This window comes from Cynocephalus volans, chromosome 10, assembly GCF_027409185.1.
Source record: "Cynocephalus volans isolate mCynVol1 chromosome 10, mCynVol1.pri, whole genome shotgun sequence".
NCBI classification, from domain to species: domain Eukaryota; kingdom Metazoa; phylum Chordata; class Mammalia; order Dermoptera; family Cynocephalidae; genus Cynocephalus; species Cynocephalus volans.
The window spans coordinates 69,050,814-69,194,992 of record NC_084469.1 but is presented as its reverse complement, the minus strand read 5'-3'; positions in this window follow the sequence as shown (position 1 = coordinate 69,194,992).

The window sequence follows — 144,179 nt, the reverse complement described above, 5'->3', positions numbered from 1 at the left end:
AAGAGTAGCAAAAGATTTAGTGGGAGCATTCCAGGGACCATGCCATGGTTCCAAATGTCCCATTTGCAACTGTTGTTTAAAAAATAAAGTAGCTTGATTTAATTTCTCCCCTTTAAGAGGCCACTGTTCCACTCAAACTGGAGCACCAGAGGTCCATTGTAATTTGGATGGTGGGACTGTGGCCATGGCCATCATGATAAATTTTGAAAGAGATGTCCCAATATAAATATTACATTGAGCATGGAGGTCTCGGCCCCCTTGAGTTCGAGGGAGATGTGGAACATAAGGCATAGTGGAGGCAGTTTGTACCTCGGGGCCAGTACACAACAAAGGGTCTTTACTTTGATAAGGGATTTTGAACCCACCTAATCCAGTAAGTGTAACTGGTGAAGAAGTTACTTTCCATAATGGAGTACAATCCTTTTTAGCAATTATGGTAACATCACCCCCGAATCTGTAATTACTTTTTGTTCAACAGATAATGTCAACAGTGGCTGAGTCTTATCTAATCTTTGTATCAAAGGCACATCAGAGGAAGCAAGAGGTTGAAGCTGAGATTTTGTTTCAGGAATTTTTTCCCAGCCTTGATGGCTGCTCTAGCTGTTTGATCAAGCAACATGTCCATGCTAATTTGAACCTCACCTTGTAAATTTTCGAGTGAAATAGCACGCAAGGCTTCCCAATATTCTTGTAACCATACAGTATATTGAGCAGGAGTTAAAACAGTTTTTCAAAGTATTTTCCAATCCTAAGGGGTCATATTATACCCCTTAGCAACTGATTCTAAGCATTCCTTAGTAAAAGTACTATGTAAGCCATTTTCTGTGATGCTCTTTTTAAATCTTTAAAACAAGGAGAATGGGAGGGTTTCATGTCTCAATTGAGTCTCAGTTCTTACAACAGGAGGGACATGATGAGCATCAACTCCCATGTTATGTCCTTCTTTAAGACAGGACTCCATCAAGGGAACAAATGAATTGTTTGCCTCCAAAGGTGGAGGTGGGGGGAGAGGAGGAGGAGGAGGAGGCGAGGATTGCTTTTCATCCTCTTTAATGGCATAAACACATTTTTTTCTTTCAAGGTTCTGAAAAATTTTTAAGCAATGTGACAAAATTTCCAAACCACTATAAGCAATAATAATTTAGGTAGATGACAGTTAGTTACTTTATAACCTACTGCTTTAAGGAGACATAGAAGGACTGAACTGTGTTGAATTTCCCTCTTAGACAGTAAACTACCCATAATGGCAAGAATAGATAGCGAATTGAGAGAGTAAGAAAGCAAAACATCTGGGCAAAGCCCTAGTTAAACACCGCAGCATGCAATCGCTTAATCGAAAGCTGCCCCAGTGATCCCCTTACCGAGATTTCCCTCTTGACGGGATGAGTGGACGTCCTCTTTTTCCTTTGCCTCTTTTGTCGAGGCCTCCCCTCTCGAGGGGGACTTCCCTCTTGATGGGAACCTCCTTTTTGATAGGATGAGTGGCAGATGCCCTCTTTCTTTTTGCCTCTTTTGTCAAGGCCCCCCCTTTTGTTAGGGTGACTGGCAGACGTACTCTTTATTTTCCTTTCCAAGGCTTGGCAGGTCGGTGTCCAATCCGTGGACCCAGAATTTTCTCACATGGGGCACCATTTGTTGCTTTGCCTTCCACGGATTTGTTACCTCTTTTCCCCTGGGTGACAGAGCCACAAATCATTACTCAAAGCCCATCTCTTGAACAGTGAGAAGCCCCAGAAAGGGGTTAATATCCCAGGACCCTCAAGCATGAGGCATCCTTCCATTTGGGAAATTAACCACAAATTGGGGTTCTCTTCCTGCTTTTATTCTCCAGACCAAGAAGTTACAGAGAGACACAGGTGGGGTTTTGCTAAGTACAGTTTAACAAGTTTTACTATAGAAGCTGGTAACATTCAGTAAAAACAAGTCAGATGACATTCTGTTAGGCAATTAAGTGATCCACTAACAAAGGCTTAATTTAGCCAACATTCCTTTTCCCTCTAGCAGCTTTTTAGTAACTTTACATATCAATTAGTAACTTGTCTGTCTTTGAGCCAGCAGCCTTGTTGTGTTACAATTCTTATCTTTCAACAGAGATTCAATAGCCTTGGAAAAATTTCCTGTCCTTTGCAAGGTCAATATTTGAAACTGCAAGGCTTTGGAAAACCAGGCCCTGTGAGGTACATTTCCTTTACAGTTTATTCCATATCTCTGTGGTCTGAATAATGCTTAAGGACCTTACAATGACACAGGTCAAATGTTATACCCTGAAGTGAGCCTTTCTTCACTGGTCTCAGAGAACCCTATATTTTTGTATTTACTCAGTGGCCTGAACCTGGTCCAACTACACATTTAAAGAACACTGGAGGAAACTGGATATTATGTATATTTATATACATTTATATACATATATATGTATATATATATATATATATATATATATATGATGCTTTCTTATGTATAATCTTCTATGAAACCAAAAATGTGTGCTTGTGACAAAAATAGATTAATTTTTTTCTCTTTACTCTAGAAATTTTTTTTTTCAAAATAGAATGCCTTGTTTATTCTGATAATATAAACATCTATGACTTGAAATTGTAAATCCTATATTACCCAGATTATCCTAAAAGGGAAAAGTTAAGTTGAATGTCATTGCTATTGTAAACTTATGTTTGTAAGATGACCAGCTTAGTGCCCAAAGAGGTAACATTTTACACATGTATGAATATTTGTTTGTGTGTGAGTATTTGTGTGTGTATATATACACACTTATGCTATATATAATATTTTATACAAAATCCTAATGCTAATTATTATGCAAAATAGGTGCTATTTGAATTATGTTTTATTAAATCTGTAAATTACATGTAGAGTTTCATTTTCTTTTTAGAGGAACAGATGAAAAAACATAGATCTGATACTCTACCACCATTAGCACAATTGAATGGCCTTAATTTCTCAATAGGATCATTCAATATTCATTTTTTAATTTCTGCATTTACACATAATATCCCTCTAGAGGCCTCTTACAGATTCTACTGCTTCAGTTTTAATGAGAACTATCAAAGGTTACTATGAGATGATGATCTATACTTAATTCATAGATTTCCCCAGAGATTTGTGTAGTTCAGTGCTGTTTAGATTCTTTTAGAGTTTTATTGTCTTGAAACATTTATCCCAATTTTAACTGCATCTTTAATCATTATTAGCATAACTCTTTCATTCTTAAAGTTAGTATTTTGAGAATTAATATGAAAAAATTATGGCCTCTTTAGGGAATTTAATAACTTTTCTTGTGAGAAACATTTAAAAATCATTCTGTGTCTGTGTGATGTTTCAAAATGTGTTCTGACCAGATATTTCTATATAACCAAATAATATTTATGCTTCTTTCTCTGAAATTTTACAAGTATTAATTTTTTTGCATAAATACAATGATCAGAATAAAATGTATCAAGTGTATAGTTAGAGATGACTGATACACACTTACTGATTTTTCAGGGTATGTGTGAGTCAAAAAAGCACTGCTAGGAGAGGAAAAACCTGAATTGAAGTATGAACTTAAATCTGAATTGTATGGTTTCAGATGAGTTTTTTGATTGTGATAAAGTGGTCTTGCCTTCCTACAATTAATATTATAAATTTATATTTAATGAAGACCAAATAAAATAGTAAATGTAAATACAGTTGAGTCAAGGGATTTTTACTGATGTTGTTTTTATTAAAGTAGACATTCAGATAAATTCTACCAGATATATTTAAATGAAATAAAACTTAGAGTAATTTACTGCTATTATAATCTTATTTAAGACAAGATTTTAAATTTAGCAGAACTTTACACTTCAGTATTACTAGCTCACATGAGAGGAAACTTCTTGGACCAAATTCCAGCATCCTTAATAACCACTCTCACATACCTCATTAGGTCAATTCTGACTGAGCTTCAGCACAAAGCATGCAATGGGAAAGAAACCATGTAATTATGAAGAAACCATGGACAGATGTGAAAATTGAAGCTCAAAGAGATTGAGCAAAGTATGTATCTCTGGTCATTCTTCTTATAACTGGTATGATAGTTGTAGAAGAAGCACAAATGGTTGATACATATTGAGAGGAGATGAAGATGTGTGTGAGAGAAGAAAAAACATATTTTTAACTTCTGAATCAATAATTCCAGCTTCTGCTTTCTTAGCATGTATACTTCATATACATGATCTATAGTTTTTTTCTTCTTTCCATAATTCATTTCTACCCAAAGTCTACTTTGCTCATGAGGCAGCTTATGCCAACCTGGAAGTTGGGTTTCATTTTCTCATGGTTCTTTCCTAGATCTTTGATGGACCATTTAAGTTCTATAATTTTTTTTCTTCAAAATTTACTCTTTTTTATTAGTGTTCTTTGAATGAAAGATGAAAGAGACTCTAGGTGTAGTGATCGTATTTATCTTATTTAAGTCTAGCTAGCTTGTCTCAGAGAAGTCACTTCCCTTTCTTCATCTGTAAAATAAAAGGTTTAAAGAAGATGAACTCCAGTGTAGCATTTAACTCTAATACTGTGAGATTTTTATAAATTACATCTTAAATACACAGCTCTCAAGTTTACGAAGCAATTTTGACATCCCAAACATATTAGAAAAGAAATCTGCTACTTTAGTTTATTTGATCACTCTATTTTGGTAAAAAGAACTCCCTGATAGAAAACATATTAGCACCATCTTTATACTTCGGACATTCTGAATCCATTGTAATTGCTGACTGACTTGGAAGTCAATCCAGGAAACAGGCAAAGACTGCTCAAAGGAAGAATATCAATCATTGTTCTCTTAAGTTCCATATACTCTTGTCAAGATGTCTTTACTTCTGCCCTAGACATAGTTAATTGCACAATAAGGAAGATACTAGATCTCCCCTTCATACCTCTTGGTTTAAAGTCTATATTCCACCTGACCTATGTTACTATCAAAAACTCCTATCAAGAAAGAGACTACAGAACCTCAACCCCCTTTAAGTCTCCTATATATACTCTGAAATCAATCCTACATTTTTCTACATCTCTCTTAGTTTCAGTCATCACTCCCTTCCCAGCCTGTCTTATTTCATTTCTATTGCTTATAACAAAAATACATGACACTGGATAATTTATAAAGAAACAATATTTATTTCTTACAGTTTCAGAAGCTGGGAAGTCCAAGTCCAGGGAACACATCTGGCGACAGCCTTGTCGGTGTGACAGTGACGTAGGTGTCTCACATGGCAGAATGGCAGAGCAGAGGAAGAGATAGCTCCTCATATACTCTCATTTTAAAGCCATCAGAGCCATTCCCATGACCACCATTAAACTATCAACTTATTATTCCACATACGAGGGCATGGTCCTTACAACGTAATCACCTCTTCAAGGATCCACTTCTCAATAACCATAATAGGATTTCCCACCCACTTAAAACTGTCATGTTGATATGGTGGTGGTGAAGTTTCTAATACATGTACTTGGGGGACACAAATTCAATCCACAGCAGATCCTCTTCGTACATCTAGACATTTTCTACGTTATTTTAATCTGTTGTTTCTTTATACCCAATATTCTTCTGAATATCATAGTCCCCTATTTGTGTGCTTGCTTTAACTGAAATTTGAATATCTTCCATGGACACCGCATTACCTATAATCTCAAGTGGTATCTATTTTTATTTCAAAGCCCATGTATCACAGAGTTTGAAATTGTAGTGTCTGTGTTCTGTCTTCTCATGGCAATTTCCAGAATATTTCTCCTTTCTCTTACCTAAAACAAAGCAAAACAAAATAAAACCAAACAAAAAAACTCAGCTTCTTTGAATCATATGCTATTTTATGTACAATTCTTTATTTGACATTCTAATTATTCCCTGAAACTCTGAGCAACTAGATCACTTTTTCTCTTTACCACTTTTATTTCTATAACTTATGGTGGCATTATCTCCACAGAGGATTCATTCAACCCCTTTACTCTAAAGTTCCTTAGGCTTCTTATGTCCCTTATTTTTCCTCAACTTTCAATGCCATAGCCATCATACCTCCAATACTACACCAGTTTTAGTTCCATAGTCTCCTAAACTATATTTCCAGTGCTTTCTATTTGACTAAATCCTTCTGTCTTTCACTTTACTCCTGTTACCTTTTCCATTTGAACTATCTATTCCATAAGTGTTACACCCCACAGGAATCTTATATATACTGGCTTTGTCGATTCAAATTTTACCAATTTTTCCACCAATATAATTTTTCTTTTCTGTTTGAGATCCAATCTAGGAGACCATATGGCATGTAGTTACTGTTTGTCTTTAGCACCTGCAATTTGTGTGTCAATCTTCCATGTACTTGACACTTTTAAAGATTACTGATCAGGTATTTTATACAGTGTTTTTCAACTTGAGCTTCTCTGTTCTATACTCATGACTAGACTGAAGTGATAGATTTTTGAGAAGAATATCACAGAAGTAATGTGCCCTTATGGCATCACATCAGGGGGAGAATGATATTGATAAAAGTTAACAGAGGTTATATTCACCATGATCACTTGATTAAGAGGGTATCTCTAGGATACTTCAGGTGCAGTTACTGTATTTCCCTCTCTATAATAAGGCCAGCTCACATTCAAGGGAGAAGATTTAGCCTTCAACATTCTCCAGAGAGAGAATTATCAAATAATTTTGGAACATATATTTAAACCACCACAGTGATTTATAAATATTTTAGGAAAGATAATTTGAAACTATGAAAATATTCTTTTCATACTTAGTTTTTCCCACTAATTTTAGCATTCACCTGTGGATCTTGCCTACAGCAATTGTTAATGTGATATTCCAATGTTCATCTTATGTTATTCTTATTCCTTCTGAATTTATTAATTGGAATTTTTCTATGGAAAAGACTTGTCCATTTATCTTTACTTGCTTGTTGATTTATCCAATCATGCATTACACTATAGACCTGTTGATATTTCTTTGAGTTATAGTCAATTTGCTCCAGCTTTGTTTTCTTGGAGCCCTTTCAGATTTGTCCTTTTATCCTTTCGACATCCTCCAATATTGTCTGAGTACTTTCTTATTTCTGACCCAAAGCACGATACAGGCTAATTTTGTGTATTAACCACCACGTCCCTGCAATCAGCCATTTCAAAAAGATGGGTTTTTTTTTTTTCAGTGTTAATTGGAGGATTTAGACTGTTTATGTTTCATGTAATAATCAGTATGATTTGATTTAATTAAATCATCTTGTTATTTTTCTTTTCTATTTGTATTATCTATTCTTTTCTCTGCCCCATTTAATTGTGTGTTTGTTTGTTTTTTAATTCCATTTTGTCACCACTGTTTGTAAATTAGCTATACCACTGGGCTACTCTGGGATTTAGAATACATATCTTCCTGTTGTGTAAGTATGTCTTCAAATAACATGTGACTTCATGGTTAATTTTGTTATATTATTTTTTACATATATAATATATAACTATATATACTATACTATATATATTATAATAGTAGTATCCATAATATATAATTATATAATAATTTGTTATTGATACATGAAACATTGTTATTGATTCTCTTTTGAAACAATTATCTTGTAAGAAATTTTTTAAATAAGAAAAAAATGTACATTTACCCATATTTTACTGTTTTCCATTTGTCATCATTTTCTATTGGCTTTCAGAACTTCTTTTATCATTTCATTTAATGAAAATTTTTTCAACCCTAATTTTTTATTGAAACATTTCAATTGTACATATTTATGTGGTACCGAGTTATATTTCAATACATGTATACAGTGATCTAATTAGGGGAATCAGCATATTCATCATTGCAGAACTTAATCATTTCTTTGTGATGTGACAGAACATTTGATCTCTGTTTTAGTAGTTTCATAACATATTTAATGCAGTTTTTGTATCGACAAACTTTTATTTTTCTCTACTTATAAAATTTCAGACTGAGAATTTCTTTTATATTTTTTTCTTTAGCACTTTAAAACTGTTGTTTCATTGTATTCTGGGTTTTCTAGTTCCTGAAAATAAATAGACTGTAATTCTTATATTTCCTCCTCTGTATATAATATGCATTTTTAAAATCTGAATATTCATTAGATTTTTCTGCTGGTGTTTCTTTGTTGTTTTTGGTTTAAAGCTGGTTATCAGCAATTTGAATATGATATATGATGCACGTTGTTGTTTTTTTTTTTTTTAATTCTGCTTGGGTTTATTGTCTTTTTGTGTCTGTGACAGTATTATCTTATTGCTGCTGTAAAAATTTATCATAAACTTAGTGGCTAAAGACAACAGACATTTATTATCTTACCCTTCTGAAGGTCAGAAATGTGAAATGAATCTTATGGATTTAAAATCAAGATGTTGCACAGATGTGTATCTTTTTTGAAGTTATAGGAAAAATTCATTTTTTTTTTTTTACTTTTCATCTCCTTCCACCTGACCCCTCTTTCTGTCTTCAAAGCACATCACATTAGCTTTGCTTCATTTTTTGCATCTCTCTCTCTTTCTCTCTTTTCTATGACCTACTTGTTTCCCTCTTATAAGTACCCTTGTCTTACACTGAGTCCACCTGAGTAATCCAGGGTAATCTACCCATCTCTAGATCCTTAATCCCATGTGCAGAATCCCTTTGCCATGTAAGGTAACATAGTAACAGGCAAGTTCAAGGTGAACATTTTAGAAGGTCATCATATATTGATGTTATAGATTTCATCAAATTTGGGGAAAAAAGCAATTATTTTTTTCAAATATCTTGTCTGACCATGCCTGCTGCCCTTTCTTTCTGAGACTTAAGTACACTTATATTAGACTGCATGATATTGCCACAAGGATCACACTATCTGTGATAATTTTTTGTTTGTTTTTGGTTTTCTTTCTTTCTGTATCTCTTTTTGAATCATTTTTGTTGTCATATTCTCTAACACACTGTCTTCTCTTGGGTTAAATCTGCTATTAATCCTATCCCATCATATTTTAATTTCAAACCTTTTATTTTTTTGTCTTTAAAATTCTCTTTTGGTTCCTCTTTTATCTTTCATTTCCTTCTTAATTATGTTCATATTTTCCTTTACATCCTTGAACATATTTATAACAACTTTTTAACATTCTTATAGGCTAATATCATCATATTTTTAATTTTCAGTGTTTCTATTCATTTTTTTTCCCTCCCAGGAAAAAGCTGGTTACAGGTCACTTTCTCCAGCTTCTTTGTACATCCAGCATTTTTTTATTTGATCATGAACATTACGAATTTTATATCATAGAGTACTGAATGTTGTTGTACTACCTTAAGTATGATGAACTTATTTTGGCAGGTAGTCAATTTGTATGTGGATCAATTTGATTCTTTTATGGCTTTTTAAAACTGTTTTAGGGTGTCTCTGGCAGTTATTTCAATAAAGTTAGTTTACCTCTCACTGTAAGGTATGGCCTATCTTAGATATGCACTGAGTTCCTGTTGTATTCACAGAGGTATTTCCATTTGGGTTGATGGAAAATTAATTCTCAGCCCTATGTGAATTTTAGGAATCCTTCAGTTTATTGCTCTCTGGCAATCATTCTTCTGTAAAAGGCGTTTTATTCCAGATCAGTGGAGTTTCACTCTACACAATGACAGATGGTTTTCAGACAAAGAAAGAAGAGGATTTCTTTATAAATATCTGAAGCTCTTTTTCTGCATAGTTCTCTCTTTTACAGTACTCTGTTCTGCATATTCTAGCCTTTTTAGTTCCTCCAAACACCAATTTTTCTCCTCTCAACTCAGCAAAGCTGCCTGACTCTGCTTGGATTTCCCGTCTCTCCACTAAGGACTGGAAATTGCCTCCAGCATAGAACTTGTAGTGTTTAACGCTTGCCTCTTTGTTTTCCCTTCCTTCAGAAATCACAGTCCTATGATGAGTTATATCTAGTATCTGACGAGAGATGTTCTTGTATTTTCTCTGTTATCTAGTAGTGTATAGCAAGAGGGTGAGAGCAGAACCTGATATGTTCATATGGTAGAAAGCAGGATTCCTCAAAGGGTTTCTTTTCTTTCTTTCTCTCTTTTTTTCCCTTTTTTCAGTTAATGCATTATTTAAATTTTAAAATAATCATTTTACAATGACAGATTAAATTTATATTTCTCATTAGCATGAGAACATTAGAGAAAAAATATTTCTGCTGCTGCTGTTGGTCTTTCTCTTTCTCCTCCTCTTCATTAGTATTCTTATTATTATTTTTCATGACTGGGTCAATAAAGTGGGATTTATATTTGCTATATGTCATGAAGCAGTAATTATTTAGTAAAATAAGTTATTCAATATATTCTCATCACATACTCACCTACTCCCATGCCCCTTTCAGACATACAATTTAAAAAGTCATAAATGTTAATGCAGCCTGATTTTCACATTTGATGCAGCTATTGACTTGAAGCCAAGAAGGCATAGTTAGGAGAATTCATCCTATACAAAAATATGGTGCCATGATGTATTTTTGGTCCTATATTATGTGCTGGTATTACGGAAATGATAGGGCTTATGGTTATCTTTTGTTTAATTGGCGCATCAGATATGTGAAGCAATTATTATAATATAGTATGACAACTGCTACATCTGAAGTGCATACACAGTACAAGGGAAGGACAGTAGAGGAAACTCCTCACGTCTCTGAGAGATTAGGGAGATCTTCACAAGTTAGGCAATCTGTGAGGTTTAATGGACAGAGCAAACAGAATATTTCTAGACTGAAATGACTGATAAGTGCATTTCAGGAAAATGGAAAAATGAAATCAGTGACTGTGGTATGATAGAACAGGACAAGCCTGGCAAACATTTAGCAAATCAAGATGACAAATGTGCACATGGGTATTTGGTAGTAAGCAGTGATGATGAGACTGGAATCATAAGCAAGAGATCATGAATGCAAGTCTTATTTTTCCTTTTAAGGATTTTGAATTTCTTTGCCTAAGTATAAAAAAAATCATGAAAGATTTGAAGCATTGGAAGAAGAATTCTTAGATTTCTGCCTGAGTGTTTTCTAGTTAGTTATGATGTTCCTTTTCTCCTAGATGGACAAATGTGTTTGAAATGATACTAAAGTTTTGACGTTGTATTCTTCTCACTCTATGTACCAGCCTACGTTTCATACTTCAAGTTCCCAATTTGGGAACTAGCAGATATCTACATCAAAACATTGATACGACCCAGCTATCCCACTGTTGGGAATATACCCAGAGGAATGGAAATCATCAAGTCGAAGGTATACCTGTTTCCCAATGTTCATCACAGCACTCTTTACAATAGCCAAGAGTTGGAACCAGCCCAAATGCCCATCATCGGATGAGTGGATACGGAAAATGTGGTACATCTACACAATGGAATACTACTCAGCTATAAAAACGAATGAAATACTGCCATTTGCAACAACATGGATGGACCTTGAGAGAATTATATTAAGTGAAACAAGTCAGGCACAGAAAGAGAAATACCACATGTTCTCACTTATTGGTGGGAGCTAAAAATTAATATATAAATTCACACACACACACACACACACACACACACACACACACACACACACACACACACACACACACACACAAACCGGGTGGGGGGGGGAGAAGATATAACAACCACAATTGTCTGAGGTTGATACGACAAGCAAACAGAAAGGACATTGTTGGGGGGGAGGGGGGGAGGGAGAAGGGAGGGAGGTTTTGGTGATGGGGAGCAATAATCAGCCACAATGTATATCGACAAAATAAAATTAAAAAAAAACAAAAAAAACAAAAAAAAAAAACGTTGACTTACAAGCATTTTTACCTTTAGTATCCTGAAATATTGATGGGCTCTATGCTGCATTATAAAAGATTTTGATGACAGAATTTCCCACAATATAAGTGACAGCAGTATTGAGCTAATAATGTGTATGGCCACCATGATCTTAATCAAATATCCAGGTAATTTTTATCATCTTGCCTCATTCCACTGGTAAAAACACAAATTCTCTTGTGCCTGATGGTAAATTGTTTATATTATAATTGAAATATTTTGTCCCTTTGTTACAATTTTGGGTCATCTTTTCTAATTTCTCATGTTAGGAGTTTAATTAGTATCTATTGTGGCATAACAAATTATTATTATTATTATTATTATTATTATTATTATTATTATTATTGTGGCTTAATACTATAACTGTTTATTAGCTCACAGTCTTCAGGTCAATGGAGAAGTCCCTTTGTTCTGAGCTAGTAAGAAGTACTATTAATGGAGCAGTTACCTGTGGACCTGTCTTTTCTGTTACTGGATGTGTGCCCTCACTCATCCAAAGCCTTGGCCAAGATAACTGGGCTCTGACTTAATCTCTCATCCTCCACAAAGTCTATTCTCATGGCACAGTGGGGATCCAAAAGAACTAGCAGAAGTTTGCAAGACCTCATGAGGTAGACTAGCATGATGTCACATCTGCCCCATTCTTTTAGACAAATCAAGGTATAGACATCCTGAATTTAACAGAGATTTTTTTTTTTTTAGAAAACAAATATATGGCTTCACATCTATTATACGTATCTAGTATAAGAAATTAGATTTATAGTCTTCTTTAATATATCACTTTTTTTCCTCAACTGATGACAAAAGCAATAATGTTTTGCTGACTGAGCACCTCATAAAAAATAAAGTTATACTGACTCTTTATTTCTTGCTCCCTGCAGGCAAAGACATAGGCACTGTTTTCTTCTCATAATTATAATGCAAATTACTGAGATTGCTTTCCATCCCAAACCTTCCCACTCTTTAAACATGGTCAGATGCCAATTAATTATCTTAATCTTCTCTTTCCCTTTACATCAAACTGAGTTCTAAATTGACATCCTTTTTAGCTGGATGGCTGGAGCAATTCCCTTGGAAAATAAGGCTTGGGTTAATCTAAGTCACTTGAATGCTCTTTTCTCCAATAATCCAGATGGCTTTATTCTGTATTCCTCTGATAAAATGGAGGATTGCTTGCTGGACTTGGAGGGACTGCAATATTAAGATCTACTCATTTTGAGTTTTATAGGTTTTATGTAGTAATTACGCTTCTATCTATTAGTGTTTCTAGCCAACCAGATCTGTCTCCCAAAGTTATAAAGTCAGTTAAGCAAAGCACTGTGATCTATCATATTCATCGAGTGAGCCTATGTTTTGAACCTTTATTTGTCCAAGTAAGGTTTGAAAAAGAGGTTTTAACTAACGGCATATTATTTGTTATCTATATTGAGACCTATCAATTGCCACATCAGAGTCATGATTTTACTAAAGAATCAACAGGAAACTTAGGTTTATCTATGTAGCTTTAATCTAAAAAAAAATTCTGTCTGAAAAGCTGAAAAAATATTTTTTTCTTCATTTCCTAGATAAGGCAAATTATTTTAGCAGAACTAATGACTTAAGCATTAAAGCATGGGATTCATTAATTTGTAGTCTCAGAAAACTAAACCTCAAAATAATCTGTAAAATATTTAGCAACCAATCAGAGAGTTCTTAGAGAACTTTCTTTTCAGTCTCTTCTATAGACCTTGATGGGTATATGGAAGATTTAATGTGTAGGTGGGAGAATAATAAAAAAATTGTTGTAGAATATTGATGTATTCATTGATTCCATCAATATTTATTGAGAATATATTGAGCCCTAGAAACAGATTCATGAACAGAAAACATAAAATACCTGCTCTTACGAAGCTTAAACTTTAGTAGTGATTTAGAAAATGCAGAAAACAAATATGTGAACTCAAGTGGTGATAAGTGCTATGCAATAAATGAAGCATGGCAAAGGCAAAAGTTTTTGTACTCTCTTAGATAGGGTGGCCCACTGGCGTTTCTTCATAAAGGTGATAATTGACTAGAGATCCAAGGAAAGTGAGGAAACAATCTACGTAAATATCTGGAGTTTTATAAAGCATTTTATTTAACTCTGCATGAGCTCTAAGTTTTTAGAGTATCACAGACAATGGGGCAGAAACTCAGACATACTTGAATCCTTGTCTCATACCAACCCATTCTTTTACTTTAGCAGATTATCAACATCTCCATGTGTCTCTGTCTCATTTAGCTATCAGCTATAAAACAAAACACTCAAACTTACTCTGTTAAAACAACTGTACATTTATCCTAACAAATCTTTGAGTTGGCAATTTAGGCTTTGCTCAGATGAGCAGCTCTTCTGGTGTCAGCAGTGTGCTTGGGGTCAGCTACGCATCAAATAGATGGCCTTGTCGATCTTGGCTACACTCTGATCTGCAAGATCTCAGCTCAGACAGCTGAGCTCCCTTCACTTAGCAGCTAACCCAGAATTGTTTAAATAGTAGAGGCCAAGTTCTTGAAAGAGAGTAGAAGCAGGCAAGGGCATTTGAGACTCAGAACTTTTCACAGTGTCACATCCATTGATTCTATTGACAAAGCAAGTCATAACTTGAGCCCAGCTTTAAGAGGTAGGGAAATGGACTCTCCTGTTGAGGAAACAAGTTGCTGAGTCATATAGAAAAAGCAAGTGAATACAAGGAGGAAATTAGTTACAGCCATTTTTTTTCAAGCAATCTATCACAACTTAATTTTGATTGCTTATCTTTTCTTTGTTTGTTTGTTTATAATACTTGCCTCTTGGAGTTCTAACTAGAATTGTGTGATTCAAAAAATTCTTACCTTTTTATCAAAATCAATACAAATTTAAACACAGCACATTGGTTTACTTTCAGCTGTTGGTTTAGAAGGTTACTCTGGTATATGTCTGGAATTCCCTTAAATAAAAACAAGTTATGTAATTACTGCCATAATTATGAGCTCAATTGATTAGAAAAATAGCATATTTATAAAAAATTTTCAAATTTATTTTTTTATATAGAAATAGGAGATTATTACTACCAAATTTTACATGTAGAAGAAAAATAATCTGCTGACTTCTAACATGAATGTCTCAATACCTTAGAAATAAATTCTAATTTATTAATTTTAATACAATTAATCAGATATTTATCGAGTGCCTCTAATATTGAAGAAACTAGAGATAAAGTTGCGGGCAAACAGACTTAGCCCAAGAAATATAAAGTTCACAGCTTTGTCTTTATGTAACACTTGGTTTATTATGCTTTTTCACAAATACCATTTTATTTGATCCTCACAGTAAGCATGTAATATATAAGAATTAAAATATTCCCATTAAAAAGGGGAGAAAATTGAAGCTCTGAGAGGTCACCTAACACATTTCATCCTCTGCTCTATTATCCCACATTGCCTCCTGAAAGCTGGCAGAGCTATTGTATGGGACAATATGTATATATATATACACACACACACACAGATTGTTGAAAAGGCCATAGATATTCAAAAGGCCACCATTTATAGAGCCTGGGCCCAGTACTAAAGGGAACATTTGGTAAAGTTGTGTAAAAATCGAGTCAATAATTCGTTAAGTCTCTATGATCCTGGAATGGACCCAGAAATTCAGTCTTCATCTGCTTATATTACCCACAGTAAGGCTAGTTGGAATTTCAAACATCATGAAAAGAAAAAAAAAAAAAAAAAGTCACATGAGAGACCTTGTTTTGTAATCTTGCATAGATGTCTTGAGACCTAGTGCAAATTATTCAGACATTCTGCTTCCTAGCCTGGAAAATAGGGAAACTAATTCACACTGAAAAAGCTTATTGCAATAGACTCTGTCAGTGACTCACTCAAAGCTCTGCCCATTGGGAGGATTTCTTTTTATCACTGTCTTCAGACTACCAGCCCCCAACAGTGGGGCTATAATGCAGTGTAAGTCAATGTTTAGGTCACGCCAATGTACCTGGCCAAGCCATTTGTGAATTAAGCCTGTGGTTTTTCTTAACCCTTTAGCTGGTACTAGATAATATCTTATGAGACCATGGGTGTGATCTAAAGGAAAGGTGTCCATGTAAAACAGTGACAGGTGACATGAGGATCTAGGCTACCTTTTTGTACAGCTTACTTATGCCTCCTGGAGCTGTTTCAAGCCCAATTGCATATGTATCACTTTCATCTTATAACGGATTTCTGCTGGATCCACTGTTATTTATTTGTGTGTGTGTGTGTGTGTGTGTGTGTGTGTGTGTGTGTGTGTGTGTGTGTGTGTGTGTGTGTGGTTCTGACAGCACCCAGATCAAGGTAGGTATTTCTGGCTGCGTGGTTTCTTAATGTCTCCTGGTCAGACTCTTACTCTCCAAATGGAGGTGCTTTTCAATATTGTTCTCTATTGCAAGTGATATGGCCTTGTTCTAAATCTTAGGTGTTGTTATGGACTAAATAGTTTTCTTCCCAAAATTCATATGTTGAAACTCTAATCCCCTGTGTGACTGTATCTCATATTCGGAGATAGGGCATTTAGGGAGGTAGTTAAGGTTAAATGAGTTTTTTAAGGATGAGACCCTAATAATGGTGTCCTTACAACAAGAGGAAGAGATAAAAGAAATAAAGAGTCTTCACCAGAAACTAATTCTTATGGCACCTTGATCTCGAACTTCTAGCCTTCAGAACTGGGAGAAAACAAATTTCTGTTAAGTTCATCCAGTCTGTGGTATTTTGTTATGGCAGACTGAGAAGACAAATACAGGTAATTTTCATGTAATTTACCTAGGAAGGCTTGTCAAGAACTACTTATGGTGTCTTTTCCTGCCATACACATAATCCAGAAGTTCTGGTTTTACAGAGTGGAAGAGTGACCTCTAGAAGACACAGCTGATTCACCATATTGGAGAGGGTATCCTGTGAGGATAGGTGCTATTCTTCGCAGTGCAATACACAATTTACAACAATGGCCATGATGTGGTACAGTATGCCCAATAGTTAGATTATATACGCTCATGAACCAAGAAGTGGAAATGGAAAAGACTGCTCACTATCATTTCTAGTGAAACAGTTTAGTAATTTGTTCTTCTTGTCTTGACAACTCTAGGTTCTATTTGTCAAGAAGTCCTGGCTTCCAGAGGAAGATACAGAGTCACACCCTACTTTAAGTTATGGTAGCCATCTGCTTCCTTTGGATTCCTCAAGCCAGTAAACCTGAATGCAATGAAAGTAGTTAACAAGTTAGTGGGTGTAAATGGTCCTGATTATCACAAGGAGGTAGAACTGCTGATACATTATAGCAGGACCAACTGTAGCAGCAGACTGTAAATTTACCCAGAAACTATATCTATTCATAATCCTGGAGATGCTATGATGGAAATGAAGGAACTGAATATGATAAGCAAGTGGATCTGAGAAATGCAAGGGATAAAATATAGTAGATTCTGTGGGAGTTCTTCCTAGATGTCCTTTACTGGCCAAGAGAATCTATCACTCATTTCTCTGAATGATGATCACAGTGGCTCATGACTGTAATCTTTTCTGGAGAGCTGCCTTGAATGAATGAAGTTTCCTAGCCCAGGAGGTTATGCCCTACCCCCAGGAGTAGACTTATTCAATTATTAACTGATAGGGGTTTCACACAGTGAGACAATGCTGTGGTAGCATGCTTTCTTTAGAGTTTCCCATGAGATCCATACAAGAATTCCTATCTTAGTCTCTGATTCTAGATAACCTGACCTAATATTGCTGTGAGTACAAAATGATGTGTGTGAAATCATCTGTCACCAACTAGATTTTGTAAAGAAATTTGCTTAAGGAATTTTTAGCACTAGCTTTTTGAAGGCATTTTGTGAGTGTTTGGAACATAACAAATTAAGAGAGGTACTACTCTACCCATAGAGAGGGTAGTTAAAGAAATACGTGAATAAAAGTAATGCAAGCTTGGGTTAAAAATGCTCCCCTGAGAATCAGTTTAAAAAATATTGTAGAATTATCCCTTTTTAGAAGGTTCAGTCTTGTAGAACTGGCCGTTGCAAATCTTTTTACTTTTGCATGTGAATATGTGGATTGGACAGGACACTCTATGAGTGAGGCAGTAAATTCATCCAAATTTGGACTACAGTTAATCTAATTCAGGTGAGCTGCTGAATATTTAGCTGAATATACTGTTACATCAAATCCTCAGGGAATAAGGTCTGCCCTGCAATGACTCAACGCAAGTTCTAATTCTGCATGTCATTTTGTAGACTGTGACGGAACACGTCAAAAACGTTTGTGGCTGAAAGAACATCTAGGATGTACAAGATGTGCTTTATCTATTGTTTTTTAGTAACTTCTGACAAGACCCCTGATTTACAGGATGAAAGAATGAAGTTGTCTTGATTCCAAGGAGGATTCCAAGCCAGAGATCTGTGATTCCAAAGCCCATGCTTCTTCTTTCATTGCACAATTATATCTTGTAAGGAATTGGGCAAGCCACAATCTTAGAATCAGCAGTGGCTAGGTTGGGAATTTCTCTGGTACCTAGTTTTTGGCAGAAAAGGTGCAATTACTATTATTTTCTGTCTTTCTGTTTTAAATTTCACTCTTACTTTGGATTTCTTTTCTCTGAGGTGTTTCTTAAGAATGATAATATCCATAACAAAACTATATTATCATTGCTTGTTTCAGATCTGAGAAAAGCATGTTGTATTCATTCCCTCATGTAATCTTCACAACAGCATTATAAGCTACTTGCAGAAAGAGAAATACCACATGTTCTCACTTATTTGTGGGAGCTAAAAATAAATAAATAAATACACAAACAAACTGGGGGTGTGGGGAAGAAGACACAACAATCACAATTCCTTGAACTTGTTAAGACAAGTGAACAGATATAATGTTGATGGGTGGGAGGGGGAAGAGGGAAGGGAAAGGGAGGAATTGGTAAAGGGACATGAAAACTAACTACATTGTGTATTGATAAAATATAATAAAAACTAATAATAAATAAATAACAAAATAAAATAAAATAAATAAAATAAAAATGAGGAGACTACTTCTTGGAGAAATTAGGCTAATTGTTGAGGGGATAGGCAGTAAATGTGTCAATGAGATTTGCTCCTAATCAATTGGTATCAGTCTTCCTTTTGAAATTATTCACTAGCTTGTATCTCCTTGGTTATTTCTGAAGTAGCTCAAAATAACTCATAACTTGTCCTTATGAATTTCAGCAACTCCAAAGATTTTTCTTTGGATTCTGTCCCTTTATTCCTTTAATTATACTATCTCATGGGTCCCTTCCTCCCTTTCTTTCCTACCTTTTAATAATACTTCCAACTCTTCTAATATTTTCGAGCTTCTAGGATGAATCATGTACTGTGCTACATGCTGAGGATATGAACACGAGTAAGATATTTCTCTTGACCTCAAAGAGTGAAAATACTGGTTTTATTGTCATTTATGTCATGAGACATGCTTGGATTTTGCCACATGACAGAGTAGGATAGGCTTAATTGCCAAAGGTCTTCATACCAAATGATGCTGTAGGAATCTTCTTGAAATTGTGTTACTTATATTAAAGAGAGTTAACAATTTGTACAGACCAACAACCTCAGAACTGTCAATGCTGAAGAGAACAAACCTAGCTTAAAGTCAGTGATCTGCAACATAGAAAGGATGTGACCTGTCTTCACCTCTCTCTTGATGCTTTTCTCTGTGCACAGAATACGTAGTTTCACTTACCATTTCCCATATGCCTACATGTACTGTTACTCTAAGCTTCAGCTCAAAATGTTATCTCTGCTTAGAAGAGCCCAATCCCTCCCCTATCTAAATGGACAGTGTCCAATTATGTGCTCCAATAATTACTTACATGTATATAACCTATATAATATATGTACACATGAGGGGGTCTTCAAAAAGTTTATGAAAAGATTCATATTATCTTTTAACTCTATCTTTCCATAAAGTTTTTGAAGTCCCCTCATATTATATATGTAATATATATGTCATATTATATATATATATGTTTCACATATGATATATAAATATATATGCATGTATGTGTGTGTATATATAAAAACATATACACACATATATGTATATAAAACAGGTGAATAAATAGGAAAGAGGAAGAATTGGAGATAGAGAGTGACAGGGTTATATGTTCAGGGCATTTATGTGTGTGTGACTTGAAACAACACAATGTATTACTTTTTACAGTCCAGTAGATTAAGCCAACACTTCTGCTTTAGGTGTGTCAGATGGGGTGCTGGGTGAGTGAAAGGTACAAAATTGCCTCAATCATGTGTCTGAAAGCTGGTGCTAGGAGCTCAGCTAGAATGTCAACCACAGCCTTAGTATTCTTCCAGGGGTGCCTCACCACATGGCTGTTTTGGCTTCCTCACAGCGTGGCAGTCTCAGGACAGTCAGACTTCTTACTTGGCAATTATCTTTCCTGCAGAGTACAAAAGTGGAAGCTGCCAAGCCATCTTAAGATTTAGTTCAACCACTGGCATCATGTCAGTTCTTCCACATGCTACTGGTTAAAACAGACCATGGTTAAAGCAGCCCACAGTTAAGATAGCTTATGATTAAAGCAGCCCAGTTTCAAGGGGACTTCATGAGAACATGCAAACTGAGAGGAGTGGTTTATTAGGGGCCATGAAAGTAACAGTCTACCACTTCAAAGAATTCCCCTCAAATGCAAAACCAGTAAGCAAGTAGTACTTCTGGGATTAGAACCCAGGTCTGTTACTTTTCTTCTGAGAACGGCTTGCTCCCTCCAGGCATGGAACACAACCTCCCCATCACCAGAGGCCTTGAGTAAAAATGACTATTATCCAGCAGCTGCCTCACAGTTATACACTTTATCCAAAGAGCCCAAGAATACAGGCAGAGAGCAACTCTCTGACCTTCAAGGTTGGATGAGAGAATGATGAGCTCTTAGATAACTAAGGAAATAACCAGTGCTATTGAATCCACTTTTGATGACAACTGGCAAAAAAAAAAAATATTAAAAACAGTTATCACTGTCTTGGGGGGCATTTTAAATAGGGTGGTCAGGAAAAGCTTTCTGAACACATTTGAATAGATTCTTGAAGGTATTCATTACAGTTGTGCAAAGTAATGCTCTACCCAAGAAACAGCACAAACACCACCTTTCAGGAACCTCTGTAACATGGGCAACTGCCTTGCTATCTGTGCTACCTTCTTGCTTTGCTCCGTTCAGTGCTTTTCTGGAATACAGTACCATTTAATACATTGTTTTGATGGGGATTTATATATTGAGAAAAAGTGAAATTAAAATTCCCTTAGGATTTGTGCTTTGCCAAACAAGCCATGGTATTCAGATCTTGCAGCTGCATGTGGATGTTCTGTCCTGTTACTCTTTAAAAGATATTGAAAAGGGCCGCATCCCAGGTCTTGACAGTGTTCTTTCCCTTTTCATGTTTTGCTCAAACTTCACTTTATTTTCTCTTTCTGTATTTTGAATAGAATAGATTCAATTTTTTTCCCCCAGTGTACGATGTTTTGATTTCACACAGCAGTACTTGCACCTTGCCTACATCTTGATTTCCTTACATCAGGGAGAAGACTAGGAATGGTATCAGATCCCCACGTCTCAGTGTAGTCTGCTTTCTATTAGTGCCCTTGCAACAGGTCTATGAAAAGAAGAGCCCAGGTCCACAGCCTCACTGTTCAGGGGTGTCTGCCAGCAGTTTCTTACCTCCCTGATTATTTTTGCAAAGTTGTATTTAACTTTGACTTTCCCCCTGCAAACATTTAATTTCCCCCCAAATGGCAAAACCTTCCATGTGCTCAGAGGGCCTGAGACTCGATCCTCAGGAAGCACCACATGTTCACACAGTTCTCCCACCAAAAGGCTCAGAGATTCATATAAGCTCGGCCTTTGGGAATTCTGCTCTTTCCTCAGCCCCTTGCAGATCCTGTTCTAAGTGACTAGACACAATTGCTTCAAGCTGACTTTCTCAGGGTTTCAGGCAACAAGAAACTTTTCTTTGTAAATGTAGGGGGTCTTATTGTTTTGTTTGTTTTAAAGCAATGGGTTGGAAGTGTTAGAGAACAGGCCCATACCATCCTTGCTGGTGATTATCAATGTTGCTAGCAATTGTTTTATGACAGAGCAGGGTTTCACACAATTAAAGAGCACTATTCTTTTTACAAGGACAGTTTTCCAGAAAATTATAGCAATAATATCCTATCTTTATTAACCTAACTTTACACATCAATCCACAGTCTTCAGTATGCCAGTTACTGTGCTAAATATGTAAATGCTTTACCTTATGACAATTTTCAAAGTTAGGCACTGCTCTTATCTATATTTTATATAGAAGTTCAGAGAGGCTAAATACTTTGCCATGATCACAGAGCTAAAAAGTACCAGAAGAGTGCCTTGTGGAATAAGTGAATTAAATTCAGGTTGTGATTTTTTGGTTTATACATGGTTATCAATCCAAAGCCAGCTTTTATGACCAATGCATTGACATCTCTGTCTTGGTGTGGCTGCATAGAAGGGAAAACCCATACTTTTTACTATCACTGTGCATTTATGTACTGTTTAAACACTGCAGACTCAACTTTAGGGTTGTGATTTTATTAAGTATCCTTTCAGAGGTCTTCAGTGTTATAAGTGCAATCTACATGACAGTATACGTGAAATAGCTAAGTTATGTGTGTTTGTGTGTGTGTGTGTGTGTGTCTGTGTATACTTATATATGAAATCATGTCAAGAAAGACCTTTTAACAGTGCTGTGTAGAAAGGGCCCATTTCAAATTTGTGCATAATGCGGGATTTGTCTTCCACTATGACTTTAGGAGGCTACTCCTTATGTAAGAGAGTAATAGAAATCTTCCCCCACCCCAAGTGGGAGAATGATGATTTTGCAGATCAGAGATGGCTCTAGTGAGAATGCATGGAGAAAACACCTAAAAATTGGGGATAATTTTTTCCTAGAATGTAGCATGTTGCTCAGTATTTTGAAGAAGGTAGAACTCTCAGATATAGGGTTACCATTTCTAATATTTCTAATACAATAGTTGCATTTGAGGTGAGTCTTCAGCAGGTTCCTAAGCCAACCTTATGTGTTTCCTGCATATAATAAAAATACCCCTGAAACTAACAAGGGTCATCTTAGTTCAGAACATCATACATTGCAAAGGATATTAGTGATAGACTAATAGAACTCTATTACTACTACTAATAGAACTTTGATAACACAAGAAAAAGTATTTTTACTTAGTTATACACGGTAATTAATTTTTACCAATCATTTTGTGCAAAAGAATAAGAAGTTTAGATCAGAACCACAATGAACACTATTTCCACATTTTTTCTAAACAATTTTTAAAAATTTATTATAGAATAAAATATTTATAGTTTTCATTTCATCGCCTAGAGTTGTCCTTCTCAGCTAACTAACCTTTATCTTTACAAAATCCTATTTAAATACATTTATTCATCATGCAAAGAATTATTGTACATTGATAGCAGATGGAGTAGGCTCATCCTTTCTAAGTAATATAACAAAAATTCTAATACTATAGCTAGATTGGGAAAAACTTGTATTTGCAACATTGTTCATCCTAAAATAATCTGTACTTTTTATATCCAATATTCTTATTTGGTTATAGTATTCATTATAAAAACCTACTACCCCTTGTTTCTATTTATCAACATACAATAACAATGTTTATTTGGAATACAATAATGTCCCACTTTGCCATCATCCTTATATTGGAAAACCAACGTGGTTACTTGCACTATAAATAAACCCTGCAAAAGTCAAGGTGTGGGCAATGGGGAGTACCACTGTGTGAGAATTGGAACAGCTTATGAATTACTCACTTTGAATTTGTAGATATATCAATATAAAGCTTTCCTCACAACCTATCTACTCCTTCATTTGAAGATGCTCAGAACTTGAAAGTCTTTTGGTGTATATTCTTAATTCTCACCACAATGTGATGCTTTAAGATTCTGAGTTATCATTAATATTTTCTCTTATGTTCTATACTAGATAAGCACACTTTTTAAACATTGCTGGAGCATTTAGCAAAAGTGTTAAAAATGTCTCAGTAAGTTTTATTGAGAACCGTTTTATAATGAAGGAAATTATTATTTGATTTATATACTTTTTTTTCACTACTGTCTCCCTATTAAGAAGTTTCCAGGATAATTAGTTTAACATGCTGATTTCTAAATACATTTGTCCATCATGCAAAGAAGTATTATGGTTATTATTATATATTGTTCAAATGAGAATTTTCTCTCTGTCTCTTAGCCCTATATATGCCCAGAATCAAGATTTCATAGAGCCTTCTTTACTGAGAAAGTACTGTTTTCAATTTTCTCTTATGTTGTACACAGTGCCACATATTTGAATCATATAACCTCTTCTTAACCTTTTATTTTTTTACTTAGACTGATTATAAGATGAAGCTTGTTAAATGGCAAGACTCTTTGGATAAGTAAGAAGAAACTGTTCTGGAATTGTTAAATTGGTAGGTAAGCCTTTTATGATGATATTCCCCACATGAGAAGTCATGGTGCTAGTTAATTCTGCAATTTAGAAAGTTAGCTAGAAGAAAACTACAGCTTTGTTCTAATTAAACAAACAAGTGACACTTTAATACACAAACAAATGTCTGTGTTATTCTCTATCCTCTCATACCATTTCCCATTTTTTTTTTAAACAAACCTGTTGTCAGGTTTAAATTAGCTTTCTTAGTTGAAATCAGCAATCTTAATTTGCAATTGAAATCCATCCAATTAAACAATAGATTGCCTGGAATTAATGGTAATTGAACAATCTAAATTAAATGGGAGAAATTGTGGACAAGTGAAGAGGAAAATAAACATGGCACTATTTAAGCTTGCAAAGTCACATACATTAACGAGCCCATGGAACCATGTTTCATGAGATGCCATCTGCCTTCAAACACATCTATAAAAGTGTTTGTGGGACCCTACACTGACCTAAAAAATGAGTACCTTGGCAAACATTGAGGCAACTAGAATTGAAGTAGACACTATGTCCCTATATTTGCAATGCATTTACTTTCTTTGGTTAATAGAACATAGCAAAATATCCCTATGCTACCATCAACTATATAAATGTGACAAGAAAGGAATTTTCCATTGCATATATTGTACTATAGCTCCATCAAATGGTCTCAGGCTCCTTTCTCAGGCATGATGCAATAGCTAAGACTCTGGAAAATAAGTGTGGTGTTGAAGATTATATTGATTTGTTGCCAAAGAGAGAGAATTATAGAAATGCAATCTAGTTCTTGCATAGGCACTGCTTGGTCTTTGGAGAGCTAACTTATAAAACATGGCCATTGACAAAGTAATGTCTGACAGGCTAATAACAGGTGGTCTGCACCAAGCAAGGAGACCTATACCCAAATAGACTGTTATGATCATCTGCAGATAAAGATGGAGCCCCCACCCCCCAAATTTGGTGTGGAGACACCGTGGATGTCACAAATACACCAAAAGGGTATGAAATGGTTTATCACTTACACAATTAAGGTTTCTGGGAAGAGTAGGATAGGCCTAATCAATTCAATAAAATTGATAAATCTCTAGCCAGTTGCATAATGCAAGTTCAATATACAAAAAATATTGTAGTCCTATATAATAGAAAAGAACAATTATAAATAAAATAATTTCATTTACAAATCATTGAAACATATGAAATAATTAGGGTGAAAACACGCAAGACACATACACTGGAAACTAAAGAAAAAAAGATGAAAAAATTTAGGAAAACAAATAAATTGAGAGATGTAACACGCTCATGGGTCAAAAGACTCAATATTATTAAAATGTTGATTTTCACAAATTGGTCTATAGATTCAATGCAGGCACAATCAAAATGTAATCAGGCATTTTTTAAAAATAAAAAGTAACAGGTTGGTTTAATATTTATATGAAAATGCAAAGAAAGTAGAATAGTCTAAACAAGTTAAAAAGAAAAACAAAGTTAAGGGAGTAATCCTAACTGATTTCAAGGTATATTGTAAAGTAACAGTAATTAAGACAGAATGGTATGTGCATTAAAAGATAAGAAATGGGACCGAGCCTGTGGCGCACTCGGGAGAGTGTGGCGCTGGGTGCGCGGCGACGCTCACACTGCTGGTTCGGATCCTATATAGGAATGGCCGGTGCACTCATTGGCTGAGTGCCGGTCACGAAAAAGACAAAAAAAAAAAAAAAAAAAAGATAAGAAATGGATCAATAGATATAATAGTGTTTAGAAGAAGGCCCTCTCTTGTATGGTCAATTGCCTTCTGACAAAGGTGTGGATATATTTCAGTGGAAAGAGAATTTTTTTTCAAGAAAAGGTGCTACAGCAATTGAATATTCATATGCCCAAACTTAAGCTTCCACTAATAACTCCCACCATTTACAAAAATTAACTCAAAAATGGATTATTTAGACATGCATATAAAAAATAAAATTATAAGACTAAAAAAAAAATTGGAGCAAATATTTTGAAATTTTGGTGATATAATTTTTATTAGATCCTACAAGAACAGTACCATCCATGAAACAGCAGCTTGATTAATTGGACTTTGTCAAAATATAAATCTTCTGCTCTGTTTTCAAAGCACTGTTAAACTTTGTTCAAAGAATGCAAAGACAAGCCATAGAATGTGAGCGATTGTTTGCAAAACATAAGTACAATGAATAATGTGAACCCAAATATGTACGAAACTCAAAACTCAATAATAAAAAACATGGAAACCAATTAAAAATTGGTAAACTATGTGAACAGACTGTTCACCAAAAAAGGTATAAGGGCACATGAAAAGCACATGAAAAGACAATTAACATGATTAATCATGAGGGAAATACAAATTAAAACCATAATGTGAATCTACCTCACACCTAGTGGGATGGCTGTAATGAAAAAGAGTAACGATACCGAGTGTTGGAGAGGATGCAGAGAAAGCAGCAATCTCATATACTGCTGGTAGGAATGCAAAATTGTGTAGCTCCTTGGAAAAAAAATATTCAGTTTCTCTCACTATACTCTCACAACATGCTTTGACACCAGATGTGAGCGGATTTTTCCCAACCAGCAAGCAAGTGATCAGTTCTGCGGAAGACACCAGCTAGGTGTCCCCTCCTTCAATTCTGATGCTATTTACCTGGAGGTAGCATCAGATTCCACAGGTTGAAGGCTAAGTCCCACAAGATTTCCTGCAAATTCTGATACCAATTGCAAGCCCCAGGTTATTTTACCTCTGCAAAAGCACAGGTTAATGATTGAATGACAGATACACACAACAATATGAATTGATCTCAAAATAATTATGCCGACTAAGATACTAGGCAAAACAAGAAACATACACTCTAATGATTCTAATTATGTAAAAATGCAGGAAATACAAAGCAATGCATAGTCACAGAATATTGATTACAAGCTAGCATGAAGAACTTTTTGGAAGTGATAGATATGTTCACTATCTTGATTGTGGTGATAATTTTATAAATATGTGTACATGTTAGTGCTTATCAAAATACATTCTTTAAATTTGCTTCTTTTAATGTATATCATTTGTGCCTTAATAAAAGTGTTAAAATAATTATCTGTTCAACTGCATAAAGACAAACCCAAGTGAGATGATGTGAATAGTGGAAATATCATGGGTTTAAGATTTAGAGGACTCTGAAACCTGAAATTCACATCAAACTAGTTGTATAACCCTAGGCAAGTCACTCAAATATCTCCACTATGGTTGGTTAAAAAATTTCAAGTGTATTGTACTGTGGAGTGCTTTATTTTGCCTATGAGGAAAGTATAACTTTTAGAGAGTGGTACTGGCTAAAATTATTTTTATCCTTTCAAATATTTTAAAATATTAAATGTCTTTATTAATCATTAGGTATGTGTAAAATTTTAAGTGTGAGGTATTTTGGCTATCATTTTTGTTGATCTAAATACCACATATTAATCTTCGTAAAAATATAATAATTTTTAGATGCCCTTTAAACCAGTGATTGAGGCTCACTTTTTTTTAAACAGCACAAAGGATTGGTGATGATTGAGTGATATTAGAGAGAGAAAAAAAAAATCCTTCTACGTAAGTAAGGCAGGCTATAGCAGTTTCCTTCAATCTGGGCTTATCCCAGTTCCAATTTGGATCCGTATTGATTCAGCTATAATTTCAGCAAGTCTTATATAAGGTTTTCTTAAAAGCATCAAAAACTGTCTACCCATAGCCAAGGCAGCTCTCTGCATACATTACTGTTTTATATTTGTAGGCTATTCCTCTTTGAGACCCAGCTGACTACATTTCATCTGTTTCTGTTTTCTTAGGGAGGTGTGTGTGTGTGTGTGTGTGTGTCTGCATGTGTGTGTATGTAAAATGTAACTCTAATCTAAAAAGGGACTTAATGAAATATATAGGGAGTGGGACTTATGAAAAGTAATTCATTTGTGGTAATGAAAGATGCCTTTCTTAGAGCTTACAGAAAAATACGTTAAAATATTAAATATATTGTTAGAGGGCACATAAACAAAATTAAAGCACAGACATAAAACAGATTTCAACAGTTGGCTGAATAAAATAAGAATAAAAAAGTATCTTAAAATTTGAAATGTGCTGTGCTATGTATAATACAAGGTTCTAAGATAATTAGAATTGCATATTACACTGGAGGTATTTGTTTTCTATAAAACTGTCTGTGATAGATCTTTCCAAAACATTATGAACCATATCTTTTCCTTCCAAACATGCCTATCTATTAAGCCCAAAAGTAATGAAATTGAAAATCTACACATGAAGAAAGCTTTTAATTATACACAGTAATACAAACACTAAACTAGAGAATGGATTTAAAAAATCCATTTAGAAATAATGTGTGCTACCTTTTCTAACAATGAGATTATGTGTGTTTTTCTGGGAGAGTTTCTCTCTCATTGGTTTGGTGATAATGGTGTTTTAACTTTTCTCTCTTAACTCTGACTTTCTTTTGAAGAAAGGAATGTCCATAAACTTTTCAAGTACCCTTCTGTCTATAAGATATTTATAATGCTGGCAGTTATCTGCCCTATAAGAAGTAGGCATTTTGGGGTAAAAATAATACATCATTTTTCAGTTTTACTACTGATGTAATATCTATTTTCTCTTAAAGAAGGTTGGTGTTTATTTTCTGCAAACTGGCTGCAGTAAACAGAAAATACAAAAATATATTTGAAGCAATTAAACAGAGCTCCCAATAACTTGAGAAAAATATAGACAATGGGAATTCTATGTACAAGAGAATATCTGTGAATTAATGTTAACAATACAACATATACACACTCATTGTAAAAAAAAAAAAGTAGAGGCATTTAGACATAGACATATTTGTCCCTGAACTCTTTGCTTTACAGAAACACTTCTATATTCCTGTTATAGTGCATTTAAAATACCCTTAAACTCTCTTCTTCTCCCTTGAAATTAAGTCAGATAGTATATATTTAAAAGACCCATCATCTGAGAAACGGGTAAATAGCTACAACTGTAAAACAAACAAACTATAAACACACACAGAGAGAGAGAGAGAGAGAGAGAGAGAGAGAAACACACACACGTATTTTTTTTTAAGAACAAATACTCCCCAAATTAAAATTTACAACAACAAAAAAAGTTTGAAGGCTGAAGGGTAGATGAGATATACAGGCAGAGATCCTAAGATCTCAGCCAGACACAGATTTCTGTACAAGTAAATTTTAGCATCTTGAAATATCCATTTAATAATGTTTTAATAAAATACATGAAATCTAGGGATATGCATGAGATATGAATAAAGAATACTGTATTTTTCAGTGGAAAATGAGTTCCATTATATAGCAAAAGGAAGTGTTGTTAAAAAAGGAGGATTCACACACAGGCAATATTACTTTTTTTAATATTTAACTTTCTCCTCATAAGGGGTCTGTTTATGTTAAGACAGAGTAAAGGAGGAAAGAAAAGCTTCAGGGTGCATCTATGAACTAAGTGAAACAACATTATTGAGATATTGGTCAACAGGCAACACAGAATAATGATTGCTGTGGAAAGATAATAAAAAGAAAAATGAGACCTACAATAACTTCAGTTTGCTGACTAGAAAGAGTCTCCAGGATTTAGCATAGGGAAGGACATCCAAACATAGTCCAGTGGTTTTGCCAAATTAAAGACACAGAGTTTGGAGTTGGGAGAGACCAAGTCAGATAGAACTTGAAGAACAAGTATTAGAGAGGAGCTTCACAAAGAGCTCCAGAGATCTGCAGAGTGGTCTCCTTGAATTTTAGACTTAGTATTCTTTCTTCACATGCATGTGAGGTACACAAGACTTGAGAAAAACACCAGAAAGGAATGAACAGAATAATCCAGATAGTTCACACAGGGCTAGCATAAGGTTTGTATTTCTACCACCCAAAGTGGAAAGACCTCTTAATGGAGGGAGCAATGCACATGGTCTTCAGAAGAGTATTAGCTCAATATTGGAGTAATATTAACTACTCTGGACTATCCTAACAAAATGAAAAGTAAGGCTCAATTGGATAAAACTTAATTCAAATAATATAAACATATCCAGGAACAAACACCAGCAATATGTAAAGAAATGTGACACAATCCATTAAAGAAATGTAAGAAGCAGGAAAATACAACTTATAACCAGGAAAAATGATAGTGAATATAAACAGTCTCAATGTGACAGAGATAAGGAAAACTGTAAATAAGCATATTAAAACATTTATTATAGGACATTCAAATCAGAAAGGATGAAGTTAAAAAATGCTAGAATTAATAAATGAATGGTAGTGTAGTGGCAGGATACAAAATCAACAGATGCAAATCAATAGCCTTCCTATATACCAATAACAAAATAGCTGAAGAAGAAATCAAGAAAGTAATCCCATTCATAATAGCTACCAAAAGAATGAAAAACCTAAAAGTAAATTTAACCAAGGAGGTGAAATACCTCTACAATGAAAACTATAAAACCCTGGTGGGAAAAAATTGAAGAGGACACAAATAAATGGAAAGATATCTCATGTTCATGAGTCAGAAAAATTAACATCATCAATATATCTGTATTACTTGAAGCAATCTACACATTCAGCACAATCCCTATCAAAATTCCAATGACATCTTTCACAGAAACAGAAAAAAAAAATACCTTAAAATTTGTGTGGAAACACAAAAGACACTGTGTAGACAAAGCAATCAAATAAAAAGAACAAAGTACGAGGCATCACACTTCCTGACTTCAAAATATACTATAGAGCTATAGTAACCAAAACAGCATGATACTGGCATATAAACAGACAAATTGAACTATAGAATAAAATAGAGAGCTCTCATAAAAGCACACAAATTTATAGCCAACTAATTTATCAAAATGGTGCCAAAAATATGCACTGGGGAAAAGACAGCCTCTTCAACAAATGGTGCTGGGAAAACTGGATATCCACATGCAGAAGATTGAAACTAGAACCCTATCTCTCACCAGACACAAAAATCAATTCAAAATGGGTCAAAGACCTAAACTGAAGATCTGAAACTATGAAACTATTAAAAGAAAACATAGGGGAAACACTATACAAAATGGGAGTGGGCAGCACTTTTCTGAGCAAGATTACAAAGGAACAGGCAACCAAAGCAAAAATACATAAATGCGACTACATCAAACTAAAACGTTTATACACAGTAGGGGACACTGTCATCAAAATTAAGAGTCAACTGGGCCGAGCCCGTGGCGCACTCGGTAGAGTGCGGCACTTGGGTGCACGGCGATGCTCCCGCCGCGGGTTCGGATCCTATATAGGACTGGCCCGTGCACTCACTGGCTGAGTGCCGGTCACGAAAAAAGACAAAAAAAAAAAAAATTAAGAGTCAACTTACAGAATGGAAGTGGGATATTAGCCCACTCATCAGACAAAGGACTAATATCCAGAATATATAAGGAACTTTAATGACTCAACAACAAAAACCCCCCCAAAAACAAAAACAAATAACCCAATTATAATATTGGCAAAGGACCTGATAGACATTTTTCAAAAGAAGACATACAAATTGCCAACGCAACATGAAAAAATGCTCAACATCATTAATCATCAGGGAAATGAAAATTAAAACCATAATGAGATATTCAGTCAGAATGGCTACTATCAACAAGACAAAAAATAACAAAATCTGGCAAGGATGCTGAGAAAAAGGAACTTTGCTACATTTCTAGTGGGAGTGTAAATTGTTACAGCCACTGTGGAAAACAGTATGGAAGTTCCTTAGAGAACTAAAAATAGATCTACCTTATGACCCAGCTATCCCACTACCAGGTATATACCCAAAAGAAATGAAATCAATATATCAAAAAGACAACTGCACTCTGATGTTCATCACAGTACTATACACAATAGCCAAGAGATGGAACCAACCTAAATGTCCATCAATAGATGAATGGATTAAAAAACAAACAAACAAACAAACAAAACCCTGTGGTGTGTATATATATATATATATGTATATATATATACACAATGAAATACTACTCACCTATAAACAAACAACACAATGAAATGATATCCTGTCATTTGCAGCAAAATGAATGGAACTGAAAATCAACATATTAAGAGAAGTAAGTCAGGTACAGAGAGACAAATACATGATATCAATCATATGTGGAATCTAAAAACAACAGAGAGTAAAATAATAGTTACCAGAGGCTGGGGATGGGGAGAGAAAAAGTGGACTAATGGGTACTAAACTTTGCTATCTACCCTAAGTGAATCATACTGCAGTATATGCAAGTATTGAAACTACCTACTGTACCTCACATATATGTACAAATAATTGTTAAAATATTTTGAATTAAAAAATTAAAAAATGGAATTAAAAATATTTAAATATTTTCCACATGTTGAAATAGAAAAAGGAAATCATGGGAAGCAATCCAAATGGAACTTCTAAAAATGGATAATATAGTACTTGAAGATATAGTGGTCAAAATTTTTCCTAATTTGTTAACAACCATTAACCTCAGACCCAAGATGCTCAACAAACCCCACCTGAGCAGAAGAAATATGATGAAAACTACAACAAAATGCACTGCAGTCGATTTTCATAACATCCCCAAACAACAACAGCAACAACAAAACATTGATAAAGAATAGTCTTAAGAGCACCCAGAAATAAAAATAAATATTATGTATAGAGGAAGACACATAAAAATGATTGCAGACTTGTCATTAGGAATCATGCAAGCCAGAACACAATGGAGTGATATCTTTTATTTTTTCTTTTAATTGAAACATAATTGATTGTACTTATCTGTGGGGTACAGCAATGAATATCAATACTTGTGTGGAATATATGATCCTTAAATCAGGATAATCAGTATATTCAACATTACACAGTGTAATTATTTTTTGTGGCTCTTTACCAATTTCTCGCTAACCTCCCTCACCCTCCACCTTTTACACGTCTGGTTGTCTCAGTTCTGTTTTATCTTTTTGAAAGTTCAGTGAATTATTGTGATTGCTCTTCCTTCCTTCCTTCCTTTCTTCCTTTCTTTCTTTCTTTTTCTCTTGTTTGCACAAACAAGTGAGGACATGCAGTATTACTCCTTCTGTGCCTGGCTTATTTCCCTTAACATAATTTTCTCTAAGTTCATCCATATTGCTGAAAATGGCAGAATTCCATTCCTTTTTATGGCAGAGTAGTATTCCATTGTGTATATATAACGTATTTCCCTTATCCAGTCATCATCAATGGACATTTAGGTTGATTCGATATCTTGGCTATTGTAAATGGAGCTGGGATAAACATGGGCATGCAGGTATTCCTTAGACATGATGATTTCCATTCCTTTGGGTATACACCCAGCAGTGGGATTGCTGGACCATGTCACAGTTCTATCTATAGTTGTTTGAGAAACCTTCATACTCTTTTCCATAATGGCTGCACTAATTTACTGTCCCACCAACAGTGTAGGAAGGTTTCCCCTTCTCTGCATCCTCACCAGCATTTGTTATTATTTGCATTTTTGGTAATGGCCTAACTGGGGTGAGATGATAAGTCAGTGTGGTTTTCATTTGTGTTTCCCTAATGCTTAGAGATGTTGAACATTTTTTCATGTGACTATTGACCATGTGTACATCTTCTTTTCAGAAATGCCTGCTCAACTCCTTGGCCCATTTTTTAATCAGGTTAATTACTTTGGGTTTTTTTTTTTCTTCTAAGTTGTTTGAATTCCTTTTATATTATGGATATTAATCCCTTGTCAGATGCATAGTTTGCCAATATTTTCTCCCATTCTGTAAATCGTCTTTTTGCTCTGTTAATTATTTTGCTGTGTAGAAACTTTTTAGTTTGATATAATCCCATTTGTTTATTTTTTACTTTGTTCCCTGTACTTCTGGGGACTTATTCATAAAGTCTTTGCCCGGTCCTACTTCCTGAAGTGTTTCCCCTGTGATATAATTTTTAAAAGCAGGAAATAAAACTCTGTATATCAAATGTTCATAATTATATAAACATTCCTGAAATACTGGATGAGAGCATATCAAAATAATAAAATTTCTGAGATAATCTGAGGTTATTTTTATTTTATTTTTATTTTTCTTCTTTTAAGGCTTCTGTATTTTACAAATTTGTTCCCATGGTCATTTATTTTTATCATGGTAGTGAATGTCAATGATTACACAAAAGGTATGTGGGTATAAACATGAGGAGTGTATGATATATTTCTTCAGTAAATACCTACTGATTATTCATTTTAAAAGTATGATTTATATCTCCTTAAAAGGCAAAGAACAGACCTAGGAAATGTGTAAATAAGGCAGCTCAATGTTTATGGAGGGGAGGAAAGGAGAAGAAATAATTTACAGTAAGCTCTTTTACCTCTTCAGAAAATGTAGATATTCTCCCCTTGTGACTTTATTTAGCAGGGGTTTATGTAGATCCAGCCTAGTTTTTAGAAACTCTGCAAGGCATTTTGCTTTGTCACTGGTGTCTTGGGCAGGATGCCCTCTTACAGTACCTGAGCTATATATTCATTATGGGTCCTTTTCAGAACTGAGTCCTGTTGCTGTCTTATACTTTCTCATTTCTTTCTTAAGGATCTGAGTAGCTACAACAGACTGGATCCTCACTCCTTGTTGGCAGAGGGATGTGGTGCTCTCCACACTTTTGAGATCTGAAATATTCCTCTTTCCAATATGATTCTTCCCCTCAGTATCCAGTCCTCCCTTATCAAGACACCATTTTCCTCATCATTTCTGGTCTATATCTCAATCTTTTCTTGGATAATCTGTTCCACCATGGTGTAGATATCTGCTCAAATTGGCATTTAAGAGAGATGATGAAAATAACCAACAAATGATAGATATGTCAGACTTTAGGATATTTAGAAGGACTTGCAATGCATTAATCAGAGACCTGTAACAATTAATAATACTTAAAATAAAGTAAGCATAGGAAAGCTGGAGAAAGAGAAAGAGGCAGAGAGAGAGAGACAGAGAGAAAATATGAACTACCTGTGAGATTAAACAACCTGGTGGTTCTCAACAGGCCTGTGTTAGATACATCTAGTTGGTCAAAATCAGTTGTTAAAATGTTGCATTTAACTTGATTTTACACAATATACTTGTAGTGGATTGAATTATGTCCCCCCAAAACTACCTGAAGCTTGAATTGTGTCCCCCAAGGTTTATGTATTAGAAACTTAGCCCCCACTGTGACTGTTAGGAGGGTGGGAAATCCTATTATGGTAATTGAAAAGTGGGGCCTTGAAGAGGTGATTAGATTGTACTACCATGCCATAGTGAATGGATTAAAAATGGTGGTCAGAGGCATGGTTCTGAGGGCTTCAAAAAGAAAGTGCATGAGTAACTGTCTCTCTCTTGCTCTCTCTGTTTCCACCATTTTGCAAAGTAGGACCTCTGGGTCACTATCACCACCACCAGATGTGTACCTTGGACTTTGGACTTTCCAGCTTCAGAAACTGTAAATGCTGCAGTGAGCCACTGCAAACTTGCAGGGAGAGGCAGGAAACACTGAGGCTTGTGGCAGCAAACAGAGTTTATTGATATGCCAGCATTGGCCCGGTGCATTCCTGTCCAAAGGCTGAGCCCTGAAGGCAGAGGGGCTGTTGTTTTTCTCTCTTAGCATTAGCATTTCCGGGTTTTTTTTTGCAACAGGGCAAGAGGAGTGATCTTATGACCTTATGTGGATATGACTCTGTCTCAGGGTGGAAAATTATAGCAGGAGAAGCAGAAAGGGAATTTCTGTTACAGCAGTGTGTGTTAGTTGCAGTATGAAACAGGCAGAGCTGTAGCTGCAGCTGGGTCTGTATGACATCTGGGTGAGGGGTCTTGGTTACAGCATAGCGGGGCACAACTGGGCAAGCATGAGTGCCTAATGGCCACATCTGGGTGGGACACAGCTGGGTAAGTATGAGTGCCTCAGAAGCAATAAATTTTGTTTTCTTATAAATTACCCAGTTCAGTGTATTTTGTTAGAAGCAACAGAAATGGACTAAGACAATAGTTTTGCATTAATTAGAACAGATAGTTAAAACCCACTGTTGTTATTTTCATTTGCTTGAATTTCTTGATGTTCTCATATCCAATAGAGAAGCAGGAAAACTTTCAGCACCACAATTTTGGCACTCAAGCACTGTGCTATGATTAGCAGTGTTATGCCTGTCAGTGGCTGACTTTGATTAGGAAGGTTGCTGATACATTAATATTGAGAACTGCTTATCTACCTCGAACTTCTTTTTCTACAGAGAAAAAAATTAACTCTCCCAGAAGGAAAGTGACTTTTCCAAGGTCATGTAGTGAGTTAATTTCTGATTTTTTTCTCCTAGCTCTGTGTACTCTCTACTTCACCTTTATGCAACATTATTGGGGTCAGAACATTCAGTATATTGATGGGCATTTCAAACAATGACAATCCTCTCTACTCCTCTTTTTCGGTACATTTATTAAAGTTACATCTAATCTAGTTAAATGTACATTCGGTACAGTTAATCTAGTTAGATTTTCTTCAAAGAATAAAACGCTTTGCTTTCCTCCAGGGTCTTTGTTTATTCTTGGCTTATCATTTGCAGCTTCCAATAAGTTTTTCAGATGCTGTAAAATTTTTAAAAATGTGCAAAATAATTTACATTAATGATGAGCTGTTTTTCAAAATAATATCCTTTAAAAACACAGACTTCAGACAGTGAGCAATTGGAAGTTGTGAAACCCCTCAGTGAATATTACAATATATTTTTCACAAATGAAATCAAAAAATTCTTAACATCTGATTAGCCTAAGTATTTAATTAGTTCTGAAAATTTGATAGAGAAAAATAGTTAACACATGGAATTTTCTGACAGATAATCTATTATCTACAGAAAATTTTATTGATGTTCCTCCAGCTACTAGGATGATGGACCATTTACCAAATCTAAAGTCAATATGGCTTCTCAGGAGCAGATGGCGAAGGGTGCCTCGGTTGAGACAATTTCTGCTACCCAGTGACATTTATTTAAAGCATGGTAATTGTTTATGGTTCTGCTGGCGCATTTTATAGCTTTAAACAAGATTGAGACATATTTTAATTTTAGTAGACTGTTAATGTGGCTTGCTATTTCAGGCATACTCTGTGTATTATTAAAAAAATATATTAGTACCAAATATAAAGTTCTAAAAAAAGGTACTTTAAAAACTTTGTGGAAAAACTGAATTAAAAGATAATATGAAGAAAAAGATAACACAAATACTTCCATAAACTTTTTGAAGACCCCTCATAATTTAGAGAAAAATTAAGTGACTTTTAGAAATTAGCCTTGTGTCCCCTAGTAGCTGTTAAGCAAGTTAGCTGACTTGCTTGAGCTTATATTTATTCATCTCTAAATGGGTAGAAATTAGGTAAAATTTAGGAAACCTTTCTATTTTAAGAAATGTATATTACTGAGAAGAGAGACATATATTTTTCTTATGTGAAGAGAAAATAGCATAGTTAAAAAAGTGAAAAGATAAGACAGGAAATATAAGTGCATTTATGAAACATATTGAAATGTGTAAAGTGAGTTTGAATCAATGGCTTACTGTAAATTGTTGTGACAGTAACTTTCTGATAAAAATGGTCCCATATAGAAACTGAGTTTTAATCTCTACTATATAGGACTCAAGTCATCAGATTAATTCAAAAGTGGCACTTGGGAGAACGCTACGACTGTAGGAAGATTTCCTGTAGGGAATGTGACTGTTAGAAGAATAATAGGAGGCCACTGAGATTTCCTACAGGGAATGACACATGGAAGAGTCTGCCTTGACATTTCTTAGCAGGAAAACAAGACTGAGATTAAATACCATTATTGCATCTTTACTATGTTTGCACCCTATGCTTGACACATTGCAAGCCTGTATCATGCATTCTTCAAACCATCCACGATGTAATCATAACAACATGCATATTTATACCTAACAGTTGGTGGACAGTTTTTAAAGAAATTATGTGTTTAATAGTCTCGGTATCTCTATGTGATAATCTAGAAATCATGAAAAGACACAGTGTTAAGAAGCTTTACCAAGAACATAGAGCTTGAAAGTGGTAGAACCAGAGTTTAAACCCAGAAAATTTACTTACAGGGTGGGTTCTCATAACCACAAGTTTTAACACCTCTTCACTAGACGATATTACCTCCCATTTGTATTAGTGGAACCGAAGTTAAGTAGCCATCCAATGTCACACAATGCAGAAGGGAGAGAGTAGGAATCTGAACTCAAATCTCCCAGCCATTGGCCTATGTCTTTTTCCCAGCATTACTTTACCTTGTGAACTGGGAAAGAGAGTTTTGGCAGCAAGCTTTATAAGACTGTGCTGAAGGAGAAACGCATTTCAAGGGTAGTTTTCTGAATATTTCTATGTATTTATATTTCAAGTAAGTTTATCATTCTGCTGTCCAATCATGACCTGCCTTTCGAAGCTTATGACCTCCTTGCAACCTCAGTTACCATATCCTGGCCACCAACTTATCACTTATATCCCAACAAACCAGGTCTTCTCATCTTTATGTTCCCTTCTACAGAGCCTTTATGCCTTTTATTTTAAATCCCCACCTTCAGTTGGTCCGAGCGTTGTGGGTTATTGTTAAGTTGATTTAAATCCCCACCTTCCCTGTATATCTTTCCAGTCACCTCAGCTATTATTTTATTCCCTTTTACCCATTTAATCTTTAACACTTGTTGTTTACCTAAGACTATTATTTAACACATTAACTAAGTATTTATGTATCGAGCTTTCCTATCTTTGCATTATATGTTTATGCCTTACCTTTCTAATTTAATTCAGCTATGAATAAAATCCTATCACTATATCTACCTTTCAGAGTGAAACATACTCAAAGTACACTAGCTGGCAGAGCCAAGAGATATATTCAGTCTTTTTGAGTTATTTTTAGCATGATAGTAGTGCCACACAGGCCAGTCCTCTCTTTTGGAAAATTTGAATGCTGATGCTACTCAGGGAAATTCTGCCCACTTTCAGTCATCCAAGTCCCTGGACAAAGGCATCTTAAATTCACCCTCAAAAGGATGCTTCTTGCCTCTTAGATGACTTTGTGGATATATAACTGCTATGATCTGAATGCTCATGTCCCCCAAACCCCCCACAAAACTCATGTGTTGAAACCTTATCACCAATATGATAGAATTGAGAGTTGAGGTCTTTAGGAGGCCTTTAGGAGGGCAGATCCCTCATAAACAAGATTAGTGTCCTTATTTAAAAAAAAAAAAAAAAGGCTCGAGGGAGCTTGTTGGCTTCTTCTGCCACGTGAGGACACATAGAAGTTGCCATCGATGAGGAACCAGACACCAAATCTGCTGGTGCCTTGATCTTGGTGTTTCCAGCCTCCAGAAATGTGAACAATACATTTCCCTTGTTTTTTAAATTATGTAGTCTAAAGTGCTTTGTTACAACAGCAGGAATGGACTAAGACAATGATCAAGGGAGAATCCCATCTGACTTGCACACACATACAATGCATGTGCCCCCAAATAATTCATTTAAGGATATATAAAGCGCTTATATTTCTCATCATGGTCCTAACCAGCTGAAAAGTGTCTGTCCTCATTTTTTCAAAAATGAAAAAATAAATTTATGATAAATATTGAGGCATCAGGACCAGTTTATTGTCTGAAGTCAGTGGCATGCATCTTATATGAGCTTTAACTTTTCTTTCATAGTAAATTATGTATAAGGTGTTGAGTAACTGATCATGTTTACAGTAAGCTATATGAGTATGTGTGTTGGCTTTATCAGTGGTCAAAATCCAGCATGTTAACACATACATATACATAGCTATGCACCCACAAACACATACACACACACACACACACACACACACACACACACACACACGTACTTATTAGTTGAGGCTACCAGGGACAAAAGCAGATTGCATCTATATTCTCAAGGTCCCTATTTTGACCACTGATTTCCCCAAGAGTACTCATGGGGATTAAAAACATGAGTCCAAACACCCAGTTCCATTAATTGGGATTACTCTGGTTCACATTAGTTCTTTTGACATTTTTAATGGGGTTGCATTAATGGATTTTTATATAGTTGAAACTGTTCGATACTTTTCTACAAAGACAAGATGCTTCTGTCTGAAAAGGTGATTACTCTAGTTGTGCTGTCTATTCTTCTAGAGGAGAATGCCACTTTTTCCATTTAGATAGAGTTGATGTTTGTCAGGAAGCACTGATCAACTTCCATATAACTAGTCCTTGAGAAAAATTAATATGACCAATGAAACACTTCATAGATATCCAGAAACATACCCATTGTGGAAATTATTACTTTCACAAGATCTTGATATTTTATTATTTATAGGGTAATGTGTGTGTGCATGTGTGTATGTGTATGTGTGAAGATAGAAGGGATGAGAGGGTTACTCAAGTCCTTTACTCATGTGCAAACTAGTAAAGAAATGGCAAAGAAAATTAACTATGTGTTTTTTTGGATCATTCTATTCCTGTCTCCCAGAGAAAAAAATACATTGAGAAATAGAGGCAGTTCATTAAAAATGCTTTTGCCAGATTTTTCAGAAGAAACTAGCAAAGAAAATATCTGGAAAGAAAGGCCAAAGCATGTAATTTCTGTAACCACAGGAGATCTTTTCATTAACCTCCTCTTCGGTTTTTAATAGTTTTCCAGACGCATCTGGGGACCAGTATAATGATTGTTTCTGTATCTATTGATAACACAGAATTTCAATCTGAGTGCGGAGAAAAATTCTATCTAATCTGCTTTATGTTATGATAAAGTCATTACTGAGATAATATTATGTTAAAATAAAATTGGATTCCAGCTCCCTTTTAAGTATTTAAGTTCAGATATTTCATATACCACTAAAACCGGAATAATTAGCTCTGAGCAATTCTTGCTTACCTGCAAGGATCAGTAAGTGCTTAGGAAGAGCCAGCTACTGTTGGTGCTAATGAAGGATGAAATAGTCTAATTTTATCTTGTTCCTTTGCCTATTTTTTCTGCCATAGAGTATCAAACATATGGAAATTGTGTTCCTCATACACACACAAAAATATTATGCCATCTTTTTTCCACCATTTATAATTCTTTCCAAATGTGTCATAATAAAACACAACACAAGCATAAGCAGAACCACCACCTCACTATCACCATCTTTATCATCATGCCATACTTATTGAGACTGATCTCATCCAATTTTGTCTCTCTCCAATATGTTCTTTACACTGAAGTTGGCTTGAGCTTTTTATCTAAACAACATCAAGAGTTTCTCATGCTCTGAAGATAAAAGCCAAATCATTCCATTACATGCAAGGCTCCATAATGCCTGACTCACATGTTTTCCTAGCAACATATATAGTATTATCACTTTCATACTCTGTTCTAACCACATTGGTTTTCTTTCATTTTACACCTGTTTCATACTCTCTTCTTTTTTAGGGCTTTTCTATAAACTGTTTCGTCTTCCTGAAGCAATCTTACCTATGCTCCTCACTTCAATAAATTCCCTTATTTTTGTTTAGATCTCATCTCTCTTCTCACTTTCTCAACAATACCTACCCTTCTTATTAACATTAATATTTATCAGACATCAGCCAGTTGAACACTGTTTTATTATTATTGGTTAACTAGAAGAAATTTTATATTTTTACATATTTTCCCATAACTAGATCACCCACCTTGTTACATGGTCTTATGTTGTCATAAACTACTAAATATTAGATACTTCACTCAAATTTTTATACATTATTTGATACATGGTTAGTTGTATATCTATGTATAGACACATTAATGGAGGGGTAGCTATGCATTGAATAGTTTAGTATTTGTCATATAATACATTCATAGCAAATTATTATTTTTGTATTTTATATTTATTTATTTTTATATTTTATATTTATTTATTTTTATATTTTATATTTATTTATTTTTATATTTTATATTTATTTATTTTTATATTTATTTAATTATTATAAAATATTGTAGAGCATTATTATATGCCAGAAAGTGTCTAAGGCATTACTTATATTATTATATTTGATCCTTATAACAAACTAGTACCTTTTGAACTGTAAGTACTTCATTCTACAAGTGTTTGATAAAATAACGTGCCCAAAGTCACACAGTTTTTTTCCATATCCACTGTTGTAGGACATATCAAAGTCACCATTATCTCCTGTCTAGGTTTCTGCAACAGACCCTTTCTATTTAATCTTATATCTAACAAAATATTCTCCACACATTAATACAAAGAGTTCAGTTTATAATGTTAAAATCAATCATATCACAATCCTCCTTAAAGTCTTCCAAAGCTTTCCTATTTTCCTTACACTGGAATTCAGAATCCTTGGAATTGTGCTCCAAGTAATGTCAGCACAGGTTGTAGCAGACTATTCATCTTACAGATAAAATTTGCAAACTCTAAACAAAATTTAAACTTACATTCTCACACACACAAATATTTTAAGGCACTGGATAAATAAAAAGAAAGGAAAAGATTGGGAGGTTGTCAAACTTTGAAGAATAGAAAATACACTGGCTGATAATCCCATTTTTATGTTTCTTTCCTAAGTGTAGTCCATGTTGTTCTGTATGCCTCTAACTCAAACGTAAAAGTCACAGCATTACTGAATTGAGGACTAAGAGAATAAAGATTGGAGTTGCAAGAGCAACTGGAAAATTATTCAGTAGCAATTCAGGAAGCTAAAAAGTCCAAGATCAAGGCCTTGGAAGACTGAGTGTGTGCTGAAGACTGCTCTCTGCTTCCAGAATGGTGCCTCTTTCTTTGTCCTCATACTGTAAAAGAAGCAAAAGGGACGAATGCTGTGTCCTCACATGGGAGAAGAAATGGAAGGGTGAAAGAGCCTAGCTAGTTTCCTCCAGTCCTTTTATAAAGCACTAATCCTATTCAAGAGCCTAATTACTTCCTAAAGGCCCCACCTCTTTAACACTGATGCACTGGGGATTAAGTTCTAACAAAAATTTTGAAGGGAACATAAACATTCAAACCATAGAACAAGTAGACAAATAAATAAATAAATAAATAAATAAATAAATAAATAATAATAATAATAACAATAATAAAATAAAACAATAAAGATAAACAATATTGTAATGGGCATTCTGATAGTACTGATCTGATCATCACATCTTGGACACAGGTGGTGATGGTCAGCTTTGTACTCCATGAAAATGAATAATCAATAAATAAAAAGAAAAAAAAAGATAAAAAATATCAATCATCTTTACCTAAGCAATAGTTCACACAAGTAACGCAGAATGTATATTTTTTCCAAAGGCGATGAAGTGATAACCAAATAGTGCTTATGTCTAGCCATATAACAAGTCTCAGAAAATTTCCAGATATTGTAATATTACAGAGTGTGCTCTCTGATCAAATTTGAACTTTATTTAAAATCTTTAATTATACAATAAGTAGAAAAACCCAGAATATTTTAAAAGTAAAGAATGTACTTCTATATAAACCATAGACAAAGAAGAAATAATAAAAGAAATTAGGAAACATTTTGAATAGAATAGAACTAAAAACCACATGTATTACAATTTGTGGAATACAGCTGAGTGAGTGCTTGGAGAAAAATGTATAAGTTTAAATGCTCATAGTAGAAAAGGAGAAATGTTTAAAATCAATGATCTAAGTTTCTACTTTACAAAGCTAGCAATAAATGAGCAAATTAAATCTAAAGGAAATGGAAGAAGATAAATGATAAGAACTGTAATTAGTAAACAACAAATGATAGAGAAAATCAACAAAACCAAAATTTGAATATGATAAGTAATAAAATTGATTAAAAAACTAGGGATACTGATCAAATATAAATAAAAGCCACAGGCATTTCAATATTAGGAATGAAGAGAGGTAACATTGAGACATACTATAGATATTAAAAGGATAAAAAAGACTAATATAAGAGAATTTTATTACAATAATTATACATACTTACATAACATAAGCCCATTTCTTAAAAATTTTAGCATGATTTAAAGTTAACATAAAATGAAGTGAAATATCAAAATAGCCCTGTATTTATTAAAGAAGTTGAACATTTATCAAAAACCTTTCAAGAAAAAGAACTCAAGGTCCATAAGGTTTCAGTGGTGAATTTTATCAAATACTTAATGAAAAAGTAGAACCAATCTTACAAATGAACTTTCAGAAAATACAAGAGGAAGAATATTTAGCAATTCATTTTATGAGTTTAGTATAACCCTCACGTCAACACATTTTAAAGACATTAGAAGAAAATGAAATTATAGACCAGTAATTCCCATAAACAGAGATAAACTCCTAACAAATTATCTGTAAATCAAATACAGCAATATATTAAAAGGATGGCATATTATGGTCAAGTAGGATTCATCCAAAAAAAAGCAAAATAGTTTTTTTTTTTTTTTTAATTTTGTTAATATTATTTTTTTATGTTCTGCGATGTTGTTGTAGAGCAGTTGGGAGGGAGGGGGAGAAGGGAAAGGGAAGGAAATGGGATGGAAGAAGGAGGAAGGAGGAGGGGTGGGACTGAGGCCTGTGGCACCCCCCACATTCCCACAGGGGAGACAGGTGGGCTTCCAGCACGGGCTTGGTTATTGCCGGAATGGGTGCAGATGTCAAGGGGGTGTGGCAATAGCCCTCACCTCCTACCACCATCCCACCTCTGGAACCTAGGGACCTTCTTGCTGAGGCTGGCTGCTCTTCACTGAGCTGGTTGAGCATGGGGGTGGGGTTTGGTCAGAACCCTCAGCCACCCACCACCCTGGCTCTGGAGGGCCTGGGGCACCTGCTGCAGCAGTTCGGTGGTTGTTACTGGGTTGGTTGCTCGTGTATGGGCGGGGGTTTGGACGAAGCCCTTGCTCTCCCGCCCCCCACCCCGCCCCCCGCCTAGAACAGTAGGGTCCCGGGCACCTCCTGTGGTGGCTCAGTGGTTGCCACTGGTTTTGTTGCTTGTGTGAGGGGTGGTGTGAACGAGGCCCTCAGCTCCCTCCCACCCAGGCTTAGGAGAGCCCGGAGCTTTCCCTGTGGTGCCTCAGTGGTTGTCACTGGAGTGGTTGCACTTGTCAGGAGGTGTGGTTGAAGAACTCAGCCCCCATTCTCACGACTGGTTATGGGTGTTGGGGGGCATGCCTGGGGCCCCTGACCCTCTCCTCTTCCTGACTTGGTAGCCCAGGGGACTTCTGGTCCTTCTAGGTGTTATAAGTGTTCTTTGGTGAAATGAAACCTTTACTAGTTATCAGACTTTTTCTCTGGTTGTGGGTACTTTGTTTTTTCTTTCAGTTCTGTGTTGGATTATTTGCTGTTCCCGCCACTTAAACTCTGCACACTGGAACTAATTTGTTGTCTTTTGCTTACTTCTAAAATGGGGGAACTTCCTGTGGGAACCCTGGTGGGCCCGTCTCCCACACCACCTGTTCTCCAAACACTTCCCATGGGTTGGGCTGTACTCTGGTCTCTTGCAATGACTCACCAGCCTCTGAGTGGCTCCTTTTTTTCAGTTGTTGTGGCTCTTCACTTCTATGTGGGTCCACGGGAACCCTGTTGGTCGTACTGCTGGTCTGGGGGCCACCAAGTCCCTCTTCTCCCCTGCTGCCTCCAAGCAACTTCATCTGAACGGCACAAATGTGGCTTTTTGCTGGCTCCTGCTCCCTGCACTCAGCAGCTCCAGCCTCAAAACAGCCGTGGCACGAAATGGAGCATTTCTTTTCTTTCTCTCATCTTGCCTTCTCTCACCTTCATGCACTCTGTATGTCTCTCCTCCTCTTTGCCTGAGTTCTTGAAGGCCAACTTGGCTGTCATTGCTTTTTAATAGTTATAAATTAGTTGATTTGTGGGAGAGAGTGATGCTGGGGACTGTCTATTCCACCATTAAGTAGGCTTAATACCTGAAAAACAATTAATGTAATTTACCATATTAACCAAATAGACAGAAAAACCCATAGTAACCTCAAAGAATGCAGAGGCAACAATTTACAAAATATAACACTCATTGTTAATAAAAACTCTAAGATGAGAATAGAAAGAATCTTCCTCAATCTGATAGGGCACATATTAAACACTTAAGGCTAAGCTCAGAGTTAATGGTAGAATACTGAGTGCCTGTCTCCTAAGATCAGCAACAAGTCCAAGATGCTTACTCCTACTACTTCTCTTCAACATGCATCTGTGGTTCTAGTTAGTAAAACGAGACATGAACAAAAAAAGTACATAAATTTTGGAAAAAAAAATTGGTGGCCCTCTATTTGCAAAGATGATTTTCTATATAGAAAATACTAATAAGCCAGTACAGAACGAGAAATAGCATGTCCTCACTCATCATTGGAAGCTAAGAAAGAAAAAGAAAGAAAGACCACAATAAAATGTTGAACTTTGGAAGAATAGAACAGACCTATCGTTACTACAGGTGGGAAAGGGGGAGGTTGAGGGGGGACAGGGAGTAATTAGGTAAGGGACACAAAAAGTAATTGTGATTTGTAATGATGAACATGTTAACAATATTGATTGGGTCATCACATGCTGTACACAAATACTGGAAGTCATAAGTACATATAAATAAAAAAAAAGAAAAGAAAAAGAAAACCCTGGAATTCTTTTAAAGTAATACTAGGCCACTTATTTCTAGCCTATGCCTCAAAACTCATCTCCTCTCTGTTTTGTGATTTATGTTGGTGAATTTTGAGATACTGGCTCACGGTGTGGCCTTGTGGTCTCTGTTTCCCTTCTTTTCTCATTTCAACTCACAATCTACCTTCTTACTTCATAGGGGACTGGGTTGCAGAAAATTTTGTTACCCAGTATACAGGATCTTTCTTCAGCTGGTGCTACCTTCCATGCTATTCTAAGGTATTGGCCCTTTTAATACCATAGTTTCTGTATACTAGATTTCATATTTGTAAACAATTCTAGAGCTCAACACTTATTTCAAGGAAATTTCCATCTTGCTTCTAACTTGACAAATTCTAGGCCAATTCTCAAGCTCCCTTCATCACTCTTTTCTTGGTCTCTGTTTCTCATAAATATTTTTATTTATGGATGATAGCCATACAGTCCCCTCTTCCCTAATCTCACTGATAATACAGCATTGTTTTCCATTCTGCTTCCTTATTGTTATTGTGTATTTGAATGATAATGCTATTATTGTTCTTGGTTTGGATGCTTCATAAAGGACAGAGGACTAAAAATACCCTCACACTATCATTTTTAACTGAAAATCTGGTGCTAAGTTTTTTTTATCAAAAACACTATTCCAGTCTATCCTCAAAGCAACTTTAAGCAATAGTTACATTTAGTCATATAGTCTCAATACTATAGTTAATATAATTTTGCACATGAAAAAGCTGAGGTTTTGAGAGTTAACATTACAACCACAGGTATATAGCCAGGAAATGACAGTGATGGGGCTTGATATTAGGAGTTATATGGCTACAAAGCCATAAAAAGATAAAAAACTAAGACTAGAGAAGAAAAGAGTAAAGATTAGAACAGAAATAAATGAAATAGAGAATAAAAAATAAATAAATAAAAATCAATTAAAAAGTTGGTTGTTTAAAAAAGATAAACAGAATTGACAAAACTTTAACTAAGCTAAGAAAAATACATAGAAGACTCAAATAAAATCATAAATGAAAGAGCAGACAATACAACTGATGCCATAGAAATAAAAAAAGATGATAGGAGATGCTATGAACAAATCACACCAAAAAATTGTATAACCTAGGAGAAATAGATAAATTCCTAAAAACATACACCCTACCGAGACTGAATAATGAAGAAATAGAAAATATGAACAGACCTATAACTAGTAAGGACATTGAGTTAGTAATTAAACTCCTCCCAAAAAAGCCAGGATCAGATGGCTTTACTAGTGAATTCTAGTAAACATTTAAAAAGAATACCAATCCTTCTCAAACTCTTCCAAAAATTTGAGGAGGAGGGAGCACTTACAAACTCATTTTGTGAGGCCAGCATTATGCTGATACTGAAGACAGACAAAGACCGACACACAAAAAGAAAACTGCAGGCCAATATTCCTGATGAATTTAGATGCAAAAATACTCAAAAAAATACTAACAAACTAAATCTGTCAGTACATCAAAAGGATCATACCCCATGATCAAGTGAGATTTATCCGTGGGATGCAAAAATGCTTCAACATACATATGGAAATGATAAAATATTGATGATAGTAATTAAAGAAGATGGAAATAAATGGAAAGTTATTCTATAATTATGGATTAGAAGACTTAAAATTACTAAAATGTCAATTCTACCCAAAGAAATCTACAGATTCAATGCAATTTCTTTCAGAATCCCAATAGCTCTTTTACAGAAAGAGAAAAATACAATTCTGAATTTCATATGGAATCATAAAAGATCCTGAATAGCCAAAACAATCTTGACTTGAGGTATCATATCTCTTGATTCCAAAATATATTACAAAGCTCCAATAATTAAAAAGTATGGTACGGATATAAAGACAGACATATGAATGAACATGACAAATTACAGAATCAAGAAGTAAACCTATGCACATACCATCAGCTGATTTTCAGTAAGGATGTCAAGAATACACATGGGGAAAGGATAATAAATGCTACTGGAAAAACTGGATATCCCCACAAAAATACATAAAATTGGACCCTTATCTTACATGATACACAAAAGTCAACCTAAAATGGATTAAAGACTTAAATGTGAGACCTGAAACCATAAAACTTCTAGAAGAAAACATAGGGACAAGGCTTTTTATCACAGTCCTTGGCATTGATTTATTGGATATAACACCAAAAGCACAGGCAACAAAAGAAAAAGACAAGTAGGACTACATCAAACTAAAAAAGCTCTGCACAGCAAAGAAAATAATCAAAATGAAAAGGTATGTTAGTCTGTTTCTGTTGCTTAAAGCAAAACACACAGAACTGGGCAATTTATAAAGAAAACACAATTTATTGCTCACAGTTTCTGAGGCTGGGAAGTCCAAAGTCCAGGGAATATATCTAGTGGTGGTGACAGTGACAGCAGAGTATCACATTGTGAAAATGGTGGAGCAAAGAGAGCACAGAGAAAGCAAGAGGACAATTTTTTCATGCACTCTCCTTTTGATGCTCTCCAAATCACATCCATGACCACCATGTTTAATGCATTCACTATGGAATGGTCCTACAATCTAATCACCTCTTCAAGGTACCACCTTTAAATTACCATAATAGGATTTCCCACCCTCAACAGTTACAGCGAGGATTAAGCTCCTAATACAGGAAACTTGGGGACATAATTCAAGCTTCAGTGAGTTTTGAGGGACATAATTCAATCCACTACAAAGGCAACCTGTGAAATAGGAGAAAATATTTGAAAACCGTATATCTGATAAAAGGTTAATATCCAAAGTATATAAGAAGCTGCTACAACTGAGTAGCAAAAAAATCAAATAACCATATGCCATATTATAAACTGGACAAAGGAACTAAATAGACATTTCTCCAAAGAAGATATAAAATGGCCACCAGCTATCTGAAAAGGTGATCAACATTATTGATCATTGGAGAAATGGAATAACACACCCCCGTTAGAATGGCTTTCAAGAAAAAAGAAAAAAAGATAAAGGTAGGTGAGGATGTGGACTAATTAGAACTTTTGTACACTGCTGGTGGGGATTTAAGTTGGTGCAGCAACTTTGGAAAACAGTATGGTGGTTGCTCAAAAATTTTAAAATACAACTACTATCTGATGCAGCAATCCCACTACTGGGAGTGCATTCAAACTAATTAAAATCAGATGTCAGATAAATATTTGCACTCCCATGTTAATCACTGCATTATTCACAAAAGTCGAGATATGAATACAACCAAAATACCCATCAAGAAATGAATGGATAAATAAAATGTAGTAAAAAAATTCAGTAAAATATTATTCAGCCTTAAAAAAGGAAATCCTGCAACATACAACATGGATGAAACTTGAGGACTGTACACTATGTAAAATAAGCCAAATACCTGAGGACAAATAATGTATAATTCCATTTATATGAAGTGTCTAATGTAGTCAAAGTCATAAAAGCAAAGACTAGAGTAGAGTTTGCCACGGGCTGTGCAGAGGGAGGGGAAAATGGGGTGATGCTACTCAACAGGTATAAAGTTTCAGTTATACAACATGAATAAATTGTAGGAATCTGCTTTACAATATGTCTATAGTTAACACCACTTGTATTGTGCATTCAAAACTTTGTTAAGAGGGTAGACCTCATATTGAATGTTCTTACTACAATGAAAAGCAGACTATGCTACATAATCATTAGAGAGAATAATATATTAAAACACCACACAAAAAGGTTTTTTTCATAATAATATATTTGCAAAACTTGATGATAGGGGTATTTGGGTTTAGAAAAAGGAAATAATAGATTTTTCACTCATACAGTGAAATAATGATATAAGTCCTCCTCACACTGCAATATTAATGTGAAATTGATTTTCCAGATGCTTGAAGATTTGTGATATATTGTATTTTTAACATATAAGTGAATATTGAGGCAGTGCATATGTACTTTAAACTCTTTTGATAGCACTTAGACATTCTGTAATAATACCAAATTTATCTTTTAGCAAGATTTTTTTTTGACAAAGTGAATATCATTTATCAGTGGTTTAATTTTTTCTTTTGATAAATTGGAAATAGTACTTCATTATTTAGCAAGTAAATTATGCATTGTGAGTTTATGAGAATATCATTTGAAAGAAGTTTTTTTTTCTCTTTTCCAATATATAGATATTCTTATTTTAATATTAGGAAAGTAAGTTTAAAGTATATGTTGAACTGTTCAGATATGTAATTTGAGACTTACGTGAAATTAATCTAAGGATATATTGGGAGATCAGGTTGAATTAAATATGTTTGACATATTTCAAAACTATGCTTTTTATGTTTACACTTGTAATGTTCGCAAAAGGATTTTAAAATTTGCTGTTTTATATGTGTATATATATATATATATACATATATATATATAAATCTTGTTCTCTTTTCTCTAACTTAGAAGAAATTCTTCTATGGATGAAGCTCATTAGAAGTTGAATACACTATAGAAGCAATCACTCATGTTGGAGCATAAGCTATAAACTTTAAATTATCCAAAGTGTTTAATTACATAGGTATAATGTTTATATTTTGCACCACATCCAGTTAACATTTTGTTAGAGTTAGTGTAACAAAAATCTCCTTTTCATAGTCAAGACTACAAACTTCATAACGTACCCAGCTCCAAATTAGACTCTAGTTTAGCAAGGCATTATTTTTTCTTTGACACACAAATTTTGTCTGGGGTGAGGTGTTTTTGTTTTTATTTATTATTATTATTATTTTTTAAATAACTGTACATTGTTTTGTTGGCATGATTACATAACTTTAAGGGTTACACTATGCTTCCACTTGTGCGCACTGTAGTATAGTGTAAATAGTGCCACTAAAAGGTGTGCACCCAACAGACCTATGTCTAAGCATGCCAATAAATAAATAAATAAATAAATAAAAATTCTATTGGTCGAACTATGCCAATACCATATCAAGTATGTCACTTATATAGGTAAGCATCAGTTAAACTAGTCAAAAATCATGAGAATCCTGCTTAAGACTTCAGTATATGGATTATGATCATTTGTAAACAGTTTCTGCTTTGTATGCCAAAAGATCCAACGTAACTTCCTTAGCCAGGATATAAAATTCATAAAATGATGACCAACTCCTCTATCCATATTTCTTCGTGGGAACTGTTATTCTCATGAAATTATGTTAAAAAAAAAATTATAGGCTTGCATGCACATTTGCAGAAAATCTAAACTTTAAAATTTTCTTTGATTGTATGACTTAAAAGTGATGAAAAAGCCTAAATCCCAACCACAGGACAATAGAAGAAACAGAAATAAATGGAAATAGGCAAGAAAATAAGTCCAGACAATAACTAGAAAATAGAACTTTAATATTTTTATTTCTGTTCTCCTCTCTCTCCTTTTTTTCTTTTTCCTTTAGCTTAATGAGGTGTGTGATTGAGCAGCATGTCCAAGATAAAGGAATTAGTCACCTCTCGGCTTTCTAGCTATAACATCCACAAGTCTTCTGGAAAGAGACAAACACATGAGTATGTGGGCAATTTCTTCAATTATGTAGGCAAAGTGAGCCATGATCCCAAAATTGGATATTGTCAGCAAACTGGGCATTTTGTCCGAATGTACTTATATTAAGTGAGTCTGGTAGCTACCCAGTTTCTAGGATGCCTCTCTAGGCAATGCTGCATTATTGCACATCTGTAAGAGTCACATTGTTCTCCACAAATTTTCATTTTCATTAATGTAGTATATGTAAATAGTGCCCCGAAGATTTGTGCATTGGACAGACCTATGTCCACATGTAAAAAGTTTATGATGTCCCAATGCCATAGTTATGCAAAAATGATGACAATATTAACTCTACAAAAAAACCATGGTATTTTATAAAGTAAAAATAAGTATTTTAACTTGTTTCTACATAATTCCCAACCTTCCTAATATGTGGTTTTTAGTGATCAATAAGAGCTATATAATAATTAATAATAATAACAAGTAGCAATAACAACAGTTTGAAAAAGAATATTTGAGACTTTAACCTACATATTGTGAGGGTGACATCAGGAAAGTATTTTTATCGTGAATGACATAGCAATTAAAATGATGAAAATACATGATTGTTGAGTAACTATTTTGCCTCAGGATATAAGATAAGACCCAATTACTCTGTAAGTGAAAAATACCAATATAATCACTGCTCATGTGATTCTTCACTGAAGAAAACTGTCAGTTAAAGAAAGAAAAGAAAAGTAAGATGTTACAGGTAAAAGGAGTATCATTGGAAAATGTAAAGAAACATGAAATTGTATGCCACATTTGGGTCCTGAAACTAGTTTACTATAAATGGAAAATAGTTTCTGACTTATCAGTTTGGGGATTACAGCTCCAGGTTGGAATAACTCACCATTTATAATGTGCAAATCACAATATCTTTAGTTTAGAAAATAGCTTTTTAATCACTTATGCACATAATAAAGTATGCCTGACTATGAACACTTTCATAGATTGACAACACCATAGGCACTCTTTGGTGGGTATATTATATTTTCATGGATTCTGCTAAGAAACAAACAAAAATACAAAGAAAAAAAACCCAAAAAACAACAAACAAAAAAGTTTCATAATATCACAAATTCAGTCTCCCTGATTCCCACTTCTGGTCTAAGTTTTATCATTTAGATTCTCAAAGACTCAATGACTTTTCCTTATTTAATGCTGAAGATATCTAAAGACACCTTTTCACATGCCTCTACCTTAACATGTTTTCAACCAGTAACAGAAATATGATTAGAACAGTAACGTTCAAATGGTTAATGTTAGACTTGTGACTTTATTTTTTCCTCCTTTTGGAAAACTGTACTTCAGGGATTATTATACTTTTACTACTCTTTCTCGATTTTCTCTACCTGTTATTAGGTCACTAGATAGTGTCAAAATTATCAAATGCACTTTACATGCACATATAATATTGAGATTAATGATTTCTAAAATAGAACAAACTATTAGAATCATTTTCTATTTTGATAACTGGTTATCATTCAGTTGTGTTAGGGTAGGAATAAAACTCCCATTTGAACTACAAGAAAATTAAAGGTGAAACTGATAGAGAAAGTACCTTATTCACTTATTTCAGTTCAACCTCACTGCTAATATTCCATACAAATTATGTCTAGGGCCACTTAAACCACTTGCCTAAAGTTTCAAATACATGGGCCGTTTGTAGACTGCTGATGGAACTGGTATTTCCAAACAAGTTTTGCCTGAAAGTGTAAGAAGAGTGGTTTCATGAACCGAAGATGCTGACAGACAGTAGGTGCTTATATTGGTGATGAGACATTGCTGAGAAGTTGTGGGTCCGCTGAAGTGTGCACCAGCAGAGTATGTTTGAAAATTCTGAACACAAACCTGAAAGATCTGAAGCTTCAAGAAGACAAAATTACATGTAAGAAAAATTAGAGATTACAGAAGAATGGATAATTGGAAGGCCAATATGTGGAGATAGCTGAGATTAATGAGTTGAAGCTTTTGAAGAGGTATTGTCAAAAATATTGAACACTACAGGCAAGGGCCAGGACTGTCCACAGTATACAGGTTAATCCCTGAGTATTCTTATACCCTGTACAGCTCATCCACTACTACTTACTACTAATAAAAGCATAATGAGTTATTGGTGAATGCCCAAGTTCAAGTCATAGAATAAGTAAAGAATAATAGTTTATTCTCAGCACAGCTTAAATATTTTCTTTAAATTTTATTGGTAAAATACATCATGCATGATGAGGTTTTCAAAAACACTACATGATTTAGATTCAGCTCTTAAACAGTGTATAGTTTGATGTATCATAGAATCTAATAAAAATGCTAAACCAGGCCGTTAAATATTTATGTGCTGTTTGTATATTGTGTTGGGAAAGGTCTTTAATTAGTTTGCTGCACAAGAGAGAATCTGCATTTCCATAAAGGAAAGAAACGTTAAGATGGATGTAGCAAGAGTTTCCTACATAGAATGCTTTTGGGCCCAATCGGGAAACTATTCAAACAGTATTAAAGAAATAAGAACAACATGGAGTAAGGGCAGAAAAGATAAAATGAAGATCACTCAATCAATGATGACATGTATTGTAATTAAGGCTGATGTGATGAAATGTAAATTACAGAGAATGCTAAGGATATTCTATGCTCTGATGTAATAAACGTTCTGTTTCATTGAGGGAACATCAGAAAACCCATATTGTTGCCTAATTCATGACAATTTGGGCATATTCTTAAGATTTTAATTAATCTAATATCTTGCAGTGCCTCAGGAGGGATGTCTGAAGCATAGGAAAGAAGTTTAGAGGAAGAGAGTTCTGAGCTCCAAGAAATTCAACTCTCATGTCTCAGCTGTGCAAACCGAAGCAGGTTATTCTCTGAGTTATGTTATTTTTAACTTATTGATTGGAAATACTAATAGTTTCACAGAGTCTTTGTGAGAAGAGTAAATTAGAGAAGCTATGATCATAGTTCTTGGCCAATGCTCTTTTCTTTTTTTTCTCTCAAAGTCATTATCCTGCATATGTTTTTGTTCCTCTATCCACATTTTTAGTAATAAATTTCTCCTATGTCTTCCTCTCTGCCATGACTATGATTTCCTCTCAGTATTCATCGCCACAATTTAAAATTAGATACTTAACAGAATCAGCTTACTAAAGGGTTCCTCGGAGGAAAATCAGTCACCACTCAAGCTCTTCCAATTCATGTCCCTGTATTAATTGTTCTAAATTACTGATTCCATGTTAAATCTTAGTCCCTTGGCTATCTTTCAAAGCCCTCATCTGTACTTCTCTAAGCTTACATTCACGGCTTCCCATGTGATGTCTTTTCTTTAGATGGTAAAGAGAAGCTATGCCAACAGGATGTGCAGTGACATTGCCTATAGAATAATTTCTTCACCATTTTGCCTCCAAGTAAAATAATTCTTGCCTCATTCTCTTTGAGCTGGTTATCTTACCCCTCTGTGACTCAATATCCTCTTCTATAAAACAGAAATAATGAACACTCTCTACCACATAAAGTAATGCTCAGTAAGTACCTGTGGTCATTCTTAGAGTTGCTATGAAACTCTGCACACATATTGGACACCAATTCCCCCAGGAATTTTTCTACAGCCCTTTCATTTCACAACGATTGTTCTCATTTAAACCCTGCTAATTATATTATGTTGTAGATCTTTGATTTACTTGGCTGTTGTGTGTGCCTTGACCTCCAAGTAAAAAACACATTATTTGAGAGCATGACCTATGAATTATAATTATATTGTATATTCAGTAGAATTGTGGGTATAGTGAAGTGGAGAATGAATAAAAACTAGCTACTTAGGAACCTCACAATAAATATGTACATTTAATATAACTTTAGTAGTTTATTTTTGTTGTTGTTAATTTTGTATTACTTTGATTTAGATTTTGTCTACATAAAAATAATATAATTCCTGATTTTAATTTCCTCAACCCTCCACAGAGAATTCTTCTATTTCCCATGCCTTCTCCAAGACAGTGCTTACAGAAAGAAAATCAATGATTTTTTTTTCATTTTCTTAAATTTAGTTTTTCTGAATTGACACATAATAATTGTATATATTTACAAGGTACATTGTGATATTTGGGCATATGCGTACAATGTGCAATGAGCATATCTATACCTCAAACATTTGCTTGTCTTGAGAACATTCAAAATTCTCTCTACTAGCTCTTTGAAATTATACAAAAAAAATTGTTGTTAACTGTACTCTCCCTATAGTGCTATAGAACACTACAACTTATTCTTTCTATTTAGCTGCAATTTTGTATTCATTGATCACCCTCTTCCCCTCCCAGTCTTTAGTAACCACTATTTCACTCTCTGCTTCTATCAGATGAACTTTTTTAGCTTCCACAGGTGATACCTCTTTCTGTGCTTGGCTTATTTCAGTTAATATAATTTTTTCCAAACTCATTCATGTTACCACAAATGGAGGATTTCGTTCTTTTTTATGGCTGAATAGTACTGCATATATATACACATACACATACACACATATACACGTACATATGTATATATTTATGCAGTGAAATACTATATATAAAACATATGTTTTTTACCCAGTCATCCATTGATGGACACTTTGGTTGATCCCTTATCTATTGTGAACAGAGCTTCAATTAACATGGAAGTGCACGTATACCTTTGACATGTTGATTTCCTTTCCTTTGGATATATACCTAGTAGTAGGATTCCTGGATCATATGGTTGTTCTATATGTAGTTTTTTGAGACACCTCTGTATTGTTTTCCATGATAGCTGTGCTAATTTACATTCCCACCAGCCATCTATGAGTTCCCTTCTCTCTGCATCCTCACCAGCATTTGCTATTTTCAGTTTCTTTGCTAATAGCCATTCTAACTGGGGAGAGATGATCCCTCTTCCATTTGCATTTCCCTGATGATTAGTGATGTTGAGCATTTTTTCACATACCTGCTATCTGTATGCCTTCTTTTGAGAAATGTCTATTCAGATCATATGCCCATTTTTAAAATAGGATTATTATTATTATTATTATTATTATTATTATATTTATTTATTTATTTATTTATTTGCTCTTCAGTTGGGTTCCTTGCTTATTTTGGATATAATCCCATGTCAAATAAGTAGTTTACAAATATTTTCTCCCATTCTGTAGGTTGTCTCTTCACTCTGTTGTTTCCTTTGCTGTGCAGAAGCTTTTTAGTTTGATATAATCCCATATCTATTTTGCTTTTGCTGCCTATAATTTTGAGGTCTAATTTATAAAATCTTTGCCCAGATCCATGTCCTGAAGAATTTCTCCTGTGTTTTCAACCACTGATTTTTAAAAAGTCATAACATACTTATTTAGAACTTGAATTAACTGCTAATATTTTTGAGATAGGAGGTGCTCAGTTTCCTGGGTTCAGGTTTCAGGCCACTACCCTGGGTCTCAAACTGCTCCCCTAGGACTCAAGCCCTTCCTCTGAGTCCTGAGTTGCAGTTGCTTGTTGCATCTACTTTGGGCACCAACACTGGGAGACTGAGATTGCAGGGGGCAGACTTATGTAATTTCAGGGCTGAGCATGCTCAGTAGAAAGGAGTTTAACCTTGAATGACCTTCTACTAGAGGCACTAAAAGCACTGAATATATTGTAAGTAATTTCCTGTGTATATGTTGAAATTTGACCAATGAGCATGTTCCAAAGCGACCAACAGAGCAGGTGCAAAGCTAGGTTACATAACCACTTACATAAGGGTTACATAACTGGGAAACACCACCATTAGTTAATTATTCATTAGATATCATGAATATGTTTAGAACTGCAAACTATATAAAATTTGAATCCAGGAAGAAGGCAGGGCTGCTGCTCACTCTTGAACCATCCGTACTTTGTCTGTGACGTGTGTAGTTCTTCCTCTTTAAGTTAAACCTGCTTTCACTTTCTACTCTGACCCTGCTGTTGAATTCTTCCCTGTGTTGGAGTCAAGAATCTGATAGAGGATGGGGTCAAAGTCCTGTATCCGACTTCCCCAGACTCTCTCCTCCAGTAACACTTTGATCAAATTTTGCAGTATCTATACAATAATTCTTAAGTGGTGGTTGAACAATGAGTGTTCCTCAAATGCACTTCTTTTTCCTGCTTGTTTCTGATCACACTTCTCTACAAAGCTTTCTGTCTTTTTATTCATTCATCCTTTCATTTAATTTATACTATTGCACTGAGCTCAAAAGTCAAATCACTCACCCCTATCAGTTATAATTTTCATTAATAGTAATTTTCTTAGTCCCTTTAGGTTTTTAGAACAAAATACCTTAGACTGGGTGATTTATAAACAAAATAAATTTATTGCTCACAGTTCTAGAGGTTGCAAAGTCCAACTTCAAAGTGCCAGCAAATCTAGTGTCTGGTAAGGACTCTCTGCTTCACAGATGACAACATTTGTGTGTCTTCAGATGGTGGAATGGACAAATGAACTCTCCTGGGCCTCTTTTATAAGATCTCTAATTCCATTCATGAGGACTCCTTCCTCATGAACTAGTCACCTTCTAAAGTCCCCATCTATTAATACCAACACATTGGGGATTAGAATTCAACATACGAATTTTAGAGGGACACAATCTTTCAGAGCATAGCAGTAAGAAATTTGGTATTAAAAATGTAGGTGGGATTAACTAACACTGTGTAGTCATTCAAATATTTTTATTCCCATCATCAGTGGCTAAAATCAGAAACAGAGATTTCAGATTTCAATAGAGAATAGAAATCATTTAAAATAAAAAAAAACCCAAATTTTAAAAAGCCAATCAGTGAAAACACTGGGCTTGTCATCAAATTATAGAATACTTTAAAATTATCAGTACTATTTGATGAATATATACACACAGAATGTATAGTATAGAAAAGAAGGTGGTCAGAATTCTATGACCTAGTGGAATTCCCAAATGTGAAAATATGCAAGTGCTAGAAGATGTGATAAGAAAGTCTACATTAAAAGGAGAAGAATAATCCATGAAAAAAATTTTATATTCTCTTTAAAACCTCAGAAAGGGCTTACCCATACGGCATGAAGAAAAGGAAGTTGAATTAATTATTTAGGTAATGCAGAAGAAAACAACAAATGGTAGGAACATTTCTTTTGTTATGAATCACTTCCAATCTATAATTTTATGACAATAGTATCATCTGACATATAGTCGGTGTGAATAAAATTTACTTTACTTTTTTTCTGACAGAGTCTAATCTTTTTCTGCTGCAATAAAGTTATGTATGACTTGTAAGATCTGAACTAAAGTCAAGTAGCATTAAGTCAAATACATTCTACTGGGGGCTTTTTAAAACACATGATAGCAGCTTCCTATTGTTATATTTTAGAAAGTTTTAAAGACTAAACATGAATATGATCTCATGGCTGAGTTAACAGAGACAGTTTTCCAAACTCTATTTACTCTATTTCATAATGTGAGCTTAATATTTCCCACACTACTCAGCTATAGGATACTCATGTATACCTGATAGGAGAAAATTATCCTGAAGAAGAGTTACATTCATGATTTTATTTTGTTTAGAGAAAGTGGAGGTAGTAGATGAAAATATTAAAGTGTACAGAGCCAAGAAAAAAAAGGATTATATACATTCATATGGTTGTGGTGGATAATATATGATGTACAAGGAACATAAATAACTTCTAACAGGATGACTGCGCATAGCAGGAAGGCAGTTGGCTATGAAACTATTTCAGCAGGATGGAACATACACACATATATCTTCAGTGAAAACTGAATTAAGTTGGACATCATAATTTTTTCATATAGAAAATGTCAATAACTGACCATAGCATTAGGACACAGTCAACAACATCATGGAGAAAACATTATGACCTGTTCAAGAATCATGGCACAGTTTCTATCTCCAACCATAGTTCATTCCAGCTTTCTGGATATTGGCAAATTATCTTTTTTGCCTGCCACAAAAAGAGGTATTTATACAAAAGGGATTTGAGCATGGATTTTGGAGTCATATCTGATTATGACACCTCTTTACTATCAGATTATAAGTAATTAAATTAACTCCCTAAGTCTCATTGAACTCATTTGTAAAATGTCTATAAAAATAGTACTTTCATAGGAAAGCCATAAGAATTACATGAAATAATATTTGCAATATATTAAGCCCTCTTTTCCCCACAACATTTTGTGCTTTTTTCAGTGCACTTGTAAGATGTGTTGTAATTGTTAATTTACTTGTCTTTATCATCTGGACTGGCAGCCTTTTGAAGAAAGAAATTCCCTTTCTACCCACTTAGTGCTTAAAGCAATGCCACATGTTCACAGTGGGTATTCAGTACATGTCCATTAATAAATGGAAGTGGTATGCATGCCATTGATTATCTGATAAAAATTTCCCAATAGTCCCCTAAGTCAAATTTCTCTGTTCACATATTTCATTATATTTGTCCTATGCAACTTTCATGTGTCAAACTGAAAAAAAAATTTTTTTTGCTAAGGACATGCTAAGGACATAAGCTGGATGCAAAGGTGTTATGAAGTGATATAAAAGTGTTGGAGGATAGAATTCTTCATCAGCCAGTTCTTTTGCAATTTAGCTGCACTTTTAGTCAAACCTAAAGCCTCACTTTCCTCTGCATGTGTCCTCTTCTCCACTCTGCTGGGTATGTACCAATTACCACTACCCATATTCACTGCCAGCCAATCTTCACCCTTCTTAGGGCTACCATAATTATCCCTTGAGTTCTGGATTTCAGGTGGTTTTAGCTAGTGGAAGCACCAGCCTTAAATCTTAGGCCAGAGGAGAGCGATATTGGGATATTTATTCTTCTGGTCCCTTTCCTTCTGGATTTTGCTGTTCTACCCTTGCCCTCTGAAAAAGGCCATAGCTTCCGTCAGGTGGATCATTCTATCCAGCTACTTATCCAGATTATTTTAATTCTTTTCTCCACTTTAGTTTTTATATGAATTGGTGGTAAAAACTCTCTACTCTCTGCTCTAGGTAACTCAGTGGTACAGTCCTCTCCCTTGTTATTTTTGTAAGCCCACCCAAAATTGATAAATGGTTCCTTCATTGAACTCTCTTCAAATTACCCAGTTTCAATGTGCAATGTTCTGAACTAAAACCCTCTGAGCCTCAATATCTCCATGTATAAAATTAAGTTAGCAATTGTACAAGTGTGTACAATATTTGCAGATTAAAAAGTATCATTCATATACCATCATAGTAACTTAATTTGGAATAAATGACTAAGGCTTATAGAACACTTAGAACACTGACTGATAAAAAGTACAAGCTCAATAAATGTTAAAACATGTTGCTATTGTTATTTTCATTGCATTATAAATATTTCCTTCTATGGTATTTTATAGTTTTATTTATCTTATATCTCAATATGTTGTATGTCTTCTCTTAGTAAGTATATCTACCTCAGTAGTTTACAAATTCCCTGAAAAGTGGGTCTGCGCTTCATTCATCCTTCTATCACTACTACTTATCACAGGGTGGGGCACAATGGACACACAAAATTTGTGAAAAGCCTAAATGAATGAATTACTCACAATAATTTTGCAAAGAAAGAGCAGTATGTACAGTTACTACACTTAATGTACTAACAAAAATCAGTTCCTTTAATTTATTGTGTGTATTTCTACACAAATGAGATATATTTTGGAGGGAACGTAAGTATGGTTATAGGCAAGCATCTGGAACCTTACTGAGAAATATAATAATTAGGATGATTATGTCTCTAACAGGATTACACAACACCTGGTACAGTGAACTTGAGCTAAGGAGCAAGTAAAATTTTACACAGCATTTCATTATCAGTACCAGGGTGTATTTCAAGTGCTTATAGATTTTTTTTTCTTAACAGCTAAATCTGTTGTTTGAAAAACTGAATTTGAAACTGATTTCTTCATTTTTATATTGTTTGCTTGTTATGATGTAATAACCCACAGAATCTTCAAAACTTATACTGAGGTTAAATTGACTCAAACCATGGAATTACAATGTATTTGTCAAGGTGTCTACAGGACAGATACATAAGAGGATTTCACAAATGCTTAAAAAGGCAAGTAAATATCCTAGGTTTTTCAAAAATTATCACTTAATCCTCAGGTTACATATTTGTGGAAATTGCAGCTTATCCTATATAGGATACAGCTTTAATAGATGTTGTAAATTAAGGGCAATGCAATGAATCATCAGTTGCTGCGAAATTGATGAAAAAGATACATGAAAATAGATAGCTTACATACTATCATATGAAGGCACTAAATAGTTGCTAATTTACTATCCCTACCCTTTTTTCTTTATAAAGTTTATCACAAATTTTAAATAAGCATGAGCAAAGTTAATGCAATATTTTTTTTTAATTTGTATCTATCTATTTATTTATTATACATACATGTGGGGTACAATGTTGATTTTCAATAACTGTGTACAAGGTGTGGTGGTTAGATCAGTGTAGTTAGGTTATTCATCATTACAACACGCCGTCATTCTTTGTGTCCATTGACCAATTCCTCATTATTCCCCTCCAACTCCCCCCTCCCCTTTTCCACCTCTACTTTTCCAAAAGTTAAACATATTACTGTGATTGTTGTTTCTTTCTTTCTCTCTCATCTCTCTTTATTGCTCATGTGTTTATTTATGGATTCACCTCCCAGTTATGGGTGAGAAAATGTGGTATTTCTCTTTTTGTATCTGGGTTGTTTCACTCAGGATAATTTTTTTCCAGGCTTATCTGTGTTGCTGCAAATGGTAGAATCTCATTCTTTTTTATGGCTCAGTAGTATTCCATTGTGTATATATACCACAAAAATTTTTTTAAAGGAAAATAAACATACGGGGGGGGGGGAACCAAAAAACAGAGACCAGATTATAGATACTTAAGTATTCTTTGGATTAAAATTAATTTATTTATATCCCTAAGTATTGCTATAGTGTGAATGTTTGTGTCCCTCCAAAATGTATATGTTGAAACCTAACCCCCAAAGTGAAGATATCAGGAGATAGAGCATTTTGGGAGGTGATTATGTCTTGAGGGAAGAGCCCTCATTAATGGGATTTATGTCCTTATAAAATAGATCCAAGGGAACTTATTCACTCCTTCTACCACGTGAAGATACAGCTAAAAGACAACATCTATGAATCACAACATGGGTCCTCATCAGACACACAATCTGTCAGTCTGTCTTGATCTTGGACTTCCCAGCCTACAGAAATGTGAGAAAGAAAATTCTGACATTTATAATCTTCCCAGTGTCTGGTATTTTGTCATAGCAGCCTAAACTAAGAAAATTAGTAGCAAGAAGTTGAGGTACCGCTATAACAAATAAATATGTAGCTTAAAAATGTGGAAGCAGCTTTGGAACTGAATAATGGATGGAGGCTGAAAGAGTTTTGAAGTACATGGTAGATAAAACCTATATTGCTATAAACAGACCATTAATGATTATTCTGGTGAGGGCCCAGCAAGAAAAGAGGAGAACGGTAGAGAAATCCTCAATCTTCTTAGAGAATACCTAAGTGGTTGTGAACAGAATGTTGGTAGAAATATGAATGGCAAAAACCATTCTGATAAGGTCTTAGACAGAAATGAGGAGCATGCTATTGGAAATTAGAGAAAAAGAGTACCTTGTTATAAAGAGGCAGACAGCTTGGCTGAATTGTATTTGTGTCCTAGTATTTTGTGAAAGGTAAAACTATTGAGTTATCAAGTAAGACATTGTGCTAACAAAATTTCTAAGCGAAGTGCTGAAGTTGCAGGTTGGCCTCTTTTGAATGTCTATAGTAAAATGTAAGAAGAGCAAAATAATTTAAAGACAGACTTTTTAATCAAAAGGAAAGCAAATATATTAATTTTAGCTCCCACCAATAAGTGAGAACATGTGGTATTTCTCTTTCTGTGCCTGACTTGTTTCACTTAATATAATTCTCTCAAGGTCCATCCATGTTGTTGCAAATGGCAGTATTTCATTCGTTTTTATAGCTGAGTAGTATTCCATTGTGTAGAGGTACCACATTTTCCGTATCCACTCCTCTGATGATGGACATTTGGGCTGGTTCCAACTCTTGGCTATTGTAAAGAGTGCTGCAATGAACATTGGGGAACAGGTATACCTTCGACTTGATGATTTCCATTCCTCTGGGTATATTCCCATCTCACACACACACACACACACACACACACAAAAAAAAAAAAAAAAAAAAAAAAAAACGGGGGGGGCGAAGAAGATATAACAACCACAATTACTTGAAGTTGATACGACAAGCAAACAGAAAAGACATTGTTGGGGGTGAGGGGGGGAGGGAGAAGGGAGGGATGTTTTGGTGATGGGGAGCAATAATCAGCCACAATGTATATCGACAAAATAAAATTAAAAAAAAAAAATTTAGACACACACACACACACACAAAAAAAAAGGAAAGCAAAAATTGGAAATTTAAAGAAATTTTAGCCCATACATATTGAAAGTAATGAGAAAGTGTGTCCAGGAGAGAATGCCAAGTGTATGGCTAAATGACCATCTGATAAGGAAATTGTTCAATTATGTAAACAGAAGCCAGAACCTATTGTCCAAGATAATAGAAGAGTGACCCAAAGGCATTTTAGAGATTATGGGCTGCCCCTCCTATCACAGACCTAGAATGCCAGGTCCTGGGGGACAGAATGGTTTTGAAGGAGGCGCTGTGGATGCCCCCACAACCTCAGTGTTCACTTCCCAGTGCCTCCTTAAGGCTGTGCTCTCCATATCTGGCATCCCTTGACTACCTGAGGTTTAGCTCGAATTGGCCCAGGTGTGGTGCAGGCCATGATGATTATATATCTGGAGGACACAGGGAGTTAACTTTGTCCATGCACTGCCATCTCTGCCAGCTTGGAGAGTGCACAGTCCATGGGGTGTGACTTCCTCTCTTTAGATTTCACAGAAAGGAGCCTCCAAGAACCTCTGGCATGTGTCCCAGTCAAAGGGTCACTGCACCAGTGGGGACACTAGAAAGCCCTCACTAGGAGAATGTTTAGTGACCCTATGAGGGCAGGGCCATCTCTGACCTATACCCCCTATTGGTACAACCACCAGGTTGGAAGAGCTGCAGGCATACAACTTTAACCTGTGCAAGCTGTGGCATGGGCTGCAGCCAGCAAAACTATGGGGGTGGCTGCCTACAGCCTTGGGGGCTCAATCCCTTCCCCAGTATGTCCAAACGATGGGTCATTAAATCAAAGATTTTTCTCCAGCCTTAAGATTTAATATTGTTTTCCCTGTGATTTTCAGACTTCTTGGGACCTGCAACCTGTTTCTTCTTTCCTATTTCTCCTTTTTAGAGTGAAAGTGTCTGTCCTATGCCTGTCCCACCACTGTATTTTGTTATTTGTTTAATTACACATGTTCATAGTCGAAGAGCAGTTTGCCTCAGGATGAATCATACTTGAAATCTCACCCATATCTGATTTACATTATATTTAGATAAGACTTTGGACTTAGACTTTAAAGTTGATGCTGGAATGAGTTAAGACTGTGTGGGCGATTAGAATGGAAAGAATGTATTATGATTGCATGAATGGAATGTGAGAAGGACATGAATTTTGGAGGACAAAAGGTAGAATGTTATGATCTTAATGTTTGTGCCCCCCCCAAAATTCATGGTTTTGGGAGGCGGGGCCTTTGGGAGACAAATAAGTCATTAGAACAGATCCCTCATGAATGGGATTAGCACTTTATAAAAGAGACTCAAGAGAGCTTCTTCACTCCTTCTGCCATGTAAAGACACAGCAGGAAGAGGGTCATCTATGAACCAGGAGACGTTTCTGAGTGACCGTGGCTGAAACACCTCTACATCCTTCAGCTTCCTCATTCATATAACATGGACTCGGAATTTATAATCTCATAAAATTATCTAAATCTATTCAATTTGAGTGGCTCTTTTGGTCTAACTATTTATTTTTGTCCCATCAAATGAACTAGTTATTTTTACGAAGTGATTAAATATATTTAAGGCTGTGTTGAATGAGTAACTGACTAGGATTCACAAATTGGTCATAGTTCTGTCATCAATTTCCTTAGCATTTTTGCTTGATTTCTGTGGACCTAGATTTTATCATCTGTAACGTGAAAATACTGTATATGAAAACTAAGATTTCTGTTCTCATTACTTTTTTCTCTACAACAAAGTGTATTATTTTATAAATTAGAATTTCCTCCAAGTGTATTATTTCTGCTATTAATAGAGGCTTTTTCTTAAATCTTTTCTCAACCTTCTGCAATGTTAAAAGCATATATTTAAAAAATATGTATATGTTGTTATAACAACAATCACTTAAAGACTATGAGTGAATACTCTTGGCCAACTCAACTCTTTCTTTCAAAACTCAATTAAATTTTTAAATGACATTTTCATATTTTATTTGAGTAATAATAACAAATATTTAATTAATTTTCATTTATTTTTTTAATAGATTTTTCTTTGTAAAGCAGTTTTAGGATCACAGCAAAACTGAGTGGAAGATACAGAGTTCCTATAGACCTCCTGCCCCTACACGTGCACAGACTCCTATTATAAGCATCCCCCACTAGAGAAGCACATTTGTTAAAATCAATGAACCTTCATTGGTACATAATTATCACCCAGACACTATAGTTTTCATTAGAATCACTCTTCAAAACTCAATTCAATTTTGGCTCAGAGACACAGGACAAGAGGAAACCTGATTATCTAGAAAAGTGTCTCACAGATTCAATAATTCACAGAGGCTATTTCTGAGTGAATGGAATATTTCTTATCTTCTGTTCTCTTGCCACCTCCCAACCCAAATAATAATAAATCTTTACAAGAACAATGTGAAAATATGTGTAATATATGCATAGATTCAATGTTGAACATTTACTAAAAAAATTATAAATAGGATTTGAAGTCAATTATTTTTACTTTTTATATGACCAACAAAAACTGAGACCTCCTTTGTTCTATAGTAGAGAAAGTTAAGGGTATTTCCCTCCTTGAAATTGAAAATAATAGATAAAAGGCCATTAGCATTTCTATAGAGTTATAGAAATGAAACATGTTTCCTCCACTTAGGCAATAATAGAGCTACTTAAGTAATGTGCTCATAATTATCATTTACAGTTGTGAAGATAATTTTCTATTATCTCTGAATAACCCTCACTTTTTATTTTTTATAATCCTAAATGCATACATTGTTTTCTTTAAAGGATCTACACACCGCTTGGCTGAACACTAAACTGGTATGAAGTTTTTGTATATGGGCTAATTGGAGAGTAGTTATAGGGGACCAGTGAAAAGTGGAAATGACTAAGATCAGTGATATAATCAAAAGTCCAAAGATAATAAATCACAGAGAATTGTGATTCTAGAATCAAGGCATTGAGAAAGACAAGAAGCATTTGAGGGCTGTGATAGCAAAGGGGGGCTTTACTTCAATCCTAAACTTGAAATGGGTTTACTAGATCTTCCTCTTATTAGTTTCTAGTGCCTGTTTATTTTCATGTAAAAGGTATGTGATTTGGGTCTTCCACCTGCTGGAAAAAGCAAAAAAATCAAAATGTTTTACCCTTAATGACATATGCAGAAAAAAAACAATAGAGGCATTAAACAGGCCCTGTGCTGAGTCAGCAATCTCAAGCAGTTCTATATTAAATGTGGAAGTCAGCCAGAACAGAGCTTTAAATATATTTTTCAAAAACAGTGACATAGAATAAAAATAATGAATTAAGATTGGTTCTTTCCTAGCATGATTGTTTATGATGTTTGTAAAAGAAATTTATGAGACAGACTCTCTTCCCAGTAAAATTTACTGATTGGTTTATTCTTTGACAAAAGATGGGAACAGAACAATTTTGCAATTGCCTGGAAATAATGCTGGATTTATGGTCTGGTTAGAATAGAAGATAAATTTAATCATCCAGAACAGGTGTAAGTGATGTAGTCAGCAAAACCTCATTCCTGATTGCAAATGAACCAGCAACAGGGATCTCACTACAGAGACATCATAAGAGAGAGCAGAGACTTGGAGGCAAGGAAAGAGAGACAAAAAAGATGTATTAGTCCATTTCTATTGCTTATAACAAAATACCTAGAACTGGGCATTTTACAAAGAAAATGAAATTGATTGCATAGAGTCTCTGAGGCTGGGAAGTCCGAAGTTCCAAATCCAAGGAACACATCTGGTGAGGGTCTTGGTGGTGGTGACAGTGATAGCAGAAAATGACAGTGACAGCAGAAAATGGTGGAGCACAGGGACACTAATCCTTTTAAAGCCCTCCAAACCACACCACGACCACCATTATTAATCCACTTACTACAGCACGGTCCTACAATCTAATCACCTCTTCAAGGCCGCACATTTCAATTACCATAATAAGATTTCCCAACCTCAAAAATTACAGTGGGGGTTAAGCCTCAGTGAGGTTGGGAAGAGAGGGGTTATCCAATCTACAGCATTATGCCCCTGACCTTTTCCACATACAAATACATTCATTTTGTCCCCAAAGTCTTAACTTGTTTCAACTCAAAAGTCCAAAGTTCAAAGTTCCACCTGTGAAGTCAATACAAATTACGTACAAAGATATAATGGAGGGATAAGCATAGGGTACATATGCCCACTTATAAAGGAAGAAATAGGCCTAAAGAAAGGTGTAATGGGTCCCAAACAAGTCTGAAACCCAGAAGAGCAAGAAAGATTTAATAATCTCAAAGCTGATGAATCATGTACCTCAACTCCATGTTTAGCATCCTCTGCTCCTTGGTGTAGGGATTGGGTCCCCAAGTCCTTGGGCAGTTCCGCTCCAATGGCATTCCTGGTCTCAAGCCACACTTCAGCTCTCCCAGGCTGGCATTCCACTCTGGTAGCTCCACAGTTCTGGGGTCTCCATGGTAGTCCTGCTCTCACAGCTCCACTGGGGATGGCACTGGTGGGGTTTTTCTGCTGCATCTCTGTCCCCACTTTTCTAGCATAGGCTGTCTGTAGTGATTCAGCCCCTGTGACAGATCTCTTCCTGGGCCCCCACATTTTTTCATATATCCTTTGAAATTGGGGTAGAGGCTCTCAAGCCTTCAGAGCTCAAGCATTCAGCAAGCCTGCAGACCTGACGTCATGTGGATGCTTGCCAAGGCTTCTGGCTTGTATTTTCCAATGCTGCCAGTCCAACCACACCTGAGGTCAATTTAGCCATGGCTGGAGGAACCCAAGCAGCTGGGGTGCTAGGACTGAAAGCAGCTTCCCGAGGTGGCCCTGGGCAGCAAGACTGTGAAGGTTACCTCGGGCATGTTCCCCAAGACCATTTTGTCTCCCTATAATGGAAGGGTTGGTCCCAGAGGCTTCTGCAATGCTTTCAGGGCCTTTTTCCCCTTCTCTTGATAATCCCTTTCTTTCATACTAATCTTCTTAGCACCATTGCATTTTTCTTCTCAAAATGGTCTCTGCTTCTCTACATGGCCAGGCTGCAAATTTTGCAAATCTTTACACTCTGCTTTCCTTTCAATCGTGGCTTTACATCATGTCTTTGCTACCATAACTCAGTGTAGGCTGTTACAAGCAGCCATGCAGCTTCCTTAATGCTTTCCTGCTTAGAAATTTCTCCTACCAAATACTCTGGTTTCACAACTATTAAGTTCCAACTTCCACAAGGGGGCATTAACACAATGAAGCCAAGTTCCTTGTAAGTTCATAGCAAGGCTGATCTTTTCCCTATTTTCCGGTAAGTCCCTTCTCATTTACATCTGAGGCCTCCTTAGAGTGACCTTTATAGTCCATATTTCTATAAGCATTCTGGTCACCACCTTTTAACCATTCTCTAAAGCATTCCATACTTTCCCTGGTTTTCTTGTCTTCTAAACTCTCACTAGCAGCTAGGATTTTTCTAGCCTGTTCCTCCAAATTCTTCCAGCCTCTCCTCAACACCCAGCTCCAAAGCTGCTTTTACATTTTCAAGTAATTGTTATAAGCAACACTCCGCTTCTCTGGTACCATTTTCTTTATTAGTCCAATTCTGTTGCTTATAACATAGTACCTGGAACTGGGCATTTTATAAAGAAAATGAAATTTATTGCTTACAATTTCTGAGACTGGGGAATACTTCTGGTGATGATCTTGGTGGTGGAAGCAGCAACAACAGAGTATCACATCACAAAAATGGTGGAGCAGAGAGAGACTAACTTCTTCATTCACTTTTCTTTTAAAGCCCTTCAAACCATATCTCCAACCACTTGTATTAATCCATTCACTATGACATGGTCCTACAATCTAATCACCTCTTCAAGGTTCCACCTTTCAATTACCATAATAGGATTTCCTACTCCTGAATAACTGCAAATGGAAGTACCGATAAATATCCCTACCATGTCTGAATCCTTCATTCTATTTTAAGGTCAACAAGAAAAGTTTCTTCAAGAAGCCTCATCTTATTAAGAAGCACTTTATTTCAGTACATTCTGAGAGCACTGATATGTATTCCATAATGAACTCTCCAGCTCCTGATTGTAAGTATTTTAGTTGTGCTTTAATTGGTTTTCCAATATCTGGTATCCCAAAGTATGTGATAAGCTGCTTGAAAATAGGTTTTCTTCCTCTAGCATCTACAGAAGGGCCTGTTGTGCAAATATACTTGGCTACATACAACTTCTCAAAGAATCCTACATTGTTGGCCCCTACCACTTCCTTCAAACTTTTGCAGATGCAATAAAACTATTCACTAAAGAACCACTCCAACCACTAACATCAGCTACCTCTATACATCATTGCACCTAAAAATTGCAAAGTATTCTAATGTGGAATGCTTTAGAGCCAAACAGTAGAGTCTAAAATTTAGCCCTGTCACATTTAACACATACCTACTTGGCCTCAGGATAACTATGAAGATATTAAATATTACTGACGTTGTGTTTGTTATAATGCCAACATATAGAAGATACTCAATAAATGGCAAAATGTAGAGGAAGGGTTATATATGGAATGTGTAGTCACAGAGTTCTGTCAAATCCTGGAATCTGACCATGGAAAGATGCTACACTACAGTGAGTCTTTGTTCCTCCTCTTGATAAGTAGAATGATAGTATATAATTGGATTATTAAATAATCTAGACTTTTGTCTGTAAATTATACGAACTCAAAAAGTTATGCAAACTCAAGTATTAGTTATATCTCTCTTAATATATAGAATAATTAGAAAATTTCAGTTTTATATACAAGTTGCATATTATTCCTTTTTGATGGAGGATTTAATCAGCATTGCCTACTTTCTTTGCTGATTTGTACCATTACTGATAAGGCTTAGTTTCTGTCTTATTTCTAAAGATAGCAAGATTTTTAGATGCTCAAGCCTTTTAATTAAGCCCCATATTCAGAATTAAGTGGCACAAGCACAAATGTGTTTTCAATCTGTGTTTTTTATCACTATCCCTGATTTAGATCCCAGATACACCCTGTTATTTACTTGGCTCCATAGCAACTCAATCTTAACAAACTGATGAATCAAGATCTATCCTAGTTCTCCACTCTCTCTCTCCCTTGTATATTAGATGAGACATGTTTTGAAACTTACAGATTTTTCTCAAGTTAAAACATGGAGTAAAATGTATTATACAAATCCATGATGTTCCATGGGAACCAGACTTTTGTGTCAAAAAAGTAAACCAGAAACAGGGATTCCAGTACCACAAGGAACCCCTCTTCACCACCCCTCCTTGCTTTCTGCATGACTAATTTATTCTTTACTGCCCAGACTGTCTTTGCTGTGTTTCTTTGTTTCATACTGCACAATTTATGCCCACACGTGGTCTCTAGTTTACTTGTTAGATATCCAACTACTTGAAAAAAGAAAATAATCTCACTCATATCCAATTGCCAAATTACTGGCAAAAGGATTCTGACTGGGCCAATTTATATTATGTTCCTAACTCTAGTCCAATTGACTGAGAATGTAGGATTAGAATTCTCTTTTAATAAAAGCCCCCAGCATCCCACTGAGTGAACTATATGAATGAACGGTGGCAGAGGTAAAGATTTCATGGAATAAGGTATGGGAAGGCGACCAATCAAAAAAGTATCTAATATCTCTAGTTTCTTTCTGTGTCAGGGACCCTGTTATTAATCTTAGGAGAATTGGAGGAACAGTTCCCATAGCAACTCTTCTTCCTCATGAGTTGAATGATTGATTTGTCCTACTTTCCAATCATTCTCTAAGTTCTTTGTGCAGATTTCTGCGAGCCATGGTTGATATCTGCTTGGCTTCCGGGTGTCCAAAGGATACTTGAATTGACTGTAGGCATAAATATTCCTCCTCAGATCAGCTTCTGAGTCCTGATGCTTACAAGCTCTTTTTATGACTTTAACATCAAGATATCACTTGGACTATCATGGCCAATTTGTATTGTTGTATTTATTTTCCTTTCAGTGTTGTCTTTCTTTAATATCTGGTATCTATTTTTCTCATCACAGAATGTCTTACACTATAGTCTGCCTTATGAAATTAGTAGGGAATCATTCACTTTTGACATCTCTCTCCTCTGAGCAACTTTTAGAAACAGTTTTGTCTTCCTTGACACAATCTATTGACATGCAAGAGGAGATATGATTCTTCTCTTTTCTGGGACACCAGTATGTTGGAATGGCTTTCCTGCCTGATGAACCTTATGGCAGAGACCAAACTCTTTGCATGCTGACTGGTCAGCATTGGTTATAGCTCAGCTCTGATTCCAGAAGAGAAGACAAACAGGGCTTTACAGGGGGCAGTAAATATTCTATAGCCTTGGACTTAAAGTAGTTATATCTGTGAAAGATTTATATTTACTATGAACATAAATTACCAGTCCAAAGACAATGTAAAATATAGATGTCTACATAATTTACTAGCAGACCACCTTGCATAGTTTCAAAGTACACTGATGTGATTACAAGGAGAGCCCCGGTGATGACAAGAAGTTTAGATTCACAGTAGGGATATGATTACTTCCTACACAAATGAGTGAAAATATAAATAACATATCCTCAGGAGTAAACTCTTCTCTTTTAGGATTAAATATTCAGCCATCATAAGTCAGGGTAGCTGAAGGTTTGGGAGAAAGTTAATCCCTCACACTGTATTAAATTAAAAATTTCCAAGGCAAGATGCCATGTGCACTGATTCCTTGTGAAAAATATGTATTTTGTGAGTTACGTGAACATATGCCTCTGAAAGGATAATGACCTCTAGGAAACACTAGCTTTAATGAAATTTGCCTGATCCAGGAACAAATGTGCAAATTAATTAAATCGCCCAAGAAACAGATAGAAATTTAATTATAAAGTAAATGATATTCTAACAATAGAATGTTAACTTTCAAATTGACCTAATATATCCTTTTGGTTTATTCTGCTACTTCCATAAGCAGCACAGATGAACAAAAAATGAAATCTGCATTTTAAAATTACAGAGATAAGACATGGCCTAGTCAACACTAAGACCTGGGTGTCATGACTCTTATTAGAATATTCATTAATTTTCCCATTTTCTTTAAGAAAAAAAATCATTCACAATGCCTAGTACACTTTGTGACACATAAGTGGTACTCAACAAATATTTGAGAAATGCATTTATGAAGGAGTGTATGTTTATTATTTTTATTGAAGAAGTCAAGGTTTACAGAGGTTGAATACAAAGTTTTCTTACCTGTTCAGTTTATAGTTCTGTAGAGAAAATAAAACCAATATATTTTGAGCTCTTATTTTAAGCCAGTTATTGCAGGCACAAGGCACATAAACCCACACTGACTTTTCACAATGGCTTTTTTATTTTGTGTTTTACAGATAAATCAGAATTTTGGTGCAGTCAAGTAACATGCCAAACCAAAAGAGGTCACTTGGCTTACATGTAAATTATTTTGGATTCAAATCCAAATAAATAATCCCCACAAGTACTTTTTTTCTTTCCTTTTTTTCAATTTTCATATGATTTATCATAACCTTTTGAGACAAACTAGAATGTTCTTGTAGGAGGCCAAGGTGAACTTTTGAGCTGAAAATGAGTCTCTATTTTTCCACTGAAATAAGTGATCACAAATTTTCTTTAGTAGCTTAAAAGGAAGTGAGTGATTGAGAGAGGATGGAAGACTTTAAAAAGAGAAAATAAAAATTCTAAATGAAACAATGTATTTTTATTGAATGCTATGAGTTGCTAAATGAGTTGGGCTGTCATGGGTCATGTGTATGATGTATAATTCATTTTTCATATCCCCAAGAAGCTTGATAGGAATGTGCTGACTCACTTCCAACTATTTCAGTTTGTGGTATAACATGTTCTAGGAAAATATTTTATTTTGCCACTTGTGTGAATATGCAGTATGATTTGGGACTGTCTAGGCACAAACACCTGGGCCTTCCTCTGTCTAAGTGGTAGTCCTGACACATTATCAGCTTTTGGACTCTGACCTCTCCAGTCTTCCCAGTTGAGTGGCATCACCAACTTTGCATGTTTTCTTCTTTTGAACTATAGAGTTACGTTGGAAGTAGCATAAATTTTCCTCTTAACAAATATATAAAATGAAGAATACTATCTCTGATCTTTTCTGAAATATAATATTCTTTCTAATCGCAGAACCAGACAAGATACCATTATGATTCCACCACTTTTATGTATGTAGTATGATTTTATTATATCATATAATTGATATAACTATATAAAAAGGGTACAAGATTTCTCTGTGTGTGAATAGAAGACAAAATTAAAATTCATTATTAAATATATCTATTTTTTTTTCCTCCACAAAATAAGCACTGCTCATTAGAGATCATCAGATTCAGATATTTTATCTACAATGTCAAAATGCATGATGGTTATCTAGATAATCAGCCAGTAGTAGCAATCTTATGACCTGTAAAATAATGACTGATATTTAAAAGAGAAACCATGGAGAGTAATAGCATATAGTTAGTGTGGCAGAGATTATAAATCATCTCAAAATTTGGTCTCCCCTTTTTCATTGAAACATACCCACTGACTTTTATATGGGCCAGAGCTCTCCAAAATAAAGATTACCTTTTATAGCCTCATTTTTTCAGCTAGATGATACGACATCAGCAACTTCCAGTGAGGGAGATTCAAGCAAAAACGTTTGGTAGTAGCTTATTGTAACTTTAGCTTAGAAGACAATTACTATTCACTTTGCCCTTTTACCGTTGCTTTTGTTTGTTTCTTCTCAGTTGGACTGTCAACATGATGGCTAGATCTGTATCAGCCGTGGTGGACTGTGAGTTCATATTGGACATAGAACTTAGGTGCCGTGGGTTGAGTTGTGTACTCCAAAGTCCATGTAGCAGAAACTTCACCACCACTGTGACAGTGTTAAGAGGCTAGGAAATCCTATTATTATAATTCAAATGCGGGGCCTTGAGGAGGTGATTAGATTGTGAAGATCAAGCCCAAATATATGTATTAATACATTGATAAATTAATGGTGTTCATGAGCATGGTTCTGAAGGCTTTAAAAAGAGAAGGAATGAGGAATTAGCTCTCTGTCTGCTTCTGCCATTTCACCATGTGATACCCTGTATCTGGTTCTATTGCTTAAAACAGGATACCTGAAACTGGGTAATTTATAAATGAATGAAATTTATTTCTTACAGTTTTGGAGGCTGGAAAATCTAAGGTCCAGGGGGTGTATCGGGTGAGAGTCTTTTTCCTGATACAGTGACTTTCTACAGCAACTCAGAGAATCACATGATGAAAATGGGCTGATCAAGAGTGAGTTAAACTTTTCACTCACTCTCCCTATAAAGCAATCAGAAATATGCTCATCACTCCATGAATGGACCACAGAGAGCACAGTCCTCACAATCTAATTACCTCTTAAAGACCCACCTTTCAAATACCATAATCAATTCCCTACCCTTTTAGCACTGTTTCAATGGTAGTTAAGCTTAAGTGAGTTTTGGGGGGACATTCAATCCACATAAATGAATTTGTTAACTTTGTTTTTCTTTCTCAACCTTATTTTGGCCCTTTTAGTTCACTCATTTTTTAATATAAATTTTAGAATCAGTTTGTTTATTTTTACAAAAATACCTTCAGTGATTGTGATGGAGATTTCACTAAATCTATAGATGAGTTAGGAAGGAATTGATATCCTAACTATATTAAGTTTCCTATCCAAGAACACAGTTTTTGAATTATGCAATGAAACAAAAAGGTGGTTCTTTGCAAAATCACACTATGTAAAGTGAAAAAGCCACACAACCATATGTATTCTTATTATCTCCAATTTATGATTTAGTTTTCATATGTATTACATCCACATTCTGTAAACACTAACAATGACATATTTTTTTCTATCAATAGTGACATATTTTAAAGAACGTAAAGGGCAAAACTTAGTCTGTTAAATTTTTCCCAGGTATTTATCTTGTTGTTGTTGTTTGTTACTTTTTCTTTTGGCGGAGAGTTCAGATTTCTTTCTATCATCACATCTCTTCCTTCTGAAGAAGTTTGTTTTGAATTTTTTTTAAAGCATGTCTCTGGGTGACAAATTGTCTTAATTTTCTTTCATCTGAGAATGTATTTCATTTTCATTCCTGAAAGACATCTTAGTTTAATGGATAATTCTAGGGTCACTTCTTATGTTTTCCTCTCACCACTTTAAGAAATAATGTTTCAATTTTTTTTTCTTTTTTTTGATTCTATTGTTTCTCATTAGAAATCTGCAGTTATTTGAATCATTTTCCCCCTGTGTGTAATATGTTGTTTTTCTCTGGCTGCTTTTAAGGGTTTTCTTTTATCTTTGGTTTTCAAGAGTTTGATTATAATGTGCCTGTGCATGGTTAAGTTTATTCTGCTTGGAGTTGGCTGAGTTTCTTGGATCTGTTATGTCTTTTATCAAATTTGGGAAGTATTCAGCTATTGTTATTTTCAATTATTTATCAGTACCTATCTGTTTCCCCTTGCTATTAATCTCCAATGAACAAATGTTATACATTTTGACACTGTCAAAACAGGTTTCTGAAATTTTGTTCATTTTGTTTTAATATTTTTTCTCTCTGTTGTTCAGATTTTATGATTTTTATTGAAATATCTTCAAGCCCACATATCCAGTCTGTCATCTCTACTCTATTAACGAGATTTTTTGTGATTTTAAAATTTCTTTTTTCTTTTAAAATTTTTATTATTTATTATTAGCATATTCATTTTTACAAATTGTGATTTTTCTTTATGCCCTTTAACCAACCTATCACTTCCCCAAACCCCTCACTTCTTCCCTCCCATCTCTGGTATCCTGAGGTTTGTTCTCTCCTGAAAGTTCAATGTATTGTTGTGGTCTTCTCTTTCTTTGTTTCTTTCCTTGTTTTTTTCTTTGTATCTTTTTCCCTTCCCTCTTTTTTCCTTCTTTCTTTCTCAGCACTCAGGTATAAGTGAGAACATGCAGTATTTCTCTTTCCTTGTCTAGCTTCTTTCACTTAACATAATTTCTCTAGGCTCATCCATGTTGCTGCAAATGGCAGAATTTCATCATTTTTTATGGCTGAGTAACATTCCACTGTGTACATATATCACATTTTCTTTATCCAGTCATCCGTCCATGGACACTTAGGTTGGTTCCATATTTTGGTTATTGTAAAGAGAGCTTCAATGAACATGGGAGTGCAGGCATCCATTCAACAAGATTACTTCTATTACTTTGGATATATACCCAGTAGTGGGATTGCTGGATGGAACTACTCTATGGTAGTTCTCTCTGTAGTTGTTTGAGGAATCTCCATACTGTTTTTCATAATGGCTGTGCTAATTTACAGTCCTAGCGACAGTGTAGGAGAGTTCCTCTTTCTCCACATCCATACCAGCATTTGTTATTTCTATTATTGTGTTTTTTAGTCCTCAAATTTTTGATTTTGAAGATTCTATTTTTTTTTTTTTTTTTTTTTTTGCTGCCAAATCTTCTATGTTTCTATTTATTTGAAGAATGTTTGTGATTACTTCATGAAACATGATCACAATAGACACTTTAAAGTTGTTATAAGACTCTGGGTCCTATTAAAATCTCTTAGAGAATTTTTTTTTTGAAAAGAGATCAATCAAATTGATTTGATTCAAACCATGAATCCTCAATTACTGTTACTGAACTGTAGCTCCAATGACCATTTTGTTTTCAAAGCCTTTGCTGTGCAATTTTGGTAGGTCCAGTATGTGAAACATCTAGGGTTCACTCTGGACTTGGTAGTGATTCAACATTTGTTCAGTCTTCAAATCTTTTTCATCATTGATTTTGATCAGTACCATGCATGATCAATTCAAGGTAGAGCCCAAGACTGCAAATATAGATTCACAATATTTCTTTTACCCCATGCTCTACAATTTCCATATTCTTGGGTTCCCAGTGGCCCTATTCTAATGTTCTGGATACTAAACCTGATGTTTTAGTATACCCATCCTCTTGCATGCATCCTGTGACTGGGTCAGTGTTGGTGCAAACAGTAAGAGAAGAGTCAGTGGAGCTGCTGCTGTTGCAACTGCCACCCACACCTCTGCCTCTACTATCACCACCATAAGATGCAGTTTGTGACTGGGATTTACCTAGCATAGTACTGGAAGAGTCAAAAGAGTCAAAGGAATCAGAGTCAAAAGAATTTCATTCTATTACAACCCACACCAAGATCTCAGTTCTTTGGTTAGAGAAAGTGTTTTTATTTTTCCTTAGACTTTTTCTATCTATATCTACTTACAATTCTGGGAAATAAGGGAATCTAATCAAGGAGATATGAGGGGGGAATATGGGGGGGGACACACACAACATAACAAAACAATAGCAACGAAAAGCACAAAAACACAAATAGAGAATTTATTACCATATGTTTTTTTTTTTTTTTGAGTTTTGATTTCCCTACCCTATGTGCCAGTTCTTATCTATAGTTCAGAGTCCTAAGGTAGCAGTTTTGTTTTGTTTTCTAGAGTTTTTAGTAGTAATTAGTGACCTACATGAGCTGGAACATGTGTGCAAATTCCACTGTAGCTAAAACTGAAAAATTCCTGAACCAACCATTTTTAAAGAATCTCTGAATCCAATGGATCATTGTTAATGACATAGAAAAATACTTTTAAGAGAGGTGAAAGAAGAACGCATTATTTTTAGCGTATTGGGAAAGAATGTTCTGTACTCCTAATTAGAGTTTCAGAATTTAATTATTGTGAAGAATATAGAAACTCATTTACTTAGAGATGGCATTTGAAACCTCCTTGACAGTGAAGGATATGCAATGCACTAAATGAAAAAGAGACACACACACAGGGAAAGAGGGAGAGAGAGAGTGAGAGAGAAGAGACTATTCTATGACAGAATTTACAAAAGGTAAAAAAAGATATTCATGACATTTTCTTCTTGTATTATTTTCCTCTTATGTTCAAGCAAGGATATATCACACTATAATTATACATATGTATATGTAAATAATTTAATTAATTTAATAATTTAATAATTTAATTAGAACTGTAAAAAAAAAACAAATGTTGGATAATTGATCTAGGGCAATAACCAAGAATGACTAAGAAGACAACACAGTATAATAATTGAATACTTGGAAAATGAAGTTATGAGTGTATGGCTTAATTGAAAATCATGATCAACAGCTTCAGAGGTTTTTTAAATCAAGTGTTGACTCCAAAGATAATGAGTGATATGACAGAAGGGTTAGAAAGTGTTGCCACAAGCAAATCAAGGAAAACCAGTTCTAGTGTTGATCTAGTTGGGGAAAAAGTTATCATCATGTTCACTAAACATGAACACCTGTAAGAATCAAAATGTGCCAGAATTCCATACTCAGGAACTGTAAGAGGGAAGGTTGTCAGGGATAATGTAGGTATCTGAATTCTGTATACAAGGGCTGAATTTGAGGAATGAGAAGGCATTAAATTGATTAAAGCAGGGGGATGCCTTCATTCCCATTCTAAGTTGGCCATTTTGACAAGAGTGTGAAGAGCAATCCAATTGAAAATGTCAATACTGGAAGAAGAATAGGCAGTTAAAATTCATGGAAATAATCTTACAGAAGTGAAAATAATTTTACAGAAGTGGAAGGACTATTTTCTGGAGCAGTTTCTATTATTACAGAAGTTGGACAAGGTTTTTATAGATGTTTAGGCATCCTTAGAATGGTTAGGACATGGTTCTTTATTGTAGTCAGGTTATTGGGTTAATTATGGAGAGTGGGGAGTTAAGGATGAATTTTGATTTCCAGTTTGTGAAACTGAGATAGGAATTGCTCAGTGTCCCCAGAGTTCAAGTTTCAGGCCACTCTCTTGGGTCTCAAACCACTTCCTTATGACTCAGCTCCACCCCTGGGTCCTGAGCTATGGTGGTCTGTAGCATCTATTTTTGGCATCAGCATGTGGAAATTGAGACCACAGGGATAAGACGTATGTAAACTCACTAGCTGAGCATGCTCAGTAAAATGGAGTTTACTCTTAAATGGCCTTCCACTGGAGGTGCTAGAGAGCTTCCACTGGAGGTGCAAGAGGTGCATGTGATAGAATCTGATCAATGAGCGTGCACTAAAAGAGAACAACTGAGCAAGTGCAAGACTATGTTATATAACTGGGAACCAACCCCTTAGTTTAATATTCATTGGATAGCATGAATATGTATAGATAGTCAAACTATAAAAGTTGGGTCCTGGAAGAAAGCAAGGCTGTTGCTAACTCTCGAGCAAGCCTGGACTTTGTCTGTGAAGTATGTATTTCTTACTCTTGTATTAAACTTGGTGTGGGCCCTGCTCAGTCTCTGGAGCTAGGCCACACTTCCCCTGTGAAGTCAGCATTTGTTATTCTCTATATTAAACTTGTTTTCACTTTCTACTGTGACTCTACTCTTGAATTCTTTCCTGTGGTCGAGTCAAAAACCTAGTAGAGGACAGGGTGGGTGGAGGCTGGCTATTGGACTCCACAGACCTTCTCATCTGGTATGAAAATTAGCAAATATTGAGACATGAGAGGGAGTCATCATTTTGCTAAAAGAAAGGGCAGACAATGAGAAAACCAAGTATAAGAAAAAGATAGTGAGGTAAAAGAAGAGAAAGATACTGATTTTTAGATAGATATTTCAAGATATTTCTCAGCCACAAAATTTAGGATGTCCAGTAGGTGGTTGGAAGTGCAGAACTAGATCTCTTACCATGGGATCTGTGGGGCCAGCTCCAGAATCAGGAGTTTATCATTATAGAAGAATCACTTTCTAGAAATGCAAGTTACAGGAATGGTTGCAAGAGTAGGGAAATTGTTATCCTCAAATAGTGGTGACAACATGTTTCTTCATTAACCTGGTGTGGTTGAGGCACCAGATTGGATGACACTGTGAGTGCTGTATTTATAAGTATGAGGGAGAGGCAGATAGAGTTGGGAAGGATAAATCTCATTTTAGTGTTATTGATTATAATAAGTTATCTAATTTTGTTCATACTACACAGAAAATATCTCTGTTTCAAAAACTGGAAGCATTCTAAAGCATTTGGAATTATTTATGGTGAACTATTGCCAATTAATCTTTTACATTTTTTAGCTAAGGGAGCAAGTAGAATAATTTTGACAAACTTTTTTTTCTTTTGAAAAAAAATTGCCCCCCAAATTGAGGACATACTTTTTTTAAAAGGGCATAAAGAATGGGAAACAATGACTTTTGCTTTTAACCTTTAATTTGACTTTTTTTCTTTTTACTTACAACTTATTTGCAGTTTCTATCTTTCTATGTAAACCCCTAAATTTCAGCTCTTATCTGGGCAAATAAGATATACCATTAAAACTTGAACCATAAAAGCACACTTTTATTTCTCCCCAAATGATGTAGCTGCTTAATTATTTTGAATTCAATATTACATGCAAACTAAGTCCAATTGAAATGTAATATGGATTTTAAGCAAAGTAAATTTTCAATGAGTGAGGATTTTGCTTCTCCATTTGGAAATAATGTTGGGTATAGAACAGAAAATTATCTACCAATGAGCCTATTCTTGACAAACTTCTAATGAAAGGACGTAAGATAAGTTTTCTTTAATACCTGAGATGAGTCTAGTGCATGAATATCAAGCCAATTATTGTTGTTGGAGAATTGTGTCAACAAAATAGGCTAGCATGAAGCAATGTGACAATTTTCACTATAAGCTTGGGGAAATGATGAGTAATTTAAGGTAAAAATTGTTTTATTATCTCAGAAGCCCGATGACTTTGGACTCCTTGGTTTAAAGCACTGAAAGGAAATGTAAAAATTATTAATACCATCAGCTGGCACTTGATAAGACAAAAAATTCAATTGATTACCTTTCTGTCAGAGGAAGGAGTGACTATGGTATTTGGTATTTCAAACATTTTCATTAAGTATTTTTTCTCTTTAAAGAATATACAATGCTACTATATAGGTATCGTATACAGGTCAATAAAAATACACATGCATTAAATATTGATGTAACACTTATCTATTGGGTTGCAGTTAAAGAAACCTATGGGAAATTATATAATTATAAACTAAAGACACATATACACAAACAATCACAATTTCTGGAATATAAAGGGAAATAACATGTTACAACTCAAGAGGCTTGGATTTGAATGACAAATCTGCTGTCAAGTTTAAACAATGTACTACCTCTCTGGGCTTAGTTTTCTGTATGACATTTTCTATCATATGGTGTTGATGGGAAAAACAAAATAATACTTAAAGTATTTACCGGAATTCCCAGCACATAGTCAGCATCAATATATACTTATTGTTTTTGCTCCCACTATTGTGTTGTTTTTATTGTTGTTGTCTAAGTAAGACTTGCATTAATGTTCACATTCTTTCTTGTGTAATGCATATGAGAACCTAACAGATGTGGCAGTATGGATTCTAATTGGTTAAATCCAGTAAAAGGCATGAGTTTGACATCCAAGCTGGTACAGTGCCATGTCATAGACTTACTCTGTAACCAGGTCATGGTGGGGCATTAATCATGGTGAGGGATGGGTAAGGTGAAGGTTCTAGGTTGTTGCTACCTAGACCATGACTAGATTGATAGAGCAAGTGGTCACTGTGCCTCCTTTTAGCTCCCTTTACCATCCCCCTCACCACTAAAGGAGAAGTAAGGGTTAAATAGAAAGTCTCATGGAAGGCTAAGTCTGATGACTGACATGTTAAAAATATCATCCTAGATGTTAGCTTACAGAGATTTATCAGGTGAGTTCGGGAAGTAGAAATGGGTTTTTGAAGCACGATCTCAATTCTTTATTGCTGTGGGCATGCCACTTTGCTCACAAACCAAAGAAGAAACGATGAATAATAATTCATCTACTCCTTGTGAATTCCAGAATGAATTCCCACTAACTAAAGTGTGAAACAGACCAGAACTAGAACATTGCATTTTATAGAAGAAAGAAAAAAAAAGGAAAATGGAGAAAACAATCTATGAGACTTTGGAGGATATACATCCCCATCCTCATCCCTAAAACTTTCTGAGATATAGACTATTTTTGACTGGGTAAGAGGCAGGGAATAAAAGAAGAGGTGTCATATCACTGCTGATATCTGAAGCTACCGCAAGCATTTCATGACCTATTGCTTGTGCCACTCTATCTGTGCTCCTCATCCCTCTTTGTACAACCAATTAGAGATGAAAATTTACTGCAATACAACAGCAATGAGGGAGGTGTAAGGGGACAGGTGGCTGCATGTTGCCTTTGGTGATGTCTAAAAGATTTTAGGAAGAGCAGAGAAGGACAAGGGCATGGAACAGAGCACACCAGAAATTCTATATTATTAAAGAACTGCAGAACTCTTAGTACATAAAGACTCCATCCAAACTTCTGCACTAAGATGTAACCAAACTCTGGCATAGCTTCTACCAACATAAAACATGTTCCTAGGATGGCCACAGCCACCCATTAAAATGCCTGAGAAAGTTCAGTGCTGCCAGGAGAATTTACTGTTTGTTCTGGCGAATGTCTGACGATAGGCCCTGACTTCCCTTTCTTAGAACATTTACTAAATAGGGTTTACAACCGGGAATCCTTTCTCCATCTCTTGGAGAAAATATGTATCTTCTACAATTCAGAGTGCCTTTCTCAATGACTCCAAATGAACATTTCTTTAAAAAGTAATAATCAGGAAAGACAGAGCCTCTGTCTTGCAGTTTCAGTGGGTGGACAGAAACTGAACTTTGATGAAAGCCAGCTAGCACACACTGCCGGTCTAATGACATTAACACTGACCAATCTGTTACATTTTTTTACTTGTGCCCGACTCTTTTCCTCTTCCTACTCCCTATCCTCCATTTAAAATGCATGCTAATAATAATCAAAATTTAAAAATAAGTAAATAAATAAATAAATAATAAAATGCCCAGCCAGTCACCTCTGCAGAAATTGAAATGGAGCTCTTTCCCCTCCTGTCAGTAGTTACTTAATAAAATCTGTTTTCACTGCTTTAACCAATGTCCAGCTCTATTTTTATTTCACAATCTCATGACTATATTTCATTTGATTCTATTATGTGTTGCTTCTACCAAGGGACACATATTAGACTACTTTTAATTGTCCAGCAGAACATTTGCCTCCATATCCTCAAGGAGTTATTCCAGAATCTTACAAATTGTGTGACATTTGAAATATACTGAGGTCTGAGCCTATGAAAAGAGGTCCTGTGTAACCTAATCCCTGAGGTTAGTATTCTAATTGTATCTTGGCAAATAGTAATGGGATAGAAAGAAGCCCTATCTTTGACAACATGGCTTGTATCAACATTTCCTTGACAAATGTTTCAAGAGAGGAAGAGAGCTAGAGAGAAGTTCCTGACATTAAAAAGATGGGAACTGTTATATTGAAACAAACAAAAAAAAAAAAAAAGAGAGAGAGAGAGAAAGAATACTTCAAAAATACTTGTTAAAAATAAGTGCAAAAAACATTTTTTAATTTGTCTTCTAAATGTCTATATATAGTAAGCAAATTACTTTATGAACACTTTATAATCATTTTAGGAATAAATATGTTCATTTTAGTGTATATAATATTCTAAAATTCAAGAAGTATATACATATAGAATTTATTTGTATGTATATGCACAGTTCATTTGTATGGTTGAATATACTGCAACCAACACAATTGTGATATTGAAGTGTGTTTAATATCTTAGAATAATAACATATGAAAATTTCAGAACCAGAAAACACACACACACACACACACACACACACACACACACACACACTCACACACATATATATTGTTATAGTTAATTTTAGGTGTCATCTAGATTAAGTAATTTATACAAACCTGTTAAAGCATTATTTTTAAGTGTATCTATGAGGGTGTTTCCAGAAGAGATTAGCATGTGGGCTTGAGTGGACTGTGTGAGAAAGAACTGCCTTCAATATGGGCAGGCACCATCCAATCCACTGGGGGTCCCAAGAGGGGAAAAAAAAAAAAAAAAAAACAACCAAAACTAAAAAACAGAGGAAAAAGCAAATCTCACTCTATCTGCTGGAGCTAGGATAAACTCTTCTCTCCTGTCTGTGGATATTTGAACTCAAGCCTCTTCAGTATTTGAGTTCCAGGACTTAACAGCAGCGGCACTCCTGGATCCCAGGCCTTTTGCTTTGGACTGAGAATCACACCATCGGCTTCCTGGGTTCTAAGGTTTCAGGACTTGGACTGAGCTGTGCTACCAGTATCCAGTTTGCCAACAGCCTATCGTGGGACACGTCAGCCTCCAGAATCATGAGCCAATTCATCTAGTAGGGTGTTGGAAAAATGAAATAATTTGGTCAGTCTCCCCTTGCCTTGGAGCCTGTTCAGGGTGATTCACCAGCTGGGTAAACATTGTGTGTGGGTGGAGTCAGTGTGCCTCCACAGTGCCACTTTGGCTGGTGTTTTACTGCCTCGGGTGCCCACCCTGCCTGGCCATGTTTTTCCAGACCTGCAGCTTCCAAGGACCGTGTGGCCAGTTGCCTAGCTTATAGACTTTCGTGAAGGGGTCTGGTGACCCAGCCTGGTGTATGAAAGGCTTGTGACCCAGTCTGTGAATGGGCTTGAAGGGTCTGGGAGCTCCAGACAGACCCAGCCCTAGTCACCATCTGCCCAGTCAGTGCAGGATTACTGGCAGGTAAAAGAGCCGCAACAACAAGCATGGTCGTCTAGCTTTACAATTAGTGTCGGGAACAGGATTAAGAGCTAGACAGTTGGCGCTGTGAGTAGGATTCAAGACATTAGCCTGGAAGTAGCTTTTGTCATAGCCAGACATAGGGCCCTTCTGGTATATTTATATACGCAGTCTATTGGTTCTGTCTCTGTGGAGAACCCTGACTAAAACATACAGTATGACCCTAATGTAGTATATGAACTCACCCTTATGCAAACACACACATTAACCATAAATGAATGTACATAGAGTCAAATATTAGTATGGTGCTTGGAAAATATAAGAAAATGGTCAGGGCCCCTCAGATGTTCAGACTCTTGCCAAGCATCTGAGGTAAATATGAATGTGCCTGCAGGTGTTCCTTGTTATTGTCTAATGTGATTGCGCATGTGCAGTTCTGTGCAGTCTGCCATCTTCTGAATGGAAATTGCTGACAGTGGGGCGATTGCAAGGCTGATCTTCACTTCCTGAGGTTGGATTCTGTGTCCCTGAAGGTGTTTTGGGTCATGGACTTGAGTATAACGGGCTAATGGCACTGATGCACAAAGCGTCTGAGACGCTCTGGGAAACCACTAGGGTGGCTGCTCCTAGCTTTGAATAAAGCCTATTATTTCTTTACCTATGGCTCCCAGGACCTTTTCCTATTACCTAGCTCATAGACCTGCATGTGGAGGGTTTGTGACCCAGTCTATACAACGGGCTTGAGGGGTCTGGGAGACCTAACCCTAGCTGTACATATGGGATTTTTGAAATTCAATAGGTCATTTCTTCTGAATAGTGAGAGTATGACAGTGTTATTTTCCTTTTCATACCATGTATATTTGCCTAATTTCTTTCAATCAGCATGTACTATTTTTTTATAATTAGAAAAAAGCACACAAATTTAAAGTTTACAGGCAGCATCATGAAAAATGAGAGCCATAAGAAACCTTTAAAATGTGTGAAATACTTAGAAGTGAAACATCACGTTCAAAAATAAAGTGTCTAGTTATAGAATTGTATTTCCATTGCAAACTCTTTTAGGGTTAGGATAATCTCATTTTTTTCTGGCTTATCAAACAAGCTTGACAAATATGTGATGCTTAAGCAACTACCTCTGAATTTTCAAGAAAAAAATCATATTTTTTGTTTAATTGGACAGAAGAGCTTATTTTGTATTTTATCAAAATTTAAATAAAATGTACCTTCCTTTTCAGAAAAGAAAATTGAAGTCTAGACAGATTCACTTACTTGCTCTAATTTTCACAGAAACATGATGGGAAAGCTGGAGTAGATTATTCTAACATCTAAGCTAATGGTCTTCCTATTTCCCTAAAACATTTCACATAATTAATAAGCATATACTAGGAGTCTGTTCTGTGTAAAGTTTTGTATGAGACCTAGTGGCAAGCAAAAAAGGTGTCCTAAACTTTAGAACTACCCATTACAAGAATTCACATGTTGGGATTGGCCAGAGAATTAGTGCTTTAGGAAGAGACAGCAAGGATAACAGGGAAGGAAGTTGGGAAGAGCATCAAAACACATATTTCCCAAGCTATTTCAGATTCTCCTGTAGATGAAAAGTGCCAAAGCTTATGCAATGGCATCAATATCATCTCTATATTTCTTACAAGCATAAGGGCAGCTGTTGACTTTTGAGAAAAGGATTTGTTCTACCGAATTTCTAAAATGAATGTGAGTCATTTTTAAGGACTGAAATAAACTGTGTGCGTTCATTCATATAGCTCCATTGATGAAACAGACACAATGAATGGAATCCCCAATTCAAGAAACTCCAAGTATGAGCTGAAAAGTAAAAGGCTAAGTGTTTTGAGTTTATCCGAATCCAATGTTTATGGAGGCAGATGCTAATTCATCTCTGCCAAGATAAACCTTTAACAAAACACAAACCATGTCAGTTGCAAAATGCTTTTTTTTCATAGGTCATGTAACAACTAAAGAACTCTCAAAAGTGTTTTAAAGTATTCTTTGCTGAAGAGAGTTGATTTAATCACCTGTAACCTGTCCTCTGGGGATAATTAAAATTTGACAGCACTCTGCAAAGACATGTTTTCAGGAAAGGAAAATCTAGAGATAATTCCTGTAAAAAGCCTAACACAAACAACGTAAAATTTTATAGTCCCTCAATTTATTTTCACAAAGTATGAAGGAACTAGATTTATTACTTTGTTCTTGTTTGTTTGTTTAATAAATATCTCTTCTTATTTTTTTTCACCAGCAGTGCTACCAGGAGCCCAAATGTCTCAACAGCAAGAAATACATCAAAGCTAAGAATAAGAAGAAGCCATAAAGAATTGAGCTTAATTGTCTTCACAAATCTAATCTGACTTTTCTCATAATGTTTTCTTCCCTGGGTGCCTCTGCTTTAGAACTTTCGTGTCAGACAAGTCACAATTAACACAGACTTCAGTATGCAGGTTATATATTGGAAATGAGAGTTTCACATTCTTGCAGGGGTTCAGGAAAAACAAGAATATATGTTGATGTTGTGATTTTCAACAATAACCAGGTATCATCACCTGTGACGAGCCAATTTGAAAGCTAATGTTTTTCTCTTGGGTTTTTATCACTAGAAATTGAGACAAGATCATGACACTGTGGGAGGGGTGGAGTGATTTTTTTTTTCATTATTTCACTTTCAATGGCACAAATGACTGTTCTAATTAGGTTTTAAGGAAGGGCATGAATGTATCTGGGGGAAATTAGATTGACTAGATTTTCCCCAAGGGATTTAGAAACTAGCATTTACTAAAGTGCATTCTTCAGAATACTAAGTCCTTGAAACATTATTAAATTAAAACAAAAAGATTTTATGATAAATTATATTTGGGAAGATGTGCATTTAAATAAAATTGAAATCTTGTCTTATTTTATATTTTTCATAAATTTTTTTCTAGCTAAATAGGCGTCATCAAATTCCAAGAAAGGACAATTCTCCAAACTTTTACTGGTTCCACAACTCTGTTTTTTACTAAATATTTAATGGAGAAGAGTTCTTCAATGTCAGTTCTGGATAAGGATATAATTCTATTCCCAGCATCTTTTACACCATGTGATTACCTCCTGATTGACACATGATTTTTTTTTTTTTTTTTTTTTTTGTTTTTTATGGAGAGTAGGTGACCAAGTTATTTAGAATACAGCATTGTCAGCATTTTGGCAACCTGGTATTAAAGCATCTGTCCGAAGAATTAAACTGTTTTTGTTTGTGTGCCTTTCTCTATGGAATCAGGCATTGTGGTAAGTTGTCTCCAAAATATAAGAGAAATTCCGTATATCCACAGTCAAGAAAAATGAGACTTAGGAATGTAAACTAATGTATACACCTAATTGTGACAAACCTATGAATTAAATCTCATTTCGCGTATCCACCCTACCTACCAACACTGAGATGAATATTGTTGGTACCTCTTTTCATGGTACTTAATTCTACCTTGTCTCAGACCAGAGCTGGAATTGATTTCAGCAGAGTAAACTGAGTCAATCAGACCATCATCACTTTGTTATCAAGAGTAATGGGTCATCCATGGATTTTGGAAAACAATTAGAAAAAAACCTTTATTCCAATCCATTGCTTTCCCCCATGATTTATGATTTTATAAGACATTGAGCTAGAAGACAGAACAAGGCTTGTCCTGGGTATATGTAAGAATCAGACATATCCTCTTCATAATTTTGACTTAGATTCTAGTATACTGTATGTTTAGTTAACTTCCCAGGTAGTGCTCTTCCAGGCCATCCTTGGACCATATTTTAAGAAACTCTGTATGAAGAATTTGAAGACTGCCAGTTATTGTTAATCTAGAAAACAGAATTGTCTACCCAAGATAAGTGTTTTTAATCATTTCACAATACAAAGAGTTTGTTGCACACTCAAGAAAAAGAGATGGAAACCAGAATTTATAAGGTCTTACAACTGTTTTCAAAAGGCTCTATATCAGATTCCTTTTGTTTTAAAGATAGCACCATAAGGGGAGAAATAATCTGCTACCTATTGTTTCTAATTGAATAATTCATTCTTTAAAGACCTTGTCTTTGTTCTTATTTTCATATCCATGTTCAAGTCAGACTTACAGATACTTATGAGTAGTAGAAGATGGACCTACAGAATGAGGACCTTCAATAAGGAGTAAAAAAGAGAATGAGATACCAGTCCTGCATTCCAACATCTTAGACTGAAATTGAAAGTGGGAAGGTAAGTCACATAAGAAAATTAGGAATGGCAATCTTGTTTTCTAGAATAGTCGCATTTGTCTGATTAAGGTTTCTGTTTTGTTTTGTTTTTTTACTGCTTTGCTTCATGCTTCAAGAAGCAGAGTGGGGCTGTACTCTGGATGGACACAAAATGTTGGGTTTCTGCACATTTAAATAGAAGGGAATATTCTGAATTAGCACAACTACACAATCCAGACATTTTGGATATCGTAACTATTCTATCAAGCAGAACCTGAAATAACCAAATTGAAAGAAAAAAAAAGGGTAGAACCATTTTATGAATCCCAAAGGTTCAGTTCCAAGTACAAGTATTGAAACTTAACAAATATAGACTTTCCAATTGTAAGAATATCAGTTTCCCATTTATCCAGTGAACTTCGCGTATACTGGTGTTTTTATTGTTGTCTTATTCTACTGCTCCATTTCTTTCCAGCTCTTTCCTATTTATCTGAACAAAGAAATAGTAACAGAAAGTCATTGGAAGAAAGTAAAACATTTTTGAATAGAACAATGAGGAGCCCTGGTTTAGGGATAAACTAGTCCTTTTCAGCACACTTCATACTGACAGCTCTCTTATTCAGTGTCTTGCAGAGAGAAAGATAATATCACAGCATGCCATGGAGACAAAGAACAGAAGGGCCAAAATAGAGCCCTCAGAAAGGAGTTGAGCTATTGATTTTTTTCTTAAATCGCATTTCTCTGAAAATGGAGAAGTTGACTTTCTAAGAGGAAAGATGCCTTTGGCTCTATGACTCCTTGACTTCTAAACTCTGGGAAAGAACTAGGGAATATAATAAGTATTTCAAAGAAAATACATGCAGATATGCAATCTAGTGGTAGCAATGGGCTAGGACCTACTTTTCCTGATTCCAACTTTAATACTTTTTATATTTTTAAGAATACATTGAGTGGGATTCTAATAAAATGTGGGTAAAATAATTCCCATGGGTAGAAAAGTTATTCCTCTCCTGTTACATCTTCCGTTTGGGTAGTCTCTGAGAACCGCTGTGGAAGGGAGCAGTACTTGGCAAGATATTAGAAGACAAAGCAGGAAGCAGAAGTGGAGGATTTTCCTATTTAGAACATTTTTCTTCCCTGTCAACCAGAATGGAAGCAACTATATCTACTTTATAGGAGTTGCCCCAGCTAGTCAGAGAGGTGGGATCCTTGCCTACTCTGGGATGTTATTCCTGTCTTCACAATTGTTATAAAAAAATAATAATTTCACCATCCAGTCAACACCTGAAGACAAATAAGACATTGCTTGTCTTTTATTTACATTCATATAGAGTGAACACTTCCCTCCAAATAACTGGTATTATTGGCAGGAGAAAAAGAAAAATAGTATTGCTTAAATTATTTATCTAGAGATAATTATGATTGTAGACATTTTCCCTCTACGTCCTTTAGGATTTATGACTAATTTATAAAATAAATATTATTATCTCTAATAGTCTATTCATGTTGCTTATAACAGAAATGCCTGAAACTAAGTAATTTATAAACAAACAATATTTATTGCTTACTGTTTCAGAAGCTGGGAAGTCCAAAGTCCAGGAAACATATCTGGTGAGAGCCTTGATGAGAGGTAGTGACTCTTCACAGCAAAGCAGGGTGTCACATGGCAGATGGCAGAAGCAGAGACAGAGCTAATTCCTCACTCCTTCTTCTTTTAAAGCCCTAAGAACCATGTCCATGACCAATATTAAACCATCAACTTATGGGCCAACCCTGTGGCTCACTCGGGAGAGTGCGGCGCTGGTAGTGCTCAGGCCGTGGGTTTGGATCCTACATAGGGATGGCTGGTGCGCTCACTGGCTGAGCGTGGTGCAGACCACACCGTGCTGAGGGTTGCGATCCCCTTACTGGTCAAAAAAAAAAAAAAAAAAAAAATCAACTTATTAATCCATTTGCTAGGGCATGGTACTCACAATCTAATTACCTCTTCAAGGCCCCACCTTTCAATTACCATAATTTGCCACACTGAACATTTACAGTAAGGATTAAGCTTAAGTGAGTTTGGGAGACATTCAATCTACAGCATTCTCCTTCATAGATATCCATGAAGAGATTTGTATTATCTTTCAATTTTATTTTTCCATGAACTTTTTGAAGTACCCCTAGTACACACATACACTGATAGATAGATACTAAGACAGATAGATAAATAGCTATAAACAAAGGGTCAGAGATTATCTGACACAGCTAGTTAGGACAGAGCTGTATTTCTAACCTGAGGTCTGCTTTCTCTCTCCTGTACCATGATGTTTTTTTCTTCAGAAACAAGGTGTTTTTGCCTTCTCCAAATGGTGATATAAACTGTAATCCATGCTATGTATATATTTTTAAAACTAGAAATATAACACTAGATCCTGATAAATTACCAAATATTCTTCTCATCTGTACATCATACTATATTGTTGCCTTTTGTCTTTTTTACCTTGTCATATGAATTTATTCCCAACAAAGAAGCCAAAGAGATAGGAATATTAATTAATTTTTGTTACACATTTTCCTATATATAAAGATACTGTTGAGAAATCCATCCTGATACTAAGATAGTAATAGAAAAAAAAATGGTATGGTTCAATATATGTCTGTAACATATTTGAACGAGTTAGGCTGAAGAGTGGTCCTCTGAAGATATTCGCAGTCTAATACCCACAAAAGAATAGTATGATACTTTATATAGAAAAAGAGACCTTGTACATGTGATTACATTTTGGGTTTTGAAATGGGGAGATTATCTTGGATTCTGCAACATGGATTGTTATAAAAGGGAAGCAAAAGAATCAGAGTTATAAAGAGAAAATATGGTAAAACTGGATACCCACATGCAAAAACATGAAATGAAACCTTTTTCTTACAACATATACAAAAACAAACAAACAAACAAACAAAACACTTAAAACAGATTAAATATTTAAATGTAATACCTGAAACTGCAAAACTCCTAGAAGAAAACACAACAGAAGAGCTTTTTAACATTGGTCTTGTCAATGATTTCTTGGATATGACATCAAAAACACAGGCCACAAAAGGAAAAATAACAAGCATGGACTGCATCAAACTAAAATGTTTCTGCACAGCAAAGGACAAACCAACAAGAGGAAAAGGCAAACTATGGAATGTGAGAAAATATTTGCACACTATATATATGATAAGGGGTTAGTATCCAAAATATATAAGGAACTTATAAAACTGAATAGCAAAAAAAACCCAAAACAAAACAAATACAACAAACAACTAACTTGATGAAAAAGCGGGCAAGGACCTGAATGGATGTTTTTCTAAAGAAGACATATAAGTGGCCAACATGTATATAAAAATATGTTCAACATCCCTAATAATCAGATAAATGAAAATTAAAACCACAATGAGGTATTACCTCATACATGTTAGAATTTCTGTAATCAAAAGGACAAGAGATAACAAGTGATGGTGAGGGTGGAGAGAGAAGGGAAACTTTTTTGCATTCCTGTTTGTGGGAATGCAAATTGGTACAGGTATATGGAAAACAGTAGCGAGGTTCTTAAAACTATTATAGATAAAACTACCATGGGATCCTGAAATCCCACTTCTGGGTGTATATCCAAAGGAAAGCAAATCAGAATCTCAAAGAGATATCTGTGCCCTGATGTTCATTGCAGCGTTATTCACAATAGCCAAGATACAGAAATATCTAACTGTCCATGGATAAAGAAAATGTGGTATATCTATACCTATATCTCTATCTCTACCTCTATCTCTATCTATCTCTATCTCTATCTATCTATATCTATATCTATATCTATATCTATATCTATATCTATATCTATATCTATATCTATATCTTTATCTATGTCTTTATATCTATATCTTTATCTATATCTATATCTTTATCTATATCTATACCTATATCTATATCTATATCTTTATATATATCTTTATCTATATCTATATCTATATCTATATCTATATCTATATCTTTATCTGTATCTATACCTATATCTATATCTTTATCTATATCTTTATCTATATCTATATCTATATCTATATCTTTATCTATATCTATATCTATCTATATCTGTATCTATATCTATATCTATTTCTATACATACTTACAATGGAATACTATTTAACCATAAAAAAGAAGGAAGTCCTGCCATTTGCAAAAACATGAATGCACCTGGAAGACATGAAGCTAGGTGGAATAAGTCAGATAAAAAAAGACAAATAATGTATGATCTCACTTATGTATGGATTCTAAGAAAGTCAAAATCATAGCAATCTAGAGTAGTAAGGTGGTTGCCAGGGACTAGAAGATGGGGAAAGGAATATGTTGGTCACTGGGTAAGAACTTTGACATATAAGATGAAGTCCTGGGGATGTAAAGTACAGCTGAAAAGTACGGATGTGTTAATTACTTTGATTGTGATAATCATTAAACAACGTACATGTGTATAAGATCGTCATGTTTTACACATTGAATATATACAATTTTTATTTGCCAATTAAATATTTTCAAATAAAAAAAATAATAAAATGAAATAAAAATAAAAATTACCAGGGGGAAAAAACAAGTGTTACACATAAGTGACTACCAGTATATCCATAGTAACTTGGCCACTGACAGACTGAGGTCATGCCACTAAGCTGGGAATCAAGTACGGAAGTGAGACCAACGGAGTGCAGTGTCCTGACCCCAAAGGTGAATTTAATTTTTATTTATTTTTTTCTTTTTTGAATGTGATGAGAAGCCTGGAGGGACTGCACCTCAGCAACTCCTCTGTTAGTAGGAGAAAACTGGGTACAGCCCCGATTCAACCACAGGCGTACCTCTAACTTACAAAGGGACTACATGGGAGAAGGGTCTTTTTGCGATCACACACAATGGAGACAACTCAGGCTCTGGCTTCCAAACTTCTATGCAGCTCAGAAGATGGCTTGACTCAGCATTACCTTGATTCATTCTTTCCTTCACCAATAAACACATAATGCAATAAATAGCAATAATAATAAGTAACTTCTGAATAGTCTCTAGAGGCTTAATGGAATTGCAAAGCAGGTTTAGAATTTAACACAGAAAGTACAGATGTTTAGCCACTGGCTGCAACTTTATTTTAATGCTAATGAATAATTACTGGACATGACCAACTCAAGGTCCATGACCTGTTGAAATGTAGTTAGTAAAAATAGGTATGTCTTTATTCTCCCCTCTAGGCTGAAGGATTCCTCTGCCTCCATTTGTGAGGTTGTGTGTAGCTCAAAATGACATAAACAAAATGTAAACAAAACTTGCAAATAATGCGAACTCTTAGGGGAAGTGGTGGGGGGGGGGGCACATAGCTGGAGAAAATGAGAAAAAAAATAAATTATTCCAGGGAAGGCCTTTTCAGAAAGAAGCAAAGAATGACAGAGGCAATGTTTCAGTTAATGAAGGATAGACAGGAAAGCGCTTTTGGGAGTTCTCGCTCCAGTAAAGCAGTTTGTAATGTCTTTGATAGACAGAATTACAACTTGGTTAAGCTTTATTATGTGATTGATATTTTCCATAAAATTTATATTGGCAAGATTAATCTTTGAATATGTTCCTCAAACTTTTAGGATAGGAGGTACTTTCTAAAAAAGACCAATCAGCCTCCAAATCCACAAAACATACCTGAATCTCATTTAACAAGAAATGACAAAATTTAGAACTGCAGGTGGCTTGGGGACTTATTCAACAGATAAATTTTAGCACAAATTATTCCTTTTAGGAGATCCGAGCTTAACTGGCATGTGGAAATTTAAGACAAAACAGCCTGTTAATGGCAATGCTACATTTGGAACCCCAATTTGCTAACCCTTGATCCAATAACACAATGTACAAAAGATTTGTTGGGTTGGTGTATGTGATCACTAGAGGAAGGTACATGCTGTATACAGTATAAGAGGAATCAAAATAGTCCAACAAAAGCACAATGAATAAAAGGGCCTGGGATTATGAAACAAGCAGAAAAGTAAACATATGCTGATATTTTTGAGCTTTCTCTGATCACTGCCCAAAATCTGTTAAAATGTATGTCACATCAAGCCACTGCTCTCTTTAGTAGTTTCCAAAACTTCTCGTTTTAATCAGTAAGCCAAAGTATAGCTGATTCTTACTATTTATGAATTCTGTATTTGTGAATTTGCCTGCTTACTAAAATTTATTTGTAACCCCAAAATCAATATTCAATGTGCTTTCACTGTTATTTGCAGTCATGCACATGCATAGAGCAATGAAAAATTTGAGCTTCCCAATGCATAATTTCTCAGCTGAGATTCAATATTGCATTCTTGTTTCAGCTGTCATATTGTAAACAAGTCTGTCCTTCCCACTCTGGCCACGTTTCTAGTATTTTTGTGCCTTTCACTGGTGCTTTTGATGTTTAAAATGGCCTCCAAGCATAGTGCTAAAGTTCTGTTTAGGGTTCCTAAGTGCAAGTAGGTTGTGATGTGCCTTATGAAGAAAATATATGTGTTAGATCAGTTTTGCTCAGGCATGAGTCATGGTGCTGTTGGCTGTGAGTTCAATGGTAATGAATTAACAAAATGGCCATCCAGAAAGAAAAAAGTCACCAATATGTTACATTAGGCCACTCTAGAAAGTGTTAAGTATCTAGAATGTATGGTGAAGCTATGGAAAAGATAGAAAATGGGCTAAATTTGTAGATTTGTGAGATGAAAACTGACAAATAACATGTAGTGGACAGTGTTGCTGCAAAGCTAGAAAGCAAAAGAATTTACAGACATGTTCCCAAGGGTAAGGATGATATTGACCCCTACTTGACTAGTGCTGCCTGGTTTGCACATTTCAAAATGTGATATAGTATGAAAAAATGTAAAGCTTGGCAGGTGAGGCCATCTCTGTGTATCAGAAGGCTGTGGAAGAATTTTCTTTTTAATTTAAGTGTTATAAAGGGAAAGGGTTATGTGCAAGGGTTATGTGAAAAGGGTTTGTAACGTTGATGAGATTGGCTTGTCTACAAGGACATTGGCAAATGAACCTATGCAATGAAAGTGTGTTCTGGCTCACAAAAAAATTGTGACCCAAGGTTTGCAGGAACCTAACCCTGTCTTTCCTTTAAGAACAATAGTTTAGCATTCACTATGCAGTATTTGCAGCAACTGTATAGAACATGGCAATTGTGAGTAATGAGAATTGATAGTGTTCTTCATAAAAGAGCCCTACAACATTCTGTCACCTGTTACTTCTCAGCTCAACCCCCATGTTCCCTCCTCATTATCCCTTCATAGCTTCTCTGGCCTCCATGAGACTTCTTGAACACACCAGGTATATTCCCAACTTGCTCTTCTCTGTCTTGAATGCTTATCTCATCAATATCCTTACAGCTGTCAGGTTTTGTGATAGTCTAACATATTGTATGTAATATTTACTTATTTAGTTCATTTATTGTCTGATGCCAAAAGATTTAGTTTTCACTTGAGTGAGAATGAAATTGAATGGGGAAGTTTATGATGAAAAGTGAAAAGGAAAAAAAAAATGACTATGATTTAAATATATACTTTGAATGCTGGCTATGCCAGCAAGCGATGATATAAACCTGGATTAATTACTTGATCTCTTCAAGTCTCAATTCTCTTGTCTTGAAAATGGAAATACAATTATTCTTTTACAGAATTGTGATATTAATATTAATAAGAAATGAAATCATCTACAGTACATCACGAGTTTGAACTCATGTTCCTCTTTGTTTTCTCCCTCAATCTGTTTTCTTAATCTTCTTTACTTTCCACTTCCAGTCCTATAGACTCACTTCATTCTGCTAGTTTTGTATTAGTCTGGGTTGTTTCTCATATGCAGAAAAGGAAATAAACAATCCAATCCTGGTTCCTTCATGCAAGTCGTTTTCTGAGTCCTCCTCTTTCATATTAGGTTGATGGATTTGATCAGATTTTCATTGTAAATGTTGCACTCTGTCCTATTTTTAAGGTGATAATTTCTACTTGAATTTATTAAATTTGATGTGCATAGTCTTGGCTCCAGTTTACCCATATCATCATCACAAACATGTGAATGACAAATCTTGTAGTAGATGCCAGAATCAATAATTCCCTGCTCTTATGTAATTTTTCTTCCAATATATCTCCCTGAGTGGGAAGCAAAGACCTCATAAAAAACTGTTTAATAGTTTTTTTTAGCAATCATTTCTCACAGGACAAAATAGGAGAAGAAACTTTGAATCTTGACAGGAGAGGGAGAAATGAAGAACTTTCCGTAGGAGAAAAACATGAATTTTGGTGTTTTGATGTTTGATGTTGGGGAAGGAGCTTGCTGACAATAGAAGGATGCGTGTTGTTTCAGACAAGTGTTTTCTGTAAAAAGCATGTGAAGTCTTTAAGGAAGGACGTGTGTTTGAGGAATATTGTTCAATGACATTATAATTTATGTTAGAAAGAAAAGGTGGAGCTTGGGGAAGCATTTTGAGTTGAATGGCCCAGATATTAAGGAGTTCAATATAGAAATCATAGCTCACAAATGTTGGCTGATTATCAGAATCCCAGCAACATTTTGAAAAGTACAAACTAGTAGTCTAGACTTTAAGTTTATATTTCTGATGATATAGCATGAGTCCGAGAAATACACACATACAAACATGACACATATGATACATATTAATATATAAATATACTTTATATGTAGTTTTATACACACACATACACATACATGCACCAGGGTACTTCAAAATTTGGAAAAATTAAAAGGTTGCATGAATTTTTTCATGAACTTTTTGTAGATCTCTCGTATATGTGTATACATACACACACACACACACACACACACAGACGCACACACACATGTATATAATTTTCAAGTACCTAGGTGATCACTATTGTTAACCAGATTTCTTTAGTGCTGATGTAAATGCCAGAGAATCTTTGAAGAATTTTATGTTGTTGGGAGAATTGGTAATCTAGTAGTGCTATGCTTCACAGATCAACATTTCAAGGATGTCAACTAGCTTAGAAAAAATAAAAGTTGATAGAAGGAAATAGTGATTTAAAAAGCAAGCTCTGAAGTCCAAAGACCAAGCATTTAGCAGTCACTATCCCCTGGTGAGGATTATGTATGTAGAACTTGCAAAGTGGATAGCATAGAAACTGGTGTCCACTAAGCAACCCAAAGCAAATGCATTACTGAGGTACTCACAGTGGAGCAGGAGTAAAAGAATACGCTTAACAGATATTTTGGTGGTAAAGTGGTACGAATAAATGATTGATAAAAAATTGGAAAATGGCTAAGCTTAGAAGATTTAGGCATTAAATGATGGATTTGATCCTGTACATGATGCATTTGAAGTTTCTGTAGTATATCCAGGTGATGTCAAGTAGTCAGAGGTATATGAGTATACTGGAAAAATGTACGGAAAGTACATCACTGGGAGACATATAGCCTTTAGAGGTTTCTGTATGATCTGTGGAAGATTGTTGCCTTAAATCACTAGCTCTATCTTTTGGCCCACATATATCACTTTATATGACCTTGCTAATTCTCCTCTAAAGTACACATGGCTGTCATTTTGTATTTTTATTTATTAGTTGTCTACTGATTATCTCCTCTAAGAGACTGCAAGTTCTCTAAGAGCCAGTGCCTTTTCCAACGTGCCCACTACTGTATGTACAGCACCTGAATAGTGTTTAATGCTGATTTGTTGAATGAATAAACACATGTTTAATTTGAAGAATTTTTTAATACCAATATAATATTCATCCAGATTATCTTATATAATCAAAACAATAAGAAGAGAGTAAAACAGATATCTCAGTATTCTTGCATCACCAATATCCCTGTAGTGTTAGAAATGGTAGTATTTTTATTCTACCACTGTAAAACTTAAATATCTGGAATTACAGCATCATAATCATTTTGTATCATCTTATAATAAAAAGTAATGTATAAATCATCACGATGTTAATTGTAAAACAAACAGATTTTATAAATACAGCATGTCTCATTGCTATTATATACTACAAACTTATGGTGCTGCTAAAAATCAACTTTTCTCATAATACAATGGCATAACTCAGGGGAAAATTTAAGAAATCCATTTTAAAAGTAATATAAGTTGGCACAAATAGAGTACTAAATGTAATTTTCATATCCTTAATTATGTGAGTCATACAAGCAGATATAAAAGCAAACTTGTATTGAGGAATATATATAGGTAAGTTCATATTCAGTTCCCTCAAACCATATGATACAACAAAGTTTTATAGCTTTAAAAGTACTTTATTCTATGGAACACTGAACTAATGACCAGATAAAGAATTTTCTGCTAGCTTTAACTTAGCTCTGAAAAGTCATATCCAATGCAATAAAATTATATTGCATCTTGTATTATTGATATTTGTATTATTTCCTCTTTTTGAGTCATTTATCTTTTTATATTTTCAGTAAGGCAGGATATAAAAGAACAGGGTCAGACTACCCTCTCTGGCAAGTACATCTAATGAGACTGAATGAGTAAGGAAATATATATATATATATATATATATATATATTTTATTAAATAGCTTTGACCAAGTTTGCAAGAGTAAGCATGTACTTTATCTAATCCAACTATTCCATTTTATAGGGATGTAAACTTATACTCAGGAAGTTAAAGTGTACTTTTAAAATTGTATTTAGTTAGTGATGATACTAAGAATAGGAATCAAGTCATTGGATGAATTAAGACAGTAGTTCATGGGAAATGGGTAAACTAGGAGTTGTTGGTCTAATAATTTCCCTGCATTGAATAGGCATTTCTTTAAGAGAAAGAAGCAAATTAAGTACAAGTCTCTCACGTTTACACTTCATCATTCATCTCCATCTCAAGAGGCCAGTAAAATTCAGACTCCAAATAAATGAATAATAACTCCCTATCAGGAGATGCTTCTGATACCTCCATTATTGTAAGTAATATATTCTATTAATTTCCCCATCCTCTATGGAAGATGGTATGATCATTCAAAATTTATTCTTCAATAATTCACTCAAGGCTTACTGAACGTTTACTGTGTGGAAGACACTTTCTTAAGCTTTTCACAGATGAAAATTTAAATAAGGAGCAAAGCGTCTTTAGAGACTTCGGTTTCTGGTTCTTCGTGTTAGGAGACGGAGTTCACCACTTCATCCGAACAACAAGTAAAAGACTGAACAGACTGAAAAATCAACTCCTCTTCTAGGATCTGTGAGGGAGGTGAGGACACAGGGTAAATATCCACCTCCAAGATTTGATAGAGAGTCAGGTAAAAGTAAGAAGTCATGGCTTACAGGAGCAGAGACTCAGGAGCAGAAACCACCGTGAGAACCAGTGCTGGGACAGCAAAACCCAAACTGTAACTGATGTATTGCTAAATGATCACTACACACGACTCTGAAAGTTAAAACTTCCAGGTGAACCCAGTCATTTCTGGGGGTGTACTTTGGTTAGTTTTACCCCCAGGAACATGTCCAGAGTCTCACAGTAAATATCATAGAAACATCCCTCCGTGCTTCCAGAAGTGGGAGGGGGGAAGTTACCATTCTGAAATAAGCCACAGCACTCTGTTCTCTTTAGCAAGGCCAGACCTCAGGATAAACTAGATTAAGGCCCACTAACCAGAGCCTAACTTGCGGGGGAGTACTCAGGGCCTAATTGACCTGGGAGACAGAAAATCCCAAGTTTAGCCACCTTTAGTCATCCTCTCTACATAAGAGAAGAAAAACAAACCCACAAATCACTTGTGAATTTTTACAGTCCACAAAAGTAGTCTCACCTGAAGTCTGAGACCTAACTGTAGGACTATTGAATATTTCTACTCAGCCCACACATCACCTGAACATTACTATATTATATATATATATAACATATACTATATTACTATACTATATAACTATATTAGTAGTTTCCTATACCTGGAACAACATGTTTGGCTATCAAAAATATGTATATATTGTAAGGCATACCTAAAGGCAAAAACACAATTGGAAGAGACAGAGCTAGCATCACGGCCAGACATGGAGGGAATGTTAGAATTATTAGACTAGGATTTTAAGGCAACTATGATTAATATGCTAAGGGCTCTCATGGATAAAGTAGACAGTATTCAAGAACAGATGGGCCATGCAAGTAAAGAATTAGAAATCCTAAGAGAGAAGCAAAAAGAAATGCTAGAGATAAAAAACACTTCAAGAGAAATGAAGAAGGCCTTGATGGGATAATGAATAGGAGACCAGACACATCTAAGGATTGAATCTCTCAGTGTGAAAATATCTCAATAGAAATCTCCAAAACTGAAAGGGAAGGAGAACAGAGACTGGGGATGGGGTGGGGAAAAGAACAGAGCATCCAAGGACTGTGGAACCACTACACGAGATGTAGCATACCTGTCATGGTAATACCAGAAGGAAAAGAAAGAGAGAAATACACAAGAAATATCTAAAAAACAACAATGACTTATCCAGTCATCTGTCAATGGACATCTAGATTGATTCGAGCTCTGGGCTATTGTAAATTGAGCTGCAATAAACATGGGAGTGCAGGAATTCCTCTGACATGATGATTTCCATTCCTCTGGGTATATACCCAGTGATGGGACCGCTGGGTCATACAGAAGATCTACCTGTAGTTGTCTGAGGAAGCTCCGTACTGTTTTCCATAACAGCTGCACTCATTGACAGTCCCACTGGCAGTGTAAGAAGGTTCCCCTTTCTCCACATTCTCACCCGCATTTGTTATTCTCTGTCTTTTTGATAATGGCCAGTCTAACTGGGGTGAATCCTACTCTGCCATAAAAAAGAATGAAATGCTGCCATTTGTAGAAACGTGGATAAACTTAGAGAAAATTATGTTAAGAGTAATAAGCCAGGCACAGAAAGAGAAATACCACATGTCCTCACTCATAAGTGGGGGCTAAAATAAAGAAAGAAAGAAAAGAGGAAAGAGAAAGAAAGAAACGGTCACAATAATACATTAAACTTTCCAAAAAAAAAAAAAAAAAAGAGAAAGAACAGAACTGTGGATATTACAGATGAGAAAAGGGGAGGGTGAGGGGAGTTGGCAAGAAACTAGTTAAGGGTGACAAACACTGGTTATGTTTTTTTAAACATGAATATACTATTTATCCTGAATTGATCACCAAATAATGTACACATATATTGATATGTGATTCTATACCCCACAAATATATATAATGTTATCTTTCAATAATAATAAAAAAAACTGTCAAAAAATAATAATGAAAATTTCCCCAAATTAATGCCAAACTCTAAACCACCGATCCAGGAAATTCAGAGAACATCAAACTTGATAAATACCAAAAAAAAAAAAAAAAATGCACCTAGGCATATCATTTTCAAACTACGGAAGTTGACTATAACAGAAAATGATCCTGACAAAAGACAAGAAAAAAATTCCTTACCTGTAGAGAAAGGAAGGTAACAATTACATCTGACTTTTCCTCAGATATCGTGAAAGCAATAAGAAATGGACTGAAATATTTAAAGTGTTGAGGAAAAAAAATATGGCAACCTCAAGTTCTGTGCCCTGTGAAATTATCCTTCAAAAGTGAATAATTAGAGATTTTCTCAGACAAACAAAAATTGAGGAAATCAGTTGCCTCAAGAGCTAACTTGCACAAACTTATTAAAACTGTTAAAAGAAGTTATTTAATGAGAAGTCCAATAATATAGGTCAGAAACTCAAATCTACATAAAAAAAGGAAGAGCATCGAGGGGATGTATGTGATGGTAAAATAAAATTTTTCATTTTATTTTCTATTCTTAATGATCTAACAATAACAGGTTTTAAAAAAATAATAATAGCAACAATGTATTTGATTATGTATAAATATATGTTCTTATGCTTATGCATAAGTGAAATAAATGACAGTGATGATGGATGGGACATGAGATAAATATTAGAGTTTTTTTTTTTATTAGAAGGTACTAAAACTACTAGTGAAATGGTACAGTGTATTTGAAAGTTGACTTGGATTAGTTGTGATGTGGATTACAATTATAGAACAACCACTAAAAAGAAGTACCACTAAAATAAGTTAAAAAAAATAGTATAAAATATACTGAGAAAGGAGAGAAAATGGAATCATTTAAAATGCTCCATTAAAGAGAAGACAAAATAGGAACAAAGAACAAGCACAAGAAATAGGAAAGAGTAGCAATTATGGTAAATATTAATGAAAGTATATCAATAATCACTTTGAACATCAGTGATTAAATGCACCAATGAACAGACAGAGATTGTCAGAGTGGATCAAAAAACAAAACCCCAAATTATATGTTATCTCTTAGAAATTCACTTTAAATATAAAATACACATAAATTGAAAATAAATGGAAGGAGAAAAATACACCAAACTAACACTAATCAAAAGAAAGCTGGAGTAGCTATATTTATTTCAGGTAGAGCAGATTTCAAAGCAGGGAAGTTATCAGGGATAAAGAAGGGTATTACATTGATAAACGGGTCAGTTCTACAAAAAGATATAACAATATGCACCTAACAACAGAATGTCAAACTACATGAGGCAAAAACCCAACAGAATAAAAAACAAAAATCACGTGATCATCTCAATAGACACAGAAGAAGTATTGGGCAAAATCTGGCATCCTTTCATGATAAAACATTTAACAGATTAGAAATAGAACAGAACCTCATTAATCTGATAAAAATCATCTGAAAAAGAAAAACTAAGATTATAGTTAGTGATTAAAGATTGGTGCTTTCCTTCTAAGGTAGAAACAGAAAAAGGAAGTCCCCTCTCACCACTTCTATTCAACATTGTAGTCAATTTTCTAGCCAGGACAATTATGCAACAAAGAATAACAAAGGCATTTAGGTTAGAAAGGAAGATGGGCAGGATCTTTACGTAGAAAATTCAAATTATGCTGATGATCCTCACTTGATCATCACATATTGTATACATGTCCTGAAATATAACTCTGTAGCCCATAAATTTGTACAATCAATACATGTGAACTAAAATAAAATAAATAAATAAATAGATAAAATCCAAAGGCATTCACTAACAAATTTATTAGAACCAATACATGAATTCAGCATGTTTTCAAGCTATGTGATTAACATACAAAAATTCTATTGCAGTCCCATACACTTCCTACAAATACTTTAAATATGATACTAAGAAAATTTAATTTATGATTGATAATAATAAGATACTTAAGAGTAAATTTAACAAAGAAGTGTAAAACTTATGCACTAACAACTGCAAAACATTTGGGAAAGAATTTAAATGGAAAAACATACCAAATTCATGAATTGGAATGCTTAAAATTATTAAGATAGTGATGCTCTCCACAATGCCCTGCAGATTCAATAAAATCTGTACCAGAATCCCACATGAATTATTTATAGAAGTTAATTCTAAAGTGTATATGAAATTTTTGGTATAATAAAATGGGCAAACTAATCTTAAAAGAGAAGAGTAAAATTTCTTGTTTTAAAAGTTACTCTCACAAATAAGTGAGAACATGTGGTATTTCTCTTTCTGTGCCTGGCTGGTTTCACTTCATATAATTTTCTCTAAGTCCATCCACGTTGTTGCAAATGGTAATATTTGGTTCTTTTTTACAGAAACAAATAAAGGGTGGGGGGAAGAAGACAGAATAACCATAAAAATTCCTTGAACTATTTAAGCCAAGTGCACAGATACAATGGGGTTGGGGGGAAGGGATGGAGAGGAAGGGGGAAAGGGGCATGAAAATCAAGTACAATGTATTTTGAGAAGTAAAATTAAATTAAAGTAAAAAACACCCCCCCCAATAAATAAATAAGTAAATTTATGATGATAATTTGATTTAAAAAGTTACTACAAAGCAGATAATCAAGAGAGTGAGGTATTGCCATAATGATAGACATATAAATCAATGAAATATAATTGAGTGTCAAGAAATAAATCTATATATTCATAGGAACTGACTTTTGAAAAGGATGCTGAGACCATTCAAATGATGCTGGACCAACTGGATAGTCTTGCACACCTCACACAATATTCAACAATTAACAGAAAATAAATCAAAGGCCTCAATGTAGCTCTTAGATAAAACATAGGGGTCAGTAACCATGACCTTGAATTTGGCAAAGATTCTTGTATATGACACAAAAGTATGAACAATAAATGAAAATAAATGAATTGGACTTACTAAAAGATCATTTTAAAAGTTGCGTGCTTCAAAAGACACAATCAAAAAAGTGAATAGACAACCTACAGAATGAGAGAAAATTTTTGAATCATACATCTAATAAAGGAATAATATCTGGAATATATAAAGAATACTTACAACTCAAAACTAAAAAGACCAATAACACAGTTAAAAGTGGGCACAATATATGAATCGAAATTTCTCCAAGAAAGATATACAAATATCTAACATGCACATGAAAAAATGATTGACATCATTAGCAATTAGAAATATGGAAATCAAAACTAAACCAAACAATATACCTCTTTACATACAATAGAATGGCTATAATAATCATTTTATAAACTGAAAAGTGGCAAGTGTGGGGTAGTTAGAGAATTGGAACCCCTGATCATTGCTGATGGGAATGATACAGATGCTGTGAAAAACATTTTGTCAGTTCCTCAGTATGTTCAACATAGAATTATGATGTGATTCCTACATTACCCTTCCAGATGCATACACTAAATAATTGAAAGCAGATATTTAACAAATACTTCATGTATCACTTCATGGACATTTGTTTACATAAACTGGAATATTATTCAGAAACAGGTATTAAACAAGTACTTCTACACAGCTGTTCATAGCAGCTCTATTGACACTAGCTAAGGTGGAAGCAACAAAAGTATTCATATACTGATAAAAAATGTGATGGATACATACAATGGGATATCATTTATCTATAAAAAAAATCATACTCATATATGCATGAATTATCCTTGAAAACATTATGATAAATGAAAGAAATCAGTCATAAAAGACAGTATATTTTATGATTCTAATAATTTGAAAGTCCAGAATATGAAAATATATGGAGAAAAAGTAGATTAAGAGTTGCCTATAGCTGGTGGCTGGGTGTGGTGGGGTGTTAGGGAATTGATAGCTAAAAGATATAGGGTTTCTTGTTGAAGAGATAAAAATGTTCTAAAATCAACATTGGTGATAGTTGCACGTATGTATGAACATAATGAAAACCATTGACAGTACACTTTAAATAGGTGAATTATACAAAGATACTTAAAAAATTCCTGGAGAATATAATGAAAAAATAATAACATGAATCTTTCTATGAACTTTTAAAATTTCCGTCATATGGTATGTGAATTATATCTAAATAAAGATGTTAAAAACCAATCAAAGACCTGTATGTAAGCACTAAACCTATAAATCTCTTAGAGGAAAACAGGGGTGAATGTTTAGGGCTTTGGATTAGGCAATGATATCTTCTCTATCAAATCTAAAGCATAAGCAGCAATGAAAAAAAATAAGCAATTTGGGGTTCATCAAAATTATAAAGTGGTGTGCTTCCAAGGACACCATCAAAAAAAGTGGAAAGACAATCCACAGACTTGGAGAAAATATTTGCAAATCATATATCTAATAAGGAACTTGTACTTGGAATATATAAGGAACAGTTATGACTCAATGATAAAAATATAACAATGGTAGATATTCCTTAAAATGGTCAATAAGCACATGAAAATATGCAAATGAAATTATATTATGATAACACCTCACACCTACTAGAATGACTGTAATCAAGATACAAATAATAAAAAGTTTGAGCTAAGATGTGGAGAAATTGAAATCCTTGCACACTGCCTGTTGGAATGTAAAATGGTGCACCCACATTGGAAAATGTTTTGGCAGTTCATCAAAGGTTAATCATAGAGTCACCAAATGACCCAGAATTTCCACTCCTATGTAAATATTCAAGAGAAATAAAAACGTGTCCATGCAGAAACTGAACAAGAATATTCATACAACTATTATTCATAATAGCCAAAAAGTAAAACCAATCCAAATTGCCATCAACCAAGTAGATAAATAAAATGTGATAAAATGTGTCCCTTATCCAGCCATCCCTTGATGGACATTTATATTGGTTCCATGTCTTGGTTATTGTAAACAGATCTGTGATAAATATGAGAGTGCAAATTTCCCTTTGACATGATGATTTCCATTCGTTTGGATATAACCCAGCAGTGGCATTGCTGGATTGTATGGTGGTTCTATCTGTAGGTGTTTGAAAAACCTCTAAACTGGTTTCCACAAGGGCTGTAGTAATTTACAGTCCCACCAACAGTGCAGACATGTACGCCCCTTTCTCCACATCCTCACCAGCATTTATTATTCTCTTTTTGATAATAGCCAGTCTAACTGGCATGAAATGATATCTCAATGTGGTTTTGATTTGCATTTCCTTAGTGATTAGTGATGTTGAACATTTTTTCATGTGTCTGTTGGCCATTTGTATATCTTCTTTTGAGAATTGTCTGTTTGGCTCCTTTGCTCATTTTTGGATTAGATTATTATTATTATTGTTGTTGTTGTTGTTGTTGTTAAGTTGTTTGAGTTCCTTGTATATTCTGGATATTAATTCCTTGTCAGATGTATAGTTTGAAAATATTTTCTCCCATTCTGTGGGTCGTCTTTTTACTCTGTTGATTGTTTCCTTTGCTGTGCAAAAGCTTTTTAGGTTGATATTATACTATTTGTTTTTTTTTTTTCTTTTGTTGCCTGTGCTTTGAGGTCTTATTTATAAATCCTTTGCACAGTCCTACATCCTGATGTGTTTCTCTTATGTTTTCTTCTAGGAGTTTTATAGTTTCAGGTTTTATATTTAAATCTTTAATCCATTTTGAGTAGACTTTGGTATGTGGCACAATGTATGGGTCTAGTTTCATTCTTCTACACACGAATGTCCAGTTTTCCCAGCTCCATTTGCTGAAGAGGCTGCTGACCTTACCCCAGTGTATGTTCTTGGTGCCTTTGTCAAAGATCGGTTGGATCTAAGTATGTTGATTTCTGGGTTCTCTATTCTGTTCCAGTGGGAAATCTTGGATACAAGTTGCAATTGATGCTGAGATCTGTGTTCAGAGTCTACTTCTGTGAAAATTAGGGAGCGATAATAATCTGATCTGTTTGTGTGTTCTTTTACCGTATAAAGATGAAAGAAAGGTCTGATTGGCTCTATAGGACCCTTCACAGGGCTGACATCCATGAAGCACAGTAGGCATAGTACTAAAGGCCTATGGTGCTTTTAGGGACCCATGAAAATATTTTAATTTATTTGAAAAGTAAAATTGAATAAACCTAGCTGGACTGTAGCTGTCTTTATACCAAGGCAGTTGTAAGATACACTTTTATTTATTATCTGATTCTAAACTGATGTTCAACATTTGAGCAAAGTTTATGGATCAGCAAAAATTTGTGCAAATAATGAATGAATGGGTGCTTTCTGACAATAATGAATCACCTTAAAGGGTGGGCTCTCAGGATGGCTACACTCCACATGCATACCAGCCTTTGAATGGCAAGCAGACCTGGGGAGGGATAGTGGCAGGAACAGTCTTACAATACCTAAAATTGAGTTGCTTGACCTTCCGGGATTTACATGCCAAAAGGGGACAATTCCTGACTTTGTCCCTGAACTAGACAACATTTTTTAACACATGAATTGAAAATAAATGGTTGTTAGTGGACGACTCTTCTCAGTAGTAGAGAAGAATCTTACTTGAGCTGTTAATTATGATTATTTATTCCATCACAGTTTGTTTTGTTCTGCTCTCTCTGTCTGAGAAATGCATCATACAGTGATCTTTATGTTCAGACACTCTTACAAGGCTTCCCACTGCGCAGTTCTTAGCTTCTCATCCCGCACTGAAACCCAACCTGTGTTAAGCTAAGATATTCTTTCTTTGCTATTACGCATAATAGGAATTACAATTTGTCTATGATTAATTACCACTTTTCTCCTGAGATGCAATGGTGAGTGTTTTCATATGCTAATATATGCCAAGCTGCCATTGCTAACTCAGCTTTCTAATCCTAAAACTCACCTTAAGTGAAAGAATATCACTGTTTATTGCCGAAGTTGTCATTCCACTAGAAATGAAATAAATATCTAAGAAGTGTTTCAATGATACAGCTGCTTTTCAGATGACAGATCATTTCTTGTTATCAAAAGGCAAGTATATGTCAATGTGTGCATTATTTAAGACTCATGAGATAATTGCTTCAATTTGCCTGACAATCTGATAATGTCATTTGCACAAGTGTGAATGGTGTCAACACTGAATGAATGTTCTTGAAAGATACTAAAGGTGTGAAACACAGTTCGATAAAAGGGCTTCTACTGAGGTGTCTTCTGCCAGATGAAATCCTAGATTGTTGCTCGCCTCTTCAAGTCTATGTCCTTACATAATTTAATCCTGGATTTATTACGCAAAGGAAGAACAAAGCCAAGTCTCCAGGTGGTCTAAGAAATATGTAGGTTTTCAATCACCATTTTAAATTCAAAATTATATTAATTGATATTTTCTCAAAAGTCCATATAGTGGACTGGCACATACTTGTAACAAGCTTTGTGACGGTTGTGGGAGAAACATGTATTTTTGAATCAGACTCTTCTCATCTCAAATCCCACTAAGTTTCAATACATTTGATAAATTTTGTTGCTTTTTACCTTTTCAAATTATAGTTTTCTCCTTTGTTTAAATGGCATAATTCTACCTATTGCTAAGGAAATCTATGGAGATTAAATGTGCTAATGAATAAAAAACATTTATTACTGTGACTGGCTCAGGTTAGACAGTTAGAATAGTTTAATTTCTGTCATTAACACAACAACATGTATATTTAATTAAGCTCTTAGCTTTTCTAAGCCTCAATTTCTTTATCTATCATATGGATCCAAGAATAAACTGAATGTACTGCTAATTTCCTTGATGATGTTGTGATGGTCACGAGAAAAACATAAATATCTTAGCTCAGTTTGTAACACAGAAATGACTTTGGAACAAAATTGTTTTCATTATTTTCTGCAATCAACAAATACAATTTAAAAAATATATACTTTTTTTTCATATGAAGGCATTGACAGGCTTCAAAATTAACCGCAGTATATTTCTATTTTATTATTCACCTGAGCTGGTGCTACCGGTAGATTCTGCTTGGAGTAATTGTTCAGATCAGTGGTCTATGGCCAAGGACAGAAGAAATGAGACTTTTAATTAATACAGAGTGGAAACCAGAGCGATATAATAGTTGGAGCATCTGCTAAACTATAAATCTCAGAACAGAAATGACCCTTTGTTTGATTGCAATTCAATATTTGGAAATTAAAAGATGCAACATAAAGTTCATCTCAAGTAAAGAGTTTTATTTAACTTAGAATGTAAACCTATGGTGCATTAATGCATGTCCAATTGAATTTTATTATTATAGAAGAAAAGAAAAGGAGGCTTAACATATTTTGTTAAATACACGCATTCATCGTTCAAACATCTAGTAAAATTACAGGAGGTGACTCTATTTTTATCAAAATCAAAAACCTAAGTATTAGAAGAATGAGAAAACATATTTGCACATGAGAACATTCAGCACATATCTGGAAGGTTTATAGCAGGTATATCATCAATTTCCTTAACAGAATGTAGAAAATTAGAAGTAAAAAGTGTAGAAAAGTATAGGAAAAATGTGGATTCACCTAGAATTATCTCAGCAAGTTTCATAAATTGGAGCAGGTATATGTGATGATTGAAGGATATATGATTAATAGGCCACATTTCTTCCCGGGAAAAACTGAACCTGAGATGGTTGTGATGCGGAGACATTAGGCACAGCTGAAGATTTGGAAAAAGCATAACCATAAATGAAAGGAGTGCTTACGTCTGTTTCTACTCACTGAAATGCCTAATCTTACCCACATTGTTTTCTACTGCTCAGCTCTCAGGATTTTGGCAGTCAGATTTATTTTATAAATCCCATTATGGCAATTTAGAGGACATTTTTTTTCTTAGAAATTGAATACTTCCAGCAAAAAATATTTTAGTTTTGTCCTTTCACTCTCCAATGAATTCTACCAGTTGACAAGTACCAACCATTGAACCAAAGCTCTCCAGAAAGCATTCAGTGATTTAAAAATATAAACAGTAGTCCAGGTACCATTAGACATTTGAGGAGAGTCTCTATTATAAAGCCAGAACCCAAAACAAATGAATAGGAAAGAAAAGAAGTTGGAGAAAATGAACAGTCTTAGGAGAAGACAATCAAAACCTCCCATCAATAGCAATGAGTAATATTTTTACAGCAAGTAAAAAAAGATATTTCAACCAAGAAACAAGAAGAACATGCTACGTAAAAGAAATAGAAAGTAAAAAAGAGTTCAGGAAATTTAAAATATAATAGCCTAAATAATTTTTTGTTTTTTAAAAAGCTATACATGTGTTTGATAATAATGTCAAGGAAATCACTCAGAAAACACCACAAAAATAATCCGGGAAGCACATCAAGAATCATACACAGCAATCTTCATTGTGGTGTATTTTGCAATATAAGATATTAGAAACAATCCAAATGGTTAAATATAATTTAGACCATCACAAACACACACACACATACATGCACACAAACATTTTATGTGATTACAGCATATTCAAGTGATATGAAAATACTGTCTAATGGCAGAATGACTCTCATACAGAAACACTGGAATACCTAAAAAATACATTCATCTAACTTATAGCGATTGTTTCCACTGTGTTTTTGGTCCATAAAGTAACCAATGTTTTTTTTTTTTTTTTTTTCCCCTTAACTTTTCTTATTTCTAAATTGAATATAATTAATATATATATATGCAGCATTTACTTTGAACAATCTAATATATAAAATAACAGTAATTAAAAAAAACATTATTTGCAGTTGCAGATCCTTCATGGCCTATTACTGATTCTGTGAAATTATTATTTTTTGTCTAAGTAGTGTATCTATGCCACCTATCATTCTATCCACAACATTTATTGAGCAATTATTTCATGCCACATGTTGTATTAAGCATTTAGAATACAGTGTTCACTATATAAGCTAGTCTTTATTATCAAACTTTGCATTCTACAAAGGAAGATAACTAAGAAACAAAAATGCACATACAGAAAAAGAAAATTATGGCTTCTAAAATGTACCTTGAGGGAAAACCTAGGTTGATAATAAAAAATAGCAGTTGGATGGTCAGGGAAGCCCTCTGAAGAAAAGTTGACTTTTAACCAGAGAAATTAGATTACAAAGCTGTATAAAAAAGGGGGGGGGGGGTAAGAAGATATAACAACCACAATTATTTGAAGTTGATACAACAAACAAACAGAAAGGACATGGTTGGGGGGGAGGGGGGGAGGGAGAAGGGAGGGAGGTTTTGGTGATGGGGAGCATTAATCAGCTACAATGTATATCGACAAAATAAAATTTAAAAAAAAAAAAAAAAAAAAAAAAAAAAAAAAAAAAAAAAGTGCTGGAAAGAAAAGGAAAAGAAACAGCAGGCATTAACCTCCAAAGTCAGAAAAGTCTTAATATAATCCTGAAACAAAAAGAAGGTAAAAACATAATTAGCAAAGGGAAAAGAGGCATGTAATAATTTTGCCGAAATCAGAAGAAGCTGCAGGAAGGATTTTGAATTGTGATCCTAATCAATAGGGCTCCTTTGATTTTAAGCTGGGATTGATATGATACATTTTACAAGGTCATTATGGTTGTCTTGTGATGAATGAATGAGGGAAATGTTGGGAAGCTACTGTGTTGCCCCATGTAAACAGGATGGTATGATAAATTCCAGCTGTCCCTCACAGATTAGTGGCTTTGTTAAATTCCTGGGAGGACTGCTTCACCATAACGGGTCAAAATGTGCTACCACAATAGAGGTCCCTTGCTCCAGGTTCTGCTTTGCCAAGAGTGGAGAACACGGTGGGGACTCTGATGGAGATTCCAGGTGATAGGCTCCACTGCTAGAAAATAAATAATTTCTTGCTCACCACTAATTTTGGTACTGATGTTAAGCAGCCCAACTATATGGGCTAAGAGGAAAGATTGTGAATAGAGAGAACATTGTTTTCACTTCCTCATCCAAAATAATCTTTAATTTTATTACATTAGTCCTCCCCCCACCCCCCGACCTGCCTTATCCACCAGGGATATGTTTCAAACCCCCAGCGATGCCTGAAACCAAGGATCTTACCAAATTCTATATATAATATATTTTCTCCAACACATACATGCCTATGATAAAGCTTAATTTATAAATTGGGCACAATAAAAGATTAACAATAGCTAATGATAAAATAGAACAATTATAACAATTTGCCAGCATCACTACTCTTGTGCTTTAGGGCCATTATTAAGTAAAATAAGAGTGAACACTGGCACCGAGATTACCACTGTCATCTGATAACCAGGCTGGCTATTTCGGCAGGGACTATCGAGTTGGTCAAAGGTATGGTTCACCTCCCAGGTGGGACAGAGGCGCAGAGTAGGAGATTTCATCAGGCTACTCAGGACAGCGTACAGTTTAAAACTTATGAATTGTTTATTTCTGCATTTTTCCATTTAACATACTTGGACTGCGGTTGACCATGGGTAACAGATACCACGGGTAACTGTGGAAAGCAACACCAGCGGTAAGGAGGGACTGCTTTATTATTATTATTGCTATTAATTATTATTATTATTATTATTATTATTATTATTATTATTATTATTATTATTATTATTATTATTATTTTAGACCTTAGAAATGCAACCCTACCTATGCACCAGAATCATTTAGGATTCTCTATTATTATACAGGATTGAAGGCACCATGCTCAGACCCATTTAATCAGATTTGCTAAGGCTAAAACTCTGTATTGCATTTTAACATATTCACCACACACACTCCCAGGTGGTTTGCTATGCAGGCAGATAATATGGGAACCACTTTTCCAGGCCATGTAGCAAGCTGTGCTGACACGAACCACTCATGCACCCTCAAATTTTTGAAAAGTTTTAACATAGTTACAGCCAACCAATGCCACATTAAAAAGTTTTAGAATTAAAGTTTATTCAGAATTAATTTAGGAAATGATCTACAGTATAAAATAGGTAAGGGTTTCCTTATTCAAGTGATAATTCAGATCTTTAAGAACAAATTTAATTCATTTGATTCCTAACAAATATTCAGAAACTTACTTCAAGTAAATGTTTTATTAAAAAGGATACTCTGTAAAGAGGAACTGATGTAGCACTTTATAAATCAACATAATTTCGTTCATGACACTCTAGAAATCAAATTATTTATTTTGTGTTTGATAGCCTGTGTATTTTTTTTTCAGTCTAAGTAGTAGTAATTTGAATAGATAGTTAGCTGTTCAAGTAGATAAAGCATTACTTTAATTCAAAGCAGTACAGACTATAAAAAGATTGATAATTCCTCTTTCCAGCCATCATGAGGAAGACAGTATAGCATAATCAAAAGCTTCTTCCTTACTTTAATGTTTTCTGATTGTAATACAGTTGCATGTCCCGGGAAAATCACATGCTCTGTTTGAGTCAATTCAACATACTGTAGTCCATATACAAACACTCTCAGAGTTTTATATGTGATATATCACTAAACTCTGCAAAAATGCAATATGATAGCATTATTCTAACAATCTTTCACATGAAGAAATTGAGTCTTATTGTGGTTAATTATTTGGCTAAAGTATTGTGCAACACAGAAAAAAAATCCACTTTGGTCTAATTGTATGGCTTATGCTTTTCTCTGTTATGTTAAATTATCTTCCCAAATGAGTTCTTTTTAATTTTCTTTTCTGTAGAATTAACTAAAAGCTTTTATATTAAATCCTAATGCTCCTCAGGGGCACAGAAAGGACAAAGTCATGTTCTGTTTATGATTTCTGCTTTACTGCTTATCCACACTATAGCTACACACTGGCCAGAGGAAAGAAAATACAAAAACTTCTGTAAAGGACATAGTAATTTACTTTACAGAATAAAGAATCATGGAGTGCTGGATATTAGGATTAATTTATTCATGGCAGAGTAAATAACTTTTATCTCTTTGGGAACTCTAATCCATAAATAGAGACTTCTAAGAGCAATGTTTTGAGAAGGGTGGCTGATGAGATTTAGTAGAAAAAGATACCAGGATCAATTAGCAAGGTCTTACATGGGTGGAGTTTTGGGGAAGGGTGGCATTTATTCTGGTAATTTCTAGATCTTTCCTTATCAGCAATATCAAGTTGGGCAAGTGAATTTCTCCTTTCAATTATCATTTTAGTATCTTTAAAATGGCGCTAATGTCTACCTCTCAGGGTTTTGAGAAACATTAAATTATTATATTTTTAATTTTTAATTTTATATTTTTATTGGTTATTCATATTCATGGGGCAAGAGTTGACTGTCAATACCTGTGTCCAAGTCGTGGTGAGAAAATCAATACTATCAGCATCTCCACCACCTCAAATTGCAATTATTTCCCATGTCCTCCACCCAACCTCTCCCGAATGACCCTCTCACCCCCCGTCCCAGCACCCCTAGGTCTGTTAAATTAGTTATTTAGTTAATATAAATTGTCTGCCCCAGTGCCCAGCTACTGTACTGCTGTATTGGGAGCTTCAGCATAACTTGGATGAGCAGGAGGTGCATTATGTCTCATCTTGGCCACTACATACCTTCACAATGTAGTGCCTCTTTTTGGATTTTCCCTCTCCGTGACCGGCGCTCAGCCAGTGAGTGCACCGGTCATCCTTATTTAGGATCCGAACCCGCGGCGGTGGGAGCGACGCTGCGCTGCTAGCGCAGCACACTACCGAGTGCGCCACGGGCTCAGCCCAGGATTTTCCCTCTTTTCATGTCTTCTGGGAAACACTTGTTATACCTGCGCTTTGGAGCTCAATGGTACTGGGTTTAATTCTATCTCCTCCATAGGATCTGCATGTTTAGCAGTTTATTTTAACTCTCTGAGCCTCAATTTTCTCATCTATTAAATATGGTTTCCAGTAAAATAGCATACACTTTTCAGGGTGATTGTAAAGATTAAATCAGATGAGGAATTTTCTATCTGGATGTGCTAAGATTCTAATAAAAAGTGGCTATAATAATTAAATTATAAACCTCATGATCATTTTATGTATCATAATGGCTGAGTATAATAGTTTCTATTTTTATTATTATCTCCAAGCACAATCTTCAAAATACAACCTGCCAAACTATTTATCTTCCAACCCATACATTCTTTTATTTCCAACAATTAAAGAAAGCCAGTTTTAGCTTGCGGGAAGATATTTCTTAGTGAATCTAACCTTACGGATTATATCCTGAATGCCAATCTATTTTTTTTAATTGCATTCCCAGACCTGACATATGATTGCCCAATTAGTTTTATTTGAATAAATGAATGAACTGGAAACATTATTTTCTCCTTCAAAAAATCCAAATGCTTTAAATCTTAACTGTCACCTCTGCAGAGCTGTCTTCCCTGAACACTCCATCTAAAATAGAGCCATGAGCTCAGCTATTAAACTCTATCTCCTTACACTTTTTTTTTCATAGAATCAATCATTTCCCAAAGTAATATATATTTATTTGCTTTCTTGTTTATTATTTAACTCTGCTGGAATGTAGGCTCCATAAAGACAAGAACCCCATCTAGTTTATTCTATTGCTTGAGTCTCCAGTAATTATGGTAGTGCCTGGTACATGTGTTGAATTCTTTTTAACTTTTTATTTTGAAATATTTATAGACCCACGAGAAGTTGCAAAGACATTACAGAAATTTTCTGTGTACCTGTAAGTCAGTTTATCCCAATGTTACCATCTTACATAATAGTATGTTATCAAAACAGAAAACTGACATTGTTGGTACAGAACAATTAACTAGACTACAAATCTTACTCAGAACTTGGAGTTTGTGTGTTAACTCATTTTTGCATGCCTTTGTGTATAGTTCTATGACATTTTATCATTTATTCATAGCTACCATCACAATAAGATACAGAACTGTTCTCTCATCTCAAAGTACCCTCATGACCTCAAAAAGCTGCTTTATACTCAAATCCTCTCTTTCCTTCTCCAATCCATGACAAACACTGATCTGTTCCCTGTCTCTATAATTTTGTCATTTTGAGAACATTACATAAATTTAATCAGATTGTATATAGACTTTGGAAACTAGTGATTTTCACTCAGCATAATACCCTTGAAATTCATCTAAGTTTTGATGTGTACCTGTAGTCTGTTCCTTTTTATTGCTTCATAGTATTCCATATTTTTATTAATTGTGTCATTAAATACATTTCACTCTCTATGATTTATGCTACATCTTTCAAAAAACATGTAAAATATATTTGCATTGTTATCATTTATATTAACATATTAACCTGCCACTTCTCTTGACAAGGTCACTGTATATGCTTGCATTGTAAATTTTTAAAACATCATATTTTCATATTTTCCTCTTGCTTCAGCATCTCCACAGCCCAAGCAACCAGGTGCACCAGTGAGATAAGGTTGGCCTCTGACATAAGTTTCCCTTCCTGCCTTCCCCTGATTGTGACATTTACTCACACCAATGAAATCCCTTCATGCCTTTTGCTTGTGTCTTCCCTCAGACCCTCATAAAGGTACTTGCTCACTCTCTCTTTCTTGGCTCCCCACCTGCTGAGTTGAGCCAGTCCCTGGGAACTCCTACCATATGGCCCCTTGTGTGGCATGCCATGCCACCTGTCTCTAGGACCTGCGAGTATAATAAATCCTTTAATTTCATCTGCCTCTCCAAGTGTAATTTCCACAGCAGTGTTAAAGTGATCTTTAAAGACCCCACAAGGGGGATTTACTCCCTAATTTATAATACAATTTTTCAGCAAGTGGTGGAAATTCCTGAAGGGAAATTTTGATTGACTCTGATCTTATCTGCCAGCCAGAGGAGGGTCTCAATCTTTATGCCAATGAGGCTTCAGTGCATATGGTTTTTCAACGCTTCCCAGAGTTGACATATATCAGTGTCAAACACATTGGAACGGCTTCTCTATTTATATCTTCCTGCCTTTTTTTCCCCTCTTCCAGTTTACAGAATAAAATACGTTCTAAGTGGATTTAAGACAAGAGAAAATCCTCACTAAATTGGTAATGAACTATTTTATTTTGTCTTTAGGAAATCTTCTTCATTCTTTGTATCCTATGTTTCCTTTATAAGTTAAGTTCTATGTTTCATTGAACACTGTTCCAGATGTTCAAGGGGTGCCTTGGTGTGGAGAGTGGGGGCGGTAGGTAGACCTTATTTGGCAAATAAATATGAGAAAGCCAGCACCAGATAATCTGTGGAGAATGTAACAAGGTTCATGATTTTTTTCTTAGAAGGATTTAATTAAAGACAGATATAGAATAACAGTTGTGACAATTGATAAAAAGTACACAAGTACAAAGTTGTAGATCTCTCTGATGTGGGAAGAACTAGTCAGATGTCTAAAGTGTATTCTCTATGGTAAGAGGCTATGAGCAAATAGATGAAGAAAGAAAGACAAAGAGTTAACCAGATCAGATACAGATTGGACAGGCAAGTGTTCTAAACAGCAAAATTGACATATAAAAAGGATCACAGTAGGAAACAACTTGTTTAATATGAGAGCTAGACAAAATCTAGTGTGGCTGGGGCCCAGAGAGCAAAGAAAGGATTCATGGTGAGGGGTTTGTCTGGATCAGACAGTAGGATCTATATTAGTCAGTAAAAATTTTCTGTAAAGTATTATATGGCAGACAGAATTCTTTTTTTTTTCTTTACTTCCACTAGATTTATTTTATTTTTACTTTTATTTATCATTTATTTATTAAGAATATTCATGAGATGCAAAGCTAATTGTCCCCCATCCTGCCCATGATTTGAGGGCCAGATTCATATTGGGGGCATACCCGTTACCAGAAATTACTTTTGTACCCTTTGTCCCTTCCCAATTATTCCCCAACCTCCCTCTCCCTGTCCTTCACCACACCACTCCTATCTGGAGCCCTAGGAATATTCACTCCCTTTGTAAGACCACGGCACTACTGTGGTCTTTCTTTCCTTCCTGCCTTTCTCTCTTAGCTCCAACATATGAGTGAGTTCATGTGGTATTTATCCCTCTGTGCTTTGCTTGTTTCACTCAACATAAGTTTCTCCAGGTTCATCCATGTTGTTGCAAATGGGAGGATTTCATTCTTTTTTATGGCAGAGTAGTGTTCCATAGTGTATATGTACCACAGTTTCCTTATCCAATCATCCATTGATGGACATTAGGTTGGACCCATATCTTGGCTATTGTAAACAGAGCTGTGATAAACATGAGAGGGCAGATATCTCTTCGACATGATGATTTTTATTCCTCTGGATATATACCCAGAAGAGGGATTGCTGGATCATATAGAAGATCTATCTGTAGTTGTTTGAGAAACCTCCATACTGTTTTCCATAGTGGTTGTACAAATTTATAGTCCCACCAACAGTGTAGGAGTGTTCACTTCTCTCCACACCCTCGCCAGCATTTGTTATTCACCATCTTTTTGATTACAGACAGTCTAACTAGAGTGAGGTGTTATCTCAATGTGGTTTTAATTTGCACTTCCCTGATGGCTAGTGATTTTGAGCATTTTTTCATGTATCTGTTGGCCATTTGTATGTCTTCCTTTGAAAAATGTCTATTCAGCTCCCTTGCCCATTTTTTAATTGGGTTATTTGTTCTTTTACTCTATAATTGCTTGAGTTCTATGTTTATTCTGGATATCAGTCTCTTGTTGGATGCATAGTTTGTAAAAATGTTCTTCCACTCTGTAGGTTATCTGTTTATTTTGATGTGCAGAAACTTTTTAGTTTGATATAGTCTTTTTTTTTTTTTGCTGCTTGTGCTTTCGGTCTTATGTTCATAAAGCCTGTGCCCTGACCTAACTGCTGAAGTGTTTCACCTATATTTTCCCTTAGCAATTTTACAGTTTCAGGTCTTATACCTAGGTCTGTAATCCATTTTGAGTTGATTTTAGTGTATGGTGAGAGATGCATATCTAGTTTTATTCTTCTGCATATGGATATGTAGTTTTCCCAGCACCACTTGTTGAAGAGGCAATCTTTTCCGCAATGTAGATTTTTGATGCCTTTGTCTAATATCAGATGGGTATAAGCCTGAGGGGTGACTTCTGAGTTCTCTATTCTGCTCCACTGGTCTGAATGTCTATTTTTACACCAGTACCATGCTGTTTTGGTTACAATAGCATTGCAGTATAACTTGAAGTAATTTGAAGTCAGGCAGAGTTATGCCTCTGGCTTCCTTTTTTTTTTTTTTTTTTTGCTCAGAATTGCTTTGCCTGTTTGGGGTCTTTTGTTGTTCCATATGAAATGTAAAATTGTGTTTTTCCATTTCTGTGAAGAATGCTGTTGGTATCTTGATGGAGACTGCTTTGAATCTGTAGATCGCTTTGGGTAATATAGAGATTTTCACAATGTTAATTCTTCCAATCCAAGAGCATGGACTATCTTTCCATCTTTTTGTGTCATCTTTAATTTCTTTCAGAAGTGGTTTGTAATTCTCATTGTGGAGGTCTTTCATCTCCTTAGTTAAATCCATCCCTACGTACCTTATTTTTTTCCACAACAATTGTAAATGGGCTTACTTTCTTTATTTCTCTTCCTGTTAATTCATTATTTGAGTATATAAATGCTACTGATTTGGGGGCATTTATTTTGTATCCTGCAATGTTACTGAAGTTATTAACTAGTTCTAGGAGTTTTTTGATAGAGTCTTTAGATTTTTCTCTATAAGTATCATGCCATCTGCAAACACAGAAAGTTTGACTTTATCTTTTCCAATCTGGATTTCCTTTATTTCTTTCTCTTGACTGATTGCTCTAGCTAGTACCTTTAGTACTATGTTGAGAAGAAGTAGTGAGAATGGACATCCTTGTCTTGTTCCTGTCCTTAAGAGGAAGGCCTTCAATTTTTCCCCATTCAGAATAATACTGGAGGTGGGCTTGTCATAAATGGCTTTTATTGTGGTAAGATATTTTCCTTCTATACCTAATTTGTTGAGAGTCTTTTTCATGAAGGGATATTGAATTTTGTCAAATGCTTTTTCAGCATCTATTGAGATAATCATATGGTCTTTGTCCTTGAGCTTGTTGATGTGATGTGTCACATTTATTGACTTTCATATGTTGAACCATCCTTGCATCCCTGGGATGAATCCCACTTGGTCATAGTGTTTAATTTTTTTAATATTTTGCTGTATTCTGATTGCTAATATTTTGTTGAGGATTTTAGCATCTATGTTCATCAAGGATACTGGCCTATAATTTTTGTTGTTGTTGTTTCTTTATCTTGTTTTTGTAGCACAGTTATTTTGGCCTCATAGAATGAGTTTGGGAGAGTAGCATCTGTTTCAATTGTTTGGAATATTTTGAAGGGAATTGCTATTAACTCCTCTTTAAAAGTTTGATAGAATTCCGCTGTAAAGCCATCCAGACCTGTTGGAAGATTACTAATTACTACTTCAATCTCCTTGCTTGTTATTGGTCTGTTCAGGTTTTCTATCTCTTCTTGGTTCAGTCTTAGTAATTTATACTTATCTGGCAACTTATCCATATCTTCCAGATTTTCAAATTTGTTGTCATACAGTTGTTTTTAATGAATGATTCTTTGTATTTCTGAAGTATCAGATGTAATGTCTCCGTTTTCATATCTATTTTTTTTTTTTTAATTTGGGTCACCTCTCTCCTTTTTATTGTTTTTTTTTTTTTTTGTCTTTTTTTTTTTTTTCGTGACCGGCACTCAGCCAGTGAGTGCACCAGCCATTTCTATATAGGATCCGAACCGAAGGCGGGAGCGTCGCTGTGCTCCCAGCGCCGCTGCGCTCCCAGCGCCGCACTCTCCAGAGTGCGCCACGGGCTCGGCCCTCCTTTTTATTGTTAATCTAGCTAATGGTGTGTCTATTTTGTTTACCTTCTCGAAAAGCCAACTTTTAGTCTTGTTGATCTTTTCTATTGTTTTTGGGGTCTCTATTTCATTTAGTTCTGCTCTGAGCTTAATTATTTCTTTCTGTCTACTGCCTTAAGGTTTGGATTGTTGTTGTTTTTCAAGTTCTTTGAGGTATAGCGTTAGGTCATTTATTTGAAGTCTTTCCATTTTTTTGATATAAGCATTTATTGCAATAAATTTGCCTCATATTACTGCTTTTGCAGTATCTCAGAGGTTTTGGTATGATGTATCTTTGTTTTCATTAGTTTCTAGGAATTTTTTGATTTCATGTTTAATTTCTTCTTCAACTGATAGGTCATTCAGGAGCCTATTATTTATTTTCCATGCATTTATATAGCTTCCAGCATTTTGCTTATTGTTCATTTTTGGTTTTAGTCCATTGTGGTCTGAAAAAAATGTTGGAATGATTTTGATTTTTTTTTTTTAATTTGCTGAGACTAGATTTGTGACTTAATATGTGGTCTATCCTGGATAATGGACTATATGCTGATGAGAAGAAAGTGCATTCTTTAGCTATTGGGTGAAATGTTCCATATACATCTGCCAAGTCCAGTTGGTCTAGGGTATAGATTAAATCCTGTGTCTGTTTGTTGATTTGTTGCCCAGATGTCCTGTCCCATACTGAGAGAGGGGTGTTCAGATCACCCACTATTAACATATTAGGTCCTTTCTCCTTCTTTAGGTCTAAGAGCATTTGCTTGATATATCTGGGTGCTCTGGTATTGAGTGCATGCATGTTTATGATTGTTATGTCTTCTAGCTGGATAGTTCCCTTTATCATTATATAATGGCCTTCTTTGACTTTTAAAATGTTTTTTGGTTCAAAGTCTGTTTTGTCTGATATAAGAACAGCTACTCCTGCTTGTTTTTGGTTTCCATTTGCATGGTATATCTATTTCCATGCCTTTACTTTTAGTCTATGTGTGTCTTTACAAGTGAGGTGGGTCTCTCGAAGACAGCATATACTTTGGTATAGCTTTTTAATCCAGTCAGTCTGTGTCTTTTGAATGGGGAGTTTAGTCCATTCACATTTAGGTTAGTTATTGAGAAGTGTTGTTCAATTCCTGTCATTTAATTGCTTCCTGTTTAGGTGGTTTAAATATCTTTTGATCACTATTTCCCCTTTTATTTCTCTTCTTCAGTGTGAGTTGGGAATTTAAGGTGATATGATTTAGCTTCTTTCTCTTTCTTGCTGGCATTTTTGCTTTAACTGTGGGTTTTGCTCTTTCTTGTGTATTCGTGATGATAGTCACCATTATTCAAATTCCAGATGAATGACTTTCTTGAGAATTTCTTGCAGGGCTGGTCATGTGGTGGTGAGCTCCCACAACTTTTGTTTGTCTGGAAAGTACACTATTTCTCCCTCATTTCTGAAGGAGAGCCTTGCTGGGTAAAGAATTCTTAGCTGGCAATTTTTTTTCTTTTAGTATTTTGAATATATTGTTCCACTTTCTTCTGGCCTGTAAGGTTTTGGTTGAAAAGTCTGCTGTTAGTTTGATGGGGGCTCCCCTATAAGTGACCTGATGCTTTTCTCTTGCTGCTTGTAGAATTCTCTTTGCCTTTGAGCTTTGCGGATTTAACTATAATATGTCTTGGGGAGGATCTTTTTGGGTTTAATCTGTTTGGGGACCTTTGACCTTCCTGGATCTGAAGGTGTATATCCTGCCCTACACCTGGAAGTTTTCTGTTACTATTTCCTTGAGTAGGTTTTTGATAACTTTTCCTTTCTCCTGCCCTTCAGGAATACTCACAATTCAGATGTTAGAGCACTTGAGTTTGTCTGCTATCTCTCTTAGATTTTCCTCATTATTTTTAATTCTTTTTTTCCTTTTTTTTTTTTTTTTTGGTCTGCCTGAGTAATTTCAAAAAGACCATCATTAAGCTCTGAAATTATTTCTTCTGCTTGCTCTACCCTACTGCTCAAGCTCTCAGTTGTGTGTTTTAATTCATTGAGTGAGTCTTTCATTTCTAGAAGTTCTGCTACACTCTTTTTTATGGTATTCATCTTTTTGTAGATTCCCTCCTTCATATTTTGGAAGTTTTTCTTGTTTCATTGTGTTCTCTAATTGAGTCTTCCTTTATTTCTTCAAGTTTTCTTAAGATCATTGCTCAAAATTATTTTTCAGACATTTCAGGTATTCTCTGTTCCATGGAGCCTGACTTTGGAGCATTACTGTATCCTTTTGGTGGTGTCTTTTCTTCTTGATTGTTTGTACTTCTAGTATTTTTTTACTGATGCTTGGTCTTTTGATAGGGGGTTTGCTTCTTCTATTACACTGAGGTTGGCTGTGGAGTGGCCTTGGTTGCTACTGTGAGAGGTGAAATGTCTTTGCTTGATAGTAGGTGTGGTGGTGGTTATGTTAAACCATCTTGGTTCCCATTTGAGACTCTGTGGTAGTAGAATGAGCACTTAGCACTGTGGAATTCTGCTGGGCCAAACTCGGTGGGTTGGATCTGTAGGCTGGTGCTCCCCTCTGGGTCTGAAGTGGGGTTCCGCTGGCTGGGGCTGCTGCCAGGTGCTGCTGGCAGGCTCACCTGCGTGCTGTTAGTTCAGTGCGTGGGGGCAGGGACTCGGCAGACGGAATTCTAGGATGGCCCCCAAGACTTCTAGACACTTTCCTATAGATGCATTTTTCCAGATATTAACTCAAACATTAATCTAGATACTGCTGAGAAGAAGTTTTGCAGATATAATTAAGGTTCCATGTCAGCTGACCTTAAGATAGAAAGGTTATGCTCTTGGGCCTGACCTATCACATAAATCTCTAATTCTTAGTTCTAAAGTCAGAAATAGAGGACTTCCAAGATCTTGAGCACAATGGAATGTAACTCACGATACATCCTTCATTGCTGATTTGAATATGGAGGGCACCATGTGGCAGGAAATGTGGGCAGCCATAGGAACTGAGAGTAGCCCCTATTTGACAACCAGTAAGAAAACAGGAGTCTTACAACTCTAAGCAACTGAGTCCTCCAAACAACAAGGCAGTTGGAAGAGGACCCTGAACCTCAAATAATTTAGCAACCCTGACCAACTTCTTGATTCCAGTCATGTGAAACTCATGTGAACAGAGAACAGCCACACCCTGACAACTTCTGACTCACAGAGACTCGGAGATAATAATTTTTTCTTGATAATTTTGTAGTAGTCAGTTATGCAGTAATAGAAAACAAACACAGGAAATGTAGTAATTTTTATGACTTTGAAGGCTTTACAGTTTCTGTTGCAATTACTCACCTATGTCATTAGAATGCAAAATCAACCATAGTTAATACATAAAAGAATATCTATGCCTACATTCTAATAAAACTTTATTTACAAATTAAGCTGTACATTTATCTGGCTTGTATGCCATCATTTTTAGACTCTTAATAGAAATTCTAGGGGGTTATAGATATTGTTTAGGAGTTTTTGCTTTAACCTAAAAAAATGGGAAACTATTGTATGGCATTGTATAAGAGTAAATGATTGTATTTACATTAAAGATCAGTCTACCTAAGATTTTGATAATGGATAATGGAATAGAGTAAACCAGTATGAAAACTATAGCATAAATTTGTTGGTTAGGGCAAGGAGGAGGATGATTAGGAAAGTGACAGACAGGGAAAGCATTCAATTTGTTCATGTGTGTGTATTTATATGCATGCACATACAGATGCACAGACTCCCCATTAGGTTAAAAATTGTATAATTTTTTTAAAAATTTTTTTGCTTTATATGAATAAGCAGATTCTTCAATATTTGTAATAAAGCTCTAGAAAAGGTGGCTGAGCTTTATCTATGAGAATGGCATTGAAGTGATTAAATGATTATTTCCTGTACAGAGTGGATTCATATGAGTTATAGGGAAGAGAACAGCTCTACTGACTCGGTGATTTAATGTCCTCTTCCCAACAACTTGCAAAACATTATGAGATTGTGAGAACGATATCACCAGCAGCATTTTGAAATGGTCTAAAAATTGATCACTGCTAGACAATAGCTTCCTTTTTGCCTTGCCTCTTCTCACACAGTGCTGTTTAAAATGCTATTTTAAAAACACTTTTTACTGGAATATTTTCCTAAGCATTGAGTGGTCTGTTATGTAATAAAGCACCCAGTTCAGTAATGGACACATAGTAGGCATCAGGTAATTGTTAGTGGAATCAGAATCTCACTTGGCTGCAATAAATGTATTATTATATTGAATATGGATTTAAAATACTAAAGTAAAATCTATAATTACAGCAAATGCAAAGTTATTTAGAGCCTAATCTTACTTTTCTTTGGAAACAAATGCAAAGATATGAAAAAACATTTTTGTGAGACATTTCTCCAGGGGTCTTTTATGTTTCTACACGTATTGCTGGGTGCCACAATTCAATGCTTTGACCACTCTTTACCTGTTTACAGCAAGCATTTGAGGAATGAGGTAACATCTCCCTCACGGATAAGTTTATTTGCTTACTGTTTGCTATGGAATGGTGGATTTCTTAAGCTCAGTGATCCTTTTTTGCAATACAATCCACTGTGTATGCAGGCATCTGTGAAGACCCACTGCATGGATTTGGAGGACAAGTAAAATTCATGGAAACATACTAATACTGATGCTACTCGCTGTGCCATGAGTAATAAAATAATAAAGTAATAAACTCTGACCAAGTTGGTTTCTTGGCTTCTGCCAGTATATACGAAAGAGTATCAGGGCTTAACTTGTTAGATTGAAATTTAGAGAAGAATCAAATCTCAGTCCTGAGAAAAACACTTCAGGCTTTGTATATTGTATAAATACGAAGACTGACTTCTGACAATATATTCCCCCAAATGTTCCCAAACATTTATGAATAGATACCATTATTAATGATAAAAATGATAATAATTTTATGGCTGACAAAGCATTTTTAAAAGTTTGCTCTAGATTATGAAACTTTAAAGTAAGTATGGAAGATATTATTATTCCAAATATAACTGAAAACCTATTTTTCAGAAGGTTTCTATAATTTTCTCAAAGAGGCATAGTACTTGAAAATCTAGGTTCAATGCTTATAACTTGAGTTTGCCCCTTCTGTTGTTTAAAAATATCATTTACATAAATAGTACAGTTTACTTCGATATTATTTATTCAAGTATTTATTCATAATATTTCTCAAAACTTATTGTATGATGGACATAAATCTTTATACAGTGTTCTGTGTGCATGTGGGTCTGTGTATGTGTGAACATGAATAATTACACACAGTGCATAGCAAGTGTAATAATCACAAGTGATTAGGATGTCATTTTTTATTTTATAAAGTTAGCATCTCATTTTTTGTTTGGGGAAATTATACCTACACTGGCAGTGAGTGGAAGATAGAAGAAAAGGATATGGTCATGAAAAAAGTTGACTGAGAATAATCTATCCTCACAAAATGACCCAGCTATTGAAACCTCAGATTGAACCAAATCCTGGATTCTTCTGTTTCCTCAGAGCAGCAAATTATAAAATTTACTTAAAGTACTTATTTATATGTTCATATATAACTTGTAAAGCTCTGAATATTATGTTTCAAGTTTATGAGTAAACTCTGTATGGTCTTTACAGTGAAGGCCTTGTATTCCTTATTGATGCATACATAGATTGGCGTTAGATTGTAATTATCAAGACTAAGAGGCAATTGAATGAGCAAATTGGTGAAATGCTCTAGGTAAGTGTGGGAAAATAGAATAATTTAGTCAGGCTCCCTGGACATTTCTTATAAACAAGTTGTGTGTGGGTGGAGTTGGTGTGCATGTGTACCAATGTATCTTTTTAGTTATTTGCTTTTGTGTGTGTTCTTAAGTTTGTGAAGCAGGCTGGCCAGCAGAGAGCTCGCCTCCAAAAATAGAGAATGTTTACTCTGCTGGCAGCTGCTCAGTTGGAGTTTTCCTATGGAATTTGCCAGTAGTAGTTGAGTTTTGGAGTTTCTGAGTTTCTCTTTGTACTGCCTAGCTCCTGGATGTGTGTGTGCTGAATAAAGACTATTCTTTCTTCAACCAAGGCTCCAAGGACCTTTTTGCTGTTACCTAGCTCATAGACCTGTGTGTGAAGGGTTTGTGAATGGGCTCGAGGGGTCCGTGAGCCCCAGACCCAGCCCTAGCTCTACAGTAAGAGGTGGAAATTTGCTCATTTTTCAGTTCTTGGTGCTTAGCAAAGTGCCTTGACACAGAGAAGGTGTGTTTTCACACACACACACACACACAAACACACACACACACACACACACACACACACGAGATGGGTAAAAAAAGAAAGAAGGGAATAAGAAAAGGAAGACTGAGAATAGGAAACTCTTCCAGAGAGTTGGTGAAGTAGTCATGAGCCTTAGACAACCTTTAGGTGGATTTCTTCTCATTCAATTAAAAGATATTGCATTCATAAAATAACAAACACAGATGAATTATTATGAAATTCTGTATTTATTTATGAAAAGAAAGGAAGAAGTAGAAAGAAGGCAAGTGGTCTGGGAGGGAAAATGAAATAAAAAATAAGAGGGGCTAAAGAATAATTAAGAAAGAAAAAAACGGGAAAGAGAACAACCAGGAAGAAAGGGACGGAGGAGACTGGACAGAAAGATAGAAGGAAAGAAAGAAAAATCAAACATTTATTCTATCCTCACTTTTTTTCTACATGGTTAGTAACTCAACTGAAGACACTGTTTTAACCTTATGGCAGGAAGAGAGAGGAGAAAATGGCTGCTTTTCATCCACTTGACTTCGTCATGCCTGGCCTTTAACTGGCAGCCTTGCATATGCCCCTGACAGCACCTGGAGAGGGTGCCTGTAGAACACCGAAGGGGTGGCGGCAAAATATGACACGTGGCACCAGGGCAAGATCTGATCCTCAACAAATGAAATCTGTCAGCCATCTCCTCAAAGGCTGCCACCTTTCAAATCCCTGCTTGGCTGAGCTAGCTTTATATAGAGACTTATTGTATTATTCAGCTGGTTTGATTTTCCTTTTTATGACAACCCTCCCCTGGAGACCATCCATCTCTTTACAGTCTTGGAGAATGACTCTAACTGAATGATATTTCGATGTAATTTATAACTCTCAACTGTAAACACAAATGTGCGTTGTTTCTTAGCACTGGAAAGAATGCTAATGGCCAGCCTTGAGCCTCTACCATTTTAGATGAAATTAGTACCAAAATGGTTAAGGGATTTAGATGGGCAAATTTAATGAAGCTTAAAGAAAGAAGAGACACAAATACAAACCAAACAAACATAAACACACTGAAAGAAAAAAAAATAGAAAAAAATAAGTTTCAGCTTCTACAATCATTGGTTAATTTTGTTTTCATAAACTTCACAGGCAGCTAAGAAGAATGTGTAAATAATTTATGATTCAGACTTATTAACAAAGTTGTAGGAAATAGCATCCTGAATTGCATCATTCTAAAGATACAAGAAATCTTAAAATACACCTGTTCCACTGGAAGACACAAATTGTTAAGATTTCAATTCTTTCCAAATTTATCTATAGACTCACAGCAGTTCCACCTTCCAACTTGGAAGGGACTTACAGCAGTGAATGATTTATATAGCAAAACTCTTTAAATTCCCTTCCAGTTATCTGTGTATATGAGTAGTCAACATTTAAAAACTGTTTTAAAAAACTGTTAAAAATAAGAATTTAACCGGTGTTGGTCTCTATTTCATTCCACAAATAAAAGGTATTCCTCTGTGGATATATAAGCTACTTGATAAAACATTTCTTTCACATCATTAAGACATCAATTTAAAAATTATTTTTATGTTAAAAATGAATTTATTAAAAATTATACCAATAATAATTATAATGCAATAGCAATCCAAATAATTTTAAATGCTTAGAATTTTTTGGCCACAGGATGCTATAAACTACAAATATTTTTATATGCATAATTGTAAATATTTTATGTATACATTTTATTGTCAAATTTTACAGTATAGTAAAAAATTAGATACCTTCAAGTATAAACAATTAACTTAGAATAAACTTTTTGATGATAGTTAAAGGAAATAAGAGTTCAAGTGGAAAAAGTTTAATAAAAAAAATTCTGTTAAAGAAAAGCTTTTTTCTGAATTTACAAAATGAATTATGATGGTTATCATCTTGCTATACGATTTCTATTTCATTGGATATATTTTATAAGAATGATCTAAAAGTCTTATTTAAAATTGCAGTATTTAAAATGTGCCAAGAATTACAAAATTTGCAACTACCTTCACTTACAATGAAATGTTATTTGTCAATTTAAATATGTAAAAAGTACTGAAGTTCTCAAAGTTCATTTGGATATCCATGAACAAAAAAGTTTGAATACCACTGTCCAAGAACATAAAAGTAGCCATTTAGCAACTGTCACTGTGTAAATGAGCACAGAATCCCTGCTTTCCTGCAGAGTTGTTCCAGGGATGTCAGCATTAGAACCTTTACTGAATTAAATATTTACCTTCACCATTATTAGAATCCATGTAACTCCTTTAGAGCAGGGCCTTTTCCTTTTCTTTTGTGTCCTTATTTTTTCTGATTTTCCTTTAAAACTTGAGGTTTTACACACTATCAATTAAAAAGTACATAAAGATTGTAGAACGATTGAATTTAAGAGTAAAGAGACACAGAATCTACATTTCTTTTTCAACAGGGTAAGTTCATTCATTCATTCAACTTAGAAAGATATACCTTAATCACACCCAATTCTTAACTTTATAATACTGGAAAAGTAAATTTCTATCTTATTTTCAAAATATTAAAGTTGTTTAAGAAATACTAACTGCATGGATTACTTGAGAGATTTATGGTATTAAATAGATAATTTATGATAAATTATTATACCTTTATTTCTTCTGTATACCTGTAATTATTATACCTTTATTTCTTCTGTTAATAGAACTTCCTCAAGCAGGTATTCTTCTAAATATTTCGAGATGGCTTCTGCAAACCTGCTGACTCTTTTAGCCTTTTGCAGTATGGTGTAGTTCTAATTTTCAGAAATCACAATATTGTGGTGTCATGTATCTGTATTTCCAAAATTGGAAAATTTGTTAATGGAATGATTATGTTTCCTCCTCATTTTTAAAACAAGATGAGTAAACAGTAAACCCTAGAAATAAAAATAAAAATAAAATTTCTCAGATCCTTACCAGGCAATCCCCCTCTAGTTCTGAGATTTGAGTACCAACTGGCTGCCAAAATGGATGATTGATTGGCAAACAGCTTGGATGCCCAGCTGACAAGCTGATAGAAGAAACTCATTCACTTGCTCAATCCTTCTCTGGCTCAAGGGTTGACTGGTTGGCTGACTAGAGGCCTGGCAGTCTTGCTAGCTGACTGGTTGACTAGCTGCATGGTTGATTAGTTGACGAGCTAAGTGTCTGATTAAAGGGACGACAATTTGCACAGCTACCTGATGCACTTGCTTGGAGGCTGGTGGACTGATGGATTGACTGACAGTTTGTCTGACTGAATTAATAACAGATGTGTACATATTCTGTAGATGTTTTCAGCTGCATACTCACAGTCACTCAGACTGCAAGATTATGCAGAAATCCTGACCACATTTGTGTTGCCTGTGACTTCATACAATTCACAGCTCTCCTTCAGAAGACTTATTACACCTGAGAAACATAAACTTCTGATGTTTAATATTCCACAATCAGAGACCATTGTGAAAGAACTAGGGGCTCTTGTCTGTGGGTAGTTTGATGTGTCATAGCAAAAGTAAAAATAATTTTTAGGGTGTTTGTGGCAATCTGGAGGAGCCCAGTCTTAGGTGGTGAGGATGTAGGTGGTTATTAGCTGTTTTGTGGACATCATTAACTTTATTTTTCCTACCCCATGTTATAGAAATGGGTAATTGATTTTTCTATGGTGACATTGATTTATATAATCAGACCCCCTGCACTTCTCAGGTAATGAATCTTATTTTTTTATTATCTTTCCATTAAGGAAGTCTTCTTTCTCTTCCTGTGTTCTGATGAGATCATCCATCACAATGTCTTTACCACCTACAAACTGACAGTTCTGGTCCATCTCTCTTTCCAAAGAATTGGAAGATGAATTTAACAGTATATATTATGTCATGTTTTTAGTGGGGAATTACTTAGCTGTAAGAATCATTTGGGTGACAGGTTTCTCTTCCCAGACCAAAGAGGCTTGCCAGTAGAAAATAAAGCCAATGAAAAGAAAGAAGAGCTGAGAAAGAGAAAGAGAAAATAGCAAAGCAAAGTGAAGTGAAGCAGAGTGAGAAGAGAGTAGCCCGTTGTCCAACTTCAAATCTTCTATTGGGATATACCCAAATTTGCTATTGGACTTGCCAGTGTTGCAATTGAAAACATTCTTATCCTGAGCTAGTTTTGAGTTCTCTCACTTGTAATCAAAAGAGTTCTGAATGATATAGAGCCACGGATTCATTAAATTATGTTGATAGGTTGATTTATTGTTTTAATAAATATCTATTAAACACCTACTAGTGGTAATACAATGGTATATAAATTATATTAATGAGAGATACATAAAGAAAATAAAAATATCAATAATTAAAATATAAGTATTCATAAGGATATACAAAAATATATAAATATCACTAACAGACTGTATCAGAAATAGAAATGATACATTCAAGGGCCTTGACAGGTATGCAAAAGTAATAAAGTTTATGAACAAAATATTGCAAATAAAGACTATTTCTTTTTTGCTGTTGACTGTGCCACTCAATCTGTTGTCTTTATTTTTTCCCCCAATAGATGAGAATATATAGAGTTTAATCTTAACAAAGATCACTGATTTTTTTATACGTACATTTACTAAAAATGTCCTCTTACTTTTCTTTTATCTGCTGGGTAGGTGTCTTTTATTCATTAAAGTTAATCAAAATATCCCTACTGTCTCCTATTTTATCTCAAAATATCTCTCTCTACTGTATTCCAGATTATTGGGTGTTCCTTTCTTAGTGTTTCTGAGTCATTTAGTAATATCGGTTTCAGAACGTATTACAATTTACCATAAGACTTGTGGTGTATATGTTTCTCTGTGTGTCATATTAACTGTGAAATCCTCTAGAATAAAAGGAATTTACTTTACATCTGCTTTTTTTTTTTTTTTTTTTTTTGTCGGCTGGCCGTTACTACGTAACATCTTATCTTTCTCAGAGGTTGTCCAGTATTCACTTTATATCAGGTGCTTAATAAATGCCAATTAAGTAATTAAATAAATAATATATATTAATTCAAATGGCAGTCATTTAGCCACCCTCCTTCAGTGACCCCTTTCTTTAACCACCATGAACAAAAGCAAATTTAGCTAATGATAAATAAATATATAGTTTATTTTGGGCATTGTCTCTTTGCTTTTCTCACCTCTTATTTTCCTTGAATTTTTTTTTAGTTAAAAGATTCCCTGAGAATCAAGTTTAAAAACTCTTATTTTTCTATTCGTGTGGACAAGTGATATTTTGTAACATTTAATTGAGTATTAAATGATCTTTTACAGCCCTTAAGTTATTTGAACTCATGGAGAATGTGAAAAAAATTTATATTGTATTTTGTGATTTACCTAGAATAAATAATCAAGGTTAATTGTAATAAATTTATAGCTCATTGCTTTATAAATGAGGTTTGAAACAGGCCAAGTATTTCACTCTGTTTATTTCAGTTTACCAGCATTTTAAATAAGGATGGACTAAATGCACTTTTAGGTCCTCACAGCTATGACCTTAATGATTGCAGAAGTACCATGAGGCATACATTCTGCTAGTCTTGCCACAACATTCCTCTTATGATAAATATTACTTTTCAGATTATTTCTGGAATCTAGTAGCCAAAGAGTTTCTAGGATTCCCATTCACCCCTTTTAGCAGTAAGCTTAGCTCTTCTTTTTAGTCTCTTATCATTTCTACATAATGCTGAATATTTGTGCCATGCCTAAGCCAGCATGGTGTAGTAGTTCAGTGTACGGATTCTGGCCCTTGATGCCTAGATTTGAATGTCAGTACTATTAGTTGTTAGTTACATGGGCTCAAGAATATTAGATAGCTTCCCGGAGACTCAGTTTTCTTTATTTGTAAATTTAGGATAATAAATAGAATTCCATAGGATTTTTTGGAGAATAAAGTAGGTATGTATGCAGGTATGTATGTATAGATAGATAGTAAGAGATATATAGATGCATATTTTTATCTCAAAATCTTTCTCTCTCTCTCTCTATATATATATATGTATGCATGTGTGTATGTCACTTGGAACAATTCCTGGCCCTTGGTAACCACTACACATTGCTTTGTGTATATGATTATGCATATTCGTAATTATAATAACTCCTATCCTAGCTTTAGTAACCACAAACTACAGCTGGAAAAAAAGGGGACTACAATTTTGGAAAGCAGAAATAAAGAAAAATAGTAATATAGCAAAGAAGGATAGAGAGCCAAGATTTCATGGGAAGGCCTTCTGAGAATCTGTTTAAACACTGCATTTTGGTATAGTCCTTCCATTTTGGCAAAAGAAAAAAATATATGAGTTGGCCTTATTTCTTATGAGGCAAATACTAAGTCCATGTGGCATTAACTTCCTTGTACTTCTGAGTTGTGTTTATTTGGGAACCAAGTGAGTTACATACTCAACATTGATAATGTAGTTCTGGGACAAAAAAACAAAAGAAGTGTATTATCCATGCAAAAATATTTTTAAAAAATTAACTGATACAAAAGATGTAAAAAATTCATAATCTGAATATCAGAAGAACAAAGAGAAAACAGAGCAAAGAAATAGTTGAAGTAATAATGACTGAGAACTTTTCAGAATTAATTATAGTCACCAAACCACAAATCCAGGAAGCTCAGAGTTTACAAAGCAGAATAAATAAATTAAGAAAAAACAAAACAAAAAAGCGACAACAACAAAAAACACCCCTAAAACTACAACTGGGTAAAGAAAAATAAAGACAAATAGAAAATCTTTTTTTTTTTTTTTTTTAACTTTTATTTTGTCGATATACATTGCGGTTGATTATTGTTGCCCCTTACCAAATCCTCCCTCCCTCCTCTCACTCCTCCCTCCCCCCCAACAATGTCCTTTCTGTTTGCTTGTCGTATCAACTTCAAGTAATTGTGGTTGTTATATCTTCTTCCCCCCCCCCAGTTTTTTTTTTGTGTGTGTGTGTGTGTGTGAATTTATATATTAATTTTTAGCTCCCACCAATAAGTGAGAATATGTGGTATTTCTCTTTCTGTGCCTGACTTGTTTCACTTAGCATAATTCTCTCAAGGTCCATCCATGTTGTTGCAAATGGCAGTATTTCATTCGTTTTTATAGCTGAGTAGTATTCCATTGTGTTGATGTACCACATTTTCCGTATCCACTCATCCGATGATGGACATTTGGGCGGGTTCCAACTTTTGGCTATTGTAAAGAGTGCTGCAATGAACATTGGGGAAGAGGTATACCTTCACCTTGATGATTTCCATTCCTCTGGGTATATTCCCAGCAGTGGGATAGCTGAGTCATATGGCAGATCTATCTGCAATTGTTTGAGGAACCTCCATACCATTTTCCATAGAGGCTGCACCGTTTTGCAGTCCCACCAACAATGTATGAGAGTTCCTTTTTCTCCGCAACCTCGCCAGCATTTATCGTTCAGAGTCTTTTGGATTTTAGCCATCCTAACTGGGGTTAGATAGTATCTCAGTGTGCTTTTGATTTGCATTTCCCGGATGCTGAGTGATGTTGAGCATTTTTTCATATGTCTGTTGGCCATTTGTATATCTTCCTTAGAGAAATGCCTACTTAGCTCTTTTGCCCATTTTTTAATTGGGTTGCTTGTTTTTTTCTTGTAAAGTTGTGTGAGTTCTTTACATATTCTGGATATTAATCCTTTGTCAGATGTATGTTTTGCAAATATTTTCTCCCACTCTGTTGGTTGTCTTTTAACTCTGTTAATCATTTCTTTTGCTGTGCAGAAGCTTTTTAGTTTGATATAATCCCATTTCTTTATTTTTCCTTTGGTTGCCCGTGCTTTGGGGGTCATATTCATGAAGTCTGTGTCCAGTCCTATTTCCTGAAGTGATTCTCCTATGTTTTCTTTAAGAAGTTTTATTGTTTCAGGGTGTATATTTAAATCCTTAATCCATTTTGAGTTGATTTTAGTATACAGTGAGAGGTATGGATCTCGTTTCATTCTCCTGCATATGGATATCCAGTTATCCCAGCACCATTTGCTGAAGAGGCAGTCCCTTCCCCAGTGAATAGGCTTGGTGCCTTTGTCAAAGATCAGATGGCAGTAAGTGTGTGGGTTGATTTCTCGGTTCTCTATTTTATTCCATTGATCAGTGTGTCTGTTTTTATGCCAGTACCATACTGTTTTGGTTATTATAGCTTTGTAGGATAGCTTAAAGTCAGGTAGTGTTATGCCTCAGCTTTATTTTTTTTTTTTTGCTCAGCATTGCTTTGGCTATGTGTGGTCTTTTACAAATAGAAAATCTTGAACAAATATAGAGCAAGAGTAAGAGGATACCCTACATAGAGAGAAGCAAGGATAAGAATTGCAGTGAACTTTGTGTCAGAAGCCAGGCAAGCAAAAAGACAATGGAGTAAAATATAAAATGTATTGACAGAAACATAAAACAAATCACTAATCTATAATTCATGTTCAGCGAATTTGTCTTCAAAAGTTACAGAGAAATAAGAATATATCAGATTAAGAAACAGAAAATCAACAAGAATATAGTTGACCTAAACTACCAGTCCCGTTCATCTCATTAACATTTGTATAACAATCTATTCAACTATAGTGGAGTGAAAGTTCACATGGAACATTCACCAAAATAGACCACAATCCAGGCCCTAAACTATACCTTATCAAATTTAAAAGACCAGAAATCATACAAAATATATTCTCAGACCACAACTGCATTAAACTAGAAATTAATAACAACAAAAAATAGGTGGAGAATCCCAAAACAAGTGTAATTTAACAACACCCATAAATAACACATGATTAATAGGCATTTCATGAGGAATTTAAAAATATTTTAAATTAGATGATGATGAAAGTTATCAAAATTTGTGAGGTATAGCAAAAACAATGCTTGGAGAAAATTTGTAGCATTAAATGTATACATAAGAAAGGAAGAAGCATCTATAATCAATATTCTAATCTTCCACCTCAGGCAACAAGAGAAAATAAGAAATACTTAAGCCTAAAACAAGCAGAAGAAAAATTAAAATTAAAATTAAAACAGAAATCAATTAAATTGCAATCAAAATCTATAGAGAAAATCAATGAAACCATAAGTTAATTATCTGGCAAAATCAATAAATCCATAAATCTCTAGTCAAGCTAATCAAGAAAAAAAAAGAGAAGACACTACTTATCAATTTTAGAATTAAAGGAGAGATCATCATTACTAATCCAGTGGAAATTAAAAGTAAAGGAATACAATGAACATCTCATCAACAAATTTGGTAATTTAAATGGTGGACCATTTTTTGAAAGACACAAGTTTCAAAATTCACAGAAAGAGAAACAGATAATTTGCAAATCTGTATATCTATTAAAGAAAAATATGTAATAATTAATAGCTTTCTAAAAGTGAAATCAACACTACCAGATAATTTCATTGGTGACTTCTACCACACAGTCAAGTAAGATAATACCAAGTTTCTACAATCGATTTCAGAAAATGAAAGCAAAAGCAAAACTTTCCCAATCATTCTATGAGGCCAGGCTTATACTAATGGCAAACAAGAATGACATTGCAAAAAACCAAAAACATGATAAAGACATTCTACAGAAAAAAACCTTCAGATTAGTATCTCTCATGAACATAAACAAACAATCCTTGAGAAAATATTAGCAAATTGAATCCAAAAATATACAAATATAATTTTACAACATAACCAGGTAAGATTTATTCCAGATATGCAGGATTTGTCAACATTTAAAAATCAATGTAATCCACCACATCAATAATCTAAAGAAAAAAATTAAATGAACAAAAAAAGCACATGAAAAAATTTAGCAAATGTGTATGATTTAAAAAAAAAAAAACTTTCTGCAAATTTCTAATAGAGAGGATCTTCCTCATCTTGATAAAGAACATCTATAAACAACCTATGAATAACACCATATTTAAGGCTGAGAAACTGGATGTTATCCCCTCAATATCATAAGCAAAGCAAAAATGTCTTTTCTTACCACTCCTATTCAACATCTTACTGGAAGTCCTAACTAGGGCATTAAGACAAAACAAGAAAAGAAAATATATAAAAATTGGAAAGAATGAAACAAAATATCTCTATTTGCAGATGATGTAATTGTTTTAAGGCATATAGGAGCCAACTGAAAGAGCTTCCACTGACCAAAGCTTGAGAAGTTTGAGCAACAAAATGAATAAAGTAGTAGTGCATAAAAATATAAAATAAAGATTGATGAGGCCATACTCATACAAATATGATCGAATAGATAAGGAGGAGTAATAGACAAATTTCCTGTGTAGAAGAATTCCAAATAATTTAAATAGATACTCTGTCCATAAAAGCCAAAGCATAATTGTCATTCCTTAAGTGTGCATTATGCACAGTGACTTTTTCTTGAAAATTTAGTATAGAAAGGGAGAGCAAATGACAACAACTTCATAGTGAAACAACCTGATAAATAATTCCTTAAGCTAGGTTATCAAGTTAACATGAACAGTGATGTCATATTGGTTTATGTACATACCCTTTACATGAGTGATGTAAATAGCACTTTCTCATCTCTGTGGTCTTCCTCCCACAAAACCTTACTCCAGTCTAATCATGAGAAAATTAAGAGACAAAAATACCAATGAAAGACATTCTACAACATACCTGTTCAGTAATTCTCAAAAATGTCAAGGTCTTCCCAAACAAGGAAAGTATAAGAAACTGTTAAAACCAAGAGGAGCCTACGAAGCTATGACTGTTAGTAGTAACATGACCATTTAGATGTAATGTGACATTCAGATGGACTTTTGAAATATAAAAAGAACATTAGAAAAAACTGGGGAAACCTGAATAAAGTATTGACTTAAGTTAATAATAATATATCAAAATCAGTTCATTAATTGTAATGCTATAAGGATTTAAAAATAGGGGAAATTACATGTGGAGTTTACAGGGGCTCTCACTACTATCTTCACAATAATTTCGAAAATCTAAAACATTTGTAAAATTCTATCTACCTAGCTATAGAGAGAGCATGTATGAGCTACAAAGATGAATGTGTAAGGTGACATTTGGGGAAATGGTGATGAGTGTTCTTTGAATGGTCTTGGAAGCATTCTGAAGCAAAGATATGTCTTAGAAAATGGAAATCACTTGGTACGGGTGGAGAGGAAATCTTGGGAAAGATGAGTCTAGTGATGCATGGAAGGGCCATTTCACTGCTTAGACTTTACCCTCAGGGTCATGGAACATCTCTGACAAGTTGAACCTGATCAGATTTTGTTGTTGAAAGTATAATTCTGAGCTCAAGGACCTGAAGGAGATAAGACCAGGGTGTAAGATCGTTCAGGCAGAATATGATGAAATCCAAGATACGTAAAAATTGCAATGAGTGTGCAAAAGATCAGCTATAGAAAGAAAAGCATATGTAATAGTTTTGAAATATCAAATATGAGAAAATGAGAGATTTGTAAGTACCGAGGATGATGCCCTTTTCAACTGAGAAACTAGATTTCAACCGAGGATTTTAGAATCCAAAGTCCTTGCTCTGTTGCTCTTTGTGCTATACCATTTGTGATTAATATATCTAATCCATGTTGCTTTTCATAACCATTTTAGTATAAGGTTTATGTGTGTGGTGGGGTACTGATGAGAAGTAGAAGGCAGACTATGTTTATTTGTAGTTTCCCAGAGTACAACATTTCTCTGTTTCATGGTACCAAGGAGATTTGAGAGTTAACTGGCTCATACACAGGATTTTCCCAAAAGGAATTCAATCCACTTGTAGAATGTGTTCTAAGTGACAGTCAAGGCATTTTAAAATATATTCAAATTTAATTTTCCAAATGACCTTTTAAAAATATATTGGAATTCCTATTTGTTTTAGATTAAAAAAAAAAAAGTGCATGATAGTATAAATAAGTTGCTAAGGAACTGAAGTTGTTAAGTGTGATAGAATTTTGATTTAAAACTAGGTTTGCCTAACACTGAATCCTGTTCCTTTACAAAGCATCACATTAACTCCTAGTAACAAAAGCACTCAATATGATTATAAGAAGAGGTAATGCAGAAGAAAGGAGTTGACTCACATAAAACACACCTTTGAAATTTTCAATTAGATATATTTATGAGGAGGGTTGAGTAAAAACTAGCGAATAAAGTCTTATTTCCTTGTGTTAAATGATAGTGTTTCTCAAGGTTTGTTCCCGCAAATGGACTGAGTCATTTCTATCTGAGTGGTTCAAGGCGGAAGGAATGAAAGAACTTCAAGATGACACAGTTCAACAGTTACTGCATAAATCAAGCAGCATGAATGATCCCATTATCTGGTCATGGATCCTTGGTTGCAGGGAGCTTTTGCTAGAGGTAAATCCACAAATGCATCAACATAGGGAGGACCTTCTAAAAGTCAATGCTATTCCAATATAAGTAGATAGGATGTGTGCAGTGACACAGGACAGATTGAAGTCCTCTGTGGTGCAAATTCATCACTTCAAATATAATTTCTCCATGATCTGATATAAAGGAGACAAGAGAATGTTACAAAGCAGGTAGGAATGAGTAGTCCAAGTAATATTAGGAAGAATATGCAGATACTCAATGCGCAGGAAATACAGCAGCTCATGTCTCTGGGACAATGAAATAAAGCAGTACACCACACGGTTAGTTTAAGAATCGGGATTCATGAGATAGATTCCTTGGGTCAGACATAGACACTAGATTTAATAACTTTCATAATGCATATTAACTTATATTTCAGAGAATGTACTTACTTCCATCACTAAAATGTAGATATCAGGAATTAATGTATATATTTTTGGAATGTATTCACTTAGGTCTGATATGAGAAATATTGACTCCAAAATAGAAATATTAGCTAAACTTTGATCAGGGCACATAATGATCTAGGCATTGTGCTAAATGCCTTATAGGAGTTATCTTAATTAAAAAAGTCATCATAGCTCCCCAAAGTAGGTACATTTGACATTTCCTTTCAACTGATGAATTGTGAATTCCTGATGCATAGTATGTGAGCACTAAAACCAGATTAGAGCTCAATTAGTCTCATTCCAGGGTCCATAATTAAAACATAATAATCAACATCTGTTGATAGGATTCTCTATGCCAAGAACTATGCATTATATCTTCTACTTAGGATATTTCTAATACTCTCCAAATTTTTGTTTATTTGGGCCATAATCCTCTGCTTACAGTGTAACAAAGTTTTGCGCATGAGGAATAATTAACAAATTTGATATTATGCATTTAGTAATTGCCAAAATTTTTTAAAATTTCACTGTCTATGCCCTTTCCGCCATGTTACAATAAGTAAAACAGTGGCTATTACCTACTGGATACTTGGTAAAACATATTTATGCTACTGTTTTTCTGTTCCATTGTAGTTGTATTTTCAAATAAGGGGGGAAATTTGAGGGAAAAAAGCTATCTTTAAAATCTCTTATTTGTATTTGTACCAGTATATACAAAATGCCTTGCATATTTTAGACAATCAATATTGGTTAAACAAATGAACAAACATCTGATAGACTTGGGCATAAGTCAGTGATTCATAAGGTTACTTTACTCTGAAGACTCCTGAACCTTCCACATGAAGAGTGAGTAGTGAGATTCAGGTTATCCCTGTCCTTGCCCCCTCCTGCTGCTTTTGTAGAGCTCAGTTTTAGAAGGTGAAAGTCCTATAACATATGACATCCATTTGTCAAAGCTCTTACTAGTTTTTGCTCAGTTCAAGTGAGTTCTAATTTGTAACATTCATCGCTTCTTTTACTATATGTATAGCTCTGAGATATTAAAAATGTTACTGAGTTTTTATGAATTGTTATGGCAGTTTTAGTCACTCAGAAATACCCTATGTCCGATTTCTGATTTAGTATACCAGTAGTCTAGGATTTTTCTGAGTAAGATCCTCCTGTCTGGGGAATTGTTTAATGTTTGTTGTTATTAGAATATTTTGAAATTAAATTTGTGTTGCTTTCCAAAGTCAATACTTTTAACATCAAATATGGATATCCAAGTTTTTTTTAAGAAATTTTAAAATCTGGGCACACAAGTCTGATTTTCTTTCTTAAGAAATATTATTGGAGCTAGTAGGGGCTAAAACAGCACTGGCA